Raw genomic sequence first — 134,626 nt, forward strand, 5'->3', positions numbered from 1 at the left:
TTATTTGTTAGTTGGGGAAAATCTAAAATTACTTGGCATTATCTAGATACACATACATGTTGTGATGATCAATCAGACCCATGTGAAAATGGATACAGTGGGTTTGAAGTTTCACCCCAGCCAAAATGTCTTTTGATCCAACTTGTTCACCATTGGAAAGATAAAGGAAACCTACACATTTTTTTTGTAACAAAAGGGACCTATACATATATCAGCGAAATTATTAGTCTAAAAGAAAATAGAATTTTAGAATCTGAATCGTTTTCTTATGAAACTAGTCCTGTAAGTAACCAAAATCATGTACATAAGTTTTGATAAATTTGTTTGTGGATAAGTCTTATTCTCTCTTGAATGAAATTACAATTGATACTTTCCAAAAACTATTCTCCTGCATTCAGCTTAAACATGTGGTGTCTAAGCTTTTAATATTCACTAAATCTCTAAAATATGTGGGACTACTAGATAATACATTTGCCCATGTCTTGGCAATTTCGAATACAACAAATGAGTCAAACATAAAATCCAAAGAAATTTTCTGGGTCTTATTGGTAACGGTGTGGGTCCCTTTAGGACCAAATTGATTGCCAGTTAATTTGTAAAATAAATTTGTTACACAACAAAACACATCTCTCATGAAGCCAACAGTACTTATAGCCACCCTTCACTCTTCCAAAACGCTCCTTCACTTCTATCATCACTTTCCTCCTTTACATTCCCCACAAACACTTTGATAGACTCACCTGAACCCCAGTATTCTAATGGCACGACCACAACAACGGTTCCGAGGCGTGAGACAGAGACATTGGGGCTCTTGGGTCTCTGAAATTCGCCACCCTCTCTTGTAAGTCTTTTACCATAATACCCGTGTTTTCATTTTTTTAATATCAAGAAGTTATGCTGATTCTTGTTTTTTTTATTTTGTTTCAGGAAAACAAGAATCTGGCTCGGGACTTTTGAGACTGCGGAGGATGCGGCAAGAGCCTACGACGAGGCAGCTAGGCTAATGTGTGGCAATAGAGCTCGTACCAACTTCCCTTACAACCCAAACGCCATTCCTTCTTCCTCTTCTAAGCTACTCTCCGCCACTCTCACCGCTAAACTCCACAAATGCTACATGGCTTCTCTTCAGCTGACCAAACGGACGCAAACGCAGACGCAAACACAAATGCAGAACGCTAGATATGACGGCGTCATGAATGTGACGTCTGACGGTAATCAGTACAACAGAGGAGGAGTAACGGAGATCAAGTGGGAAGACGGAGACGTGGATATGCAACATAATCTCAGGCCACTGGAGGAAGATGATATCGAGCAAATGATCGAGGAGCTGCTTCACTACGGTTCCATTGAGCTCCGCTCTGTTTTACCTACTCAGTCGCTGTGATAAACGGCTTTATTAGGGTCATTCTATTAATTTTTATTTTATTACATTTTCCTTCAACGGCGTCGTTATGAGAGTAGCAGTGACAGTTCAAGACATTTTGATCTGAATTGGCCTCTTTTGAAACGCTCATTCTTGTTTCTACAAGAGCAATCGATCATATGCTATGTAATGTATAGTATTTTTATGATATGAAAACGTTATCAATTTTTTTGCATCAGATTCTCCATGTAAACCAATTGAGAAAAAAAAAACAGAAATCATGAGAATTATGTTTTGAGTTCGTGTGTGAATAAGTGGGGATTTTATGTAGTGAAAAAGATGCAACATTTGGATGAAATATATCATAAGAAGAGAGTTTGGAAGGGTTTGATTCTTTTTTTAGTTTGCTGTTTTTCATGCATGTTTTCATTTTTCAACGGTGGGACTTATTTTTCTTTCCTTTAAAAATTCTATTTCTCACTCTTTTGATTTTTTTTTCTTTTAAATTTGGGATTGCTGCCAAGTAGAAAAGAGTGTCCCTAACACCACCATCAAAAATCTAACTTTTAAATTAGAGAGATTTGTATGTTTCTAGCACTTACGTTGGTCAGCCATACGACTAATCAAAAGCAATAGAAACCTGACCTAAAAGAACATATTCGACTCAAAACCAAAATTAAAACCAGACCTTTGGACTGACACAAAGAGTCGGCTCCAGGGATTTTGGGAGTATGTGACTGTTTCTATGTAATTTTTTTTTTTTGCAAATTTGAAAATCTAAAATTTTTTGTAAAGCTTATTTATATGTAATTTTTTTCAAAAAATTTAGGGATTTATTGCAAATGTTTTATCTAACATGGCCTAGAACCGGCCCTGTCGACACATCTTAAATTAAACTATGTTCTTTGATTTGTGACATAAGGGTTTTGTTGTTTAATCAACGTTTTGAAATATTTTGTTTGGTTTAACACAAATAAAGTTATTTTCTTCTTGCTGATTTTTAAAATGTGCAACCGCAATCACTCTCTATACATAACGTTTGACGGATACGGTGAAACAATTATAACCACACTACTACACCATATCTTCTAAACAATTTAATACTGCAAGTCTGCATCACAGTAAAAGATTAATTACAACGCAGTTACTATAATTCGGTAGCATCTCCACTCCGATCGATCGTTTCTTCTTGCAAGCATGTACACGTTTTTATCAGTTGTTAGGAACATATATAATTGAATTTAAGTGAATGATAATTCAGTATGGTTAGTTGGCCCGTTACGACATAATTATAAACCAGTAAACATGCAATGCATCTAAATTGCAGCACATAAATGATTTGACGTTCGGAATTATATGGATGCAAAAAGATTTCTTGTCCCCTTTATTTGCATGCTGTAGATATTAAACTATAAATCTATATCATTCTGAAAATAGATAGAAGTAAATTACGCAAGCTATGCATATACAATATCGTATAACTTATGATGATGATGATATAAATAATCAGGGTAAACTATGATTTGAACAGCTTTTGGCTTTGATTTGATGAGACTTTCTTATCATCTTTGGTATGCTGCTGATCATTTTTACAATAAATAACACTCCTTTGATTTGTAACTAAATTTACCATTATACCACATAATTGTATGTTTATCTAACTAAGAAAACTGATGGAAGATTTTTAAAAAGTCTTCGAAGATGTGACAAAAGCCTATAGTTTATAAGGTTGACAAAAGGGACATAAACGCTATAATAACTCAATTTTAACTTATAAGCTCATATAAATTCTACAATGGTTTGTCAAAAGCAATTATAAGACTTCTTTAAAATCTAATGAGATGTTCCAAATTATTTTGCTCGGAGTTCTGTACAGTAGGCTAGCAACCGATTTCAATTGATTTGGTAACAACTAAAATACTGCCTACGTGACAATTATTTAGCCACTATATATACTCTCATAGATCCACTAACAAAGATAAAAAGAAGAAAATAACCATGTTATATGTGACAAAATTTGTCAAACAATAGTACTGAGATAGATTAGTTTCTCAACGTGATGCTATTGTTTTTTGGATCGAGGTCTTTATCGAATGGAACTTATAATGATTATAACACCTGTTTGGAAATTGATTTTGTTTCCCCCACAACCTTTTGAGAAAGGTAAATTAATTAATAAATAAATAATGAAAAAAATAGGAGGGAATTACAAAAGTGTAGTTTATTCCAATTATTATGTTTTGTTAAAGCATTTTATAGCAGTAAAGGTGAGATTTAAAATAATGGGCATGCTTGTGAGTTGATCATCATTACTTCTTTGAACTTCTGTGACCCTTTTTCCTTTGAGGAATGTCCTTTTCTATTGTCCCAATAAAAATTTCACTGCACTCACCAAATAAAGAATGAATAGGTATTCATATTCATATGAAAATGTGTTTTTTTCCATTCTTGTTATATGATACTAGTTATATGTCGTCTCGTACTAGTGCATGGAAATGTATTTCGTTCACCCAAATTTAAACAGAAGTATTGCATACAAGACCGATCCTGGCCATAACAATTCAAAACATTCGTTTCAGCCCCTAAAATGCAAACTAACATGTATCACTTGACCCTCCAAATTAGTTAAGAAAACTATAAACATAGATTATTTAAGGGGTATTTCAAGTCCTATAAATCTAAGGCCGGTTCTGTAATATACTAATATGTATGGATTCTAGTATCGTCCTTATTACTAAAACATTGTTATTATTAGAACAAACCCGGTTGGACATGAAGATATTATCAAGTTGATTATCTACCTAATATTGTAAAATCTTCACAAAACCATTTTGTATCCTTTCATAGACCACATGGCAATCATTCTCAGTGAGTGTTTCAGTGGAGGTGAAACATTATGTAAGGCTGATTGGTTATCACAGAGAAGAGTGGATGCAGTTGATGGAGGACGATGAAGATCATGAAGTACAAAGATGTCAGCCAAACTAACTCACATGTAGTATCAGCCATAGTGCGATATTCTACTTCTGAACTGCTACGACATTATTAGTTGTTTCCTGAAAAATCAAGAGATGAGTGAATCACCAAGAAACACACAATATCCGTACCAAATTTTAGCAAAAAAAAACACACAATATCCGGTAGTAGAAAAACGAGAATCCGGATAAGCAACCCAGTTTAGATCAGAGAAAGCAGTAAGATGGAGATAAGGTGAAGTAGAGTAAAATAAACCTTCGCATGGATCATTCTTCAGATATAATCTTATTAGCTGAACAGTGTGTGGAGCAAACATGTATTGACGCAAACTATGCACATCATAATTAAGTGATATCAAGTTGGGTATGCGTCAAATACAAAAGTCTGCGATACCCGTGAACACCGAAGAATCCTCAAGTGGAACACAATCATCAGAAGATATCTTGAGATTAAGTTCCATAGGTACTAAAAGAGGCTTGCAGCCTAGTAAACCATCATCCAAGAAGTTCTAAAGTATATTTCCCAATACCAATGTTGTTGCGTGTATTCTCAAACCCAAAAAAAAAAAGTAATTTGCTGGACCAATGTCTCAAAGTTTAAATGCAGATTTGAGATTGGACTTGAACTCGTTAATAGCAGAATTGTCATTTCCTACTAGCAATATTACTTGAGATATTTGATAGAAACAAGAGAGATTATTAAGTTTAGACATGTTTAGTTGATTATATGATCTTTGTAAACATTGAAAACAAGTCTCTGGGCCTTGGGGCCCAACTCAAAGAGGCTACTTTCTCCCACATTCCCGGCCCACTTCCCTTGCCGTTTAGTTTTTTTTTTTCCGCTGGTGGGCGTCTTATTTAAGTAGCCAAATGATTTGATCAGTGAAACTGATTCTACTTATTTTGGTTATGTGTAGGGCAAGTGTGAGTGAGATTGCATCAAAGAAAGATTTGGGGCCAAAACGATAACAAACAAGAAGATGATTTTCGAATGGCTTGTCAGGTTTTGTTACATTACATGTTTTGGATGTGCGATCGTCCACTTGTGCTCTTCTTGGATTTATCCATGGAACTGTATGAGTTTGGTTCGTTCTGACTATATATATTTGTTTCTTTATCTCTGTGAATACAAACAAGCATATCTTCTTCCTGCCACTAAATTGTTTACTAGTGGTGGAAAAAGACATGATAGAGACTTACTTGATTCAATTATCTTCGACCAATTTTAGAAAAAACACGTGAAGTCGTTGGTGATGAAAGCAATATGTGTCGTTTTTTTTTGGTAATGCTTTCTGAACATATGAAATATGAGATGGCCTTTTATTAAGTTATCCATGCTTAAGAAAACCCACGAAGATAATCCAATCTATTGGTGCCGTTCTTTATATTACATGCAATTTCAGGAAAATACACAATGTTGGAGTCAGTACTTAAGCATTACATTTGCCTCTTTTAAAATGTATAGTTCTTTCACCCCTTTAGATAGTCGCTTGCTTTTGCTAATGTGTCACCTTTTATGCAAAATTAATTTGCTTGTGTGTCTGTGTGTGTGTGGCGTGCACGGACTCGTTTAGTAATTATCCTCGAGGGCCAAAAAAAGAAAGGTCATTCGTTGTCATAGTTTACACCACTTTGGGGTCTAACAAAGAGAAGCATTGGATGCTTTAGTGATAATATGTTTCAGTTCATTCAAAAAAAAAGTTTCAGTTTTCTTCTATAGTACTCTTTGCTTTTAGTGTCACAATCATCCTACGCAGCAACTATCTTCTTTTTATTACATATGTTTGGTTCTGTTCGAGTGTCTTCGTAGCAACTTTTAAGTAAATAGAATGATTGTTCTAACTTTTAGGTAAACCAACTTTGACATTATAATATTATTTCCTTTTTCTTGTCAAATAGAACCAAATCTTCCCTCAGATCTCAATGTCTTCTATTTTCCTTTACTCTATACACATTTCTTTTCCAATTCTAGGAATTAGATTAAATATGCAGCATATGCTTTACACTGTTGCTGTGTGTCTACATGAAATCCACTATGTATGTATAGTCGAAAAATCCAAGACTAAGTAGATACGTGAAAAGATGTACATTAGATATTTTTATTAGACAGGAACATATACACATAAGAGTGTTAATTGATAACAATCAATGAAAACACAGTAAAAGATACTACTAAATGCAAGAATCAAGAAAAAGACATTTAAAGCTTGAGGGATAAGTCAAGATTCTGTTTCTCTTCCTGAATTGTGCTAAACAATCCTTCGTCTCCTTGCCATTGTTCAAGAGTCAGTGACCCTACTAGATTCCTTCCTATGTTGCTCGATGATCTAGCCATGTTATTGGACCGTGTAGTTACTGAAGGATCCATCATCATCATCATCTGATGATGATGCTGATGATGATTATGAAAATGATCCACTGAAGAAAGTTTACCTATTGCTGGTTGTTGATCAAGTGGTAGTCTTGACCAGTTGATATGACCATAATGATCACCAAACCCGTTATATGAACTTATATTGTGGCTCATCGAGTGCGCTTGAATTTCCAAAGACCTGTTATTGTATTGTCCATGGAAAGAAACTGGAGAGAAACCGTAAGGATGTCCAAAAGCCGAAGCTGAGGCTCCCATTCGTTGCGCTCTCTTTGCCAACGTCCTCTCTCTCTTGTGTGCGTTTTGGTGACCACCAAGTGCTTGTGAGCTATAGAAAGATCTTTGACAGTAGTTGCATGAGAATAGTTTGTGTTCCGTGGGTGTAATCGACCCGTTATAACTCTGGTTAACATCGATACTCGTGTCTATGCAGTCGAGGAGATTGAGTTCTTGAGTAGAATCGTTAACGTCTGCTTCTTCATCCTTAAAACTCTGTTCTTGCCTCTGGTTTAGAGAATCTTGACATGGAAAAGCTGTGGAGGAAGCCATGCAAGAGGGATCTGAAGGCAGTTGCTTCTCCCTAGAAATGTTCATGAGGGCTAAAAAGAGAACATATTATTTTTTCTTTTCCAAGTGATGATTTCTTCCCTCTCTCTCTTTCTATTATTAATAGCTATGAAAGAAGCTTTTATCTGTAAACAGAAGCAGAAGTAGATGGTATTAGAAAGGAATAGACAAAGAAAATAATGCCCTAATAGTAAAACATTTTCTTAGATATTTTTGTAATAACAAGTATTGGACCAAAGTACTATGGAGATGAGAGCGATAGGTCGGTTTGGTTTGCTATCACACACTTTTCACAAAACACTTAAAAGCTAAGCTTATTGGAACTCCACCATCTACATTTATACCTTATATATATACGTTAATAACCCAATCAGGTCATCAGGTTAGGGCAACCCCTTTAGTCCTTGGCCATGATCAATAAGTTGAAACTGGTAAGTTGGTGTATGTGCAGTATTTTCTTTAAGTGGATTACAAACGACAACTGAAAAAATGAAGCAGTACTGAAAACAGTTATGAAGCTAGTACATCTGATGAAATGACAGGAGAGGAAAATGACAATAAATTTTAAAGGATTGATGTCCAAAAGAAAATATATATGTACTGGAAATGGACCATCTAAATTATTTTCAGGTCAGTTTATGAATACTTTATGTAACTCCACGTGGTAAGTGGCCACTTCTGTCCCCTCTAGCTTCTCTTGTTGGTCTTTCCTTCAATCGTTTTTTCTTCTGTTCTTTTATACTCTCTATTAAGAGGCCAGACCGTAGATCAAACTGGATATAGCGTTATTCGGATTTAGTTAAGCAAGTGTATGCCCCTCACCCTGGATATAGCGTTATTCGGATTACAGAGTATATAGCGTTATTCGGATTTAGTTAAGCAAGTGTATGCCCCTCACCCTGGATATTTTGCTATCATTACTTTTTGACATTTTATAATTAGTTGTGTTTAGTAAAAAATCATCCAGGGAGATCTACACCAATATACTATATATTATCTTGTAAACCACTCACAAATAACATGGGTGATAATCGGTTTGAAAATCTCTTTATTTGATTAATGATAATCTTGGGCAGATCTGTTTCAATATTATGTATCTTAGTGAGATACTTTAACTAGAACTATATGACTTATAAAGAATAACTTATCTTTTGTCCAAAAAAGAAAAAGAATTAACTTATCTTTATGAGAGAGATCAACCTTTTGTTTGTGTGAGACGTTAAAGGAAAAAAAAATATTTATGAAACTTCCACGCTCTTCTTTCTTTATCGTCTAAAGAGTGTAGATCATTCGTCAATACAAAGTTTGGTTTCCCACTTATTTCATCATGAAATACAACTAGGTTGCATGGAGAAAGTCGCTTTATTCCACCAATCAGAACTTCTCTTTTGGACACCACGTCAGCAATATAAAACCCACTTGGGCACTGAGCAAAGGTTTTTTTATTATTATTTCAGCATCTTCGACTGGGGGTTTATGTTATAGCACACCACTTAACATATCCAAATCTTTAGCTTAAACTTATTTACCAAAGGATGTACTTTAGCTTGCAAATTGTAATGAATATGGAAATATCTAATGGTTAGATTGTGTAATTGTCGTTTGCCATCTGCGACCATACTTGGTGGGTCCAACGTTACTAATGAGTAATGGCCGACACAGAAATGGTAAAAGCTGATTCAGAGTTTTCAATTGCAAATTCTTTTCAAATTCACTAGTTTTGCTTATACTTATAATGCATACATGGTGGGGACGTTATATTCTAAGTTACTAATATATCTCTAACTCTCCGTTAAAGGAGTCCCTAGTTTGCTTGTCACAGCAATATAATGATCTGATTTTTGGAGTGGCAAGTAATGTGAGTTAGAGAAAGCTTATTATAGTTGCCCAGTGACTAGACTTTATGCAGACTGTGACAGACTAGATATGCATCATGTATGTTTCTGAAAGAAAATAAAAAGGTTAATGAGAAATCGGAGTGGGGAAGATGATGTTAAGATATGTAGAAACACATCCCCAACATGCAATTATACAAAGAATACAAATGTCTAATCATTTTTTTTACACATGTCTAATCATATATTAACCAGATCTACTGTTGGTGTCTTCATCCAAAACTTGAGTTAATGTCTTTCAAAAGGTTTTTTTTTTTTTTTTTGGAAAATCCTACAAACCAAACATGCTCCAAGTGATTTCCGGATTGGTTACATAGTAGTTTACTAAGAGAATCTCAACATCTTTGGAATTTAGAAATGACAAGCCAAGGCCATAAACAAGTAAACCTTTTGGAGATAATGATAAGAGTATCAAGAGAACTGACTATTCTACACTTGATTTCTTCTGATCTACAACAGCTTGCAAGAATGTAAAAAGGAGCAAATCTCAGATACCATTTGGTTTTATATCAGCTTGCGGGTTTTGAGAGCGCTCCTGCAGCAAACAGCAGATTTCTCCGAGAAAACTGTACCAATGTAAACACACACACACAAAAAAAGAGTTTTAGCATATGCTTGATCAGAGAACTTTGTAATGCTATTAAGGAAAGGTCCTATATGACGAATCAAATTATTTAGCACACGCCCTCAAACTTTGGTTCTAATCAAGTTAATGGTTTGATTTATTTACAAGAACAAGATGATACACTTCGCAGAGAATCCAGAGTTAAAACTAATTCTTGTAAAGAGAGTATAACTTACTCTGAGAGCGTGAACTGGTGTGGACTTCGTGGGGAAAGTCCTGAGTGAGCGCAGTCTGTTTGTGTTTCCATTTCTGATCAACAACATGATAAAATCATTATAATAAAACAAACTACGATTCAAAGAGAACAATGTTATACACCTTTAGAACGGAGTAAACTCACTTTTCCTCGGCCTTGGTCAATTTGGTGCTTGAAGTGACGTCCCACAGTTTCACTGTGCAGTCCGCAGATCCAGAAGCCAGAAGAGACCCCTCGCCGCTGTAACAGAAAAAAAAACAGGTTCTTGGATCATTGGAAGTGCAGTTTGCGGGTTCACTATGCCAACCAAGCCCAGCGACCCTATATCATCACTCTCCACAACCTATAACGAGAATCCTCCCTAACTGAGTGATAAAAGAAAATAATTTCCTGCTTATCTCGCTGTCTCACCTGTAAGAGAGACTCCATACACATGAATTATGGCCCATGAGAGGTGTGATGCAGCGAGCTGTTGAGAGGTCCCACATCATTATGGTTCCATCTTCATCACCAGAGGCCATATATCTCCCATCTGGTGACATCGCCAATGATAAAACCATACTCCTGTGCCCAATGAATATCCTGACACATTCCCCAGTTTGCACATCCCAGAGTCTCACCGTCTTATCACTAGAACCGGTCGCAATGTAGTTACAATTGGGATGCCACTGTACACACTGAAACAAGGATTTTGACAAGTACATGAAAGGCACATCAATAGTTATCCAAATGGAAACTGAGATCGCTTATTTGTATTACTGTCAATCCAAATAGTTAAGTAATCCAACGTAACCTTATGACTTCAACGAGCTTAGATGACAATCTCTAAATCAACTATAAACTGGTAGTTTTCTCCAAAAAAAACTATAAACTGGTCGATTCATAACTTATGATTGCCAGGGCCAAATTAAAAATACGAAAAGCTACTAATCTAAGTCAATAAACAATGCAAAGTGTTAGGCAACCATTTAAACTGTGACACGGTAGACTAATGCCGTGCATGAATTAATAACTCAAACGGTCCCTTTTATTTAAACTCTGTAAATTAAAACCCTAACGATCGTGAGGGAGACGCTTACATCAACATCAGATAGATGCCCTGCCATTATCCGCAGAGGTTGTACTCGGTCCATCGACCAAATCCGTGCAGTGCGATCATGAGAACAGCTTGCAAAGTAATGCCCGAAAGGGCTAAACTGCACCATGAAACGAGTATATATACATGACCGTTCTTCATAAATTCCAGTTTATATAAGACAAATGTGTGAAAATTGAACAGTTATACCTGGACATCCCATACAGGGTAATTGTGACCTTTGTAGCACACAAGATTGGCATTTAGTTGTGTGCTCCACAGCCGTACTGCACTTGTGAATACATGGTTGGTAACTAAGAAAACTCCAAACTAATGACGGAGTATAGGGATATGTAGAGGGAAAGACATATACATACTCGTTGTATCTGCTGAAGAAGATAATACAAAATCTCCAGGTGGACTGAAAGTGGCCGAGTAAACTGGCCCTGAGTGACCCAGTAATAATGTATAATTTCTTCTGCCATTTGGTCCAACGTTTTGATCATTTGTATCACTTTCACCTTGCAAAGCACCTGAACCAGACAGCATTAGTGTCTATAATTTCTCATGGAAACACAAACAAGAATCATGAAAAAAAAACGAACAAGGGAAATGTATGAAGAATGTATCCTTTTTAATTGCGGACGTCAAAATAATTGTTATCACAATGAATGTCATTAAAAACATACCACTACCAGCTTGTCCTATCTTCGCCATGTTCCAGACCTGAACACCATAATCATCAATTAGATATCATTTCGGAGAGTAAGAAAACAAAAGGAGGAAAAAATATACAACCATTCAAGAATAAGATACCTTTATTGATGAATCTGAGAAGCCACCAGCAACCAGAGAACCATCATGAGATATAGATGCACAGTTTAAGCTGGGGGGCGATAAATGAGTGAGCAACAAGTTGCAAATAAGCAGCAAAACATTAGGAGGAGATGAGGACATTACCCGTTATGAGTATTAACAAATGTATAAAAGCTGACAGATGGCATTGCAACACTACTCAACTGCACACGGTTTCTCAGGTCTTCAAGGATGGATTCTTCTACATCCGTTGACCTGACATAAAGAAAATTAAGATGGAAAAAAATCTAAGTTACAGTAGATTAAGTTTTTCACACCTACTATATTTATTTTCTCCTTTAATCAGTCATGCATCGTCCATATATATTGTCTGTTCATTACTCTTTCATAAAATCCTAACACAAAAATGAGTTTAAGGGATTCAAAATTACATGACTGGCAAGGCAAGTTCCGGTTTCACACGTGGTGCCGGCGATACTATGCTGGTCTCCTGACGTGCAACCTTTGCTGTTGCATTTCCTGCTTTGTCCTTCTTTAACTTTTTTAAGGAAGAGCCTTGCTTTCCAATTTCGTTGGATCTTTTCTGAACACGGTATCAACTGACGAGTGAATATGGAACTTTTCGTCCAGAAAATTATTGATCTAAGTTGAAGCTTCTTATCACCTTACTATCGTCCACGTCCCCGTCTTTACTTTCTCCTTGTCCCTTCTCAGAATCAGACAGTAGACTTCCCGTCTTCTCGAGGCGATCTTCGAGCGAGTCTTCAAGCAACTATGAAAGAAAAACGCACATGTAGTTAGCGACTTCGCAAGTATAATATCTTTGCTCGGATGAGGTATCAACAGGCATCCATCCAGAAAAAAAAAAGAGAGAGAGTAAAAGAAGCCTTAAGAAAATACATACTCCCCACTGTATTTCTTTTTGATTAATGTGATCAGCTGTCTCCTGAAAACTCCCAACAATGGTGACAGCGTCTATGTCATCAGATGAGGAATTTGGTTGTCCCGAGTAGACTGCAACAAATGACCCACGAAAAAACAGTGGACTCAGTCTGCTACTCAGATATATGCTACAGGCTTAGGCATATATACGAGAAAGTAACACAATTACCTTGGAAATTGATGTGCTCGTTAATAATACCAAGCATTAAAGTAGATTCCGTCCTATGTAGATACTGAAGCAACAGATCATATGAATACTGCAACATTAAGCAAACATATTAGAAGTCTGCAGCCATGGAATCCAATTAATCAGACCAGAAACCTCGAAGCATTTGCCAGTAACAACAGCTAGTAATCATTTTCCACTTTAGTTTACCTGACAAATCTTGATGTTGACCTTGCTTTGTCTAAGAGAACGAGCAAACTCCATCTCCTGATAAGAACCAAGGTCACAAGACAGTTGAAAAAAAAGGAAAAAGATTAAAAAAAAAGAATCCTTTATCAACATTATAAGGTTAGCTTTAAAAACCTCTAGATGAGAAGGAACAAGAACGCCTTCCAGCTTCTGAAGATCCCGTAAATGTATCATTTCATGATCTTTCCGGAAGCTGTTAAAGAAGGCTCTCGCTGGAACACAAGCAAAATAAGCACTGTTTCCAGAAACGAGAATCAAAAAAAAAAGCTCAAAATGTGAAATTGTTGTGACTTTGAGAAGTACCTTCTCGAGTGTGTCCTTTACCAACAAGATCCATGTAACAATGAATAAACACAGGATACATCACTCGGAGCAACTCATGCTACAAATCCAAAAGCAACTCATTAGTTTTCTAAAAGGCTCAAAACAAAACGAGACTAAGAAGGGATATAAAAAAATGCTGACTTTATATAGATCCAACGAGTTATATGCCCATGACCTAAGTTTGCTGTAACCATCACGGTACCGAGTTGGATCATTCTCTGATCTGCAAAAAACAAAATTGCATCAACAAACATCTAATTTATTCCCCAAAAACTACAAATTGATAAGAAAATTTCTCAACATTTAGGGTTTCAAATTTCACACATAACCACACAAAATTCCCCAAAAATTAAATCGAAATTCGAATTGAAACATAAACAATAGAGAAAGAGAGAGAGAGATTACTGGGAGAAGGAGCGGATGAGCTTGGTGAGCTCAGGATCGTTATGGTAATCCGTGGAATTGAAGGTGCCGCCATTGTTGTGGTGAAGAGCTTCTTGAAGCTGTTTAGCTGCGCTGTTGAAGCCTTTCTTCTTCAAGTAGCCCATTACGAACTCGTCCACTTGCTCTGGATCCATTCTTCTTCTCTCTTCCTCTTCTCTCTCTTTCGCTCACTGAGTTGTTCTTCTGTTCTGAATCGGTTGCTTACCCTTCCGTCAAATCTCGGGTCTGGTGAAGCAATTTCGAGTAATCTCAAGGCCTTTTGATTAATGGGCCTGTTCTAACTGGCCCAATAAATTTACTTCCGGTTTAGATATACGGATACCTGATGGTATTAAACTACATAAACATTAATTTAATTATATATTTCGACAGAAATTTTTTATCAGATATAAGTTTTGAATTCTTGGATTTTTTTTTTTACTTTTACCTTTCTTTTTTTTCTTTTTTTCTCATTATTTTCGAATTTTAAGATATGAGAAATTTCCTATGATAGATTTTTTAAAAGTTTTTGTCAGAAAAATAGCATTCAATGAAAAAAATGACCAAAATAAGTTTTATTAAAGGGTAAAAATATATTTTTATTCTAGGATTACCTAATCTAGACTTACGGACTCTAAGTTAGGGTTTAGAGTTAATAGGTAAAATTTTTGGGATATAGTTTCAAATTAAAAAATAAAATTAAAATTTTCAAAATAAAAAGAAGTTATTTTGGTATTTTTAGTACTATTTTTATGATAAAAATTTAAAAATGGTTATTTGACAGAATTGATATTTTAATATTAACATATTCATTTAAAAAACATGGAGAAAATAGACTCAATTATTGAAGTCTTTCACTCTCACCACTGGTATAAGAGGAAGCCTGATTAGAAATTAGGGAGCCAAAACGTTTGTTCTCTAATGGTGAAAAATTTAGATAGGTTACTGAGCGAAAAGTCTAATTGAATTTGGATGAATACAAGTTTTTTTTATATCTATGGCGTTAGTCAGTTAGTCGTCATGTTATACATTATTTGTGCTCATTCTAGCAAAATACTTATAAATATTCATTAATTTGGTAGATAAGTTTGAACCAGAAGTAACGGTCATGAGAAGTTGCGTAGTTATCAAAGACAATGTGCTAAAAGCTATGCGTTTATATATGATAGTTATTAAGGTTGAACTATATGAAAACAAGGTGCTAAACGATGGATTTACAAATGATAGTTATTACGGTTACATACTGCTTCAACTATATAAAACCAAGGATAGCATTAACTCCACTGAGTAAGAACCGGGACAAGTTGAAGTGGAACTTTCTAGGGAGACACAAGCCCATACGATTCTTCAAGATCAACATCTTCTATCTCCATCCCTTCTGGAAGCTTCCAATCAAATCGATAAAGAAGGTTGATAAGAGTCAGGTGTGCCAAAGCCATACCAGGACACATCATACTTCCGCTACCAAACGGCAACAACTCAAAGTTCAAACCCTTGTAGTCAATCTCATTGTGTTAATAATGCGACACATAGAATTAATAACTAAGTTACTTTCAAACGGTATAATCTTTTTTTCGGATGAGCTGGCATAAGTTTTTTTTGTTATAAATACTAGGGCTTTTCCTGGGCTACGCCCGGGTTATTTTATAATTTTTAATTTAATTTATGTTTTTAGTATTTTTATTTGAGTGTATACATATACGATGGTACTGATTATAAAAATAAAAATCCTCAGATAAATATTAAAAATTTAAATTATTTCTGTCAATCAAATTTAAGAGAATTAGAACTCAAAATTTATTATTATTATTATATTTTTGATTGAGGGTCATATGAAAAAAACGGTTAAATTGGCAACTAATTTAAATTTGGAATAATTGAGTTTTTATTTTTCTACTAACAATGAATTTTTACTTACGCTATTGAAAATTAGGTTTTCTTTTGCATTGATCCTTGGATTTTCATTATATAATTAGTATCTATATCGATTTGTTTTTATCTTTCTTTAGAAAGTGGTGGAATTAGAAACAATTGAAATACAATGATTGAAGATACAATGGTCATGAGATGAGTTGTAAGAATCATGTCATTATTTTCTTTGTCATGCGAGAAAGAAATTTAGAACAAAATATCCTTGATAATATTAGTATTTTGCAACATCGATTTCAGTATTTGTTATGTTTCTTCTCCAACATCTAGATGAAATGAAGAGAGTCTTGGGATGATTTACTGAGAAAACCGGTAACCTTTAAATAACACATTTTACCGATTAAATCTCCAAAACATTATTTTAGAAGTGATTTGCTATGTGTCATTACTGTATTGATTTCGGAAAAGAAAATGCTGACATGTTATTTTAACTATGATGACATGCTTTAAATTTAGTTGTGGCATGTATATTTATATTTAATGTTGATTTATATTTTTGGTAAGTTTTTAAAAATATGTTAATAACTCATAAATCATCATTAATATAACAATAAATAATACAATAGTAGGAAAAAAATGCTGTTCAAAAAAAGGAACAAAAATATTATTATAATTTTAATTTTTTAAATATTTTTTATATATCATGTAATTTTTACTACAAATTATTCAAAATTTTATGCCATTTTTTTTTAAATTGTAATTTTATAATCTCAATACCATTAGTTTCTTATTAATATCTACAAATTTTAAAATATTATTTAGTTTTTTATTTGAATAATTATATATCTAACCAAACTTTCTTTTAATTTTATAGAATTTGATTTAATATATTTTAACCAAAAGAAATAAATAAAAACCTTTTCAAGATTATAATTTAAATATATTCATATCTATTATTATTTGAACAAAAACATATGTATTATTACATATAAATTTGAATAAAAAGTATTTATCTTACCTTACATTTTGCATATAGTTAAATTAAGATTTAAAATTAAATCTATATAAGAGTTTGGTTTTATAAAATAGTAATTTACGCAATACTATAAGAGCACTTCCAAAAGTAGTTTTTTTAAAATGGAGTTCTTAAGTTACATATTAATGTATGTATATATAATAATTATTATTTAATTAATTATATACTAAAATTCTTGGAAATCCAATCAATAATATGTTAAATAAGATATTATTGGTTTTTTTTCCAAGAATTTTAGTATACTTTTATATACATACACCAATATATAACTTAACAACTGCATGGTAAAAACCCACCATCGGAGTTGCTCCAAGGTTCGTCGTAAGCATAATGCTTCTTATAAAATTTAAGATGGGTTCATTGGTATAAGTCTAAGCGTATCTTAAGTTAATTATTATTACATGTTTCAAGAAAAATTTCAGCGTACAATATAAAGTTGAATTAGTATAGAACATATTTGTAACCAAGAAAGCAAAAACAGTAACCATAGCAATGTAAAATACTTTCAGAAGTTGGCACTTAATAAATGACACTCAAATTCTTGACAACATTATAAATGACCCGTAGTTAGATGTATAATACTCAGAGAATTTAACAAAAATTATTCACAAATAAGCTGAATTGTTTTGAACTCCGACTGTCGCCAAAAAAAAAAAGTATTGAACTCCGACTCGCAAGTTCTTGCGACGGTACATCAAGAGACACAGAGATGACTACTCATATGCATATCGTAAATATGAATTGAGAATACTCCGCTTTTGTAATTAGAAATCAGGTCATTCTACAAAATACGTATCTCTTAATCAAGTGATGAATATATAAGGGCTTGGCTCACAATACTGACTTGTAAGTACAAAGCAAACATCATTTCATGTTCATTGCCTCTCAAGTCTCTCACATGGAACGTTCTCTAAAGAAAGAACAAAGAGAGCTAGTTATGCCTGTGTGATGGAGAAGTTGACTGAAGAAAAAGAAAGAGAAAGATTGTGTATATTTTAGATACCGGGAAGAAGTTGGTTCTGTAAGCAGCACAAAAGAAAAAGATGGCCACTAAAGCCAATAGCCTCCAAAGACAATGCCAGTTGCAAAGATTTATTTGATTTTCCAGCTATCTGGTGTAGGAGAAAGCATGACTTTTTCCTTTGAGATAGTCATGATTGTACATGTGGAGCAGTTAACATTTAAAGCACTTGGAGGAAGTTTTAAAAGAGAGATACTCACTGTCCATATTAAAGCAATGAGCGTGAACCCAAACCATAAAAGAGGTACAAAGAGAACGTAAACAGGAAGAGTTGAAGATGTTTAAAAATACATGCAAGGTTGTTTACTTTCCACTGTACGAATGGTGATTGAGACTGCATAAATCTGTTATAAAACAACATGGGAAAACAAAGTGAGATTGGAGAAGAGATACAGTGGAAAACTATAGCTTAAAAGAGAGCACTGACTGTATAGCTCATTATTCTTTGGAAAATAGCTTGAGTGGTTACAATGCGCTGATGATAACACTGAGTCAAGGCTTCGTGAGAACAATATCAGAAGCGCCTCGTGCAGCATCTGTAGCAGCAGCAACATCGATACCACTATTGGCTCTCTTCAAAGCAGGAGAGCATCCATCACCAGTCATCCTAAATATATGCTTCAATTCTTGCAACTTCTTCACAATCTCGTACTTTTTCTCTGGCTGAAACATAAACAATAACATCGCTGTAGAGAGAGAGAGAGATCATGTTCATGAACAAAAAAAAACTCTTCTTAACCAACCTGGGAAGACAGCAGCAAAGGCATCAACATTCTCAATCAACTGTTCAACGGGAACATCAGCTAGGCTTTCGTCTTTGTGATTACTAAGTAGAGAAGCTGATGCTGATGGATACATGTTTGATCCCATACCAAGCCTATGTCGAGTCTATTTGGCAATAGCAAGTTGATCCCCTATAAGAAAACCAATACTACATAAGATTAAAGCCAAAAATAGAAGTAAATAGACAGATATTAACCAGTCATCTTTATGTTTATATTGTATTACAGTATCATGTCTTGGAGGACATATGTTTCAATTAAGGCATGCCTGTCCAGAAGAAGTTCTTCTTGGTGTGAATGGTCAGTGAAAGATATGTCAAACTCAAACCAAACCATTGTGAGTCAGTAGATTTTATGAAAGCAGACAAAGTGAATCTCTCTGATACCAACCCTTATCTCTTTGTGAGCAAGTATTCTAAATTTCCAACCATAACAGCATCGATAGCATCTTGTTTTCACAATGCTTTTGAGACTACATAAAATTACAATATGAAACAGAGCTTATAACCAATTATACAACACCAATATATCCTTGAAAATTAACTGAATATAAAATACATCAATTTTTTTGAAGAACAAAAAAAAAAATTGAGACTTCAGATAAGATCAGTCTCACACGATCAATCTGCTGTGTTGTCAATGTGGTCTTTCCTTTTCGGCCTGCTCAAATCACTGTAATAATTCTCTAGGGCGGTGGACTTTTCTTGGCAGCATCAGAAATAAAAGGCAAACTTTTTACCTTAATACCGGCGGGATCCCTTTCCTAATCAACCTATTTAACGTGGTCGGAGAAATTAGAGAGCAGGAGATACGCTTCAGAAGCTATACACCGATACGACTCTAGATTAGCTTTATTGTATCTTCTTGTGTAACAAACTAATCCAACACTGATACGACTGGATCAAACCTTAAACCCATGGATTAACATTTCGACCAACTGCAAGTAATAGTCAAACAGTACATATGAGTGACATGAGTTAGTATAGTTTATCGTTATTGGTTCTGGTGTTTCAAAAAAAAAAATTGTTCCTAAAGAAAAAAAGATTGTTATTGGTTCTTACCTTTGTCCCTATTTGAGATAGTTTCCTTTAATTTCCTTTCCTGAAGCTTTGGTATTGACGATTGTGTTGAATCTGCAAAAAAAAAAAAACTAACTCTTGAGTGGCGTTAGTGATTAAATGTGGATCCGTCGTATTCATAATCTGACCGGAGAATGCAAAGCGGCGTCGTAGGAGGAGACTGCAGACTCGAGGAAGAAAGAAAAACTCATGGTTTATGAGACCATGATAAGCTGATTTAAAGCTTCAGATCGGCAGACGTTTTGGAAAGATCGACAGATGAAAAAAAGCCCAAACCTAAACCAAACAAAACCCACACACCTAAGTCCATTCTAAACAAATTTTAAGCCCATATCCAAAAATGAAATGTTTTGATTGGTTGAATATTTTTGATGACGTGGACAGCTTAGAATTTGAGGGTATTCCCCTTTTAGTATTGTATTGATATGCTAAAGCCGGATATAACTTATAGTGCGACACATAAGATTAGTGACTAGGCTATTTTGACGATTTTTCCATTAAAATAGAGTTAATATCGTATGATATGCTAAACCACATATCATATATTTCATCTTTACTTTAATTAATTCCAAAACTGAGATATGTTTTAGTTTACATAAAGATTAGTTCATCAAAGTAATTTTGTATTTAGAGTTAGGTTATCAAATTAGTGAGCAAAATATGAAGAAAATCAAGAATATGACTACCCTCTTATCCAATTGTTTGATTTACATATTCATGGTAGTGTAACTAAAACCAACAGAATTATTAACAAAACATTTAATTTACTCTCCTTTACTATAGAATTTAATTTCTTCCGGTCCCAATAGAGAGACCATATTAAATAACCGTTAGGAACATCAGCAAACACCATTAACTTCTAAGACTAACGGTTAGTTTCTTCTTCTATATATATATATAGACTCAATCCTTTATTTACAACATAGTTCAAATAAAACCACATCAGTCTCATACACAACATCAGTCTCATATACAAGCCTTTTCTAGGCATGTTTTAAATGGCCCATTTGTGGCCCAGTCAAATTTACTTCCAGTATAGATTTCTCTTTGGCTATTAAACTATAAAAACATTCATTGAATTATATAATTAAAATTTAAATGTGAAAAATAAATTATCAGATATAACATATTCATAAAAAAAAAACTATGGACAAAATACACTCAGCTATTAAAGGTCTCAAGTCTTTCACTCTCACCAGTGGTCTAGGAAGAACCTAATTAGAAATTAGGGAGCAGTTTGACCCCAAAAAAAAAAGAAATTAAGGAGCCAAAACATTTCTTCTCTAATGGTGAAGAATCTAGAGAGGCTTCTTAGCTAAAAATCTAATTGAATTTAGATGAATATAAGTTTTTATATAACTATATAGTGTTAGTCAATTAGTAATCTTATACATTATTTGTGATCATCCAGCAAAATACTTGTCTGTCATTAATTTGATAGACTAGTTTGAACCATAAGTAACGGTCAGGGAAAGTTGCGTAGTTATCAAAGACAATGTGCTAAACGATGCATTTATTACATATAATAGTTATATAGGTTACATCTTGAACTAGTATATAAAAACAAGTGCTAAACGATGGATTTTACAAATGATATATAGTTTTATTAAGGTTACATATCTTGAGCTATATAAAACCAAGGATAACATTAACTCCACTGAGTAAGGACCGGGACAAGCTGAAGTGGAACTTTCTTAGGAGACACAAGCCCATACGATTCTTCAAGATCAACATCTTCTATCTCCATCCCTTCTGGAAGCTTCCAATCAAATCGATAAAGAAGGTTGATAAGAGTCAAGTGTGCCAAAGCCATACCCATCCCCATACCAGGACACATCCTCCTCCCGCTACCAAACGGCAACAACTCAAAGTTCAAGCCCTTATAGTCAATCTCATTGTCCATGAACCTCTCGGGTATGAATGCTTCTGGCTCATTCCAAACGTTTGGATTCCTGTGAACACCCCAAATGTTGACATGGATCCATGTTTTCTTAGGAACGTCGTAACCCGCGATCTTTATATCCTTTGAAGCCTCTCTTGGGATTAGAAGTGGGACAAGTGGGTTGATCCTTACCGTCTCTTTCATCACCATTTTGAGATACTCGAGTTGTTCTATATCTTCTTCTGTGATGGTGTCTTTGTTTTTGATCACTTCTCTTACCTCGGCTTGTGCTTTCTTTAAAATTCTTGGGTTTTTGATCATGTGTGTCATCGCCCATGTTATTGTGTGGCCAGAAGTGTCTATTCCAGCGATAAGAACATTCTGAAATTAAAAAATAAAATAAGACAAGATTAATAAATCACGTTGTACAACATGTGAAGAATGAAGTTACATTACTTACTAGAAGAATCCCTTTGGTGTGGTTTCTAGTAAGTTGATACTCTCCAAGTCCAGCCTCTCCCCTTTCCATTTTGAGAAGCAAGGCAATGATATCATCTTTAAGACTCTCATCTTCCATATGTTGCTTTATAGAATGTTCGAAAAATGCATCCATTGCCTTGTAAACCTTCTCACATTTGCTATGTAACCCCGTGACCCTATCGATGATTCGACCAATGATAGGAAGGTAATCAGCTGCTGCGAAGCTCCCCAACACCTCCATGGTTTCTCGAATGACTTCCTCATACGTATCCTCGAGTTTGCTCCCTTTGAGATTTATCCCAAACCCTACTCTGCATATCACACTTCCAGACAGTTTCATTAACGTGTTGCTCAAGTTAACCGCGTTCCCCAATGAAGCAGACTCCTTTACGAACTCGACCAAGGAAGCAACTTCTTCTTCTCTTACATGTCGAAACGATTGCACCCTTTTCGCCGTGTAGAGCTCAAGAACCGTCATCTTTCGTACTTCCCTCCAGTACTTGCTATAAGGAGAGAAGGCTAGGTCGTTCAAGTTGTACGAGATTCTTGCAGCATACGTCAAGTACGGTCGCGAACAACAATCTGCGTCGAACGTTTTTAAGACATCCTTCACTGTCTCTGGAGATGACGCCACAACGGTAGGCACGTTTCCGAACTTGAGAGACATGAGAGGTCCATACTTTTCAGATAGTTCGAGCATGGAACGTTGGGGTTTGGATCCTAGTTGATGCAAGTTTCCAATTATGGGAAGTCTTGGTGGTCCAGGAGGTAGATTCTTCTTTGTCTTTCTCATGTTCCTTGCAACGAGTAACGATGCTAAGATGACGACAGCAACAATGATATACCACATAATCATCTTGCTTCCTACACAGAAAGGGACAGTTTATACAAAGTCAGTTGATCTTCATAAAAATATAACAAAAGGTTAGTGATAGATACCCAAAATAAATATGTTATTAAGTGAATTAGATTAACCAACTAAAAAAGGCATGTTACGTGAATTAAAAGTACAGAACTAGAAAAAAAAAAGTACAGAACTAGAACCACCAAGCATCACTCTAGCCGTACGTCAACATCAGATCGATGATTCTGAATTTTATTATAACACTCGGACAGGGGAAGGACACACACATACATACTCGAGAAACTAAGCGTTTCTTCTACAGTATTGAGACATAATATAGATAGAGAGAGACTGAGTTCGGTAAGATTACCTTAGAGTCTTATACTTTATGCTGAAGATTTTAGAGAAGAGCGAGATAGAGAGTATTTATTTTACTTTGTTGTGGGATGATTGTGTTACATGAATCAGGTGGTGGCAACATATTTATGTACGGGGGTTGTGTACTTGTGTTACACGCGGCAGGAGGTTCTTGATACACGTAGAGAGCTGTTCGTCACCACTATTATCTATTTGAGATTGGCATCAAAGATTTAGTGATCCACTTGTTATTGTATAACATTTTCAAATAGTATAGTTTTCTGCTTTGTCTGATGATGAATTGACATAGTTTTTTTTGGTTATATATATAAGCTAAGTAATGGTGCGACAAGTACGATTAGTGACTAAGCTTTTTTTAAATAGTATAGTTTTTTTTCCGATGAGCTGACATATGTTTTTTGGTTATATATATATAGGCTAAAGCCGGATATCACTTATAGTACGACACATATGATTATTGACTAGGCTATTTTGACAATTTTTTTCTTTAAAAAATAGAGTTATCGTGTGATTTTCTAGACCACATATCATATATTCCTTCTTTACTTTAATTAATTTCAAAACTAAAATATTTTTTAGTTGGCTAATGTCTCACATAAAGATTAGTTCATCAAAATAATTTTGTATTTAGAGTTAAGTAGTCAAACTAGTGAGCAAAATAGGAGAAAAATCAAGAACATGAATACCTTCCTGATGACAGAAATCTCCAGAGGATCTTTTACTCAAACTGGTGTATCGTCTCCTCTGATGGCAGAGGCTTTGGCGATTAGAGAAGCTCTCTTGCATGCTTCCACGCTCCATTACAAACGTATCTGGCTCCGTTCAGATTCTGAAGGGCTAATCACAGCCATCAACTCGAATCTCCGATCGATAGAGCTATACGGTTTTTTGTCGGATGTCGATTTGATTATCTCTTCTGCTTTCCTTTTTGTTTCATTCTCCTTTGTTTCATGTAATCTTAATGGACCGGCGGACTTTCTGGCTAAAACCAGCCTTTGTATGAACCTTTTTGAATTGGGCCCTTAAAAGCCTTTTCCTAATTAGTGAATCTTTTCAAAAAAAGGAATACCCTCTTATCCAATTGCTTGATTAAATGATTCTCAGATACTTTATAATTGAATACATTTAATTTATACTCTCTTTTGCTATAGACTTTTATTTTTTCTGATTCCAATAGAAAGATCATTTTTAAATAACTGTTGGGGTAACAGCAACCACCATTTACTTCTAAAGGCTAGTTTCTTCTTCTATGTATACATACCCAATCATTTATTCACAGCAGAGTCCAAATAAAACCACACCAGTCTCATCTTTTTTCTGTTTGTCTCATACACAACTGAACTTATAATGGCTCAGAGAACTCTAACTTGTTGTCTATTATCCTTCATTTTGTTGTTGTTGGCTCATCTTGCCTGTTGCAAAGAGATTCTGCTCAGAGGCAAACACACTGCTTGGAAAATCCCTTCTTCACCCTCTGATTCACTCAGCACGTGGAGAGCTGTTCGTCACCACTATTATCTAATTTAGATTGGCATCAAAGATTTAGTGATCCACTTGTTATTGTATAACATTTTCAAATAGTATAGTTTTTCTCTTTGTCTGATGATGAATTGACAGATATAAGTAATTATGCGACACATAGGATTAGTGACTTTTAAATAGTATAATTTTTTTTCGATGAGCTGGCATAGGTTTTTCATTATATATGTATATGCTAAAACCGGATATAACTTATAGTGCGACACATAGGCTTAGTGACTCAGCTATTTTGACGATTTTTTAAAAAAAAGAATAGAGTTAATCTCGTATAATCTGCTAGACCACATATTATATATTCTTTTTTTACTTTAATTAATTCCAAAACTGAGATATGTTTTAGTTTGTTAACGTCTCACATAAAGATTAGTTCATCAAAATAATTTTGTATTTAGAGTTAAGTAGTTAAATTAGTGAGCAAAATAGGAGGAAAATCAAGAATATGAATACCTTCTTAACCAATTGTCTGATTCACAGATTCATGGTAGTGTAACTAAAACCATCAGAATCATGAACAAAACATTTAATTTATGCTCTCTTTTGCTATAGAATTTAATTTCTTCTGGTCCCAATAGAGAGACCATTTTAAATAACCGTTGGGAGCAGCAGCAAACAACATTTACTTCTAACGGTTAGTTTCTTCTTCTATATATGCAAACCCAATCATTCATTCACAACAGAGTCCAAATAAAACAAAACCAGTCTCATACACAACTTAACTATAATGGCTAAGATAACTCTCGTTAATACTTCCTGTCTGTTATCCTTCTTCTTGTTATTGTTGGCTGATCTCTACTGTTGCAAAGAGATTCTGGTCGGAGGCAAACACACTGCTTGGAAAATCCCTTCTTCACCCTCTGACTCGCTCAACAAATGGGCTGAGAGTTTGCGGTTTCATGTTGGAGACTCTCTCGGTGAGTTTTTGCAAAATCTTGGTTTTGTAACTTTTGAAACTCTTTGTGATTGTGTGTTTATGCAATTTGTGGACAGTTTGGAAGTACGATGGGGAAAAGGATTCGGTTCTGCAAGTGACAAAAGATGCATACATTAACTGCAACACCACAAACCCAGCAGCTAGCTACAGCAACGGAGACACTAAGGTGAAGCTAGAGAGATCTGGACCTTTCTTCTTCATCAGCGGCTCTAAGAGCAACTGTGTCCAAGGCGAGAAGCTTCACATTGTTGTCATGTCTTCTCGTGGTGGTTTCTTCACTGGGGGCTCTGCTCCTTCTCCTGCACCTTCTCCTGCTCTTTTGGAAGCTCAAGCTGTTCCTCCTGCAACTGGTTCTGCTTCTTCTTTGACTAGTAGAGTTGGGGTTTTGGGATTTGTTTAATTAGCAATCGTTTGTCTGAGTTTACCTATATAGACTTTTGTTTAGATTCCATCTCTGCTAAAAGATTCTTTCATCTATGAGATTGTTTTAAAATTCGTTTGGCTCTTCTGAATATATACTAGACGAAAAGCTTCTTGATAACCATAATGGCAATGTACAACATACATCATCCCTAACTAATAGATCCCCCAAAAGAAAACACACCATCAAAGATGAGTTGAGAGAATAAGAAGAGGTTTATTACTTGGCCAAGAGGTTTATTTCAGCATCATCTGAACCATCAGCTGCTGCCATTAGAGGGTTCAGCATCATCTGAACCATCAGCTGCTGCCATTAGAGGGCCCTTCAAACCATCTTCATTGTCACCATTATTAAGCTCACGAGCTGCCTTTTCAAGAAACTCTTTTGCAGTTGACTGAACAGACTGTCTCTCATCTGATTGACATTTCCTCTTTTTAGCAGCTGTTTCTGAATAGGTCATACTTGATTTCTCTCCTATACTCAGGTCTCTGATGTTTTGCTTTTGAGCTGCATTCATTTACCAACGATTATTAGAGAAACATGGATATATAAATGAAAAGGGACAGGTAGGAGCAGAAACTGTATATAAAAAAGCTTACTAGATGTATGATCAGGCAGAGAGTGTTCGATGAAACGGGTTGCTGCCTGACGGTTTAAGACCGTAGTGGGACGCAACGGCTCTAAGATACAAACAGAGAAACGTATAAGAGATCACCTGGTGGATAAGACATTGAAAGGTAGCAATCTAGTCTCTAGCAAACCAAGATAACAAACCAGTCCACTCCCCCCAACTTCAGATCGTAGACAAGAACAAATAGATTCAAATCAAGAAAGGAAGTGGTTCTTGTCGTAAACAAAGTTGAAATATCAATCCATTTGAGGATACAAATTACACAAAGGAAAAAGCAAAAAGCGACAAACAGAGAATAGCAAACCAAGCAGTTTTTCTATACTAAAAAAAAAACTCAATACACTAAGGGTGTCCCAAAAGGAATGTAAAACTTTTTGATAGAAGCAATTGGAAGTTTAAGAAGATAGGTAGATAAAATAGTCAAGTGACGACGAGCTAATCCCAGGACAATGCATTAGGCGCGAGAGAAAGTATGATAAGCCTTCCAATGGAAACACCACTTGTATGATACATAATCTCAACAGTTAAAGGTCAGAGATGAAAGTCCAGAGGATTGCGTTTACCGAATGAGAAATTTGCTACACGAATGAAGCAGTTCTCCAAATAAAAGAGAAAGTTAGACAAGTTGTGTTGTCCACAAGACAAATAGACAAGACAATCACCAATTCAAATTGAAACAAATGGTTATCTAACAAAGAGAAACAAAAGTGTTGCAAACCCCAGATACTCAAAGCCCTCACTCAGTTCAACAATCTCACAAGTAACAATTTTTGGCATCTCAAACACTGAAATCAATCTTTACCTTTACTTCGATCCATACACAGATGAAGCTTCTCTCTGTACACGTTTAGCCTCTCCTGAAGAACAAAAAAAAAACAATACTACCATCAACAAAACAGCCAAAAAGATACCTTTTTTTAATTTGCATTTGTAAAGAGTCCACAAACACCAGTTAACTAAACCTAACAAGATCATATCCAAAGACACAAACTTTACACGTACAATTTCAGATTTCACACGATGATCATCGGGGTTCACACCAGTACACCTCAGCCTCACTGGAAACACAAACCCACTAAAAAAATCATCTCAAAATGAACAAACTTTACGGATTAACAAGAAAGAAGAAGGAAGGAAGAGGGTTACGACTTACGAGTGAAGATCGTCGTGGCGGCTTCGGCGAGCAAGTACATAGTCTTAGCCCTCTGCAATGGCTGCATTTGGGCAAGAACCTCTGGCTTAGCTAAAGACGTCATCATCTTCTCCAGCTGCGGTTTCAGTTTCTCTAGGTGCGATAGTGTTTGTTTCACAGCCTCCGTAGCTGACTCCGGGACAACTCCTGCGGCGGCGCTTCTACTTCCTCCTCCACCTCCTTCCATCTTGTTCTTGATCGACCGAGAATTGGAATGGAATTACAAAGATGGTGTCAAACTCAGTCAAACGTGGGCCGTTGAAGGGCCGAATCACTTTTTTAAGGCCGTTGCGTTTTTTTTTGCTGTTCTTGGGCCTTGAGGATGAAAATGCTTTTAAAATAATTTTCGTTGAATTATTTCTATTAAATGTGTAAAAACTGGATTTAAGTTAATATATTTCTTGTAACAGCATATTTTTAGTTATTATATAGTTTTTTTCAAGTATCCATTTTATTCAATCAGATTTTTATTGATAAGAATATCTTATATTATCATATTTAACTTATATAGAAATTAATACATCTCATCTTCTTTTTTAACTAAAGAATCAATAGAAATTATGAAATCTAGATATTTTGTAATTTTGATGAGTAGATAATTTTTAATGATGATTTGTGACTTGTTTGAAAGGATAATTACTTGTTGTAACATTCACTAAATAAAAAATAAAAAATTCGAAATTATTTAAAGGGCAATTGTCAATAATAGCACCTTTTGAAGTTTATGTCTCAAAAATAGCACTAGAAGGAGAAAGTCACAAAAATGACATTCATTAAAGGATAAAATATCCATAATACCCTTGGTTTAAAATTAAATAAGCAAACAAAAATAAATAAAATAAAAATAAAAAAATGAAAAAAAGAAATTTTTTTTTATAGTTTCTGATTATATGTTTTCAGATTCGAAATTTTTATAATTTTTTTTTCAAATTTTTTTTATTTTTTTTTCAAATTTTCTTTTTATAATTTAAAAATACTTTTTGAAACTGTTTTTAAAATTTTTATTTTTTATTTTAGAATTTATTTTTTATAAAATTTTAAACCCTAATTCCAAAACTCCAGCCCTTAACTCTAAACCCTAAGGTTTGGATTAACTAACCCAAGGGGTATAAGTGTATATTACCTCTTTAATGAAACCTATTTTTATGACTTTTAGCCTTGAGTGCTACTCTGGGAACAAAAACTTGGTTTAGTGATATTTTAGTCTTTTTCTCTTATTTAAATGAAATAAAAGCGATTTATCCTAATTCTTAACCTTGGTATCGCTCGTCCTCCTGAGCTCACGTGCTGTGTTTCTCGTGGAGCCCTAGCTAGGTTCCCTGATCGTTCTCGATTGCCCCCCTCCCCCAAACCCTAGCTCCGATTCAGAATCCCTAATCTGAAAGATGAGCTCCTTCTCAATCACCCGTAAGAAAACGCCCTTCCAGAAACACAAGGAGGAAGAAGAAGCCAGGAAGAAGGTTCGTTAATCTCTCTTTCCGCAAGCAAATTCAGTTTCGATGATTGATTGATTGATTGATTGGTTAATCGATCCAATCTTAAAACGCAGAAAGCTGAGGATGAGACGGCTCGTCTCTATCAGGAGTTCGTGGAGTCGTTTCAAGGGGAGAGTGGGACCAAGACCTTTGTTCGAGGTGGCACTATTAACCCCGGCGACAAGCCTAAAGCTGATTCCGAAGGTAAAAAAAGGCTATTGCTTTAAGTTGTTTGTTACATTGCCTTTTTGTGTGCTTCTTTAGTGGTGTCAAAATGGTAGAACTTTGTTTATATTGAGAACATATTAATAAGAGTATGGACCTTTTTTTTCTATGCGTTCGCGGATGGCAGGTGAAAAGTCCAAAGATGGGGGTTCGGTTTCAAAGAAGGGAAGTAGGTAAAGTGGTTATCTGATTGCTTTTTGATTGATTGAACCAACCTTGCAATGCCATCATATACAGAAAGAGTTTGAACTTTCTGATGAGTAAAAACTTTTGATGTGGTTGTTGCGATGCTTGGGTAGAATACCATCACGTTGTGGATCTTAGGAATACTTTTATTGGGATTGCTTGATAAGAAGTTGAAGTTTTTGTGCGTGTTCTTGTGATATAGTATATTATTATCTTCCACGTAATCTGTGTAGGTATGTGCCCTCTTTTCTTCCTCCACCAATGGCATCTAAGGGTAAAGAAACAGAGAGGAAGGTCAGTAGCAAGACTATTTTCACTGTATTTCTTTTGAATCGGTTTGGTGCTTTGAAGCAGCAATGGGTTAGTTGTAATTTTGTTTTTCTCAACTTTGTAGAGGGAGGAGGAGAGACCTAAGGAGAGAGATAAGGGAAAGACTCGAAACATAGATAATTTCATGGAGGAGCTGAAACGTGAACAAGAAATGAGGGAAAGACGTAACCAGGATCGTGACCGTCAGGGCGATAGCTCGGTTAGTCATCATTGTTTTGTCCTCTTTTCATCTGTTTTCTGCTTTCAGGGTAACCCTGAACTGTTTTTTGGAGAGATATGTTCTGCATTTTGTAATTAAAATTTATTCTATCTTCAGCCTACTAGCCGCTTTGACGAGCTTGATGATTTTGATCCCACTGGAAGGCTAGGATCGTTTGATGATGGTGACCCACAAACTACAAATTTATATGTTGGGAATCTATCCCCAAAGGTATATTTATTCTTAAATGAATTTATGTACTGTATGCTCTCGCCAATATTTTATTGTGTGCGTCCTTGACTTATATTTTGAGATGTGGTCTTTATGCTCAAATAGGTTGATGAGAACTTCCTTTTGCGCACGTTTGGAAGATTTGGGCCCATAGCTAGTGTCAAGATTATGTGGCCAAGAACTGATGAGGAGAAGAGGCGACAAAGAAACTGTGGGTTTGTTTCCTTCATGCATAGAGCTGATGGACAAGCTGCAAAAGATGAAATGCAAGGTTAGCTTGCCTTCTCTCTAGAACTATCTATTGTATCCTGGCCTAGAGATCAATTCCTAGGTAGGGCAACATGTGTAATATATGATAGAAAAGCTTAAAATGGATCATTGTACAAGAAATGTTTCTAGGTTCTATGCTATTTCAATAGCATATTTTGACTACTTTAAGTCAAAAATAATTAGTGATTTCGTAAGTGCAAATTCTACGTTATTGTGTAACAAAAATTCAATACAAGGCCTGCATTGCCATTCAGTTTTAGTCATTATTACTACCTAGCTTTTGTTGCCTTGGCTTTTCTTTCTTCATTGATGTAATTTCTTCCGTTCGTTCTTCAGTATTACTGCTTTGTGTTGTTGTCTTTTCTTTCTTGATCGATACAACTTACCCACTCGTTAGTAAATGCTGGAAAATAATGGTCCTGCTGGCAATTTTACTAGTCTATGGTCGACTGGTTTCGTATTAGCTGAACATCCTAATTGCATGTGACAATTTAAAGAAACTTATGAAGGAGATACTAATTTTACAGGAATCATCGTTTACGATTATGAATTGAAGATTGGTTGGGGTAAAGCGGTTTCTTTACCATCACAAGCATTACCCGCTCCACCACCTGGACATATGGCTATTCGTAGTAAGGAGGTCTGTGATGCATCATGTGCTATTCTTTGAGATACATTTCTTCTTTAATCCTGTATAACCTATGAATGGGTTTGATTTCTGTTTGTTATTCGTATCTTTCCATACTGCCAGTTTTGTATTTATTAATTGTCACTCTAATGTTTCATATACTTTCATTGGCAGGGCTGCAACTTGATTTTTTCTGGTCAATCGGGTCCACCAATAATAACTTCTGTTCCAACTCAAAACTCTGAGCTGGTATGTAAACTTGATTCTACATGGCTTGAATTGGTCCTTTAGAAGTTTTATATGATATTCGAGGAGTGCTTGAATTACTTTTTGTGGTCAAATATAATCTCTGTTTCTTAAAATGACTTAGAACATAGAACGAAAGAACTAGCTAGGGTTGAATTCTGATACATCCTCTACTCTCTCAAATCTCCAAAAGACCCCAAATCAGTCCCCATATACTGGACATTTCTCAGTACTTGATGATTCTCTTAGTTGTAGTCATACTGGTTTGACTAACTTGCTGATATGGCGTCTGTAATTGAAGACATTCTTACCATCTACCCTTTTAATAATCTTATTCCAAATGTACATCTCTTGCATGGAATTCCTTTCACAGGTTCTTACCCCCAATGTTCCGGATATCACTGTTGTTACTCCTGAGAACGAGCACCTCAGACATCTGATTGATACAATGGCTCTCTATGTTCTTGATGGTGAATGTGCGTTTGAACAAGCTATCATGGAGAGGGGCCGAGGGAACCCACTGTTTAGTTTCTTGTTTGAGCTTGGATCGAAAGAGCATACTTACTACGTCTGGAGACTCTATTCCTTTGCTCAGGTACATTTTAAATGCTTTATTAGCTAAGTATATCTTAGATTGTCCTTGAGCCTTACATTGTCATAAGCTGATGGATGTGTTTGCATTGTTTAGGGTGATACACTTCAAAGGTGGAGAACGGAGCCGTATATCATGATAACTGGTAGTGGAAGGTATTGCCAACTGTGAAACTGATTCTGGTGTTTGGTTGAGTGTACCTTTGCACTTATATATTGATTATCCCTGTCTTTTGCTATTATTGCAGATGGATACCACCACCACTGCCTGTAAATAAGAGCCTAGAGCATGACAAAGAGTCAGCAAGCACATATGCAGCGGGAAGAAGCAGGGTAACTGTCTTGCAGTCTCGCTTCTGATTTTTAATGTCATTCTTTGTTCTATAGTATTGCTGGATACCTTACACTGGTAAACTTTGCAGCGTGCGGAAGTTGAGAGGCCTCTGACGGATCCTCAAAGGGATGACTTCGAGGACATGTTGCGTGCTCTAACTCTAGAAAGGAGCCAAATAAAAGAAGCTATGGGCTTCGCTTTAGATAATGCAGATGCAGCTGGAGAGGTAGTATTTGATCTGAATTCTATTGTTATATTTAGATTTACAGACATCATATGCTTCATAGATATCCTTCAGGAACTTCTGATATGTTATAATCTCTTAATTTGCACTATTCATCTAAAAGAGGCATTATACGTTCTTTCTTCGAGACATCTCAAAGATCTCATTGAATCTCTGAGCATAATTATCGTTAGTAAATAGATATTCAGACGTCATTTCCTGTTTATTAATTCCACAGGTTGTTGAAGTTCTGACGGAGTCCCTGACACTAAAAGAGACATCAATTCCAACTAAAGTTGCTAGACTCATGCTTGTGTCTGATATTCTTCATAATAGCAGCGCACCTGTTAAAAATGCATCTGCATACCGAACCAAGTTCGAAGCAACACTTCCCGATATAATGGAAAGCTTCAATGATCTCTATCGGAGCATAACTGGAAGAATTACTGCCGAGGCTCTAAAAGTACTTGTCATAAAAAAAAAATCTTTTATGGTTTTCTTTACCTTATAAATTGTTGTTGTAAACTCATTCGAATCTTTTGCAGGAACGGGTTCTCAAAGTGCTGCAAGTATGGGCGGATTGGTTTCTCTTTTCGGATGCATACATATCTGGACTACGTACAACATTTCTTCGTTCAGGAATCTCTGGTGTTACCTCATTTCATTCTATCTGCGGTGATGCACCAGAGATAGAGAAGAAAGGTTATAACGATATCAGCGATATTGGTTATCCAGACAGTGCACTGGCAATAGGCAAAGAGGGTGCAAGGCAAGAGCTGATGGATTTACCAATTTCTGAACTTGAAAGACGCTGCCGACACAATGGACTGTCTCTTGTAGGGGGTAGAGTAGTGATGGTTGCTCGGCTACTGAGCCTTGAAGACACAGAGAAACAACGTGGATATGAAGTAGTGGATGAAATTTCAAAGTATCCGCAGCAAGACCATTCAACTTGGGAAGAAGTTAGGAATGTGACTGAGGTTGAAATGAAAGAGCCTATGAATCTAGCCACGACAATACCAATCCCTCAGCCTGAGCTGAAAGCCTTTGTGGGAACGGAGAAGAGTGACCTCCTATTGACAGCTTCAAAATGGGCTAAAGAGGATGACGAAGCTGACGACGAACAAAATAAGAGCTATTCTCCGGGAAGCGACAATACTGGTGGGATAACTTTTAAGGCCGATGACGAGGATCTCAAGAGTAATGATCGTGTTCGTGCCCAACCTGACAATGGAATGGACGAGGAACAAAGGTTTTATCGCTTCCATCTACTTGAATTAGGAAACGAAACCAATTTGCATTATTGTATCGAAACTCTATAGGCTGCTCTCTTACTCTGTTTTTTTTTTTTTTTGTAATGCAGACAAAAGCGGAGACGCATAGAGGTTGCTTTGATAGAGTATCGTGAAACTCTGGAGGAACAGGGGATGAAAAACTCCGAGGAGATAGAGAAAAAAGTTGAAATCAAACGAAAGAGGCTTGAAGTTGATTATGGCTTATCAGGATCTAACGAGGGCAGCAAAAATCGTAAGTTATACTTTACACCTGATAGTTACTCTTCCTTTGTTTTGAGAATTTTAATTGTTCAATGTTCTTTTGATGCAACAATGGGGGAAACTTGTGCCCCTTTCTGCAAATTCTTCAGCTCATTTTCGTTCCTCATGCAAATTTCAACACTTTTTAACTGCAGAGAAATCAACTGTAGAGCGGAAGGAGAGGCCTACTGAAGATTCTCGGGAATCGTCTAAAAAGCGACAGCGTGGGGAAAACCAGAGCCAAAGTCCTCCACGGAAATCATCAACAAGGGAGAGAGATCATGACTTGGACCGAGACAGGGACAGGGGGAGACTCAGAGACAGAGATAGGCAACATGATTTGAGCAGGGATCGAGACCGACGTGAAAAGAGTTTAAGCCACGAGCGAGACGATCATGATAAAAGCAGAGAGAGAGACAGGGAGTGGCGCAGACGAGGCACGAGATGATGATTGTTCCTTCAGCCGCATGGTTTGTTCTCTGCATGAAGCACTGTTCCTATGATAAAATTTCGAATTTTCAACCCTTTTGTATTTCTGAACCCAGAAGATATGTAGAACTCATTCTCAGACAGCTTGTAATTGTGTGCTCCATCCCCAGTTTCTAAGATTTTTCACTCATTGTTTCTTCTGCAGATATAAATATTTTGGAAACACATTTATTTTCAACAGGTCAAATTAGTTGCTTCTTCCAAGCATCGCAACCATTTCTGTAACACTACTCCCTCTATTTTTCTTTTCAAATTAGATAATGTTTTAACTTTCAAGTTTCAATGTAAAATTTGTTAAAATTGTATGTAACTATGATTTTTTGCATTATACAGTTTGGTTTATTGTTTGATTAAATTACAATTACATAAATAATAATGAATTTATGTTTAAAAAACTTACCAAAAATGTTTTGCAGTAGTGCGCATCAACACAAAACACGTTAGCTAATAAAAAATGGGAATTTAGTCAAAAAAAACTTCAACTTTACATGAATTGCCAAAAGAAACATAAACTTTTGGACTCATAAAAAAAATACAAAACTTTCATTGATTTTAGAATTAATTAACAATGTTTTTGTTGACTTGCCAATTTAGCACGCCGTCAGAAAATTTAATGTCGTTTAATGTTGGCGTTAAGTGAAACGACGTCGTAGTTTGAAAACAAAAATAACTATATCGCTGGTTTTGAACCCAGGTTGGTTGGATCAAATGACAAGGTGTTTTACCACTAGGCTAGTGACACTTTCAATGGAGTTACTAACACATTTTATTTTATTTGGTACTTATTGAGTATAAAAAAATTCTCTAAAAACTTAAAAGATCTTTAAAATTTCAAAAAATTAAAAAAATATAAAAATTTTTTATAAAATTAATTTCGAAACTAAAATTAAAAATACAATTTTACTTTTTCTTTAAAAAAATCAAAAATCTTCCAAAATTTTTATTTTTTTAAAACAATTGCTAAAAGAAATTAATTATACACACATAAAAAGATACTCACATATTATAATTAAATTATGAGTGCAATTTTAATTTTTAGCTGATAATTGTAACTTTAATTTTTTGCATTTTCTTTGAATTTTTAAATTTTTGGAATTTTATTTTTAAAATTATTTTGGAATTTTTTTCATTTTTAACAAAAAAAAAATTATTTATAATTTAATTTTAATATTACTTTTTCTTGAACTTTTTTATATTTTTTGGAATTTTAAAGATCTTTTTAAGTTTGTAGAAAATTTTTTTATATTCAATCAGTACTAAATAAAATTAAATGTGTTTGTAACCTCATTGAAAGTGTTAGTAGCTTAGTGGTAAAATTCCTTGTTAATTGTCCCAACCAACCTGTGATCTACTTCTTTTTTTTTAAATCATGTAGAACGACGTCTTTTCACTTAACGCCAACATTTAACGTCTAGTTAACGTTGTCTTAATTGTGAATTGAAAGTGCGTTAATATGACCAGTCAATCCTAAGTTGCTTAATAAACTAAAAAAATCAACAAAAATAAAATATTTTTTTGGCCAAGCTCGAGTACAGATTTTTTTTTAGCAAGGGGCCGAATTCTCAATAAAAAATGGAGAAAGTAGTAATAAATTTCAAGTAACATGTAATATCGAGAGACCATTGGCCCATTTGAGCAGCCAACCAAGAGAAAAGTAAACCGAGAGAGAAGAGCGACTGACACACACATCATGAACCAAACCGAAAGCTCTGCCAACGATAATAATCCCAAACCGTCCATAACCGGAGAAAAATCCGCCGTACCGGAATGGATAACCGAGACTATCAAAGGTGGATCGCTCCGCCACGTCGATCTCCATACAGGAATCAACGGCTGGGCTTCACCTCCAGGCGACGTCTTCTCTCTCCGCTCCGCCAACTACTTCACCAACAAAAAGAAATCTCCCGGCGGAGACTACCTCCTCTCTCCCGCCGGCGTTGACTGGCTCAAATCCCCCACGAAACTCGACAACCTCCTCGCTCGTCCCGACAACCGCGTAGCTCACTCCCTCAGACAAGCCCAAGCTCGCGGCGAATCCCGAAACAGCTTCATCTTCGCCGTGAACTTCCAAGTTTCAGGCAAAGAACACTACAACTTGGTGTTCTACTTCGCAACAGAAGAACCAATCCCCTCAGACTCCGTCCTGAAACGGTTCATCGACGGAGACGAATCGTACCGTAACCAGAGACTCAAGCTAGTGAGCCAAATCGTGAAAGGGCCATGGATAGTTAAAGCGGCGGCAGGGCAGTTCGGGGCGTTCCTTGTCGGAAAGACAGTTTCGTGTACTTACCATAGAGGACCAAACTACTTCGAGATCGATGTCGATACAGGTAGCTGGGCGATCTTGTCGGCGTTTGTCCGGCTGCTTTTGGGGTACGCCAGGAGCTTTACGGTCGACGTTGGCTTGGTTATCGAGGCGCAAACGGAGGATGAGCTGCCGGAGAGACTGATCGGAGCTGTTAGAATGTGTCATGTGGAGCTGGCGTCGGCATTTGTGGTCCAGCCGCTGGCATCGGAGCCGTGCTTAATGATGGGTTCGGCGGAGTAGGTACCAGATCCGATCGGGACAAAGCTGAAAAATATTTCATCAGTCTCGAGATTGTTTAATGGCTTCATCTCCTCTGTTTCTCAAAAATAATTTTTAATTTTTTTCACATATATCAAAGTAATAATTAATGTTCAACTATAGATGCATAAATATTTAAGTCTCAACAATTTTTTATAACTTTCAAACAATAACAAGTTAGAAACTGTTATTACTGTCACATATATTTATTTTTTGTTATTTAAAGTTTGTTATTATTCAGTAATAAAATGTACATAGAAAACTTTCAAAAACTTGTTTTTTAGGAAACAAAAAAAAAATTATCTACAAAAAACGGAGGAAGTTTTTTGTAAATTCGTAAGATGCATGTTTATTATGGGTTTTCAACTTAAAATCAATTGACAGTAAATAGATTGATTCTAATCATTTATATACTCTCTCTGTTTCAAAATACATAAAGTTTTAGGATTGTGCACAATTATTAAGAAACTTGTTTTTTATCTTAAAAATATTATTAAAATATAAATTAAAAGTTATTCAACCAATCACTAAACATACTATAAAATATCATTGGTTACACAATTTTTGATAAAGCTAAAAGTGCATTGATATATGAAAACATCATCTATTTTGAAACATCAAAAACTCCATAAAACATCATCTATTTTGAAACGGATGGAGTATTATTTAATTTTTTTTTGAATTTTTAATGTGGATAATAGATCCCTAATACCCTTTTTGAGATGATGACTTCTATCGACCAGAAATTTCGGAACTTTATGACATTAATATTCGGTCAAGCAAGTTTATGGTAGTAAGTAGATTGGTCCTAATCGTTTATATATTGCTCAAAGTAACTTTGAATTTAAGATGTGGGAGGTATGAGTACATCCCCTAATAAAGTTTATACAAGCGGAATAAACTCATGTGCTCATTTTTATTTTATTATTGGTTTTAGAATATACTCTCCTGTTTCATTGGAAGAAGAAAGTGTAGGACTAGACTTTAGTATTGGTGAAGATATTGAGCGTTATTAAGGTATACAATGATCTTCAATTCTTCATCATTGTGGTTCTTAGCCTTTTCTGGTGACAAAAATTTTCATACATTTTTATCCAGTGAGCTCTCCTAGATATGAACTGACCAGCCACAATGTTCATATTATATAACTGCAGCCAGGATGGAAAGTTTAGCTAGGATCATATAGGGAAGACCGTTTTGAGACTAGGATCGACGGTATCGTAGGAGAAATCGTTGGTCTATTTGGAGTCTTTGATGGTGATATATGGTGTTTTATACATCTTGTATATATGCTTTTAAATTGGTTTTCAAGTCTTTATCGAGTCTTCCTAGTCCTTTTGGAGTCATTACAGGTCTGGAGTTGCATTGGATGGAAGATGGATCAGCTGAAACAAAAGAGGCAGAAAACAATGCAATTTGGTGGTTTTCACGCAGAACAGTCTTGATGACTGTTCCGGATAGCGGAGCAACCCAAGTGACTGTTCCGAGTGAGTGTTCCAGCGGCAGAGATTTTTTTAGGAAACTACAATCATTACGGGATTTGCCCTAATTATCCATATTTTCTCTCTCAGCCGCCTGTGGCTTTGATATATCATATTTTCTGTTTCTCTTTATCATACTACGCTAGTTTACAGAGAGGAACCAGACCCAAAAACTCCATTGTTGGATTTGCTTATTGTAAAGGGAGAAGGATCTCTACACTCTTGAGAAGAATCCTGAACCCTATCTCTTTTATTTTATTGATTCAGCATGTTTTCTTCATCTGTTATCTCTGTGTTTTCTTGCTCCATGGCTGAGTAGTCAGCTTGCTTAGTCTAGGGTGTTAGGGTGTTAGATCTGTGAGCTTGACATAAATAAGTTATAAATCGATTGTCTTCATTCACTGTTGTTCTTAAGGCTTGCATCAAGTTAACCACTTAGTGCCTGATTCTAGGTTTAATCTATTCATCAAAAGTGTTATAGGTTGCTAGACATAACTTGAATGAGCATTGCATCCCTAATCAGCGAAAGTAGATATTAGGGTGTTTTGTGAACATATCGGACTTGATCTCTATTGCTTGCTGTCGCATCTTGATCCAAACGAGAGTTTAGGTATCAAGATCGATCAGCATAGGGGGCAGTTCCACGACAGTGGGCTGTTCTACTTGAGTGATCCGAGTTCTAGACTGGTCTTTAATCGAACTTGAATAATTGTTTGGCTCACACTTGTTTAACACCCGATCAAACCACCCTAGGCTAGCATTTTAGTTATCTGAATACTTTAATTAATCTTGTTACTTGCTTGTTACGAAACCTTAATCTTAAAACCCCCATATTGTTTTAGCTAAGTATTGATCCCATAAAGATAAAGTGTAACCGTTGGTCTCTGTGGATTCGATCCTAAAGTGCTACATCGACATACCATTCGATTGTGGTAGTGTGCACATTAGGTTATTTGGTGTGCGTATACACGTAATATCAAATTGGCGCCGTTGCCGGGGACCATCTTTTTACCTTTATTTTTCGGTTATTTATTTAGTCTAAGACCTCTAACTTGCCTTATCCTTTTTGTTGCAGCTAATCTTCCAGGTGCATGACCAGTAGACATACTCGGAGAAACGCACAAGGAGAGTTAGTTACATTTACCAACCAGGAGCTAGCAAGGTTAGAAAGAACAAATCGTCAACAGCCAAGGCAAACTGACACCACTATGGGTGATCACGCCAATCAGGATGATCTCGCTGCGGCTATGGCACTCATGCAGCAGCAGATGCTACAAATGCAGCAGACCATCCAAGCTCAGCAGGATGCTGCTGAACAGGCTGCTCTCGCGCAGCAAGAACAACAGGCGCAGACTGTTCCAATCGGGCAGAGAAACCTTCCGCGTAACATCCCTACTACGCGCTCTGCCATTGTTCCTCCACTCTGCACCAGGCAGGACTTCGAGATCAAGCCTGCTTTGATTGGTCTAGTACAGAGAAAGGTGTTCTCTGGTCTCTCTACAGAAATTCCAATGGAGCATATTGAGAGTTTCGAAAAAGTCAGCAGTTTCACTCGCGCGAATGGTGTTCCACCAGATTACATCAGGTGCATGCTATTCCCATTCTCTCTTGATGGAAAAGCTGCACGGTGGTTGAACTCTCTCCCTACCGGCTCTCTCACTTCATGGGAACAGGTCCGATCAGCGTTCCTCAGCCATTTCTACTCTAAGGCGAGAACAGCTGCATTGAGGAACAAGATCACCTCCTTCAGACAGCTCACTGATGAGCTTTTCTGCGACGCATGGGAGCGCTTCAATGACTATCGCAGAGAATGTCCTCACCATGGATTTGATGATGATTATATCCTGGACATTTTCTATGATGGAGTGGACTGGAAATACCAAGGTGCTCTAAACTCTGCGAGCAATGGAGACTTCATGACTCAAACCACAGCTGGAGCGTTTAAGCTGATTGAGAACATGGCTGCTAGCTCAGCTAATAAGAAAGAGGAGAGTGATTGCTCCAAGAAAGGAAACAGTTCTGACGCCCAGAAAATAGATGAGCTGACTGCCAAGGTTGATCAGCTACTGAAAAACAACCAAGGGCACGTTTTCAGCATGGAACAACCTACGGCCGGGCATATTCAGAACCAGAACCAGCGACAACCGCAGAGCAATCCACATGCTGTTCCAGCTACCGGGAACAGTCAACCAGATGAGCTGAAGGGTCTGGGTATGATGATGCAACAGCTGTTGCAGGGTCAGCAGGTTCAGGCCAAGGCGTTGAATCAGGTAACCACGGAAATAGACACCAGGATGGGCAACATGTTCACTGAGCTGAATAACAAGTATGACAATCTTGCGATCCATATAAGAAAGATCGATGTTCAGCTTGCTCAAACAGCTGAGAGTGTCAAGAGGCAACAAGAGACGCTCCCTGGAAGAACTGATAAAAATCCAAGGACTGAGCACTGTAATGCAGTAGAGCAGTCGTTTGCTGAGACTATTCTAGTCGCAGAAGAGAACACAGAGCAGTCTGCTAGCTCTGAAGTGATTGCTCCTAGCGAACCTGCTGAAACTCCACCAGTCCGAGTCTATGTTCCTAAGGTTCCCTATCCAATTCCACCTAGACATCTGATGGATCCCATTAGTGAAGAGCAGCTGATAGGTTTTAACAAGATGGTGAGAAGGCTTCCTAAAGAACTTGCATTCGAAGATGCTCTGCAGATTCGTCCATTGCTCCAGTTCTTTAAACACTGTAGAGAGACTCAAGAGGAGATCAAGGTCCTCTATATCAAAGCACTGTCTACACCAGCATTGAAGGTATTGCCTAAGGTTGATGATCCTGGAAAGTTTGTTTTCCCATGCTCCATCGCAGGAACAACCTTCAAGGATGCTCTTTGTGACTCTGGTTCTTGTGTGAATCTCGTCTCAAAGGCTATTGTAGACGATTTGGTTATTGCTGATGTTGAGCGTTCTCAGCTGACCCTGACCTTTGCAAACTCTTCCAGAGCAGTCCCATATGGAACCATCCGCAGCCTTCATGTTCAAGTAGGGGAATGCATTGTTCCTGCTGAGTTTCAAGTTGTTGAGATGAACAAGGATCATGAGATGCCTTTGATATTTGGAAGGACATTCATGGCTACTGTTGGAGCAACCATCGATATGCCCAACAAGAGAGTCTGCTTCTCCAACATCAACAAGAAAGTTTTCTACAAGGCTGTACCCACCAGATCTTCCTCATCACACGCCTCTCGCATCTCAGTGTTTGATGTAGAAAAGCTGAAGGTTGTTCCAGAGAAGGAGCATGGTGATAAGGGTGAGAGCAGGCTGTTATCTGATGAAGATCCTGCACTGATCCTACTAAAATCAGAGGGAATTCAAGGGTGAAACAGAAAGTCCAGAAGAAAAGGGTCAAGGGAGATCCTACAATGACTTTGATACCTCTCAAGTGTGATGAGAACTCCATTGAGTATGAGGTAAAGTGCAAGGGTACCTCTAAACCTTTCTCTAAAGTCAGAGCTATTCTCACACATGAGCTGAAGGAGAAAGGGGAAGCTGCTGTGAAAGGGTTGCTGAGCAGAGTTCTGAAGCTGAACATGTCTGATTGTGGAGCTTGTTTTGGAACAGGCCCTCCTGCTCAATCCGACTGATCCCAGTCACCAAGTCAAGCTAGAGACTTAAACCAAGCGCTTGGTGGGAGGCAACCCACTGGTGAGTGTCATTAACATTAGGATTTTCTTTTCACTTATTTTTGTTTTTAGTTTGTTGAGTCTCAGGTCATAAATCAGAAAATCCGAGACCCTTGACTGGAGCAAGCAGCTGGCTGCTCTCATTCCAGAGCATCCTTTGCTGGAGCAACCGCGTCTTGCTCTGTCAGGCTGCTCCGCGCCAGGTAAGTATCTCGAACAAAAAAAAAATGTTTATTCTTGATTTCACCTTCTCTCTGATTTATTTTCACACCAGGGACGTTGTGAAGTAAGTCTGGGGGAGGGTTTTCGTCGTTTACTAACTCGTTTCTTTCTTTTGTTTTTCTTTTGGGTCAATTTGAGTCCGTTTTTTATTGAGTCAGTCAAAACTTTGTGGGAATTAGGACCTTATTCTGTGTTGATCACTGACCACCTCGTGCTTTAGTTATCTTATTCAGTGACCTTAGCAGTGGCGAAAGACACACATGTGGACCTGGAACACCCTGACATATCTCACTTGATTCTCCAGAAGTTCTCAGCCGATCAGGTTACACTGGGTAGACATAACTCCACCTTACTTGAACCTAATCTTGACTGAAGTTCTTCTTGTTATGGGCATTAGATCAGGGAAACGAGAACACACTCAGGACTTCTTATCCTTTTTATCCATCTTGCTGATCCTGAGTGGCTAGCTCATCTTTAGCTAGTTCCCACCCTGCACCTTAGCCTTTATTCCACCTTCATGCATTTGTTTTTCAGTGTCATATGTGCAGATATGTGCAAAAAGGTCGGAGAGGAAAGGATCAACGCAGCCTGCTACTCGTTACTGCTGCTACAGAAATTCAGTAAGAAAGGAGAACAAGCAGATTAAGGGAGCAACCGCTCCATAACCAATGAACTGCGCAAGAGCAGGGGTGGAGAACCAGAATGGTCGCGAAATCAGAACCACCAGTGGCACTCAGAACGATCATGTATTACCTCCTTCTTCGTCACATCACCATATCAGTCTTCAAAAAAAAAAAAAAAAACGAGATTAATGTGATGGAGAAGGGGAAGAAAGAAAAGAAACATGGAGCCACTGGAAAGGTCGAGCAAGAAGTTGGTACCAAGTATTGAATAGTGTGTAGAGGAAAGTAGAAAGCAGACCAATCAGTTGCCTGTTCCGTCATCAGAACAGTCGCACCAGATAGAGCAAAAACGAGTAGAGGCTGTGGACATCAATGGATCTATCCTCTCTTGCTATTTTGTGTGATATCCTGCATCCTCTTCAATGAAATGGTAGCCCCTAAACACTTTTAACTCCACCATTAAATAGCCTGTTCCACATTTAGACCGTCTACCCTGAATGATGCCTGTGATGAGAAGCTCACGCTACTCTTAAATGAATGTAGGGAGTTCTGTCTCGATAGTGTTGCTTTTTCAGGTTTGAGATGAAGAGTATGGAGCCGATTTTTGAACAGCAGTCAGTGGGGTTCCGGTAAGGGTGTGTTGTCCTAGTTTTACTGCTTGTATGGTTCAGAGATTCGTGGTTAAAGTATGGTTGCTGAGAATAGGAGAGTTCTCACACTTTCAAACCTTTCTCCCTGTTCTTGATACTTGACATTGTTTGAGGACAAACAAGGATCTAAGTCTGGGGGAATTGATATATGGTGTTTTATACATCTTGTATATATGCTTTTAAATTGGTTTTCAAGTCTTTATCGAGTCTTCCTAGTCCTTTTGGAGTCATTACAGGTCTGGAGTTGCATTGGATGGAAGATGGATCAGCTGAAACAAAAGAGGCAGAAAACAATGCAATTTGGTGGTTTTCACGCAGAACAGTCTTGATGACTGTTCCGGATAGCGGAGCAACCCAAGTGACTGTTCCGAGTGAGTGTTCCAGCGGCAGAGATTTTTTAGGAAACTACAATCATTACGGGATTTGCCCTAATTATCCATATTTTTCTCTCAGCCGCCTGTGGCTTTGATATATCATATTTTCTGTTTCTCTTTATCATACTACGCTAGTTTACAGAGAGGAACCAGACCCAAAAACTCCATTGTTGGATTTGCTTATTGTAAAGGGAGAAGGATCTCTACACTCTTGAGAAGAATCCTGAACCCTATCTCTTTTATTTTATTGATTCAGCATGTTTTCTTCATCTGTTATCTCTGTGTTTTCTTGCTCCATGGCTGAGTAGTCAGCTTGCTTAGTCTAGGGTGTTAGGGTGTTAGATCTGTGAGCTTGACATAAATAAGTTATAAATCGATTGTCTTCATTCACTGTTGTTCTTAAGGCTTGCATCAAGTTAACCACTTAGTGCCTGATTCTAGGTTTAATCTATTCATCAAAAGTGTTATAGGTTGCTAGACATAACTTGAATGAGCATTGCATCCCTAATCAGCGAAAGTAGATATTAGGGTGTTTTGTGAACATATCGGACTTGATCTCTATTGCTTGCTGTCGCATCTTGATCCAAACGAGAGTTTAGGTATCAAGATCGATCAGCATAGGGGGCAGTTCCACGACAGTGGGCTGTTCTACTTGAGTGATCCGAGTTCTAGACTGGTCTTTAATCGAACTTGAATAATTGTTTGGCTCACACTTGTTTAACACCCGATCAAACCACCCTAGGCTAGCATTTTAGTTATCTGAATACTTTAATTAATCTTGTTACTTGCTTGTTACGAAACCTTAATCTTAAAACCCCCATATTGTTTTAGCTAAGTATTGATCCCATAAAGATAAAGTGTAACCGTTGGTCTCTGTGGATTCGATCCTAAAGTGCTACATCGACATACCATTTGATTGTGGTAGTGTGCACATTAGGTTATTTGGTGTGCGTATACACGTAATATCAGATGGTAATATAAACAACTTATACGTTAGGCTTGCCCTTAAGAAAGACCAAATCTGAATCATCTTTCTTATTGTGTTGCTGCGGGGCCATAGTGGAGCTAGAGCAGCTGAGTATGTGAAGCGTCATCTTTTCAGCAATCTTTTGATGCATCCTAAGTTCATATCTGACACCAATTTGCTATAGGTTTACTTCCCTGTCAAGGTTCTTTTGGCTTCAAACATATCATTGTTGATTTAAGAATGTGCATTATATTGGCTTTGTTTTCTTTTTCCAGCTGATGCATAATACAGACTGTGAACTTCTCAAGTCAGAAAATAGTCACACTAGAGACCCTGATTCAACGGCGTCTACAGCTATTCTTGTTGGAGATTCCAGAGCTGTTATATATAGAAGTGGAAATGGCAATGTTATTGAGGATTTATGATATCTCATGAAGCTATTCACTTTTTCTCGCGAATATTCTCTCGGTTTCAAATAATATGTTGTTTAAAAGAAAATATACGCAGATTAAAAAAATAGTTAATGTTCGGTTTTACCTTTATTTAACTAATGAAACTTCATGTAATTTTTTTAAGTTTAATTACGAACAGTACAAATAGTCTGTTGCAGTGGTGAAAAAAGAGGTTGAATAAAGAGAGGAAGTGCAGACAATATTACATGTGTAGTTGTTTGTTTTCTGGAGATCAAGACTGCTAACATCAAAGCTTCTACAATGTACTAAAGTTACATGTTGCATTTGGTGTTTATCTCTACATACATGTAAGATTTGCAATTCTACAATGCTCAAAATACAAAACAATACATAAGCAAAAACTTGTTCAAAATCACATGATATATACAATACAAGTTACATATAAACACATCCACTCTCTTCTCCTCCTCTCTCCCTCCCATAACAAGTACTAAGAACTCAACAACAAAAACAAACAACTCTTAAGAAAAAAAAGTTTGTTAAAACCTTCTTACTAAAACAACACCAAACACCATTTTAGATTCTCTCTCTCGCAATCTCTAAAATGTAGGTACAAGTCCAAACCCGCTAAACATACCGCCATGACCAACAACGTCATTGCTCTCATTCGTATCCGTCCTCTTAGCAAACCGTCCCTTGATCCTTGGCCTCATCTCCGCATATGCTTTCCTCGAAGCATACCTTATTGTCTTCTCAAACTTCCTGTTCTTCCTCTTCTCTCTGTACCTCATCACTCTCGCCTCTCTCTCCGCTGACGTTAGTGGAACAGCTCGCTGAGTTACAGGATCGGTTCCACTGGTTGCAGGACCACCGAAAGGGTACGAAACGTCGGCCACAGAGCCGCCATCTGGCACCACTCCCACTTCCAACGACGATGATGATACCTGTAGTAACAAAGGGTTTATTTAGATATTTTATTGGTTTACTTAAATTAGGTTTACACATGTTGCTTGCCTACAACGCTAAATATGATCACCTAATCATTAGTAGTAATTAAAATAATAATTAACATGAAAGATCTAAACATTATGTATGTTTTAAAATTTTCAGTCATATTAATATTAAGAAAATATTAATTTTTGATTATCTATATATTGTTTTTTGTAATTAATTATTCTCAAAAAAATTTAACCAATAGAGTTTTAATAAACACGATTATATTTTTTTTAATTTACAATTTATCATCAATTGATACATTGAAAATGTAAAAGATTGAAACAAACGTAGACTTTTTCATGGTGGAAAGGAGTATTTGATTAAATAATAGTATGATCTAAGATTGGATAAACAATTGGTTCTTTTTGAGTTCGTAGAGTTGCTTTTCCGACATAATCAGTTAAACTAATCAGTACTGACAAGAGAACATGTAAGAAGTTCGGACAAAAGGTAGCTTACGCTGTGGCTGATGCAGTTGTGTCCGTACGTAATAACGCCTTTGGATCCTCCGGTGAAATCTAGCTCGTAGCAGTTCTCGTTCACCGTCGGGACTCCAACCCTCCGAGTCTCCACCGGAACCACACCGTCGGTGCCGGAGCTGTTCGGCTCCTGAGACTCCAGCTTCGGATCAACAGTCCCGTAATCCAGATCCAGATCCGGGAACATGAACCCTTGACCCGTGTTCATCTCCGGGCTATCTCCCGGTACCGCCGGCGCCGTCGTCTTCGGATTCGGAAGCAGCCACGACGCCGCCTCCTCCTCCTCCTCCTCACGGCTTAGATTTCCGTCTAGATCGGTGAAGTAACAGTCGTTGAGGAAGTTGACGGCTGTGTGCTTGCCGGAGCCGTCGGTGCCGGAGACGGAATCGTAGAAAGGTGTGACGGGGACGCGCTCGTGACGGCGAGCCAAAGGGTTAGCGGAGTGGATGTCTCGGTCGCACGTGACGCAGAGAGCAGCCGCGTCTGCCTTGCACGTGACGTGAGCTGGCGCTTGCTCGCACACTTCGCACATCCACACGCGGGCGTGTCTCGACGCAAGCTTGTTCGCCGCGTGGACCTTCGAGTCGCAGCTGAGACACAGAAACGCCGCGTCTGGACGGCAGTACAACGCCGCCGTCGCCGATTTGCACGAGTCGCAGAGCTTTGACGCCATCTCTCTCTATTATCTCTCTACTTCTCTCTCTGTATAATAAGCCGCTCTCTCTTTGTGGTTGGTGTTGCTATGTCTTCACATGAGCTTGTCCATGAGTCTATCCATGTGGGCTCCATGAGTATCTATTAAGACCAAATGAGAACTGAACACGTGGCCAGATCTTAGCCAAACAACATAATAATACATAGAAAGGATTTGTTCAAAAAAAAAACATAGAAAGGAAAAAAATACTTGGCAAGGAAGTTCTGACAATGCGCAAAATGAGGTATTTGTAATCATGCGTTATCGTTTATCTACTTGTAATCATAGTTCGGCACTGTCGACATTTGGCAACAGTTGTATTTTATTGCATATATTGCGTGGCAAATTTGTCAAAGAGTTGTGAACTTTCATACAAAATGGTCATTTTGCTACTAAAATAAAATGAAAAAGAGTTTTGTTGAATAATTGTGAATAAAGCATGGGTTGATGCTTTCCACTTCGAGTCTTAGGACCACCACGAGAAGCAGCCATAAATGGAGACGATACCGTGACCAAAGGGTAGATAAAGTAATATTGGCCGGTGGGTAGGTCGATCGGTCGCTAATGGGCTTACTTTGGTGGGTCTATAAATGGGCCAAATAAATTTAGTTATAGAATCGCTTATTACCCCGTTATGGCCCAATAAATAAATCTTTAGCACAAAAAAGAAGTCACAAAACCATCAATAAACTCAACGCTTTCATAGAATCATCATATTTATGTTCCCTCAGCAAATAAAACCAACGCACCTTGGTCTAATGCAGTTGATACTGGATGGGGGCTATGCGTAGCTGCGATGGAAACTTGTGGGGCAAGTCACTCTACAAATGCTTTTCTGGTGGATAATTGCAAGAGCATCTATTTTGCCGGCCATGAGTCCACCGCAGTATGTGTCTTGGTGCCTTATGCTCCTCGCTCTCTATCCTACTTGGCAGATTCGATTGCAATTATATATAGATTGGACAGCTTTAATCTCAAAAGAGAGCATAAATATATAAGCTTTCACATCGAAAATTTTGATGGAACAACCATAATATATAAGTGACATAGACTAAATCATTAAATGTCAATTGGTTTTGAGTTCAAAGTTCACGAATCTTGATCAAATTCGGGATGAGAAATTGAGTTCTTCTTGCAAGAGTGGCATTGCCGACCCATAATCAATTTCCAACCTCTCGACGGTAAACTTTTTATATTTTTTTTTTACAAAAATGTATATATCATTCCACTTGTTTCTATTTAACTTTGAGATTAAGAACCCCCTTAAACGTGATATTTCATTTTCTGAATCTGTTAACGGAATGTTTTACATAGAGAAGAACAGGTTGGGACATAGAATAGAGTACAAGAAAATACTTAATCATAGATATATAAGAAGTTAGTGTTGAAAACACGTAGGGGTACACTGCCTTTACTAGTTACCATTAGCACTTCCTCTTCTTACTCTCAATCTCACCGACCTTGATTCTAGTTTATATAACTTTCTTGAATTTGTAAACTAATAGATGTACGGATCAAATGATCTCACCTTTTATAAACGTACAACATAATCAAACTGCTACAAGTGACAAGGCCACCACTATAGGAGAACTCATTGGAACCTCCTCATCATATGGCTTGAAACACAAAGGCCACTATTCCTTTTCCCTAATTTATAGTATTTCTTCTAACTTCTTGTATTGGTGTAAATATTATTTGGTTTAATGGGTTTGAGAAATATAGTTTGCTTGATAACAAATGATAGAAAATATAACCACAGTATGCTAAAAATGAAAAGACAATGTTGTTTTAGTTTTGATCTATAATTTCATCTGGGATCATTACATAGGTTTGAATTCTCAATCAAACTGAGTTGCAAATCTTCAAATACTTCATAAAAAAAAGAAGTTGTTTCATATAATTAATGGATTAAAAGTTAGTATATAGGTGTGTGTGTGTGTGGGAAAATGCCAAGAAACTTGTGTCTGAATGATTGGAATTGTTTAAAACATGAGATTGTGGGTGGAAGCATGATAATTAACCTTTCTATAAAGTTTAGCCAACCAAACAATACATCTTCTCTTTTTCTAGTTAATAATAAACAAGAAAAAAAAATTGATTCCCCGAATTAAAATTTTAAGAAAATACAAAGAAATGATAATGAGAAAAGGATAGAGGTGGACATCTCGAGCCTCAGGGTGATTCTCGGCCACCGAGAAGAGCAATATTTTTTTTTTGCTTAAAGAGAAGAGCAAAGTTAAGAGTAAGAAATAATAAGATAAGATTAGATGCTATTTTCTAGACCTCAGCCTTATTCATTGGTCCCTATGCTTTGACCTTTACTTATGACTTTTAATATAAACCACGTTTTTTCTTCTAAATAACATTTTAATTTATTTGTATTTGTTAAGCACCCTTACTGCTAAGTGCTAATCTACCTACTTGCATGTAGGTGTAAATTAAACCCAATACTATTTTCAAATATCCTTTTCGTTTAATTCTTCCATCAAAATTTTGTTCAAAACGCTTTTTTTAGTTTTCTATATTTATTTGAATTCGGAGTTAAGAAATTAATGTGTCATTGTCAAAGATAAAAATATTCATTGCCGTAAAGAAAACTGTAATGTATAAATTCCACAAGAATATATAAAACATATCACTACCATTTATCCCCTGTTCAGTTTGACATCTAACTGTATTTCTTTGTTATGTATCTCCATTGTGTATTATTTTTGGTACTACTTTATAAAACTAACATAATTTTATTGCAAGTTTGACAGAGCACACTAATACAATCCATTGAACTATGGATATTGATCAATTTGACGATTATTTAATCATCTGTCTATTGAAGTTTTACAAAATGAACTATCTTTTGTTTTATATTTAAAAAAATAGAGGATAAAGTTATGATTATTCAAGGATGGCAAAGAATTGGTGATGGCTCATATTGCCATGATTACCATAAATAGACCTAAAACTTGTGTAGGGTCAGCACTTAAGTATATATCTTAGACATTAATAAAAGATTCTACATATTTTGATGTAAAGGAGAACATTTTATTTGAACTAAGAAAATTGCATCTTTGGCAGAGCTTTGTGGAGTCTACTATGGTCTCGTGATCGTTTGGGAGAAAGGCATAAGTAGACTGGAATTAGATATGGATTCTAAAATGGTGGTGGAGTTTCTCACGATAGGGATTGGAGAGGCTCATCCGCTATCTTTCCTGGTACGCTTGTGCCATGACTTCTTGACAAGGGACTGGTTGGTCCGGATCATTCATGTGTACAGGGAGGCAAACCGCGTGGCTGATGGTTTGGCTAACTTGGCACTCTCTCTTCCTTTTGGTTTTCATAACTTTGACATTGCTCCTTTGGAGGTTAGTAGTTTATTGCAAGAAGATATTGATGGTTCACTAAAACCACGGCAGACTCGTGTTGTAGTTTGAAGTTTGTTTCTTTCTTAATAAACATTGGGAGAATCCTCCCAATTTCATACCAAAAAAAAAAACTAAGAAAATTGCAAAGTAAGATTCATAAATGTCGATATATAAAATAGAAATTGCAACAAAAAAAAATTCATTTTAACCCAAAAACGTTACAGTTACAAAACTATACTTTATATTTTGCATGATGATCACCCATTGGTTTTGATATGGTTATGTAAGTATGCAACACAGTTTCAAATATTGTAAAGGAATATTGCTTCCCTTTATCTTAGCCGAGTTGTGAACAACTCAGAACATTATAAATTTTCCAATTAATTTATATTTTGAATAAACTTTTAAATGTTTCAAAATACTAAAAATACAGAGAGATCAGAACCAAGGACTGTAAAACAACATTAGTTTAAAGTTGTTTGTGTCCGAAATCACGCATACGCATATTTCGAGTTACCATCCTTATCGTCTTCCATTAATTATTTTTTTTAGCTAAAATAAAAACCTTATCCCTTCTCTCTCTCTCTCTCTCTCTCTCTGCCATTGCTATTCCTACGATTCTCTGAGTCTGTGATTTGAGGATCCGACCAAAAAGTCGATGAGACAGAAACAAAACCAAGAAGCAAAAGCAACGTGATTTTCCGACCAAACCGGTAAGAAAATTTCTTGATTTTTTTTTGTGATCTGGAGAGATACGGCGATGGAGGTGATGGCGGGAGGACCAACGTTCTCAATCGAAGACTCGGAATACGGAAGCGATCTGACGGCAACGATGAGAGACAAAGCTTCCTCCTCCTCTTCCTCTTTTGATACGGTGAACGACGACGGAGGCGGTTTGAGTCGTGTCGGAAGCGGAATCTGGTCGGGACAGACGGCGGATTACTCGTCGGAAAGTTCATCGATCGGAACTCCGGGAGACAGCGAGGAAGAGGAAGAAGAAAGCGAAGACGACGATGATTCATCTAAAGAAATAGGGCTTCGAGGATTGGCTTCAATGAGGTCTCTCGAAGATTCCCTCCCCAACAAGTAAAGTTTCTAATTTTTTTGTAACTTGCGTAACAAGATTGGAAATGATTAATTAATTAGGGTTGTTGATTTTTGTTTAGAAGAGGGTTATCGAATCACTACAAAGGGAAATCAAAATCGTTTGGGAATTTAGGAGAGATCGGGAGTGTGAAAGAAGTACCAAAGCAAGAGAATCCGTTGAACAAAAGAAGAAGGTTACAGATCTGCAACAAGTTGGCAAGAAGATCGTTCTACTCATGGCAAAACCCTAAATCTATGCCTCTTTTGCCTGTAAACGAAGATGATGATGATGATGATGATGAAGAGGAAGGAGACGATGAAGAGCGAGGAGGAGCAAGAGGAGGAGTTATTGCAAGGAACTCATCGTTCAAGAACAGAGCATTCAAGTCTAGGAGTTGTTTTGCTCTATCAGATCTGCAGGAAGAAGAAGATGAGTGATTTAATCAATAATTGCAAATCATGATTTTTCTTTGTTCATAGTTTTTTTTTTCCTTTATCGAAAATATAATTTTAATTTCATCGAATTAATGTTTTTTTTTTCAAAAAAAATTCGGAGAATTAATTATTATATTATGTCGATGGGAGAAAAGTATAATCAACTACGTTAGTGTTTTGCTCCTTTCTTTCTGCTTATCTGTCTATTGTCCTTTTTCCATCACCACATTATCTTGATTCTTTATTTATTTTTATTTTGTTTTAAAAAATACAAGTCAATACTATGTGGATATTTTTCTAGAAAAGTGAGCATACATGTGGAGGGTGTGATATCCCAAGTCTATAAATGTTGTACATGTAAATTAATTGATTTTGTTTGTTGAAATGGAGTCCTATGTTATTAATAAATTCCAAAAACTGAGATAACTCTTTCAAACAGACAAAGAAATAAATACCACTCAAATTATTTTAGGAAAATACTTATTTTATATTATATATTATATGCAAATTCTGAAGGTAAAAAAATTGCGTAAAAATTGTTTGGGTTATAATTCTTTTAAGAAAAAGTTTGGTTCTCTTTGTTTTCAGATTTTGTGGAGCTTTAAAAAAATATGTAGAAACGCATATTTTGATTACGGCATATGCAAGTTTGATCTAAATGTAGTACATATAATTTTGACATAGAACTAAGAGTCTAAGACGTCTCTATAGAATGTAGATCCGTCAAAAAACATCTATATACAATATTACAATGTAATTGCTAAGCGCTTCGAAAAAAAAAAATTTGTTGGGGAAACAAGACGTGCCACCTCGTCTTGTTGTTCTTCCTTTTGTTTTGTGTTTGATCTCCTCTCGTCCGGACAACTGGCTGGACAACTGTCCCTCAATTTCACTAAATTTGTGTCCTGCCATCTATGTTTGTTTTGTATAACAAAATGTCAAAGTTGATAGGAACATTCATGTGGGTGGGGCAAAACTTGAATAGTCACTAACATATATCCTTTAAGTCATAAATTGATTTGGGTAAAATTTAATAGAACAAAGTTGAATTATTGTATATTTGTATCTATTACTATATGGTTATTCACTTATTTAATCTTACCAAAATACTCTATATTTAGCACTTTATTTATAGGTTTCACTTTCAATGTCACTTTGAAGTTGTAAACAAATTTTGGAGTTTAATAACACTTATTTCCCCCACGACATGTATCACATCATTTGTGTTAGTATGTTGATGTATTATTTACCAAATTCAGTTCTTTTACCAAAAGCATGAATGGACTTTTTCACCAACTGTTGATACGTATATATGGACTAACATTCTATAAACGAAATTGTACAAACTAAAACAATCGGGCCAAAATTACATAAACAAATTTAGAAAGGTTATACGTATAAAATAGCACTGACTCAGACGAGCTGAGCTGAGACACTACTGACGGGACCCTTCCACTATATGAGCCCACACTTGTCACTTGCCTACTTGCAGATTTGCAGTGTTACACTGCCACTATGTATATGATGATCCTTCTTCCACGAAGGATTTTTCTGAACCACAACAAGATATAAACTATCAAATACCAATTATTCTTCTGTAACCATTACTTATCCTTCTTTATAGTTCTTACCGTTAAACATTAGGTTTTGCTTCATACTGATCTTAACAAGATACTTGCATATATACACCAATCACCAATGAATCCAATCCATTCAAACATATGATTAGGTGCGTGTATAGTTGTTCACTCCAAAAGCATACCATTCACGAGACAGAAATTAAGATAACAAGACAGAAAGAATAATTAACATGGAACTGAAAGCTAAAGATGACATTGATAAGTTTATTGTTGTTTTTGTTTTTGTGTTTACATGTGACATATCTCACTTAGATGCTGCTGTTTCATAGTCAATAACGGTTTGAAAAGCTCCAGCAAGAGCCAAAACTTTGTTCTTCCTTGGGTTTTGTAACTTCTGTTGCATCTTACTAGCTATTACATCGTTATACGCTGATGGAGATTCCTTCTTACCTTTCACTACTTCCCTCTTCTTTCCATCGCCTGATTTTTCTTCTTCTTTAACCTTCTCCTTTTCCTCATCTTTAACATTTACATTCTCCTCTTTGTTCACTTCTTCTTTTGCTTCGGTTGCTTCTTCAACACTTTCAACTTCTTTCGAATTCATGTCAATATCAACTTTCTCTGACGTCTCATCTTCATCAACTTCATTTTAACCTCTTCATTGAGTTCACCATTGTTCTCTTTTTCTTTATTTTCCCCTATTTTCTTAGAGTTATCTTCATTAACTGATCAATCTTTCTTCCTCTTCTTGTTCCTTTTTTTTTTTTTTCATTTTCTTTGGCGACAACAATTCCTTCCCCAACATCAGAACCAACCAATGCTGGTTCACCACTCACATTCCCTTCACGGCCTCACCTGATTCATCTCCATGCAAAGCCTCTACATGCACCTCTTTATTTTCCTTAACTCTGGATTCCTCTATACCATCAACAAGTACTTGTACACCACTCTCAACCTTGAGAATCTCCTCTTCATCTACCTGAGCAGACGACAAAGAAGCAGTATCCAAGGCAATCTCTTTCTCAGGTGCTTACTTTGCTGTAACGTTTTCAGTGGCTTCCTTCTTGTCATTCAAAGAAGTTCTACTACTGCTCAACCCGCTTTTCTTTGGAGCACCTGAGTCGATTTCCACATTAGTACCACATCTGCTTCCATGGAAAGACAAAGAGCATAGAGCTGTGGCAGGCTTCTTTCTAGTTGTCTTCAATACTAGTGTTGTTCTTTTTCAAGAACTTGACTAGGTCATGTCTTGAACTGATTGTTGGTTTCAGATAGTTTGGTAAAGGCTTCTCCGGTTTCTGACTAGACCCATCTTCTGATGACACCGAGAGATCTTGTTCTGGTTATGTTTTGGTTGTCCGGCTTTAATGTCATAACCTCAAGTAATATGGATCAAAGGAAAAGAAGATCAAAATATTACCTTTTAAGGAAAAGAAAGGTAACGTGTATGTGAAGGAAACGAATCTCCTTAGAAAGATACTAGGGTTTCTATAAAAATGAGATTCGATTACTTGTGTGTTTGTTAAACAGAGATAAAATCTTGGCAATTCTTGGGTGGTAATGGTGGTGGAGGCGATCAATCTCCTAACAAATCTAAATCAATTTTTGTTTATGTATTTTGTTTCTTTTGTCTCTCTTTTTGGGCCTTGGACCGTTTCATTGTCAGTAAAATGACACACGTCATAAAAGATGATTAAGCTAATAACATCAAATGATTATGACTTAATTATGAGTTAACTGCGATCGACTTCCGTGGTCCGTGGAGCACATCGTTGAACTCCTCCAGCATCAATCTACATGTTATGCACTAACATGTCCAATCGTCTTTTTGATCTTTATAAGGTTGGGGCTTTAAATGACTTACATCTCCATATGAAAAAATTCAAACCATGTTAACTTGTCTAGGATCATCTCTAATGTAAAACTCTAATTTTTCCTTTAAAATAAAGTAAAATAGAATATGGAATAAAAATGTTTCAATCATATTTCATTTTCTATTCCGTAATAGAGTAATGAATAAACAAAAAATAAATTATTTCATATGGAGCGAAAAATGGAATATGGCTGAAGCATTTTTTATTCTATACTCTATTTTACTATATTTTGTAGTGAAAAAATGGATTGAGGTTGAAGATGCATTTAAGAGAATGGTACACTTTTGATTGCAAGGCAAAGCCTAAACTAGTTTTTCGAAGTGGCCTAAATTCTAGCTTAGCTATTTCTTATAGACTAATGCATGTCTTGTATACAATACATCAGAAGCTTCCACAAATCCATGTCCCTCACCAATCAATGCTTCTGAAATTTTTCCCTTTTACAGTGTAGGAATACTTGTCATACACATGCACTCCTTTATCGATGATATTAAAGCTCAGGTCAGGTGAGCAGTGCTCCTCGAGACTGGGAAGTGTTTCTTAAAGCAATGTCCCCTTTAGACACGTTTCGGATTCCCGTAAGTTCGTGGAGAAGCTGACATTGCTTTGTTCACGTGAACCACTGTGGTCTACTGCTTACGTTTGTGTGAGATGTTTTTGACTCAGTGATGTGATCGAAAATCATATAATTGGTTAAACCAATAGGGTATCATCATTACATGCATCCCCATGGATTGATTGGGGTATAAAGTCATTGTTTCATGATTGTAGGGACAGAAAGCAGCAGGACTTACTATTGATATTTCTTTGTCCATGGCATATATATTTACAATAGTGAATTTCTTTACGAATGATATATCATCATTTTTCCACTTATTCGAATGATGTATCATCATTTTCACTTATTATGCTACAATTTCTTCGTATAATATGTAGCTGCTCGTTAGTGTTCACTGAAAGACTGACACAACCAATTGCCTGCAAAAGCTTTTTACGCAATGTCTTTTCGACGCTCTGGCACGAAAGGCAAATAGATTAAAATATATAAATGATAATAATGTAGCACTATGTGAATCAAACAAGATTGAGAGAAGATGAAAACATATCTTGTATCTTATTTTCCTTTAGGACCTTATACATTGGCATGATTATATACAAGAGACATCCTTGACCTAATGCTCACGTTAGCATACGCTAGCATCTAGACAACTAAAGCTGTTAAAGGTAAAGGTGGATTGTGCTGGCGTGTAGTGAGCTGTCCTTGCCGTACATTGCTCACGGCATGACTGTGTGTTGTTCCTCTGACTGAAGTTACCGTTGGTAACGTTAACGGTAAGTGCGCTCTTCTCTGTGGGCTTGATGAGCTTTACACTGTGACTTGCGTTCTTCAAAGGTGGCCCATGTATACTTGGAGAACCCTCTGGCATACTTAGAGTCTTTGACTCGTTTGGTCTGATACACCCCCTCAAACTTGGAGTGGGAGGAAAGGAAACTCCAAGTTTGCTCCTGAGCTTGAAGAACGGTTCCTGACTGAGTGACTTTGTGAAGACATCTGCGAGTTGAAGTGAAGCAGGGATGTGTTTGACTTCCAATGCCTTGAGCGCCACTCTCTCCCGCACATAATGATAATCGATATCAAAGTGTTTGGTTCGCTTATGAAACATAGGATTTGCTGAGAGGCATACCGCAGAAAGGTTGTCACACAGAAGCAGAGGTGTTCGTTGCTGTTGAAGACCCATGACACGAAGCAAGTTCTGCAGCCACACTATCTCAGATGCTGCAACCGACATTGTTCGATACTCAGCTTCAGTGGAGGATTTGGAAACTGTCTCATGACGCTGCGCAGACCAGGAAATGACATTTGAGCCAAGCAAAGTACAGAACCCACCAGTGGATCTTCTGGTTTCTCTGCATCCTGCCCAATCACTGTCACTGTAACATGTGAGAGTAGAATCAGAGGAGGACTTGATGCTGATTCCCATCGCAAGAGTGCCTTTAATGTAGCGTAGGATGCGCTTCAAGAGGAGGTAATCAGACTGACTAGGTGAGTGCATTCGCTGGCAGATATAGTTGACTGAGAACTGTATATCAGGCCGTGTCAGAGTGAGGTATTGAAGCTTCCCAGCGAGACTTCGGAAGTGGCCTGGATCAGAAAACAATATGTCTTGACCGGAGACTTTGTCAAGTTTCAGAGGAAGCGGTGTTGGCATAGGAGCACAATCCTTCATGCCTGCAATGACTAGAAGATCTGTGGCATACTTTTCTTGATTTAGGAACAGACCATCACCACATTGATGAACCTGGATTCCAAGAAAATAATGAAGCACTCCCATGTCCTTCATCCGAAACTGCTTGTTGAGCTGAATGAGAAGCTGTTCCAACAGACCTTCATTGTTTCCCGTGATAATCATATCATCGACATAGAGTAATAGGTAAATGATGTCTGAACCTCGGTGATAGATGAACAGAGAGGGGTCCGGGAAACTGCAGTGAAAACCAAACTCCAACAAAAAAGAACTAAACTTGTCGAACCAAGCGCGTGGAGCTTGCCGCAAGCCATAGATAGCTTTCTTCAACCTCCACACATAATCAGGTTTCTCTGTATCAATGAAGCCAGGCGGTTGCTTCATGTACACGACTTCTTTGAGATCCCCATGGAGAAAGGCATTTTGTACATCTAGCTGCTTCAACGTCCACTTCTTAGTAACAGCGACATGGAGAATTGTTCTAATTGTAGCCGTTCGAACCACGGGACTGAAAGTCTCAATATAATCGATCCCTTCTTCTTGCTCATTCCCGCGTGCAACCAACCGAGCTCGAAGTACTCGAACGGAGCCATCTGCGTTATATTTGGTCTTGTATACCCAACCACAGCTTAATGGATTCTGATCATCAGCGGGGGGAACTAGTTCAAATGTTCCTGTTTCAACCATATGATCTACCTCTGTGCCCATAGCCTTTGTCCAACCGGGATGCCTAAGCGCAATCTTAACAGTCTTGGGCTCTACATTCTCATCTTTGATAGTAAAGAGCGCATACTTAGGATTTGGCTTAAGGATGCCTGCTCTGGCTCTTGTCACCATCTGATGCACAGGTTGTGAAACAGCTTGCGAAGCATCAGTAGCAGGCTCTTGATCAGACTGTTGAGACGAAGTTGGTGATGGTGGAGGATCTGGTTGAACAGCTTGTGGAACAGGAGCTGAAGAAGACACATAAGGACTTTGACGACTAGGAAGGTCTTCCACTGGAGAGGGTGATGTAGGAACCTCACTGGCTGGCGTGACGTAAGCATTGTGCCAAGCATTGAGCAATGCAGACGAACTCTCTCTGTGATAACTGCTAAACACATCACTGAAAGGGAATGATGTTTCATCAAACAGAACATGTCTGCTAATGAAGACCTTGCCAGTAGGTGGATAATAACACCGATAACCCTTGTATTTTTCATTGTATCCTAAGAACACACAAGCCAAAGTCTTAGGATCCATTTTGTTTTGCATATATGGGCGCAACGAGGGGAAGCACTTGCAGCCAAACACGCGTAGAGCAGTATACAGAGGAGGCCGGCTGTGAAGCATTTCGTATGGACTCTTACTGTCAGGAAGAACTGAGGAAGGCAGTAAATTGATCAGAAAAGCCGAGCTGAAGAAGGCTTCTACCCAAAGATGTTGAGGAACCTTTGCATGGAACATCATAGTCAAGCCTAACTCAGTAATGTGTCTGTGCTTCCTCTCCGACAGTCCATTTTGCTGCGGTGTATGGGGACAAGAGATCAGCTGCTTGATGCCACACTGAGCTAAGTGTGTGAGGAAGCTAGTGTTAATAAATTCCCCACCACCATCGCACTGAAACTGTCTTATTTTGGTCTGAAACTGTGTCTCCACTAGTTGTTGAAAACGCATAAAAACTGGAGTAAACTCAGACTTTAGCCTCAAGGGATAGAACCATGTGAACCTGGTATGATTATCTATGAAAATAACATAATACTTGAATCCTTGAGTAGAAACAACTGGACTTGGTCCCCACAAATCACAATGTACTCTCTCTAAGGGACTTGAAGACACAAAATCTGAAGATAGAAATGGGAGTTTACAACTTTTCCCAAACTGACAAGAGTCACAGACCGGAGAGGTACTGGACTTATTGATAACTAAGGCTTTATTTCTTGAGAGCTGATGAAGGATGTCCATGTGAGGATGACCTAGCCTCTGGTGCCAAATCCTCGCACTTGCTGCTTGCTGTCTACTGGAGTAGTAAGCTTGAAACTGAGCATCCTTCAACACATAGAGGTTCTTATGTCTGTGACCTTGTGTTAGGACCTGCTTTGTCACCTTGTCCTTAACCAGCACAGATTCATTGTCAAAGGTAAATTCACAGGGATAATCTGATGTAAGTTTGGACACAGAGAGTAAAGATTTTGTAATTTCTGGGCAAACTAGAACATCCTCAAGAGGAAGAGTACCTGTGGGTGTCTGGAGAGCTATTGAGCCGATGTGTGTGATAGGAAGATAGTCACCATTGCCAACAATAACCTGATCATTACCAAGATACGGTTCAGATGATTGAAGCTGAGACCCATCGTTGGTGATGTGAGCCGACGCACCAGAGTCAGGATACCATTCTTGGCCATTGAGCGACGGCTGTTGATCTGAGAGCTTCATCGAGGCAAGAGCGTTGTGCAGAGTGTTAGGAGACTGAAAGTTCTGATCAAAGCGATTGTAGCAGCGAGCTGCAGTGTGACCAAAACGTCCACATATCTGACAAGTAGGCTTAGAGTTTGTGTTTCCTCCTGAGAACTGTTGATGAAAACCTCTCCCTCGAGTAGAGTATGAGCTAGACCCAGTGTTGTTTGAGGTGCCTCTCCCACGGTTTCCACGGTTGCCGTAATACCCACGTCCTCTGTTTGAGTATCCACGGCCTGTGTTGAACGCGAGATGAGGCGTAACCTCTGGTGCCTGATCGTAGACCTTGAGCTTGTCATCAAAGTTGACAAGTTTAAAAACTGCATCTTCATAACTCATCTCTGGGACTGAATCCATGGAGTGTTCAATGACAGTACAGATGGACTCATACTCTTTCCCTAGACCGCTCAGCGCACCATAAATCATTTCTTGGTCAGACACTGGACATCCTATTGAAGCTAACTGATCACAGACACCTTTAACTTCACCAAGATACTCAGACATAGTTTTCTGATTCTTCTTCATACCTTGGAGTTTACGCTGTAGATCGAGCTTGCGTGTAGCGGAGACTCTGTTGTATTTCTTCCCGAGACTAAGCCAAACCTCCTGAGCGGACTGAAGTCCATACACAGACCTCATCGCTTCTTCTGTCATCGAACCGAACAGCCATGCCATGACTAGCTGGTCCTTGCTGATCCATCTGATGAACTCTGGGTTTGCTTCCTCTGTTACAACTTCACCATTCCTAACTGACACTGTAGGTAGTGGTCGAGGAGAAGACCCATTGATGAAACCAAGCAAGGACTGACTAGAAAGAAAGGATTCAAACTGGATTTTCCACAAGAGATAGTTTGAAGAAGAGAGCTTTAGGGTAACGCATTGTGAAATGCTAAGAGTTGAAAGAGAAGCATGTGATTCTGCCATGGATCTACTAACTGTGCTCTGATACCATGTGAATCAAACAAGATTGAGAGAAGATGAAAACATATCTTGTATCTTATTTTCCTTTAGGACCTTATACATTGGCATGATTATATACAAGAGACATCCTTGACCTAATGCTCACGTTAGCATACGCTAGCATCTAGACAACTAAAGCTGTTAAAGGTAAAGGTGGATTGTGCTGGCGTGTAGTGAGCTGTCCTTGCCGTACATTGCTCACGGCATGACTGTGTGTTGTTCCTCTGACTGAAGTTACCGTTGGTAACGTTAACGGTAAGTGCGCTCTTCTCTGTGGGCTTGATGAGCTTTACACTGTGACTTGCGTTCTTCAAAGGTGGCCCATGTATACTTGGAGAACCCTCTGGCATACTTAGAGTATTTGACTCGTTTGGTCTGATACACTATACATATGTTTACAACTTATACTTGAACTTATTTTGTTAATTTTGAAATGGGAACCATATATCTGGAGACCAATTAAGAGACTCGATATTACTTTCGACCAACACAAAATTGAAGAGAAGGAGCAACTCATATTTATTTGCTAAGAATTAAGGAATCAAATTACATTAATGAAAACAAGTTCATCATGCCTCATGGCCTGGGTCCCCAAATATTCCATCATATGTATATATAGATATATGATATATACATGATACAGCCGATATGTTATGGAGTATATATATGTGATGGTAATTTCCAGTATGACAGCGGATATGTTATGGTACTCACATAATGGTAATTTCCAGTATGGTACTCAAATCATATGATAATAGTATCTATCTTTTTATGTTAGATTTTTCCGTGGATGTTTACTATGTTTTTGAGATATATTGGCAACCCTAACTATAAGTCTATCCAAAAATGTCATCGATTAGTCAATAAAACTAGAATAGAAAAGAGAAAAAAGTTCATCACGAGATTTGAGTTTTGGATTAAAATAGAAAAGCATTTGATATGATGAGATCAACAAATCCAAATAACATATCTTTCAGTAACAATGGTGTACACCGATACAACAGATCATCGTGGAACCGAATTATGCAAGGATGAAAACATTAAAATGAAACTTAACCATGTTATGATTAAGTTCTCCCTAAATCGACTCTTCTCTTCTTAATCTCAACTTTCATAATACCACAATCACATACAGTTACACCACAACTCTCAACATCGACAACGGAAAAGAAAACATGCACATGCAACTAAAGAAAAAATCCAACAAATACTAAATTGTAAAAAACACACAAACAAACAAACACACAACAGAAAGAACAGAAGATTTAATGGGAGTCTCGGACGTGGAAGTAATTAGGGTTCTTGACGACGATATCGTACATGTAAACGGAGTTGAATTTGGTGAAATCTCTAGGGAGAGAGATGAGATCAATGGATGAGGGTTTGTGGAACTGGAGGAGTTCTGTGTCGCCAAAGTACCTCTCCCACCCAAGACTCTGGAGGATCTGCTCGAGCATCGAATAAGATGAAACCACTTCTCCTGTCGGTAAATAGACCATGACCTTCCTTCGGCTGTATGTGTCGGCTCCTGACTGGTTAGGGTTCTCCACAAGCCTTATCACTCCGTTCTTGAACACCCACACGCCTGACATGATCTTCTTGATTGAGAAAGAGAAGAGAGAGGGAGAGAGCATGCAATAGTTTAGTTTTTTTTTAGAGAAGAGAGTTGTGTGTGGAACTGTTTTTATAGAGTCGTAAAAGGCTCTATCACATAAGACAAGAGTATTATTTTGAACGTGACAAATAAAACTTTGAGCTAAAGAGATTTAATAACTATTTCTTTTAAAAAAAATTTATCTTAGTTGCTGCTATTTTTATATATGCTTATGTTTTCTGAATTTTCTCATTTTTATTACAATATTTAAGTTGTAGTGATATAATGTGATTTTTAAAAGATAAATCTAATAACTTAAGTTGGGAATTTTTTGTGAGTTACAAAACTTTATTCTTCAAAATTTTCTTTTAAATTTGATTTCGATGTAAGTTTAGCGCTAAGAGTACTTAGTAATTCTGTATGAAACTTCCGTATGATTATAACTAGCAAATTGGCAATGATTTTTATGGTGATCAAAGAAATGCTTGAAGGTCGATGAAATAAATTTGTTCCTTAATAATTTTAAATAATCAACTTCAAATAACCTTTTTAATTTATGGGCGACGCCAGAGTTTATTCTTACACTCCTCTATAACTCTTTCGTTTTCCATCCAAAATTTTAATATATCAACAAAAACTTGAATCCAATCTTTTGTTGCTCGACCACATATCTAAATATCACAATAGACAAATGAACAATTCGTTGTTTAAATGACTATTGTTCCATACTTCCATAATATCATGTCACTATACATTCAATTGTTTCTATCTTAAATCCGACGGTTAAGGTTACTTAAATTAGCATCCTTTCTGATTCTACCAATTATAAGCACACTTTTTGTGATTAAACTTTGTCACTCACCCCCCTTTTAAGCGACAAATTAGTAATAAAATAAACCTTGGACAATAGCCCTGATGGTGGAGCCACATAGTGACGAATCTATTAAGAGAATCACGCATACAATAGTGGTTGGCGAATCTCTCTAAAAAATGATCTCTTAAGTTTATACTTCAAAATATTATTCGACATTGGGAAAACATAGCAACATTCACTTCCCTAACACATAAAAATAATTTTATCGAGCCAATCGATGATTGCATTAGTGCACATACACACACAAACCTTATGCGTCATTAGTCGAATGCATTTTTAACTTATACTCAGCTAATCTTCTTCGATGCGTTGAGTTTTAGTAACATTTTGTAAAAACTTTATAATATTTCTAAATTAAAAGTCTAAATCATAAGATATAATGGAACTAAAAACTACTTGAAAATGTAGACATGCGCGCGGGAACATATAAAGGAGCACATCTATATGTAATATATATTCCATGCATGTAAATTGTAAGCTTACTATATGTTGGAAAGGAGTAAAGGCATACAGCTAATAAATTAACAAGTATAAAATTGTCGTTTCATGACTCCTTTGGACACTAATCTAGCAAACATCCATATATAATTAGGCCATGCAGTTATCTATATAAAAAAACTTAGGCCATGCATAAATTTAGGCATGTCATCCTAAAGATTCTAGTGGGAGAATATTATTATACTATTTCTTATTTGTGCTAAATTTTGTTTTCATTATTCTTATTATTTTAAAAATAGATCAATGAATATATATATATATATATATATATATATGATAGTCGTTTTTCAAAATAAAATGCATAAACGCTTTAATTTGAATATTTGTCATAAAGTACTGTACCTTTCACAAAAAGGATTTTCCAAAAAATTACTGTGATTTTGAAACTAAAAAACTATAATTTTTAATTCCAAATATAATAATAATGTTAATAAATAAATAATTGTATAGCAAAAATTAGTGGATGTTTAGATCCAAATAAATAATACCTAAGTATAGCGAAAATAACTAAAAGAGATATTGTAAAATTATTAAAGCAATATATTAATTTTAAATATTATAAAGGTCCATATAAAAAAATTCAAATGGATTTTCAAAAACACTTTAGACCATATTTATTACATATATTTAAAAGATTTTTAATTTTTCAAATTATTTTTTAATATTTTAAATTATTTTACTGGAAATTTGATTTGATATAATCTCGGATATTTGGGCTGACTTTTCATCGTATTTATTTTCTCCCATAGGCCTAAAACAACGAAACCCATCATCATCCATCAATTCTCTGCTTTACAAAACGACACAACTCCACCAGATTCAGACAAAAGGCCAAACATCCGCCACGTCACACTTCACAAAATCAACACCACGTGTCACTTCCACAACTCGTCGAGGAAAAAAAAAAAGAAAGTAGATGACGTTACAGTTAACAAACCAACCCGCGAATGTCGGCTTCGTCGTTCTCCTCTCCTCTCACACACCCACTTCGCAGATTCAACCATCACCATCTCTCAAACAAACCCGTTTCCTCTCTGTTCTTCTGCTCCGCCGCGAAAATGAACGGAAATATACACTGTGTACCAGGTCTCGGCGAAGAAGAGATGGACACGGTTGTTGGAAAAACGTTTGAGAGATACGCATTGCCTTCTTCTTCTTCTTCTTCATCAAAGAGAACCGGCAAAGGAACCACGATCTTATGGTTTAGAAACGATCTTAGAGTTCTTGACAACGACGCATTGTACAAAGCTTGGTGTTCCTCCGACACCGTTTTGCCTGTTTACTGTCTTGATCCTCGTCTCTTTCACACTACTCACTTCTTCTCCTTCCCTAAAACAGGAGGTAATAATATTCGTTTGATCTGACCTTTTTTTCTTAATACATGGTGCTTTGGGCCGAGGCCCAAAATCCCCAAAGCCCAAAACCAATAATATTAGTTTCCTCCTAGCGGTCAGTTTTTGCATTTACATTGTGTTGTAACGTTTTAGCTTTGAGAGGTGCGTTTCTTATGGAATGTTTGGCTGATTTGAGAAAGAACCTGATGAGAAGAGGATTGAATCTTCTTATCCGGAATGGTAAACCAGAAGACATTCTTCCTTCTCTTGCCAAAGACTTTGGAGCTCATACAGTTAAGTCTTTTTTGTGTGCTTGTGCTGAAACTTTCAGAAGTTTCTTGAAAATGTTAAACTTTTGTATCCTATGTTTTTTCAGGTGTTTGCTCATAAAGAAACGTGCAGCGAGGAGCTACATGTTGAGAGGCTTGTGGATAAGGCTTTGAAAGGGGTTGGGAATGGGACTAAGCTTGAGCTTATCTGGGGAAGCACAATGTACCACAAAGATGATCTTCCTTTTGATGTTCTTGATTTGCCTGATATCTACACTCAGTTTCGTAAGGTGTGATTCTGCTTTTGTTAATGTCTTTCTTGATCTTCAAGGACGCATATAGGATTATAACACATAGATGTTTGTGTCTGGTTGAAAATTTTGCTTGCAGTCGGTGGAAGCGAACTGTAGAATCAGAAGCTCCACTCGTATTCCACTATCTTTAGGGCCAACACCTTGTGTTGATAAATGGGGAGATGTTCCAACTCTTTCTCAACTTGGACTTGAGCCACAAGAGGTGAGTTTCTATGAGAAGCTCTTTAGTTGAGACAAGTGAGAAGAGAAAGTAAAACAACATTCTTTATATGTATGTTGATACAGGTGACCAGAGGGATGAGATTTGTTGGTGGTGAAAGTGCAGGAGTAGGCAGAGTTTTTGAGTACTTTTGGAAGAAGGCAAAGATCAAAACCCTATGACTCTATTTGTGTGTGTACATAATGATGTATGTCTATTTTTACCATGCAGGATCTTTTGAAAGTATACAAAGAGACGAGGAATGGAATGTTGGGACCTGATTACTCAACTAAATTCTCACCATGGCTTGCCTTTGGATGTATCTCTCCTCGGTTTATCTATGAAGAGGTCAGATCATGCAAACCTTTATCCAGGGCCGGATATGAGATTTAGGGGGTCAAAAACATTTTATGTTAATCTTGATAAAAAGATCGATAATTTGAGAACATGCGATCTATGTATAATAGCGAATGTTTCACCCGGATGTGCCAGTGTTTCAAGACTTATGTGGTAGTTGAAAATATTTTCAGGTTCAAAGATATGAAAGAGAAAGAATAGCAAACAACTCAACATACTGGTAATGTCTTTATTAGTTGAGTTTCAAATCTTCTGTTACAATAACTTCACTTAACAGATGATTTGTTACATGTGTTTCCAGGGTGTTGTTTGAGTTACTATGGAGAGATTACTTCAGGTTTCTTTCAATCAAGTGTGGCAACTCTTTATTCCATCTAGGTAACCTGCTTAGCACGCAAACTGGTCTGGATTGAAGGTTAGCTCTAACGTGGGCCATTTTTTTGGTAGGTGGTCCAAGAAATGTGCAAGGGGAATGGAGTCAAGATAAGAGGCTGTTTGAGTCTTGGAGAGATGGCAAGACAGGGTGAGTATTCTGGTATTATGATTTGATATAATGCTTTTAGGCTCTAAAAGTATTAAACTTTAGTGAATGCTCATGAATGGGTTTAGGTATCCTCTTATAGATGCAAACATGAAGGAGTTATCCACTACAGGTTTCATGTCAAACCGAGGCAGACAGGTATATGATTAGTTTCCTTTTGTTCAACTTAGCTTTGTTTCTTTTCATGGATTAATTGATTGTTCATTTTATTAGATTGTTTGTTCGTTTCTTGTGAGGGACATGGGCTTGGACTGGCGCATGGGTGCTGAATGGTTTGAGACATGTCTATTGGACTATGATCCTTGTTCTAATTATGGAAACTGGACCTATGGAGCAGGTACTAACTACTCATGCTATTTGAGGACACAGTTTGTTTTATAAAAGTTCACATTTAGATGATGTAAGATTTGGTTTTGCCCAATGAAGGAGTTGGTAATGATCCAAGAGAAGACCGGTACTTCAGCATCCCCAAGCAAGTAAGTAACTACTAACATCCAGATAATAATAATCTTGTCCTAGCAAACAGGACCAGTCCCAAGATTTTGGAATTTATAAATAGTGGTTTTATAAAAAAATTTTACAAATTTAAAAGTGTCTATGTAAATAATTTCAATTTTTTTAAAAAAAACTGGGGGCTATTTGCCAATGTTTCACTTGGTTATGTTCAAGACCGCCCATGCCATGCCAACAAGTGATGTGAAGAAGAGACTGAAACTGTGTGTTTGGTTCAGGCACAGAACTATGATCCAGAAGGAGAATACGTAGCGTTTTGGGTGCAGCAGCTGCGTCGGCTTCCAAAAGAGAAGAGGCATTGCCCAGGGAGATTGATGTATATGGACACAGTTGTGCCATTGAAGCATGGTCATGGTGGTGGTAATGCTCAAACGTCTCGAGGGTCAAAGTCTCGTGGTGGTTTCAGAGATAATCACAGTGGGAGACGTTGAAGACACCAAAAGGTCCTTAGAGAAACTATACTTCACAAGAATTTGTATTATCATTATTATTATTATATATAAACTATGCAGTATTCATATTGCACGTTTGATTAAAACTACATAGCAATCATATATATTACACGATTTATGATACAAACAATGTTAGTGTGAGACCGATCGAGACTTGTATTGCGCGCGAGAACCAAATCGAAATACCGACCGGAACAAAGAACGGTCTTGTCTCTGAGATCGTAATGGGCCTTAAGCCCATTAATAATAAGTTATAGACTTCGGCCCATTTTAAAACATAAGAACCCTTGTTAGTAACTTTCAGCAAATCAACAGGCCTTCCTCGGAAGAATTCTACAGAGCAAGAGCTCATACAAGAGATGTTTTTTTTCTTTTTCCCGATCCGCATTTCAAGGAGAAGAATCACAGGAGGAGAGTGATTAGTACTGATTTGCTTGATGAGTATGCTTACGTTCTTGGAGTTGGTGGGGTTGTTTACACGATCACTGATGTTGAGGAGCTTGGTGAGTGGTTGAAGTCTTGCTTAGAGAGGCATCCGATGTTTGAGGCTTTGACGCAAGAGGAGCTTGATTCGGATCCTGTGGTCGAGCTTCTGTGTAATGCTACTGAGGAAGGGCAGAAAGTTGCTAGGAATGGTGGACAGACTTTCAGAGCAGTTTTTAGACGCATTGCTTGTGTTTCTTGAGTGCAACCTTTTGTTTTTTTGTAGTGAACGTCTTCTTGTTGTAACACATGCTTCTTTCTTAAATTCAAATTCTTTGGTTATTAATTCACAGAAAATTTGAAATTATTCGTTTGTTCTTTCAAAACACAAGAGGGCGCCTTATATTAGAATCTTGTTGTCACATCCCCTATATATTATTTGAGAAGCATTGCAACATTTTTTTGTAGCCATGTGTCATCACTAGAATGATTCTTAGAATCCTTAGAGAAATAGGTTGGTCCATCTAAATATATAATAAACTTTTTATTAAACCATAATAAATACATTATTAATGTGCTTCATTATTTCCTTAAATAAGATTACGGAATTGCCTAATATGGCTAAAATATATATGACAATTAATGATTTTGAATAATAAAGATTTGATAAAAATAAGTGTGTATTATAATTATATTTGTTTAATTTTAAACTATTAAAATAAATTAAACAATCATAGTAACCATATAAAAATTAAAAAAAATTATATATATATATATTATATTTTTAATTTTTAAAAACGAGTATAAATTACTAAAACTGTTAAAAGTTTCACATTCAAATATTGTGATCTATGATTTAAAACTTTTGTTATGACATGATACAAATAATTAAAAAATAATATAAGTTGAAAGTCTCATTTAATAAGTATCAAAAAATAGATATATAAATATATGTATCATTTTAAATTAAACTATATGCCATATAAAAATACATAAATATCTTAATTTTGAAATTTACTTTGAACATTTTTTGATAAAAATTTTGAAAAAATATTGATAACTTAATTTTTTAAAATATTATAAATTACTTAAACCATTAATCCCATAATGAAAATTTTGTTATCATTAATTTAGACTTTTTACTATAACATATACAAATGACAAAAAAAAGAGCAAAAAACATCATCTAATAAATATTAATATTAAAATATATCATATATATGTTACTATCATTTAAATTTAATTATATATCTTATTAAATAGAAAAAATATTTTTTCGATTTATAAAATTTATTTATATGTTCGCATCAATTTAATTATATAAGTAGTAGATAATGACTTTTTTAATTATTCAATATATATTTATTATTTTATAATATGTTATAAACATATAATATATAAAATAATTTATATATATAATGTTCATTCCGCGCAAGGCGCGGATCTTAACCTAGTAAGGAAGTTATAAATGAAGAGTCTTCGGCTTAAACGGTCGTACCTGCCGAACCAAACTAAATTTCGGTTAGTTCGGGTAGGAGTTCTGTTCGATTAGGTAGGTTTAAAATGAAATTCGATTTTCGGTTCGACTTGATTAAAAAATGATTTAAGATTCGATGTTTTCAACTTGCAAAGATTAATGTCAACAGAAAAAAGAAAGAACAAATCTAAGTTTTAATATATTCTCACAAGAGAAAATCAAATAGAAAGCATTAACTATCTATGGCTAGAAACACATATTTTTACATTTTTCTAACCCTCAAAAGAGAAAATCAAATAAAAAGCATCAACTATCTATGGTTAAACACACATAATTTTACACTTTTCTTTTGGCTACCCGTTAATTTACTGTTGTATAATATTGCTGTTTTTCATATGAGTGCGTGATCAAGTGGCCAACTTGTAAAACAAAGGTTACGCAAGGGGAGTGGGGAATCAATCAATCGCAGCTTTTCCTGTATTTAATTAATGTTATCTTACATATTCGATATATATTTCTATTTTAGGCTTGAATCTTGTTATGGTCTTATCCATTCTGGGTAAGACCTCCATCGTCTTGTTCTCACATCCTTCATCAATAACGTATGAATTTTATATTGACCACTTTTTCATGAATATTAGTATGTTTATTTCTATTAATTTTTTGTGTGCAAGTTGCTTCTCCTCGGACAGGCCTGGGCTCGATCAACTTGAATCGCAAGTGATATCTGTCCCTATTATAAAAAAAAAGAATCATACGTAAATGCACATCGGTCGACGCGTAAAGTCACAACTCACGTATAATGTTAATTAAAACTTCTTTTTTTTTGCTAAATTGTAAATATCATTAATGAATGAAAGTTTGGTTACAACAAAGTTGAACCATATTTTGCTCGAAAGCTGATTTGTTCTTAGAAACCGCAAAAAATTAAAAAACTCCTAAGAAACATGAAGAATTAAACCAAGATAGACCACATACGCCAATCTTAGTGTTAATTAAATTCAGAACAAAAGACAACACAACACCCTAATCACAGCGCTTCTTGCACAACAGGATAAACCGAAATGAGCAAGAGTGATAGTTGTAAGGCAAGCTGAACGAACACTCACCAGCAGGTGGCTCCTAACGGTTTCGACGGAGGCGGCAGCTACGGCTCCGGAACACCAAAGGAGGAGGACGTCGAGCAACAGAGCCAAAAACTAACTCGGCTTGAATACCAAAATGTAAACTCGATGTGTCGTCGCTGACGGTGAAGAGCAAATCTTGTCAAGCGCAGGCGGTATAATCAGCCTCATCCGGCCACGCGACAGTAAACTTGCGACGGAGACATCAAGTCCAAAACAATGGCAACGCCGGAGCTATGAAGAAGCGGGTTGAAGTACAGGAGGAGAGATGATCCCCTCAAAGCATGTGCCCCAACAGAGAAGCGAGAGCTCCGACGTCTAGCAATAGACACCATCACGGCGGGTCGTCCTCAAAACCCTAGGAGATGACATCACAACGCGAGAAGCGAAGCCTCGGAAACAGAACCATTGAGAAGAACCATGGATGTTGTCGATTGAACTACAATGGAGGTCCTCGATGGTGAGCCTCGTCACCACTTTTCTCTCAGATCTGAGAGGAGAAGCTCAACACTGACCTTGAATCGAATCGAGGAGGAACTGACTGGACGAGACGAAGATGACGGGACAGAGACGGCGACGCGTCGAACGTTCCGGCGGATCTCGGTCTCAGATCTGACCCAGATCTGAGCTCAAATCGGTTCTCACAAGACAGATCCAGGACGCCTAAGAGAATCCAACCCTTGTCGAACCTCGCCGAAGCTCCGGGGAAACCACATACGACCATGGTTTCCGGTAGATCCTCAGGGAAATCCAAAGACGTCGCGCAAAGAGGTGAGAACAAGAGAGGATCAACAGAGGAAAGAGGCGGAGCTTGGATATGGCGGGGTCGGCAATGGCCCTCTCGCAGCGTCAAGAGACACCGGAGAGGCAAGCGGAGGAGCACGGGAAGATGAGCCTCGAGAAGTTGGGGATTGGGAGAGATTTTTTTGGGCGCGTGGGGTAACGCGCTACGTGTTTATGTTTTTTAATTATTATTAAAACTTCTTTGCGTAGGGAAACTCAATTCACACTCAAGTTCAAAAACTCATTTCTCTTGTGTTCTGGAAATTTGAATTGGTTTTTGTTCATATATCATTTAGAAGTTACAAAGTAAGCAGATAATCAGAGCTTCCATACAATTGCTTCCATGTGGAGTTAAAGAAAAGGAGTAATTAAAGTGATTATTATAATACATATGCATATGCGTACAAAATAAAATTAGTAGTCTGGATGATTGAGTGTTTGTCCTAGTCCTAGTAAAAGGGGGCGTTTTTGTTCTTGTCCTATCCGGTAAGTAAGCAACAAAAAGAAAAGAGGATTACGATATAGGAACATGATTGATAATGCACGTAACCAAAAAGCTGGTAGGTTTTAAAGAGGAAAGTGATGATGACTTGATGAGTGTCTCTTCTTATATTGCGTTCAAGGATTTGGTTTATGATTGTCTGACCAAAATCTTTATTACATGACTACTTTTGTCGGCCCATAGTACTTTATATTCCGAAAAACGACAACGCACATTTCATAATATTCCACAAATTTCGGCTTCTTTTCTCCTTTTTTAAATCGCTTTTATATAATTCTCTTGACTGTTATGTAATATTACGTCCAACAAAATAATCTGCGAATTATAATTGATTTTTTTCTTTTTCTTTTAGGTCAAGAAATGATAATTGACAGCATATAATATAATTCCAGATAAATTACACTGTACGCATTGGAGTGGACAGATGCCAACAACAACAATGCATTTTTGCACTATGTTTAGGGTATGATCTGAATGTTGTGACATTCTAAACAAACTTATGTATAGACTATAGATTAGGACGGCCAATGCAGGCAATCTCATTCCCTTAATAGTTGGGATTAGCCTATTTGTAAGTCAAAACATTCAAGACAATCCTATATTTTTTTCTACTGTGACTATTTTAATATGTATATTAAACTTTTAAATATGATGGGGAAAAACAGACAAGAACAGCCAAACTTTTTTATCCATGAATCTTAACTCCACAAACCAGTTGCATCTGTAATAAAATATGAAGCTCAAACCATTTGGTGGACTGAATTCATTATAGTTTAGTGCTCAAACCAAGTGCTTATAAATGTCTTAACTAAAGATTTTGCATAAACTATATCCTCTTTTAAGTGCCTCTCCAAGAAGCCGTTTGTAATAAGAAACAAAGAAAATCTCCCTTTAATATTGAAAGACACAAGAAGAAAAGTAATCATTAATAAAAGAGAAATATGTATAAATATATACTATCATACCGATGCTGGACTTCTGATCAATACCAAGGGTCTTGTTAGCACGGTTCACATAGTCGATTTGAAAGAATGAAAATGTAGAGTATTCCATGGAGAGTTTACATGAGTAGAAGAGAGCAAAATGTAGCCGAAGGGCAACTTGCCAGAATTATGTTCATCACCAATATTATTATGCATGATGAACGACCCTCCGGCAAGTCATCCTTGGCTGCATTATACTCTACTCCACTTCATGCAATTCTACTCCGTTGGGCATGCATGTCCTGATGTCCATCAAACTTCAAAGAGTGTTTGTGATGGGTATATGAAGTGTAATGAGAGGAAGTATTTATAATAGAGAGACATGTAACTGCACAACGTATCCGGTCCAATATAATATGCATTTAAATATATGGTGATATAAATATTCGACAACCAGCTAAAGATTCGGAAAGCAAGTTGGCTCTAGTGCTCAACATAAAGCCAATAAAATGTTATAATGTCAAAGGACTCGGCCTTTCCACCATCCACTCGCAAAATCTTGTACACTTCTTAAAATTGGTATATCAATCGATTCTCTCAACCTAACTTATTAGATGTTTATTCATCTTTAACTCTTTAAGCCTTAACTAATTCTGAGGATTTTTCCAAAAAAAAAAAAACTAATTCGGAGCAGTCAACTTACACATGCTGCATCACACAAGAAAACACATTTGTCAGAACATTTTCATGATCTTTGTCCCAAAAAGATATGACAAAAATTATTAAATCCAATGTATAATCTTAAGAACCCATTTTTCAGGATCAAATTGACAGGTAGATATTAAGATTTTAAAACTTGATCAACCACTGAACCAATATGGATGCTCTAAAGATGGTGTGGTGTTTATCTTCAAAAAAAAAAGATGGTGTGGTGTCTACATTGGTCCCACTTCTTTGAACCAAATAAATATTTTACTTTTTGCAGAAATATCGAAAGTCAAAGAATTATTTGCATTAGTGGTGATTGGCCTCCATGCTAATTAAAAAAAGCAAGAAAAGTGATCAGGGGAATATAAAAAGAAAAACATGATAGATATGGATTAGATATTGAGAGCTGTACTTCATTTTTACAAACAGTGGTTTTTTTGTCAACAATAGTAAAATATTTATTTTATATACCCATGTCTCTAACTGCTTACAGATATATAATGTGCATATCAGCATATATAAGTTGTATGGTCATTATTCATTCATGTTTTGATCTTATACAGTTATACATAACCATAAACTTCTGATGAGTTCTTAACTTACATTCCTCACATTGTTGAAACACAAACACACACACAAAATTGAAACGATGGTTTTGTTTCTTTTGGTAAAAAATTATAGAATTGTTATAAGTAGAACTTTACCGAATAGTTCTTAGAAGGAGAGGACTTGAATTCCAAGACTGGATTATGATTGGTCTAGTGATCTCCCCTATTGCTCGAAGAATATTATCATAAATTAACTGGTTCTGGTATTGGTGGATTCGATTGGTCTGTGTTGTATAATTATCATCAATACAAAAATAATTTTACTTCCACTTTCGACATACAGTATATATGTTAACACATGTTCAGTTAACATAAAGCAAGATTGTTAGGGTCTTCTTAGTTATAAGACTTGAATTCAGATATCATTAGATCATCTTCAACTCATTTCTATGTTTTTTAAAATTAAAATTTGTAAAAATTTATATTGTAATCTTTGTAATAGAATTATTATATTGAAAAATATACAAAGTTTGATATGCTTATCAGTTAAATTCACCATATACATTAATAATAGTTTACCAAAAAATATAAATTATAGTAAAAACAGAATTTTTTTTGGTATTCATAATATTTCATCAACATATACATAAAAAAATAAAATACGAAAAAAGAAAAGAATTATAGTTAAAATCATAAATAATTGTTTTATATTTTCTAAAGATGATGAAAAATAGATAAATAAATCATGGGCTAAAACTTTAGTGGGCCTTAACAGACTGGGCCTCTCAGTTCGAAGACACTACCGGAGTTTTGTTCAGTGGTTGGTGGATCCTATTGATTCGGATCTGAATTTTGAATGTGTAGCTCAACTTTCCTGTTGAGGGATTCTCGTCACTCAGTTTTTTTTTGAGTTTGTTTCGTTGATCAAAATGCTGCGCGCGAGAGCGTTTCGGCAGACCAACAATAAGATTGTGAAGATACAGGTGCATCCCACGCATCCATGGCTCGTTACGGCCGATGATACGGATCACGTCTCCGTCTGGAACTGGGAGCACCGTCAGGTTTCTAGTTTTTAATCGAGATTCTGATTTCGCTTCTGATCCGATCTTCAACGTGATTAGTCATTTTCTTATAATAGGTGATTTATGAATTGAAAGCCGGTGGAGTCGACGAGCGCCGTTTAGTTGGTGCCAAGTTAGAGAAGCTCGCCGAGGGAGACTCCGGTGAGCCATGATCAACTTGTTCCATGTCGATTTCATTAGAGCATCTCTAATATATATTACTTGCTCCGTTTCGATTTAATTTTAGCAGCAGCGAAAAATTTTCGTTTTAAAATAAGCCTTATTTTAGAGTTTTAATGCAAAATTTATTAAGTAGATTCTTCACTTTATTTTTATATTGGTTGAAAAATGGTTAGTTGTACACTTAGTTGTGTTTTTGTTTTGGAAATATACAAAATCATATGTTTTCTTAATCCGTATGCATAGTATGCATAAACCTAGAAGGACAATTAAAATGAAATTAGGGAATATACTATTTTTTTCTTCAAAATAGAGGAAAATGGTTCTTTAGAGTTTTATGAAAAATTGGAGTAATGATTAATAAAAATAAATTCATTCAGTTTATGGAGTAATCCCACTTTTAAATCCATTGTGAAATAGAAATAGAGTATTATGGCTAGAGAAGATTTTATTCTAAATTCCGGTAGTAGCAAATATAATGGGGTTGGAGATGCTCTTATCGGCTGAAGTTTTGTTCTTCAGTTCTACATTCTATTATGGTATAATGAGTATTCGCTTCATGACTTACATTCAATGTTTTACTCAGACTATAAAGGCAAGCCTACTGAAGCTATTCGAGGAGGAAGGTAAATAAATCGTCCACCGTTGCTATTCTTTCGCCACTTTCAATATGAGGAAAAAAAAATTGAATAATCTGCGCATATTCTTTTCCACTTACAAGTGTCAAGCAGGTGAAGTTTTATGACGACGATGTGCGTTACTGGCAACTGTGGCGAAACCGCTCTGCAGCTGCTGAATCTCCGTCAGCTGTCGATCATCTCACGTCCGGGTTCACTTCTCCTGCTCCATCGACTAAAGGCCGGCATTTTCTGGTCATCTGTTGTGAGAACAAAGCCATTTTCTTGGACTTGGTGACAATGCGTGGCCGAGATGTGCCTAAGTCAGAGCTTGACAACAGGTCTCTTGTCTGGTGAGTTCATTGCCTTTTTATCTAGTTCTAGAGCATGTGTTTGCTTAAAACCTTAGACCCCAGGAAAGATTTGGATTACGAATAGCAAGTTAATATGTGTGCTTTAAATGTAGTGTGCTTCTAATTTTTTCAAATTCTTCTGCTCCATAAAGTTGTTAGACTTTCTCCTTTCATTGCAGCATGGAGTTTCTTACCAGATCATCGGCTGGTGATGGCCCTTTAGTTGCATTTGGTTCAACTGATGGTGTCATTAGAGTTTTATCAATGATAACGTGGAAGGTTCGTTTATTTTTTTTGTTTATTTTCTGCTGGGTTTAGGTTGAGAGCTATTGATACTGGCCTGTGTTAATTTCCCTGAATTTTCACTTCCTTGCAGCTTGCACGTAGGTATACAGCTGGCCATAAAGGATCAATTTATTGCTTGATGAATTTCATGGCATCATCTGGCGAAGTAACTACACATTCTCTCTTTTAGAAATTGGTAGCTTAGCGCTCCACAGTCATTTTATATCATTATAAGGTTATGTTATTAGTTCTACTAACAACTGCCTTCTTTTCCTTTTATTATAATTTAAAGATTTTTAATGAATGCTTATCAAACATTTTCTCTCTGTTATTTATCTGCAGTATATGATACCAGCCATTCTCTATCTACTTGCAATTGCAGGCACTCCTTGTTTCAGGTGGTAGTGATGGTTTACTTATACTGTGGAATGCCGATCATGGCACTGATTCAAGAGACCTTGTACCCAAGCTTAGCTTAAAGGTATTCATTTCAATCCTAACCTTTCATGCAAAGATTCGCCAGATTTGGTTACAGCTCAGGACATGTTCACCATTGTTCTTAGTTTCACTGAACCTTCTGATTTGATATGTGTTTCCGATTCTGAGTGTTGGATCCTTTCACCCCTTTGTGATTAATAGGCTGAGTAATGATTAGCGGAGTATGACATGCTACTGTTTGTTTGATCGAGTCTATAAATTCCACTTTTCTGTTATACCTGATTTGTCCTTCTAGATATGGTTTGGTAAAAGCTTTTGCTCACTCTGATGTTTATGTTCTGACTGTATCAGGCACATGATGGCGGGGTGGTGGCTGTTGAGCTGTCACGGGTAAGTGGCAGTGCTCCACAGCTGATTACAATTGGTGCTGACAAGACATTGGCCATATGGGACACAATGACATTTAAGGTAATGTTGCATCTCATATATGGGCTTTGCATATTTTATGGATCTCTTTTTTCGACACACATGCCTACTCTTTCTCTACAGGAGCTGCGGAGAATTAAACCTGTCCCGAAGCTAGCTTGCCACAGTGTTGCATCTTGGTGCCATCCTCGAGCACCAAACCTTGATATTTTGACTTGCGTTAAAGATTCACACATATGGTATCCTTTTTATGGTGAACATCTTTATGTATATTAGAGGAATGTCTAATTGCTTAATTTTTTTCACAGGTCTATTGAGCATCCAACTTATTCGGCCCTGACAAGGCCGTTATGTGAACTTTCCTCCTTGGTTCCGCCTCAAGTACTTGCAACCCACAAAAAACTTAGGGTAACTAGCTCTTGACCACTTGCTTATTTTGAGTCTGACGAAGCAAACACAGCACTATTGCCTTATTATATATAATAGCGTCGCTTCTATATACATTGGTAGTACCCCACATTAGTTACTAATTAATATCCTTTTTTCAGGTCTTTTGTATGGTTGCACATCCTCTACAGCCACATCTCGTCGCAACTGGTACCAATGTTGGTATCATAGTTAGTGAATTTGATCCTCGTGCCATCCCGTCTGCAGCATTTCTACCAGCACTGTCTGGAAGTCGGGATAATTCAGCTGTATATATCCTTGGAAGAGAATTAAAGCTCTTAAACTTTCAAATATCCAACACAGCCAACCCATCCCTTGGAAATAATGCCTTGTCCGAGTCAGGAATGTCTAAGCTAGATGCAGGTGAACAGCTGACTGTAAAGCAGACCAAAAAGAAGGGTGTGGCAACTGTTCCACATGATTCATACTCAGTTCTTTCTGTAAGCAGTTCAGGAAAGTAAGTTTCCGGTTCCTTTTTTCAGTCTTCAAGTTCTATATTGATAATATAACAACAGTTGCTAGGCATGAACATCTAGAACAGTAACTAACTTTATTATCTGGTTGTAGGTATGTGGCAGTTGTATGGCCTGATATCTTGTACTTCTCTATCTACAAAGTTAGTGACTGGTCCATTGTTGATTCTGGAAGTGCAAGAATTTTGGCTTGGGATACGTGTCGAGACAGATTTGCAATACTAGAATCTGTATTACCTCAAAGAATGCCTATGATCCCAAAGGGTGGTTCATCAAGAAAGGCGAAAGAAGCGGCTGCAGCCGCAGCGCAAGCCGCTGCTGCTGCTGCTAATGCAGCTTCATCAGCTAGTGTCCAAGTTCGTATTCTCTTAGATGATGGAACCTCAAACATCCTCATGAGATCTGTTGGAGGTCGCTCTGAACCGGTATGTGTCTTTTACTGGAGTTATTGCATTCTGTAAATGTGTTCTAGTCTCAGCTGGGGATTAATTTCCTAAAATAGCCATCTTTCATATTCAATTCGTTGTTTTTTTCACTTGGCTCAGATCATGTTAATGTATTCTCGAGCAGATCTTTTGAAGTGGTTCCACTGAATAATTAATCTAATCTGCTCCTAAAAATTTGTGTGAAGTTTGCATTGAAAATATGCAAAAAATACTACAGAAGAAAAATTTATAGTCTTATGCTTCCAATTTTTTCCTTGCAGGTCATTGGTCTGCATGGCGGTGCTCTACTTGGAATAGGCTATCGCACATCCCGAAGGATTAGTCCTGTTTCTGCAACTGCTATTTCAACCATTCAGTCGATGCCACTCTCAGGATTTGGAAACAGTAATGTTTCTTCGTTTTCTAGCTATGATGATGGTTCTTCACAGAGATCTACTGAGTCCGCACCGCTAAACTACCAGCTCTACAGGTGATTAGTGGCTCCATTTTGGTTACCTTTACGTTAATTCTGTGGCATTAATGTTAAGATTATCTCAGTTCCATATAGAATCCTTATGTAAGTTTCAATGTGTAGTTGGGAAAATTTTGAGCCAGTAGGTGGGATGCTACCTCAGCCAGAGTGGACGGCATGGGACAAAACAGTTGAGTATTGTGCTTTTGCTTATCAACAATACATGGTCATATCGTCCTTGCGCCCTCAGTATAGATATCTTGGTAATGTTGCCATCTCACATGCTACTGGAGCTGTTTGGCACCGCAGGCAGCTGTTTGTGGCTACACAAACCACGATTGAGTAAGATTAGGCGTTCTACATATGATCCAAGGACTTCTTTCTGTTTTGAATCAGTTACTCTGAGGCTTGAATGCTAATACTTTCTTCCATGCCTGGATTTCCAGATGTGTTTTTGTGGACGCGGGAGTTACTGAAATTGATATAGAGACTAGGAAGATGAAGGAAGAAATGAAACTTAAGGAGGCACAGGCTAGAGCAGTTGCGGAGCATGGAGAATTAGCCTTAATCACAGTAGAAGGTGCCCAGAGTTCCAAGCAAGAAAAGATATCTTTGAGGGCCCCCTTGCTGCAGGTGGACATTTCTTGCTATTTTATGAGATAAATATAATTGATTTTTGAAGCTCAATTTTTCAGGTCTAAGCTTGTGTCTTTTGCACTCATGCGTATCCTTTTTTTATTGTAGGTGGTGCGTCTAGCTTCTTTCCAAAATGCTCCATCTGTTCCACCATTTTTATCACTGCCGAGACAATCCAGAGGTGATGGCGATGACATGGACGAAAGAAGGGCCAGTGAGGTAGCTGTAGGTGGTGGGGGAGTCTCAGTTGCTGTTACTCGTTTCCCAGTGGAGCAAAAACGACCAGTAGGGCCTCTTGTTGTTGCTGGCGTACGGGATGGTGTTCTTTGGCTCATTGACAGGTATCAAGTCTATGTTCTTACCTTAAAGCAATACTGACTCTTTACAACAAATACATTTAGTCACAGAGTTACAATATCTTGCCATGATAGTCATCTCAGTCACTTGAATGATCATATAAAGATTGAACTACTGAGACAACTTCCACTTTTTTGGTAGGTACATGTGTGCACATGCCATATCACTGAACCATCCTGGTATCCGCTGTCGATGTCTTGCTGCGTATGGGGATGCTATTAGTGCTGTTAAATGGTATTGATACATTTCTCAGTAAACCCGTTTACGCAAATCTAGCTGGAACCTACCTCAACTTTTTTTTGTTTGTTGCGCAGGGCAAGTAGGCTTGGGAGAGAACATCATGACGATCTGGCACAGTTCATGCTAGGAATGGGATATGCTACAGAAGCTCTTCATTTGCCTGGAATATCAAAGAGGTAAAAAAACCATATTATGTTTGGTGCAGCAAGTTCCTTCAAGCTGTTCCTACTATTCTCAGTCTTTTATGTGTTCTCAGGCTGGAGTTTGATCTAGCGATGCAGAGCAATGATCTGAAGAGGGCTCTTCATTGTCTCCTCACAATGAGCAATAGCAGGGACATTGGACAGGACGGTCTAGGCCTTGATTTGAGTGACATTCTCTCTTTGACAGCTGAGAAGAAAGAAGACGTTGTTGAAGCGGTGGAGGGAATAGTGAAATTTGCAAAGGAGTTTCTTGACCTTATAGATGCTGCAGATGCCACTGGGAACGCCGACGTTGCTCGTGAAGCTCTCAAAAGACTGGCTACTGCAGGTTCGGTTAAAGGCGCTTTGCAGGGTCATGAGTTGCGAGGCCTTTCGTTACGCCTAGCTAACCATGGAGAATTGACACGCTTAAGTGTATGTACCCTACAGAAATCTAACGCCCTGTTGTGTTGTTCAGGTTTCTAATTGAAAGGCTAATTTAACTTTGTTGCAGGGTCTGATAAACAATCTGATCTCGATAGGCCTCGGGAGAGAATCAGCATTTTCTGCTGCAGTTCTGGGAGACAATGCGCTTATGGAGAAGGCGTGGCAAGACACAGGGATGCTCGCAGAAGCTGTACTTCATGCTCATGTAAGATTACAGTTTCACCAATCTTAGAGTTTACTTTTTTGAACCTTTTATTGTTTCTGACTATCTATCACACAGGCACATGGTCGTCCTAGTCTAAAGAACTTGGTCCAGGCTTGGAATAAAACGCTGCAGAAGGAAGTTGAGCAAGTTTCATCTACTAAAACCGATGCTGCAAGTGCGTTTTTGGCTTCTCTTGAGGATCCAAAGCTCACTAGTCTGTCTGATGCATCTAAAAAGCCTCCGATTGAGATTCTACCTCCCGGAATGTCTTCGATCTTTGCTTCCATTTCTGCGCCCAAGAAACCTCTCCCCACAATGAAGACTCCACAGCCAGAGCCAACTATGGCTATTGAAGAACCAGCTAAGCCATTGGCTATTGAAGCTCCTCCTCCATCTTCTGAAGAGACACCACAGACCGAGTCAGCTCCTGAAACTGCAACTGATCCTGAGTCAGCTGCCCCGGAAACTGCAGATGATTCTGAGTCAGCTGCCCCGGAAACTGCAGCTGATTCTGAGCCAGCAGCACACGAAACTGCAGCAGCTGCTGAGTCAGCTGCTCCAGAAACTGCGTCTGCTGCTGAGTCAGCTGCTCCAGAAACTGCAGCTGTTACGGAGCCAGCCGCACCAGAAACTGCCGCTGTTGCAGAGTCAGCAGCAGCACATATAGAGGGACCAGTGACAGAGACAGTGTCTGAGCCTTCTGCGCCAGAGAAGGAGGAAACTTCTTCGGAAGACAAAAGCGATCCGTCTTCAGCTCCGAAAACAGAAACAGCTGTAGCCACAGAGGATAATAGCCAAACAGTGCCGCCACCACCGCCACCTGAAACTACTACTACAACAACAACAGTGAAGCCAACAGAGAATGCAGCAACGGAGAGGCCACAAGTAACCTATCCTCCAATAAGAAGCCAACCAATTGACTTCGATTTCTTGAATGACTAAGCCAAATTTGCACAGAATAATCCAGAAAATAAAACACAACGAGACTGTATATCTTTTAGATATATTATTCATTGATCAAGCTTTGTGGTCACATTGACCAGAGGAAGAAGACGATGCTTTTTAGTTCCATTTTTTTTATTTTTTTTTTGGCATCAGTTCCATTTTCTATTGTGTCCTTTTTTGTTTTCTGATTTGTTTTCTGATTTGTTTTCATTACATTAATGGTTTGTTTTCATTGCATTACATAACATTAAATTAGGGGTGGACACTTACCCGATATCTGAAGCCGCATCTGAATCCGATCCAAAAAGTCCGAACCGAAATCTGAACTGAAGTAGCAAAATATTCGAATGGGTATTGGATTAGGAGATATTGGATATCTGAATCCGAACGGATAATATCCGAATCCGAATAGATATCTGAAGATAACCGAACATATGTATAATTAACCATATATTTTTAGTTTACATCTTGCATTTTATATAAAATATTTATATTGATACTATATATACTTTAAGTTCATATGATATACATAAAATTACAGAAAAATGATTTGATACTTACTTAAAATGCATGTCGAACTTTTTATTTCAAAAATTAACAAAAAATTACATCCAAAATTTAAAAACAATAACCAAATTAATGTATTTTTTAGTTTCAAAATGTTATGTCCAAATCTATTAACCATTCAATCTATTAAAAATAAAAAATTAGTTAAGTGAAAGTTATATTTTAAATACAAAAACTTGAGAAATGAAAAATTTAATTTTTTTTTCAAAATCTAAATACCCGAACCCGATCCGAAATAACCGAATCCGAACTAAAAAATACCAGAATCCGACCCGAAGTACAGAAATACCCATACGGATTCTATACATTTATACCGAAATACCTGAAAATTCGAAATACTCGATCCAAACGGGTACCCGGACGCCCACCCCTACATTAAATGGTTAGTTTCATTTTTTGTAATGTGTCATTTTTTGTATTGCATTACTAAATGGGGTTAGTTTTATTTTTGTAGTGTGTCATTTTATGTTTTCTGATTTGTTTTCACTTCATTAATTGTTTTTATTATTATGTTTTTATATTAAAAAATCTCTCGAGTAACCCAATAACCAAACCATGAAAGTTCGAATCGGAAATCAAAATACTTTTTGCAGCCCATATTTGGCCCATTACGATAAAACTGAACCCTCCCAATCGTCCAGAAGTATAGATTAAGTTGAATTGTCTTGTAGTTGTCCGATTGGCGATAAGTCTCTCTTCCCCCATTCTTCTCAACCTCCTCCTCTTTCTCTCTCTCAGCCGTAAGAGAGAAGAAAAGGCTCAGGGGGGAGGGAGCCATGTCGCACATGGTGTTTCAGAACGTCGCCGCTCCAAAACCCTGTTTACCAATCCCTCGCTCAACCGCGACTCTTCCTTGTAACCTCCGCCGCGTCAGCTTCGTCAGAGCTTCATCCTCTTCTCTCATCGATTCCGTGGGAGATTCAGTCTCACGTCTCGAACGCTGCTTCCAGCTTCCATTTAGCGGTGACTCATCCACATCGTCTTACTCTATCTCTTCTTCTCCAAGTGCTCAGATGTGTCCAGTGATGAAAGGTGGCAAGTTCGGTTCCGTAGGAGCTGTTACGTTAGAAAAGGGGAAGCTTGATATGACCCAGAAGAAAGTCGAGTCAAGCCCTGAGGTCTCTCTCACTCTCTAAAGGTTTCGTCTTTTATCTATTGTCTCTCTCTCTGTTCTCATTGGTTCATCAATTTGCAGATTGCGACGGGAGGAGGAGGTGGAGACATTGGGAAGAAAATCAATTTCGGTGGTGGAGATGGAGGGGATGATGATGGTGACGATGATGATTACTTTGACGAGTTTGATGATGATGATGATGGAGATGAAGGTGGACTTTTTAGACGGAGGATGTTCCTCGCTGAGGTAAAGACATCTCTAAGCTTGTGTTTTGTTTTTATTGTCATTGTGTCATACGTTAACTACATTTTTTATGTCCTTTTTCAGATATTTGATAGGAAGTTTGTTGATGCTGTGTTGAACGAGTGGCAAAAGACAATGTTGGATTTGCCAGCTGGCCTCCGTCAAGCATATGAAATGGTTAGTTATCCTCTGAAAGCTTTTCGTGTAATTGGTTTTTGGGGAGGATGCTGACATCACTTGTATGCAGGGTTTGGTGAGCTCAGCACAAATGGTTAAGTTCCTTGCCATTAATGCTCGTCCTACAACAACTAGATTGATCTCACGTGCTCTTCCTCAGGGATTGTCTAGGGCCTTCGTTGGCAGGTAACTTTGTGTGAGTCTTTGAACATCTTCACTGTCTCTAGAATTATAGGTTTTATGTTGTTAGCGTCACCTTTGGAAATATGCATGACTTTTCTTCAATGTTCTAATAGTCATCTAGGCATCCGCTTATACAACAAATTGGTTATAGCTGAAACAATTTTCTTAAAATCCGATTTAAATGGTTCAAATTGGTTTAAGTTGTTCTAAATCGCGATTTGAGTTGGTCTAATTCGATACAAATTGGTGTAAATTAAGTAATAATGCTAATATAACTCCACAAGTTTGTCTGGTTTCATTTTTTATATCTGATTTTTATAGTTCATCAAAATAATTTTATAATTGAACCTAAAATTAAAACATCTTTATAAAATATAATATATAATAAAAAAACAAATAATTTGTTGACACTAATGATTTCTTGAACATTGGGTTTCTTTGTTGGGAGACTAATGCAATCTTGACTATGTGACTGTGTTGTGTAGGATGTTAGCGGATCCTTCATTTCTATATAGACTTCTTTTGGAGCAAGCTGCCACGGTTGGATGCTCAGTTTGGTGGGAGGTGAAGACTCGTAAGAATAGGTATCCTTCCTTTCCATGAGTCTAAACTGTCTCCACATTTGTAGCTTATGATTCACTCTCCTAAAGTAGTTTTCTCTATAATTTTGCAGATTAAAAGAGGAGTGGGATCTTGCACTTATAAACGTTCTTACCGTATCAGCATGCAACGCAGCTGCCGTTTGGTTGTTAGCTCCAAGCCGTTCCTATGGAAACACATTCCGGTTTGATCTCCAAAACACATTGCAAAAGCTACCGAACAACATATTTGAAACGAGCTATCCCCTTAGAGAGTTCGACTTGCAAAAGAGGATCCACTCTCTTTTCTACAAAGCTGCAGAGTTGTCTATCCTTGGAGTTGCAACAGGTGCCTTCCAGGGTTCTTTGTCTAACTTTCTAGCCGGAAAGAAGAAGAATAGGTTTATCATCACTACTTATTTCACTTAGGCATCATCTCTTCTTTTTTGTTGGTGTATAATTTTTGTTATTCTTAGAGTATCTGTGACAGTTCCATCAGTCACTACAAACGCTCTTGGTTACGGCGCGTTTCTTGGGTTATACGCTAACTTGCGGTACCAGCTGTTGTGTGGGTTTGAGAGAACGATGAGCAGCCACTTTGATGTCATAGGTGTAGCACTCTTCTTTGGTACTGCAGTGAGGTATTACGCTCTCCTCTCTCATCTTAAAGACTTATGAAGCCTTTTGTATAATGAATATGGATGGATGTGGCGCAGGATTATGAATGTTCAGCTAGGGGAAAGATCAAGACAAATATGGCTAGGCGTGGAGGCCGACCCGCTGGCTCAATCAGATGGTCTACTGGCAAAAGCATATAACCGACCCTCAGAGGAAGGTGTAGCAAAGCAAGATTCAAGATGGTTCATCTCAAAGAATGCAATCGTCTCACGGCTACTTGGTATGAAGCAACATGACTCAGCTTCAGATTCTCCTCAACCTCCAAAGGCTAGGCGAAAGAGAATTGTAAGGAAGAAGGTTGCGGCCTCTTGAAATAACCAACGGAACCTTTATTAATGTCACTATTTTTGGAGCCTGTGGAAAGAGCAACAGTGAAGTTTGTGTTGTTCATTTTTGAGGCACACTTTTGAAAATAATATTACAGCTTTTTTTTTTCTTTGACTAGTCTTTGAAATGCATTTAGGAAAATTGATACAGATGTATCAAAGATTCTTCCAAAGACAAGACAGAGGCTCTCAAGTCTCAACCATGACTTCCCCGTTTATCCTTGAGCTCAGTCAGGGCCTTGTAAATCTATTTACAAGATTGGAAATATATTCATTTTAATCAACTACATATTTGAAACTAAAACTATTAAAAACCCGATTAATATTTGAAACTAAAACTATTTTGGTAAGCACATGTAACTCAAACTGAATATAATTATTAAACATGAACCGAATCCGATCCAAACTTTTAAAATATTTAAATGGGCTGAATGTTTTTTTGCAAACTGATTTCATTCGTAACTTAAATTTGGTTCAGGGCCCATAAAACCTGTTTGGCAACAGAGTCAGCTCTAACATTAAATATTTTTGGAATAAAATTAAACTTGATTGTCTTAAATGAAAGGGAGAGAAGATAGATATCACGAAGCAAGCTATAGATCTCCAACTTGATCGTGTTGATAAGAACTTGAGAGTCAGAGAAGAGTGAGATGGATTCGATTCCATGATCCCGAGCAAAGGTCATGGCTGTGAGCATCGCCATAGTTTCTGCCCTGGGCGACGAGACAAAGGTCGCGGTCACTGCATGTTGTGAGATTGAATTCCGAGCATCAATGATCCAACCAAAGCCTTCACAGCCTGTTGATGAGTTCTAAGCTGCGTCAGCGAATATCGAGCAAAGTCCCATTCGATTAGGGTCTGGTTCGCATCTGATCAAAGGTTTCGGCGAGAGAGCAATCGAGGGAGTTTGAGCCATCATCCATTTTTTAGCATCTAAGATCGCTTTCAGAATGATCTCTTCTGGTGTAAACTTTCGTTTTTTGAAGATGAGCTGGTTCCTTGAGCTCCATAGAGACCACACAATCCAAGCTGCGAGGGTTCCTGGTCCTAGACCGGTTGGAGGAAGGGATGGGATTTTCCTGACCCAAAATTTGAATAAATCCGAACCGAAACCCAATCGCCCATTGTCGATTTGTTAAAAGTCTCTAATTGGGCTTTCTGTTCAAGTCTAATTGGGCCTTTTCTAAAAGTCTTTGCCTTAGCAACCAAAACCGGAAGAAGCGGTTTGTAGCCAAATCTTCCCGCGTCTTTAACTCTCTCCACTCTCGCCGGCGGCGGAAAAAGCTTCTGCTTCGTTCCTGGATCTCGTCTCCCGAATTTCAACGTCCGTTGATTCGCCCGCTAATCGCTCAATTTCTTCTTCTTCTTCTTATTCAGGTGAGCTTCGATTTCATCGAATCCATGGGTTTTTTTAAAGTCTCTGAACTGATTCTGTTTCAATTGAGTAGCTTCGATTGTTGATCTTAAGCGCTGAAGAAGTGAAATATGAGCAGCTCCAGAGAGGGATCTCCCGATTGGCTCCGATCTTTCCAGGTTTCCTTTTTTTTTTTGGATTCAATCTGATTTTCTATATCCTTTTGAATGAACAAACAATTGAAATGTGGAAGTTTTGTTGTGTGTGTGTGTGTGTGTAGCCATCAATTACCACTTCATTGTTATCACTATCTTCGTCGTCTGAATCTGCTCCAGAGGATAGTCCTTTCAGGGAATCTGAAACCATTTCGTCTCTTCCTTTGCCTGATGACACTGAAGCCACCACGATTCTGGACTCGTTGGTGACAAAGCAACTGTTTTCTAGAAAGAATGCTACTCTCAACCTTGAGGGTATTGTAGATTTGTTTCAAATGATGCACCAATACTGTGTTTTTTTACTGGGGAACAATTTGCAGAGAATCAGAAGGTAAACAAAGCAGACGGTGAAGAAAACTCTACCAAGCATAAGAACGATCAAGTAAGAAACGTTTGGTTGAACTCGTTTGTGCTTTTGTTGGGTGAGTCTACTTGCCTTAGTTAGGTAGTTAGTGTGATTCGTGTTTGCGTGCATCTGTTTGATTGTATGTAAATTGTAGTATTAACATAATTAATGATGTATTAGTGAGTTATAAACCCTTCTTTAGAGAAGCTTCCCAGCTGCATGAGTATGTTATTTTGTGGAACTATATGGAATGTAAGTTACAAAAATTGCTAATTCTTAAATTGGTATGGAGTTGACAGGTTACTGTTTTGTTTTTTTGTGCTTTATCAGGGAGGAGATGATTCTGTATGGCTTGTCTCATCTGATTCTGAACCACCCTCCACTGATCCGATAAAGCAGCAAGTAATTATCTCAACTGAAGAGGATGAGGATCTTGTTATTCTAGATAAAGAGGTAGAACCTGCGGTTAAGAAGGCTCCAAAGAAAAAATCTCCGAAGAAAAAGGCAAGTAGTAGCCGCCAGATACCCAAGGAAGAAAACAGTGCACAAGAAATGAATGAAGGTATGAATCGTACCATAGTTTTGTGAATTTTAATATTCTTCCGAAGTAATGTAACGGTTCCTCTGCTATGTAAATAAATATACAGATTCCATAGTGGCCGAGGAAGTGACAACGGATAAGAACACCAAGCCTTCTTCTGTAAGTACCTTCTGGTAGTAGGATCAGTATTGTTGTTTCTTCTCTGGTTTTTTCCTTATGACCAGATTTACAAATTTTCAGGGCTCAAGTTCAAAGTTGCCTTTGGTACTTTCTGAGAAGGTGAATCGTTCAAAGGTAATGCCATTTAACTGTAAATGATATTCATCTATTTTAGAGTTTTCTTGTAGAGAAAGCACAGTTGTTAACAAAAGCAGTGAACTATATCACAGGTACTCGTTGAATGTGAAGGGGACTCAATAGATCTGAGTGGAGACATGGGGGCTGTTGGACGCGTGGTTGTCTCAGACACAACCGAGGACGTGTTCTTGGACTTGAAAGGCATGTCCCCCATCCCCTTAATATCGCTAGCTTCACTCTTTATGCTTCTGTTAGCTATGCCTGTTGAGCCTGACAGAACTGATTATGTAACATGTATACAAAATCAGTTCATGACTGGAGTCTCTTTACTAACACTTATCATTTCACAGGAACCATATATAAATCTACAATTGTACCATCCAGAACATTTTGCGTAGTACGTTTTTTCAAAATCCTTGTACCTATTCCAACTTCTAAGGGAAGTTGTATTATACAAGTACTCACACTAGAGATCTTGCAATTTCAGGTTAATGTAAGTCAGTCGGAGGCAAAGGTTAGTAATCTCGCTTCCTGCTCATAAATCTTGACTTCAAACTTCGAAGAAACTAAAACATAGATTGGCGTAGCAGTCTGATTTGTTGAATTATATGTTTTCTTGTCAGATTGAAGCTATTATGAATGACTTCATACAGCTAACACCAGTATCTAACGTCTACGAAGCAGAAACGATGGTGGAAGGTCAGCTCGTTTTCTTTACTTTTTTTAGAGTGAAATTGATATCTTTGTCTGCTTGTAGCAGTACTGTGTGTTTGGTAAACTGATTTTACTACTTCTCCGGCTATCCATATAGGGACTCTGGAGGGGTTTTCGTTCGAATCTGATGATGAAGGTAACAAGAACGCTAAGACTGCTTCAAAGCCTCCAGATGATCAAAGTGGAGACACAACAGAGATAACCACCAAAGGAAGTGGCAAAGCTAAAGCAAAAGGCGAGAATGTACGTTTGGCAAAACTCAGAAATCCTCCTAATGATATCTGTTAGTAGTAAATGATGATTTGTTTGGAATACATTGCAGGTTGTAGGGAAAAAGAGAGGAAGACCAAGTAAAGAGAAGCAGCAGCAGCAACCAGCAGCAAAGAAAGCTAGAAGTTCTTCTGCTCCTAAGAAAACAAAACCCAAGAAATGAGTTATGATTTCGATTTGTGAAACAGAGTAGTTGTACATATACGAGTTGTGAATCTTAGTTCAGACAATTCGAAGTAAAGTAATGTAAGGCTTTTGATGAAATAGGGGGAAGACAACTAGAAAGGAAGAATAATGATTGATTCATGTTGTGCATGATTTGCCTTAAAGCAATTAAGCTGAGGCCAAGAAGCACGAGAAGAAGTAGGAGCACTCTGTTTCACGTAAATGCGGAAAGCAGTAAAATGATAGCCCCCCGTTTACATAACTTTACTAAAGTATCCCCCGTTACCCCGGGAAACTCAATTATTTACATATCTGCTCCAGGGGCAAAACCGTCAATTTGATAAATTTCTCTTTACGCGTAAGGAAAGTGGTGCTCTTTGATTTATAAAGCGAGCTGTCACCTCTTCTTCTTCTTCTTCTTCTTCTTCTTCACTTTACCAAATCGCATCGATTCTTAGGGCTTCTCAAAATTCTCGAATCTGTCTTTGAATCGTATCTCCGATCCTGATTTTGGATACTACTACTAACGAGCTCGAATATGGAAGTCTTATCGCTGGACGCACTACCGGTGGGATTCAGATTCAGTCCCACGGACGAGGAGCTAGTCCGTTACTATCTCCGTCAAAAGATCAACGGCCGTGACGACGACGTCAGAGTCATCCGTGCTGTCGATATCTGCAAGTATGAGCCCTGGGATCTACCTGGTAATATCCACTTCCTCAGATCGATTTTTAATTACTTTTAGCTCTCTGATTCACATCTATCAGCTTAGTATGTATACTCAAAGCTGATTTGGAACTTTATCAATCGTTCAGTTTGAGTATGTATTGGATGATGATGATGATGTGTTGATGATGATCTATGTTGGTAGTCTGTTTTAAGCAATTGGATAATCGAATGAAGAGTTATGTTGTTGATGATGGTGATAATGATGATTATGATGAATATTAGGCCTGGGCGTTCGGTTTTGGTTCGGTTATAGGGATATAGGAAGGTTATAGGGATATAGGAACCGTTCGGTTATCTATGAAATTCGGTTCGGGTCCGGTTCTTTTTGGTTTTGGCGGTTCCGATAACAATTATAAGAACCGACTAATATCCAATAAATTTGTGGTTCCAATTCAGTTACGGTTCCGGTTTTTCCGGTTAATTTTGGATAATTCGAGGTAAAAAACAATTTATTGGAGATTTTCGGATAGATAAATTTAAATATTTTGGATAAAAACTATTCGGGTAATTCGTTCTTTAGGATAATTTGGATAATTTAAAATACTCTATAAAAAAAATATTCGAGTATTTCGATTTTTTTGGATAGTTCGGTATATAAGTAGCAAGTTTTGAATATGATGATGATGTGGTTGCAGATCTTTCTGTGGTGAGGACAACGGACTCGGAGTGGCTCTTCTTCTGTCCGTTGGATAGGAAGTATCCGAGTGGGAGTAGGATGAATCGAGCCACCGTTGCTGGATACTGGAAAGCCACTGGGAAAGACCGGAAGGTTAAGTCAGGGAGCACTAAGATCATAGGTGTTAAGAGGACTCTCGTCTTCTACACTGGTCGTGCTCCTAAGGGGACACGAACCTGTTGGATTATGCATGAGTATCGCGCCACCGAGAAGGATCTTGATGGAACCAAGCCTGGCCAGGTTATAACAAGAATGTCTTTACTTGTGTGTTTTGAGTTTCTGATTGTTGTGTGGTTATTGGATTGCAGAACCCGTTTGTCATATGCAAGTTGTTTAAGAAGCAAGATGTTGTGAGTGAAGCATCACCAGAATGTGGAGTTGAACCAGCTGCCTCGTCTCCAACTGTTGTGGACGAGATGAGGTCTGAGGTTGAACTGTCTGAAGTGTCTTTGGCTTTCCCTACAAAAGAAGAACCAAAGCATTCTACGGATGTCTCCGGCGAGTGTCAGAGTGATATCTCTGCCCCTGAGGTTACAACCAACGAGGTAAGGATGAACAAAATTAAAGTCTTTGGATTACATTCTTTGTGAAGTTACTAACTTTGTTTCTGATCAGCAGCTTGACCATATCGATTGGAGCTCATATTTGGAGTTCGAGTCCTTAGATCACACTATGTTCTCTCCCTTGCACTCTCAGGTGCAATCTGAGCTCGGTTCCGCTTTCAATGGTTTTCAGTATGGGTCAACCGAACCGTTCAGGAACCAGAATGATCCCCACATTCAGACGCAATACGGTTCGAACGACCCCGACCAATATATGTTCGACCTCTTGGATTCGACTTTCCAGATTCCTTATGAGTTGCCGGAGATGAAACATCTAGCGCAACCGGTGCCAGAACAGATTCTGTATGAACCGCAGAGTCTTGTCAACACGAGCAACAAGATCAATAACGATGTATCTGAAACAGGAATCAAGATTAGGACACGAAGGGCACAGGCCCAGGGTTGTGCTGAACAGTTTGTAATGCAGGGCAATGCCTCAAGAAGGTTGCGTCTTCAGGTTAACCATAACAGTCCCAAGCCAGACACTGACAGTATCAAGAAAGAGGTGAGAAGAGGTTTAAATGAGAACCTTTCATATGCCTTTACTATTTTCTAACCTTGATAAAATGCGTACAGGTCAAGGAGACAACGAAGGGATGTGGAAGTTTCATGAGATCAAAGAGCAGTAGTGAGTTCATACTCAAGAAGGTTGCAGCTATGGGATGTTCATACAGAGGGATTCTCAAAGCTGGCGTTGTAGCGGTTGTGTTTGCCATGTCGGTTTGCAGTCTAACCGGTCAATTCCGTTGAGAGCTTATACTTGTTGGTCAATAACAATCAAAGAAGGAAGGGGTTGACAGCGCTTGTTTGTGTGTGAGGATTGGCCCTGGTTTACACATAATCATGGCCGGTTTAGTAGGGTAGTAGTTAACTTGTACTGCTTATAGTTCTGTTTGTATGTTTTAGATGTAAGAGAGAATCTTAAAGCTGGTAGAGTTTTTATGCCCCTGACCATATACGTCGCGAGATGTCTCCATCAATACCAAATAGTCATGTTGTAAGAATTTGTAGTTTGTGATCTCTAAACGCATGTTGAATCCTTTTTAACATAAAGAGACGCATGTTGAATCCTATTTTTAACATTTTATAGTGCATGTTGAATCATATATATATCTGATCGATATGGTATAAGTAGTGTACATGATCACTTTGTTTATGGATTTTGCTCACGTCCCTATTGCATCACTATCTTTTCATAATGACGTTATATATTCATTTCTCCACTTTTACTCTAAAGCATGCAACGTAGTTCATAACCAAACCCAGATTCCTCCCGCAACAGTCTTCAGAGACATCAATCGACAAGTAATTAACACCATTCATGCTCGGAAGAATCGCAAACGTTTTAGAGAAATGTTGAGTCTTTGGATCCGATATTACTCCTAGAGTCCTAGTCGAGGCTTACTGTAATCTTCTGTCATTTCCACTAGTGACATGTATTTTACCTCTTGTTTTTTTGCTAAGGAGCTTTAATTTATAGGTAGCTTTTGTAAACCTTTCTTCATTTTAATGAAAAATTAATATGTTTAGCAAAAAAAGAAGCATGCAACGTGGTTTCCCACTCTAATAATACTTTCCAACCATGCCAAAAGTTCTTACAAATTTTTCAATCCACAAATATTATTTTAGCATTTCTTTTTCAAAATTTGTTGTGCACCCATCTGCTATCCATCCACAAAATTTGTTTGCTATTTATTGTAAAATATGGAGCACATTGTTTAGTAATGACTTTACTACTGATTCGATTGTAATAGTATTGAGAATACAATTGACCTAACTTGTGGGTAAAGGATTTTGATGCTTCTTCTAAATGGAAATAAATCAAATAAACAAATCCGATTTAAAAACGAATAAAATTAAAGATGTATGTTAGTTATTTCAAAAACCTAACTAAAAACTGATTTTAACAAACAATATCAAGATGCTGAATTTTTAATGTCACTATTCGTCCATACGTAGATCAAGATCACCCACATTCTATGTCTATAAAACTACCAACCTCGGACCATCTTGCTAGTATCTAAACAACACGATTGTGTAAGTGTTACAGGTTCGAACTTCGGACACCTGCTTTTATATGTTTTTTTTTCTTTTCTTTTTGCACATTAACCAAATCATTCTCAGCAAAACACACTTACTAACACACGTTTAAATGGAAAATAGCCACTTTTGTGAATGTCAACAGGAAAATATTCTAAATTTGTTTTGAGAATTTATTTTGAAAAAAAAAAATACTGATAAGATTTCCATTTAATAAACCGAGTAAAAATAGAAATTTGGCTAATGGAAAAAAGGAAATTAACAAATCTATACTATTAAAGCAGGATCATATTGTCATAATTACCTTAGGGGCATGTTTCCTTCACTAACATTGCATGTTTCATTAAGGGCAATTAAGTAATATTAATAACAAATCTATATTGGGTCATTATTTTTGGATCCAGCCCAAATCAAATCTCTTTTGGGCCATTTGGACCTATTAAAAAATCAGATTCAATTCTCACTTTTTTTTTTCCTTTGGGCCATTGAGTCCAAGTTCAAATAATTTTTTTTCAACTATTCTTAATTATTATTTTTTTCTTTTCTTAATATAATTTAAGCATTCATAAAAATAATTGAATTTTTTTACTGAAAAGTATAAATATTTATTAAAAGTATTTAATTTTTTAATTAAAATATTAACCCCATAATAAAATTAATTTATCAGAGTTATACCAACTTAATTCATTAAAAAAATAAACTTTAATTTTTTTTAACATAAATAGTCATTTAAAATGAAATACGATAAATAAAGATAAAAATTTTAAGTCTTTTATAAAATAAAACACAAATATATGAAAATGTGATATTTACTAAATATTTGTCAATTGAAAAAAAAAACAAAAATAAACCCGCGCTTTGAAAGCGCGGGTCAAAATCTAGTTAACTTATTATAACTCATGAAAAATAAGTTACAATATGCATTAGTTTTATATACTGAATGATCTAACCTAATTTCCTAAGCTAATATAAAATAATATATAGATAAATGTAAACTTTATATTTTTCTTGGTCTCCAGATTTTTCTAGATTCGTTTCGATCTTCTATATCTTTATTTATATTTGGATTTTCCATAATCTTGATATGGTCGACCTCATCGATTTCCCAACAGAAATATGAATTTAAATGTAAATACTTACTTGTCTTTCTTGTCTCACTGCTTTTACGTTAGCTCCCCGCTGGTCGCGGAAGGATTGGCATTGCGCGAAGCCTTAATCTGCTGCATCACCAAGGGAATCCGGGCTGTGCGCTGCAGTTCTGACTCGCTTCAACTCGTACGGGCCCTAAATGAGGATTCTCCCATCGCTGAGATTTACGGCATCACCTCCGACATTCGAAATCTAATTTTAGCTTTTGATTTTGTGTCTTTTGTTTGGATTCAACGCTCTGAAAACAAGGCTGCTGATGCTCTTGCAAAGCAGGCCTTGGTAGATGCAACCTTTGTAGCATCTCCTCTGAACCTTGTCGTCTAAGTCTTCTAATTAAAAGTAGTGTTCCAAAAAAAAAATGTAAATACTTACTAAAAAAGGAAAAAAGTACTCTTAGGTGTCAGATTTTTTTTGTTTCACAAAAGCCTAAACTCCTACGTATAAATAGGGACGTCCTTGAAACTTAAAAAGACCACCAATAATTAGAACAATACAGAGCAAAAACAACAAGTGTTTAAAGGTAAGTGAGAATGTCCAACACCAGTGAGCTCGCCTGCACTTACGCCGCTCTAATCCTCCACGACGATGGAATTGAAATCACCGTTAGTTTTCTTCTCTCTTTCTCAACATGTTTTAGCTTATAGCCTCTACGATCTTCTCTCTTACATATATACTAATACTATAATATGTGAATGTTTATTCAGGCTGAGAAGATAGCAAAACTAGTGAAAGCAGCCAACGTGAACGTTGAATCATACTGGCCTAGCCTCTTTGCTAAGCTGTGTCAGAAGAAGAACATTGATGATCTCATCATGAATGTTGGAGCTAGTGGTGATGCAGCTGCTCCGGTTGCTACCAACGTTCCTGCTGCTGCACAAGCTGTCCCAGCAGCTGAGGAGACAAAGAAGAAGAAGGTATATATATTTATTGTCTGTCTCAGGACACAGTTACAATTATTGAATACAAACCTAACTATATAATATGCTTATAATGAAAACTAATCGAATGTAATTGTTTTGTGATTTTAGGAGGAGGTGAAGGAAGAAAGTGAAGATGACATGGTCTTCGGATTGTTTGACTAGAAGCCCTTCTTCTTTTTGTTGAAATATCTTTTTTTTTCTTTTCGGTGTAAGATAAATCTTTGTCTTGTTGCTTTTTTTTGGAACAACTTTGTCTTGTTGCTTTGAGAAGCTTTTTTTTTTTGTTGTTAAATCCTCAAACTTTATATTCAACATAATACATTATTAATACTTTTTGCTAATCAGTTTTAGTTAGAGAATTAAAACCTATATCTTATCTATAAGAAATAAATTAAAATTTTGGTCAATTAATTTGTTTTTCTGAACACATGATAAATCATCTAACATCATCTCCAAACTGCATCTATTTTTCTTTAATAATTAAAAAAACTCTAAAATAGATATAATTTCTCTTAAATATGATTTTTTAAATAGATGAATGCAATATTTTTATTTACAGATAAATGGTAATAAAATTATGTAACATTCTTGGCTTATGAAAATGTATTTTGCTTTTTTAACATTCTTGTGCATTCATTTTTTATAATAGATGAATGCAAAATGTATTTTGCTATCATCTGATCTATAGAGAGAATCAAGATAGTAACTTCTTTTTCAGTTTCTTTTACCTCAAAAACAGAGTAAAACAGAACCATTTAAAAAAGAGTTGTTTAGCCTTTTATTAATATGTACATTGTTTCCTGAACCATAACAGATTCAATTCCTTTCACTGTTTTTTTCTTCTCAAAGAACCCTTACCTCCTATACAGACAACAAACTGCAAGGAGAGAAGTAAGATCAGTTTTGGTTTTGAAACAAACACACAAGTCTACTCAGCAAAGGAGTGTTCATTCAATTGCTCGGTTGAAAGCGGCTCAACTTTCTCAGCCTTGCCATCTTTCTTAGGGATTATCAGACCGTACCCTCCTTCTCTTCTCTTGTACACTATGTTTATCTCACCTACCAAACCAAAAACCATAACCAAAATTGTAAGTCTTCCTTGCATTCCACGCAACCAATCATATAAATGCATACCGGTTTCTTCATTCTGGAAGCCGTAGAAATCGTGAGCTACTAACTCCAGCTGCTCCACTGCCTCGGAGACAGTCAATGGTGGCATCTCAAAGTACTTGGTACGCACAATCTGTTGAACAAACATGAGTAAAACATTATCAAAGAATCAGTTATTGAACATCAGTATGGGACCAACCTCTTTGATCAAATCATCCTCTTCTCCTCTTGGTGTAGACTCAGCAACGTCCTCAACATCCTCCACAACGGGCTCAATCACTGGATCTCTCACCTGCGATCTGTTAAAGCCTTTCATGTGTCTTCCATGGTCAGAGTCCTTCTCCTTGATCTTCCTCAGCTTCCTCTGAATTATCGTTGATACCAAGTCGATACAAGCGTATACAGTCTCAGCATCTTCCTCACCGCGCACAACACCATGCTTCTTTGTAAACAATGTTACCTATAGAGTACCAATAACAATTAATTTACAAAAAAAAACATAAAAACACAGGTGCTTCGTTATTATCAAAAACATTACCTCGCATCTACGGATCTTAGGTCCTTTACCAAACTCTCCACCTCGGACAGAGAGTCTCACATCAACTTCTCTGACGAGATGACTGTGTTTCTGAACAGCTTTCCCTACTTTATCCTCAACGTGCTGCTTGATTGCCTCTGATAACTATCACCCCAATGTCATAATTAATCAAATGACTGAAGACAACCCTCTAGTAATCGAAAGTTCAAAACTTTTCTAGTAAATAAATCGAAAGTTCCAAACTTTTTCTAGTAACCAATGCTCAAATAATCAAAAGTTCCAAACATTTTCTAGTAATCAAATTCTCAATTATCCAAATTTCCATAGTTTTTCTAGTAACTAATACTCAAATCATCGAAAGTTCCAAACTTTTCTAGTAACCCATTCTCAAATAATCAAAAGTTCCAAACTTTAGTAACCAATTCTCAAATAATCGAAAGTTCAAAACTTTTCTACTACTAACCAATGCTCAAATAATCAAAAAGTTCCAAACTTTTCTAGTAACCAATCCTCAAATAATCAAAAGTTCCAAACTTTTTCTAGTAACCAATTTTCAAATAATCAAAAGTTTCAAACTTTTTCTAGTAACCAATCCTCAAATAATCGAAAGTTCCAACCTTTTCTAGTAACCAAGTCTCAGTAATCCAAACCCACAACAAAATTTACATTTTTTTCGTTCAAACCTCGAGGTTTTTGCCTTGGATGATCAGCTTGACGGAAGCGAGAGGACCGTCCCACGACATTTTCGCTGTTAACGAGCTTCTCCGACCAGTTGAGGGTAGGCGAACATGGTAAGTGATACGGCCGAGGAAGCCTGACCGGAGAGTCTTGGAATCAGAGCGTCTCCCCGCCATTGAGACCACCGTGGAAGAAGATGAGCATGGTGGAGAAGAGATTGAGACGTTGCAGTGGTGAAACTTGGTCTGAGAGAACCCTAAGAGTGTCGTCATTTGATTTTGAGAGAGAGAGATTCTTTGTGAAGTGAAGTGAGAGTGAAGACTTTGAAGTGGGAAGATTGGTCTTAAGGATATGTTTTTTTGGATAAGGTGAAAAAATGGATAAGGACGCTGACGTATGCAAACGAGAATGTTATATTTATCAAGTGAACGCTTCTTCTTTCTATTTATCTACATTGATTCCTCCTATATTCAGATGTGTAATCGCAATCCACTTCTTTTGGTGTTTAGTGTCATTATGATTTTAATTGGCATTTTTTGTTCCATTTGATAATTATACGAATTAAAAAATGTTTTTGAAAAAAGAAGAAGTTATAGTGTAAAATAAATACTAGCACCCGCAATGGGAATCCTTAAGGGGGAGTTCTTAGGGAAAAAAATAATTAAATAATCGATAGACCCCACCAAAAGCTAAGGATTCAATCCTTAAAATTCCTAAATAAGGATTCTTTCTTAGTGAATCCTTGCACTATTTGCGGGTCCCGACGATATGTGGCGATCCGCGATTGGTTGATATTTAGTTTTTTTATCTAAAAAGAAAAAATAAATAATAATACTTAAAAAATCAAAATACAACTCCCTTTAGAGTAACACCATTGCGGGTGCTCTAAAAGGAGAGTATTAGACCGGAGATTTTAGAGAGTTTTGGATTGTTTTTAATTTTGATGGGATTTAGATGAATTTTAAAATTTGATTGATTTTAGTTAAAACTTAAAAATTAAAATAAAATCTTTAGATGATTTGGTAAAAAAAATTTTAAAAAAATTTAAAGTTATTTAGGTGATTTGTTATGAGTCTTTATATCAATTTATTATTTTTTGCTACACACATATCTTAATAATCAAACTTATGACGTATCACATGACTTTATATTGCAAGATTTTAGTTACCTGTAAAAATTTAATCTTAAACAGCTAACTTGAGTGCATATTTATTAGCTTTTTCGTGTTGTGCCTGCAAAGGGAAACAATGGAGAATCAAAACTACAAACACATTGTGGAAGCGAGGTAGTCAAAAGAATTTTCTTTTGTGTTCTTGGGTTCTGAAACCAAAACTGATCCGTCTTAGAGCTAAACTCGATTTTCTATTAAGTTGCATCCTCTGTTTTTTATCTGGATGTTGACATCCATCGAAAGCTCTACAAACAAAAACAATACCATAAGAGAATATGTTAGATATAGATTCAGCTGTTGTAAAAGCTTAAACATGTTATAGAAGCTGGATAATTCTTTTATTTTTGTGTAAATACAAAAGAAAACAGTAGCACTTGATGTAAAAAAGGCTTTTGCTTGAATAAATTTTTACATTTATTAAAAAAAAAAAGCTTAAACATGTTATCGAATTATTTGACGGATTTTTTTTATTTCTTGAACCGTGACGTGACGATGATGACGTCATCCTTTAAAAAAAATTGTAAAACAAATCCTTTCAATTTTAATAAAATCAACAATCATGAGTTAATTTGATTACATAATAAAATTCTCCTTGTCAGTTTAGGCAAAAGGCTTCAAGACTCAGTTTAAGTTGTATCGGCTCCAACTACTTAAGTGATCAATCATATTGAGAGATTTGATTGATTTATGGTTCAGTATATGTTCCCTTTATTTTGTAAAAGCTTTTAAAAATACTGTATGACGTTTGTCACAGCTTGTAATGTTTCGTATAATAAAAAAAAAAAAAATTCTCCATGGGCTAAGTAGAGTCTACTACATAATAAAATCATTCGAATTTAAATACAACTACACAAGGTTGCATGAATTCGAAGCCGTGACCACACACTCCAATTTGCTGAGCATCTTACGTCTCCCTTTCAACTTGTTGAGCTCCTTTGGTTGAATGGGATCTGTAAAGATGAGTGGACAACTGTTATGTTTTGTCCGAAGTAAGTTCGGAATCCAGTGAATCCACTAGAGAAAAGGAGTACAAACGATGAAAATGTTGAAAGTCCGAAGAGAAGTTGCTTAAGAAGCCTTTTAATAAAACGCAATAGTCATCACATAATCTATTACTCAAGGAGTCTCAAACACTTGGATGCTTGTTAATATAGCTCAAACATAATGGAGTTACAAATATAATATCCATAACTGCAAACGATAACTCACCAACTTAACAGTAGACGGATATGCAACAACTTCTGGCAACTACCTTAAATCTGAGCTCAGACGAGCTTAAAAGAAGATGCCACATGATATTGCTCAATTGTCACTTTTAATGATATTTCAGTGAAATATAATCTCATCCACATATCTAGACATCTTCGGTTTTCAATCACCGCACATCACTAGTTCTCAAATGTTACATTGTTATACTACTCTCTCATATGGGACATCGAAACTTTGGGCATATCTCTTTAACTCTCTTTTTTTTTTGCTATAAGATTTCTTTAACTCTTTCTAATTCTATAATTTTATAACTACACTTCTACGCCTTTCAAAACTATTCTTCTATTGCAAATGAATATTATCACACTAATAACAGAAACCAGGTGATGTTGGCCCTAAAATGGAAAACCCTAAAAACATCGGTCTAACATTGTTCTTACATAGGTTAGCTAATTGGTTTGCAGATCTTTTATCAACCGTAATATCGCTATCCCCCATCTACTTAAAATCATTGGTCACACTTTTTTATCGCTTGGTCTAGATTGTCACAAGTGGATGTTTGAACAACATTAATATCTTATTAGTTTATAAATGACCAGCCAATAACCATATGATACGACTTAGAAATATCTAAACCAGCCTAAAAGAAAAGGAGAAACTTATCTTATAGGCTTTAAAGAAACGAAAAAGATATATCAAAGTTTTGTTTACACACAAAAAAAAAAGAGAACGATGAAAAATATCACAGACAAAAAGAAAAGTATCTGTTTGAAAAAGGATGGAGCGTGTTCGTGTAAGTTTTTTTTTTTTGGTGTAAATGTTAAATTTTATACCAATTTTTAACTTTTTGACAGAAGTTACAAAAAAACTAGTAGCAGAAACATTTAAAAACTAAACAGCAGTGAAAAAACTAAAAATGTAAAACGAAACAGTTGATGAGGAAACCATAGAAAGAAGCAAAACGAGATTGCCATCACCTCGCCCTTTGTCTTGAAAAGCTATGAACCAAAGAGTTGGAATCGCATTGGTGGGCTTCTAAGTCGCCGCGAGCTACAGAGATGGTCAGTCCTCAAAACCACTCCGCTCCTACAGCTTCATCGAGAGCACACCTCAACTATCCTGCAAAATCAGTGCACACAACATCGACCCTTTATGAAGACTCAAACGGATGCATTCGGAGAAGACGACCCATCCCAATCGAAACTGGAGGCTGAGGATAAAGGAGCAGCGGAATGCCTCAGCTGATCGGATCTAGCCTAAGCCTGTGCCGCACGGATAGCGACTCCGCACAGCCAGACGAGAAGACAACTCATCCATCGAGACCCTCCACTTGAGAAAGAATTGCTGCTCCCCAAGACGCCAGTTGAAAAAAAATGTCGTTCTACGTCAAGAACTCCTGGAAGTTTACACAACACCAGCTGTTGCTCTTATTCGGAAAGGACAGGAGAGGTTCAGAGCGCCACACTGTCGAGCATGCGAAGAAGTCAGAGCATCCTCCAGTCTACGAGATACCACAAAGGAGACAGGTGACATCCACAAACAAGAAGATTATAACGCGCCGCCACAAGCTCTCCTAGTGCACCGAGAGAGAGCTTCACGCGCCTCCACCACCAGATAGAGAACTCCAACCCCGCAGCCATCAGGCGAAATAGAAAGACACCAGCACACCACTGCCAGCTTTCTCCACCACACTGAACCAGAGGCCCAGATCTGAATCGGAATCTACAGCAGAAACTAGCCACTTTCCCTGAAACTCCGACCCTGAACTGAAACCATCGACAGACCCATTCCCACCCCATCCGAGATCTACTCTATCGCTCGCAAAACTGTCCAAAAGGAACCGATTTCGTCTGAAAGCCACCAGAGAACAGAGAACAGAGACGCAGTCCCCAAACGATTTCGTCTGTTCGTGTAAGTTAGGTCCAAATATCGTTAGATTTTTATTCCTTAACCAAAAGTCATTACTCACTCCATCCACCACACTTCACTCGCTGCGTTATCGTCCAACCAAAGGCATAGCACTTTATTATGTGATAATTTTGTTACAAAAAAAAATCAAAACTAAACTGGTGGTTTAAGGAATGTCAGTGGAGATAGAGCAAGTATTGTTTTATCAACCAGACGCACGGCGAGTAAAGAGATGGAAACAATCAGATATTTTGGCTCTGATAGCAACCATCAATGGTGAAAGGTTGTGTCAGATTACCACCATACACGTGTCTTATTCTTATCCACCAAGACCACTAGGTCTAAACAAGTGTTCGTTGCCTTTATTCCTCCTAAAATATCTAGCCGCGGAAATAACTTTAGAACTCCTCACGTGGTCCCTACATTTACATGCGTTTTTTTTTAAACAATCAGAGACCACAGCAACCGGAAAAAAACAAAATGCTGATAAATTTAGTTTTTTTTTTCACTAATATAATTTGTTTTTGTCACATGATGATTAGTATCTTTCTATTTTAAATGATGTTTTGATTCAAACACAAAAATTAATACATACATTTTTATCTAAAATATCATTAGAAATATAATCTAAATTAAACTAATTCGACTAATATTAAAAGAATTATAAAATATTATTGGTCACACAATTTTTAATAAAATTAAAATTAATATATAATATTAAAATATCATATATTTTGAAACATCAAAATTCTTCGAACATCATGTATTTTAGAATGGATGAAATATTTTATTAATAATTCTGTATAATTTGTTCACATGCCCATTAAAAGTATCATTTCTGAAATATTAGAAATAAATCAACTCATATCCAATACAAATAAAAAAATATTTTAGAAAAGTAAATGCATAAGATATTTGTTTGCCACTTGCATTAGATATTTTCTTAACATGATTTTATCCTAAAAGTCACAAGTGGGGGTTTTTTATGAGCCTATTTGATCACCAAAACATGTGATTACTGATTTACTGCATAAGAATACCAGTAGTTGTTTGGCAATAATAAGCATTTTGTCAAGTTAATCATAAGCATAAGTGAAATCTTCAATGCTCAACGATCTATTAATTAAGCTAATAAAATAAGCTTAATTCAGTAACATTTCAACATAAATGAATACAGACGAATCAATATATTGCAATAAATATTTTGGATTATGCATAAATCAAAATCCAACTTTAAACATGAACCACGGAGTAATCAACGCCCTAGCCACCACACCTATTAAAAATGTTATTCGGTGTATTAGATCTCTTTGTCTCGTACAGTATTTGCTGATGTGGCATACGTAGTCCACGTCAGCTAACTCTACTAGATATTTTTCGTATCCTTTTACTAGCTTCGTAACCGTTGGATCACGATCGGTTGTCCGCGCTACTCTAATCTCAGCCGTTGAAACATTCAACAGAGCATAAATTTGTTTCCCTCTTTTTATCTTTCCCCCTTCCAACTATCTCTTTCTTATTCTTTCTGGAACTTCAATCTGATTTGGTTTGACTGTGAGATGCGAGAAATGAGCGACGAAGTTGTTGAGGTGACGGTGGTGGAGAAAGCAGCTGAGGCTGCCGGAGGGAAGTCAGCTCGGCGGAGAGTGCGGAGGAAAGACGCCGCAGAGGGCAGCGATGGTTTGGTGAAGTGGGAGAGGTTTCTCCCGAAAATGGCGCTAAGGGTTTTGCTCGTAGAAGCAGACGATTCCACCAGACAGATTATTTCTGGTCTCCTCAGGAAATGCAGTTACAGAGGTCAGTTGGCTTCTGTCTGAACCTTGACTGTTTTGTCGGAATCTATGTTGTCTGAAAATTTGTAACTGTAAAACTGATTAGAATGTGAAAGTCTTTTCCTTTTAATCGCAGATTAGTTTAGTTTTTTTTTTCTCCAATAAGAATGTTTCCTTTTAGTCTCAGCTTAATGTATTAATGTGGTTGGTTTTGTGTACTATCTTGTGTCTTCACAGTTGCTGCTGTACCTGATGGCTTGAAAGCTTGGGAGGTGCTAAAAGGAAACCCCGAGAGCGTCGATCTGATACTCACAGAGGTTGATCTTCCTTCAATATCTGGATACGCTCTTCTTACACTTATCATGGAGCATGACATCTGCAAGAACATCCCTATCATAAGTATGTGTACATTTATATAGCTCCTGCTTCCGTTTTCCATCATTTTGAAATGATTTAATTTTTACATATATTACATAAGTTATTTTATATTTTGACTTTTAATTATAAAATTAATAAAAGAAATTAAACAGATTTGTGGATTTTTATTAATTTTATTGCTTAATTTAACAGAACTAAACTTATTTAAATCAATTTCAACTGATTTTAACCAATTTTATAACGATTTAAACCGATTGAAGACTTCTTCTTCAATTTAAGAGTTTAAATCGATTTCAACCGATTTATAACGGTTTGAACCAATTGAAGATATATGAATCGGATTTTAAGAAAATTGATTACCGCCTAGTGCCTAGACCGGTTTTTAGAACCATGATTTCAGCTCATTATATTGTTCTTGTATTGTTTGTTTCAGTGATGTCGACACATGACTCAGTGAATACTGTGTACAAGTGCATGTTGAAAGGTGCTGCTGACTATCTTGTTAAGCCGTTGAGGAGGAATGAGCTGAGAAACCTCTGGCAACATGTTTGGAGAAGACGACAAAGTGTATGTTCCATTCAAATATCTTTAACCTTTTTTGTGTCTCCCTGTGCAATCTATAATTGAGTTCTTGAATCTTCTTGGCAGACACTTGCTCCTGGTAGCTTTCAACTTGATGAGAATCTCGGCCACCAAAAGCCTGAGGGTGCTCAGGTTAGATTCTCTTCACAAGTGTAGTTTGATTCTGTTCCTTGGTGTTTGTTTCTAAAACTTTTGTTGTTGTAGAGCTCATTTACAAGACCAGAGATGGAAGGAGAGAACGCAGACGTGGAGAAAGACTCATCTAAAGAAGCCATTGACTTCATTGGAGCTTCGTTTACAAGAAACGGACAACGCAACAGAGAAGAAAGTGTTTCCAAATACGAATCTCGGATAGGGCTTGATCTCTCCCTGAGAAGACCCTCTCTTCATCCTTCTAGTGGCTCTGCCTTCACAAGGTACGTTCACAAGCCGCTGCAGACACAGTGCTCCGTCTCTCCCTTGGTTTCCGACGAGAGAAAGAATGTTGCGGCAAGTGAAGATGATAACATTGTGGTAACCAATCAATACAAATCATCTGAACCGCCTCCAAGTGCTCCGAGAAGAAACGAGGCCAGCTTTTACTATAGTGCTGACTCACCTGGTCCACCTTCTTGGCCAGGACAAGGTTCTTACCCAACCACAGTTCCCATCAAGAGTATACAGTTCGCAGGTCCTAACACAGCTCCTGCTTCAAGCCCTAGTTCAGTTACCCCGCATGAGTACAGTTCCATGTTTCACCCATTCAACGGTAATAAACCCGAGGGTTTGCAAGAGCAGGATGTAGAGGAGAGAAGACACGTCTCTTCTGCAACCGAACATAGCACAATAGGGAACCACTGCACTACCAGCTACATTGATTATCATCATCAGGATCAGCAGCTTGTGGAGAAGAAGAATGAAGAAGGGTACTCGTCCTCTGTAGGGAAGACTCAGCAATCTCTTAGGGAAGCTGCTTTAAACAAGTTTCGGATGAAGCGCAAGGACAGGTGTTTTGATAAAAAGGTGATGTTTCAAACTCATGACCCCACACACACATAAGGGCTTTGTTAAGAGGGATGGTTCTAACGGTTTTTAAAACCTTTTGTAATGACTTCTGCATAGGTTCGTTATGAGAGCAGGAAGAAACTGGCAGAGCAACGGCCGAGAATTAAAGGGCAGTTCGTTCGTCAAGTCCAGTCCACTGAGACATCAACACAAGCAGCTCCACAATGATCCAGCAACTTGATAGATATTTATTAGTATATATCAACATAACAAGTTCAATTTTGTACCAACTAGGGGACTTTTATTTTCTCCCATTCAGGAGCTGCTCTTGTGCTAACTCTCCACCAACGTAGTTGGTGAGACTTTTGTGTATACATTGTGGCATTCAGCTTTGGAGCTTAGTTGTGGAGTTTAGTTAGTAATCTACTTTAGATATGTAATAACATATGGTGGTGACAGTGTGTATACAGCTATGTTGTTGAGTTTAGTTAGTAGTCTACTTTACATATGGTGGTAGTGACACTATTTGTGTGTACATTAGCGTGTTAGAGGTTTGTTGATGAGTTTAGTTAGTAATCTACTTTAGACATATGGTGGATGTATAACACACAAAAGAGTATTTGGAGACACTAAATCATACACACTGATTATACAAAATGACAACCCTACCCTTAAACTGGGCTTCTAGTTCTAGTGGTAAAGGGCTTACAGCTGTGAGTACCGCCACCTGGGTTCGAATCCCGGCCACTGGGAAATTAACATTTCAGCATCGCCAGGGACAAAAGACTGACACGTGCCAACACGTGACTAATCTGGATTACTTCTGTGGGGCCAGAATATCTATGTATAATTCAAAAAAAAAAAAAAAATGAATATTTCGAGGCATTGTTCTATACTTTCCAGACTTCCAGAGTTCTAAAAATTGGTTTAGACGCCTACTGCAAATCGAACTCAAACGAAATGATTTTTAAAACAATTTTTAAAAGGATTTCACATTAAAAAAATCGATCTAAACGTCCATATAATCAATAATCCTCAATAAAAAAAACATAAACATAATTACTGTCTACTGATTTTCTCTATCATTGATACTTTCTATGTATTTCTGCAACAAGAGTTTATAAAGATTGACTAAACACTAATAAAGAAGTCTAGAGCACAACACAATGAACGAAGCCAAGCTAAGAAGCAGTAATCAAGTTACACTATACAACAAACGAAACCAAGCTAAGAAGAAGATCAAGCTGAGACTAAATATGCCATATGAATATTATTATAAATGTGTTGTAAGTAATGTAACTCTCTACATGGCTCTTGATTATTCATCTGACTGACGAATCGCTGTAATAAAGACAACGAAAGCTGTTTAGAGTTTTAGGACCGAACCAAACTGGGACTAACCCACTTCCAGTAATGCCGCTTCACCGTCACAGCTTTTCCGACAGCTCGTGTTTCCTCCGAGTCTTCCTTTGACTCACCGCCATACTCTTTCTCCTCCGTGCAGAAATCTTCCTCCGGAAGTCCCCGCACCGTCGCATCCACCGAGTGAAGCGCGTAACGCGCGGGCAATCCCGGATACGAAAGAGAGTTCCTTTCCTCCACTCTTCTACTATAAGTCCCGGGAAGAATCTTGATCCTCTCTCCGACGTCGTTTTCGCCGTTAAAGATAGACCCGAGCTCTTCTTTAATAGCTCGAAAGACAGCTTCGTCGGGAGTCTCCTCGGGCTTCATCTTCTCCGACAAAGGACGAAACCTCTCGCGCACGCTCCCGTCGGACAACTCCTGGTGAGACTCCACGAGGACTTTCCCGTCTTCTCCGATCACACGGACCGTGACGACGTTGACGGTGCGGACCGGAGGGGTGGAGTCCGCGAGAGAAGTCTCGCCGTCGGAGAGCTCAAGCCAGAGGTTGTGCACGTTCTTGGTCCCCGGTTTGACTCCCCATGCGGCGAACGAGTCGGACGGCAGTCTCGACTCGAGCCAATCGGAGAGAGACTGAGCGTTGGCGAAGCGCTGCGGCGGAGGAGGAGGATGAGGAGGAGATAGACGGGACATGGAGGCGGTGGATCGGCGGCGAGGAGTTAGAGGGAAGGAGAGTCTGTTGGGAGGGAGGGAGACGAGAGGTTTGGGGGAAGACCAGAGGAAGAGGAGAGAGAACGCTGCGAGGAAGAGGTCAGGAAGGGCGGAGGAGACGGTTGCGTGAGGAGGTTTGTGGTTGTTACGGCGGTTTAGGAGAGGCGTGTGCGGTGGAGATGGGCCGAGGAACATGTCAAATGACTAAAAGGCCCACCGAGTTAATAATCGTGGCTCATTCTCTAACCGCAGAGAGGGCATATCACCCAATCTTCTATTGAATTTATTTTAGATTTTCTACGACCAGATAAATATATATGAGGGGGAGATTGTAATAATGGTCAAAAAGACATTCGCATTTATTTAATTTTTTGAAAAATATTTTAAACATTAATTTATTATATTATTATATATTATGAAACTTACTATTATATAAATAGTTTTTATAATTTATAACTATATCTCTGTTTTACAAATCTTCGTGTTTATGCCAATTTTAAATCATTTGTACTATTTTTTAAGAAATTGTAAATTTTATTTCTATAAATTTACATAATTATTAGTAAATCACATTTTGAGATTCAAATCCAGGCTTTTTAGTATAAAATCATTGATCCCCAAAATTTTTAATCAAATCGGTGATGAAACTTTTTAAACAATTTATTTTTATCTGTTTAATACCTGAAAATAAATAAATAAAATATTTTAATTTTCTGCAATATAAAACTTTGTAAATTAAGTGTTTTGGCTAAAAGAAACTATAATATTAAATTACAAAATAATTTCTTTTAAATCAATATGAAATAAAATGTTAAAATTCATTGAAAAGGAAAAAAAAAGTAAAATATGTTGCAAGAAAAAGAAGGGTAATTTCTCAGAATCTTTCTAAACAAATGACATTAAACTCATTAGTAAAAAAAATTGATATAGATAAATATAACAATAACGATGAAGAAATGGTGTTGATAAATTACCAAAATTATTAATAATGAAGAAATGGTATTGACAAATGATCAAACTAACTAATAATAATAATTTATTGTACATGAAAATTAATTGTCTATTTACGTTGTACATACAATTAATTATTTATTAGTGTAAAGCTATTTATTAAAGCAAGGAAATAATATTAATTCATTCTATATAAAATAAAACATTTTAATGTTAATTAAATAGAATATGTAAAATATCTTAAATGAAATTGTGAACATATGAACAAATCATTTTTTGTTTAATTTAGAAATGATTTGTCAATTTTCCACCAATTAATTTTTATGTAACTACAAAATAAAATATATATGAGAGCATATCTTATATATTGTAAATATTAATTAAAAATAAGCAAAAAAACCTAACATTCTATGTATTAATTTTTTTAGATAATATTAGATATATTAAGCTGAATAATAAAATATCTGTAATCGTCATGTTTTTTGTCTAAATGTTCAGCGACAACACAAAAATCTTCAATCTTAACCCAAGTTCATTCAGTTAGAAGAGGCATGTAATGATAAATAAATTTGTTTTTTTACTATTGCTTGTATTTTATCACTTTTATAAAAAAATCATATCATTTCTATTTGGTTTAGAAAAATAAAATAATGGCATAAACATATATATTTTTGTCGGTCAACACCATATTAAGTGTTAAAACTTTGTCAATGATATGCTTTTTATAAATTTTATTTTTCACATGGTCGATCCAATTAGTTTTTCTAGAAATTAAATCAGTTATGTTATCTTATAGACATTTCACTAAAATTTATAATATGTAATTTATGAGAAAAATATTGTGTTTATATAAATTTTTGAGGGATGTAAATTACAAATTAGGTTAAATGAATAAGAATATTTATTTTACCAATAAAAATATTCTTTTGTTACGGTAGTATCCTTTATGTAAAGTTTCTTTTAATAATAGATCAACAAAATGTTTGTTTAAATATATCTTGTGATCCATATTGTTGGGAAACAAAATATAATAGTATCTATTTAAATTTTAACCAATTTCCTTTTATCCCCATATATCTACAATGTGAAAAATTAGCAATCTAGTAATAAATTAAATATATATATTAATAGTCTTTATAGGGTTTAAAGTGGACCATCATTTTCACTAAAATAAGTCTGAACATTGATACAAACATGATAATACAACACTATTCAATCCATGTTTGATCGAAGATGAATTTGGCACATAGTCCTTCATTTGTAATCTTGAGTTTTACTAAACAGTTGCCAACAATGCAAATTGGTTAATGTATAACCAGAAATGAAGTCATTAATATTAAAAAAATTAAAATTAACCTTGTTTCATGTAATTGACTCGCCAAAAATACAAAGATAGAAATGTTTAGTGAACTTAGACAGTCTCTAACTTTTCATATCCAAATCTCGGGTAATCTCTCATGAAGCTTCACATTCCAACTCACATCCACAAAATAGTAATAATGGTGACATATATAGAATATTATTTAATTTTTTAAATTTAAATTTAATATTTGAGTATCTTATTAAGTAAATGAAATTAACTTTCATCCATCAACTTAAAATTAATTTTAGACACATGTTCTCCAAAATCTCATCATATAGATCATTCCAAATATCCAAACGTAGTAACCCATCCAACAAAGTCTAAAAGTTTAAAACAATAGTAAGATATTAAATTTGGTAACGAATGCATAACATATTCATTCTTAATAAACTAAATGATAATACATACCAATTAAATAAATGTTGTCAACAGTTTTTTGGAGAACTCGTTTGAATGGAATCTGATCAAAAATTGAGTTTTCACTAAGTATAAAACCACAAAACACCTGACTGCGTTCGACTAAATTGATGTGGAATTGGTGGGGAGTATTCCTTCTCGATCCATCACAAGGTTTAACTTCAAATCGCCAGAATATTTTCCATCCATCTTCATCAAAAAGCTGAAGTAGTGTGTATCCAGTAATTGATGAGGAAGTGTTACTTCAATTTTACAACCCTAATTTTAAAGGGAAAATAAACAAAATTTATTATACAATAAACCAAAAATGAAAAATAAATATTACATAGAACTTACATTTGGATCAGCAATAATAAGATGCTTCTCTTTCAGATTTAGCGGACTTGTTGTTTGTTATACTGTTAATTCCTTTGCCCAAACTTTGACATTAGTTGATTCTTTAGTAAGGTTGGAAATTAGGGTGTTATTGTTTGCCATGAAGTTAAGTTTGACTTTCGGTTTTCTCTGATTTTTCTTGAATGAGTGAAAATGTCTTAGAGAATTTAAGATTTGATAGATATGTTTAGATTGTTCTTTTGAAAAGTTTTAACTTTTCATCAAATATTAAAGAAACATCAAAAGGATTATAAGCGAGTAATAATATTCAGAACATAAGGATAACATACTTAAATGGTGATAAACAATAAATTCGATATAACTTGATAATTTGTCAGTGTGTTGTCGTTCAATAAAAATAAATTTATTTATTAAATATTGTTTTAAATATAAAAAATAAATGCATAATATATGTACTATTAAAATGATGATTTTTACATATAATGAAAATCAAATCTTACTTAACAATATCAGATTTGTTTTAAAGAATTAATTTACCTAGTATATATTCAGTTTTTACTATATTCTAAACAACAATATATGTTTTTGTTTAATGGTTCAACACAAAGATATTTTCATATTTGTCTAAACATTTTGTAAATCTTCTAATATATATGAAAATACATTAATTCATCTACCATCACTCTATAAATGATATTATACTTTTACAATATTCAATATCAAAATATTTGCACTACCTAATAATTATTTACATAATCAAATATATATCAAAATACTTTATTAACCTATCAATGTAATGTAAATGACTAATTTTCATATGAATATGATGTTCTTAATCAATATAGTAATTGTGATCTATTGTATATTTTATATAGTAACAAATATATGATTTATGAATATCAAAGCTTTATAATTTTATGGAACTATGTTAAAATATTTTGTAAATTTTATCTATAGTTATTAGTAAATTTATACTTGAGACTCAAATCCATTTTCTTGGTATAAGATCATTAATAAATTTTTAGTCAAACTGATGGTAAAAGTTTTTACAATTTCTTCCTAACTACTTAATACCTGAAAATAAAATAATAACAATAATAAAATAGCTTGATTTTCTTCTACAATTTGTTTTTTTTTTAAATTAAGTATCTTAGCTAAAATAAACTAAAAATCTAAAATATTAAGTTATATAATAACTTATTCTAAACCAATATGAAAGAAAAGGTTAAAATTCATTGCCAAACAAAAATAAAATAGTGAAATATGTTGGTAGAAAAAGATGGGTAATTTTTTGTTAAAGAAATAACATTAAATTTCATCAGTCAGAAAATTTGATATAAATTAATATAACAAGAACAATGAAGAAATGGTGTTGACTAGTGACCAAAATAATTAATAACGAAGAAATGGTATTGACAAATGACCAAACCAATTAATAATCATTTGTTGGATCTGTATATTTTTTTGACTGAAATTTGTTGTAATTTTTTGATAATCAATTTATTGTTTTCATTTAACCAAAAAGAGCTTCATATTCCTCTATTCTATTTCAAACTTTTCTTCGGTCAGATTTGTTGCGATACAGATAATTCATCATTTGGTGTGAATGATCATGGCTGTCCCGGAAAATGATGATGTGAAAGTGGACTCTTCTGATCAAAATCTAGACAACACTGCTTCATTAGCAGCTACGATGAGGCCGCCATCTTCTGATGATCAGAACCCTGAATCCAACTCTTCTGTTGAGACACCAAACTCAACAAAGGGCAGTGAAGGGGCTCTCAAGAGTGAGATAAGTCATATGGATGTTAAGTTTTCTAAACTAAATCCGATGGCTAAGGAGTATGTTCCACAGCCACTTGCTCCAACCCTCCCTGTGTTTGTGGAGAATAGCTTATGGTTTACCAACAGTTTCGCAATGCAAGCTTTCTCTGCTGAGGACAATGACCTTTTCGATACAAGGGTATGTATTATGTATATCATTTTTTACATTATTCTCTGAGTTATGGTCTATATGTGCTGGATTTATTATGTTTCATGAAAATGTCTTGTCAATGTTTACATCTTGTGAATTATATAACATTTTTTTGTTTATCATTTCTTAGATTGATGAGAAATGTAATATGAAAATCATGATCTGTGTTTGCAATGCGGGATCTAGAATTAATTTAGAGGACCATAAATATTTAATTCAATCTTAATAAAAAAAATCTGATAATTTGGAGAACATGTGACCTATATATAATAGTTTATAGAAAATAGGGGTCAAAGCGAATGTTTTATCCAGCTATACCTATAACCAACATGTGACGTATATATAATAGTTTTGTCCTTTTAATGCAGAGAATGAACTTTGGCCAATGGAAGCGAAGGATGAGCAAGAAAACAAGCCTGGCTCAGAAGGAAGCTGTAATCAGGAGAACTGTCCATGTCTTAGACATTGATCAACAGGTCTAAAAAGAGAATTGCTATCTTCAAGAACGCACTTTCTGAGAAGGAAGTGTAATAAAACTAACCAAAGCCCTCTTTTGTCTTTTTGTAGGTTAGTGAGGAGCAACTTGCTGGTCTCTTTCAATCATGTGGGCAGGTACTTGAGTAATGCGTCTTTTAGCCACTTTTTTTTTTATATCATCTTCAAACTCAAGTCTCATACAGTTTCTTGTTCATTTTTTGGGTCTAAAGATTGTTGATTGTCGTATATGCGGTGACAATAAATCTAGTCTCCGTCTTGCCTTCATTGAGTTCGCTGATGAAGGTACTTCTACTCTTAACTGTTTTATCACTTTAAAATGTTCTTCTTTTGTTTACTAATCAGTGAAGTAATGTCTCAGAGGGAGCTAGGTCTGCTGTAAGCCTATCAGGAACTCTGTTTGGTTCTTATCCTATAAAGGTTCGTCTTTCAAAAACAGCTATTGCACCTGTGAACCCGAGTCTCCTTCCAAAGGTTAGTTAATTTATATAATTATATCTAAACCAGTCTTTAGGTTTGACTCTGAGATTGCGTAATGTTGCTTTCAGTCTGAGGATGAGCGTGAGAAATGTGCAAAGACTGTTTACTGTACTAATATCGACAAGAAGGTAATCTTGATTTTCATTTTTCTAATTATTTTTTATCTGTTTGCATCATGACTAATTTAGTCAAACAATGTCATGGAGAAATTGAACCTTTTCTATTCATCTTAATTAGTTCGTTTTTATATTACATGCAGGTCACTCAGATGGAACTGGAAGATTTCTTTAAAGCAGCATGTGGGGAGGTACATATTTGGTTATGGCTACGCAGATTGTTTATACTTTATACTATGTTGTGTTTTTCGATTTTAACTCATATTTATTCTCTTGTAGATTCAACATGTGAGGCTTATTGGAGACTGTCATCACCAAACCTGCATTGCTTTTGTTGAATTTAAGCTGGTGATTTTCTCTTGCCTGTTTTTTCCTTACATCAAATTTCATTATCACGTTGGTAACTGCATGAACTTGATTCTAAAGTTAAATCATATTATACTATACTTATAAAAGTTTCAAGTTGAGCTTAATTAATTTTACATACGTGATAGTCTTTAAGTTGTACTTATAATCCTCGGACTAGATATATATTACGTCATAAATGTGATATACACACTGCAATAACGTGCATGGTCCACTATATATATTAATTTTTGTTTGGCCTGATGAGGCAATGTTTAACCCTAATCACCTTTATGTAAACATAACAAAGTGGTAAATGATTAATTTTGAATGTTTCAGGTGGAAAGTGCAGTTTCTGCTCTTAATTGCAGCGGTATTGTCTTGGGCGGTCTCCCTTTAAGGTAGGGTTACAACAGTTTCACTATTCTTTTTTTTTTATACTGTGGCCTCTTGATTCTTCTCGTGTTTAGTTTTTCATCAATCTATTATAACCATTTGCGAATAGCTCGTTTAGTTTTGGATGCAGAATGTTGCATGCTAGTTGTAGATATAAATAGTTTGGTGGATTTTCTAACATTTTCTCTTGTTAAGACGCCTCAGGTCTTTAGTTATTTTCTTTTGATTCAAGTGTAAGAATGTTGGTGTTCTTTAAGGTTAGCAAGACATAATAAAATCATCACTGTGCCTGTGAGATTAATATTTTGCTTTTCTTCTATATGTGTGAAGGGTGAGCCAGTCAAAGACACCAGTGAGGCTAGACCAACCTGATTTAAACTAATGGTAACTTCATCGATTCAAGGAGAGAAAGAGCGATCAAATGTTATTTTAAAGATACTCAGAAGCGTTTTATGTTCGTATAATTAACAATCCTTTTTGTTACTTAACCTCTCAGACTTTCTCCTTCTTCTATTTGCGTTATGGACCAAATTGTTCGGTTTATTTTCTTTTATATTCATGGATCATCTTAAGACTCTTTTTTTGGGGAAATCTTTGACTTTGCTCTATCTTTTGTCTGAATCTCCATGCATAGACATCTGGTAAGATTACTCAGTGTGTTTATTTGTTTTAAATTCTTGTCAAATTCTTTCATTAATCTTTCTTCTTGTTTCTGTTAGATTTTAGGAGAGTCTTTGCTTTGTGAAAGAATATTTATTTTCTATGTTATTTAGGTTTGATCTGCTTTTTTTAGTTTATAATCATATTATTGTCTGAAAGTTAGCTTGCCAAGATATAGGCGACCATTATGGTCAAACAAAACCATCTACTAAAAAGGCCATATATCTTGATATACTATATTCACTAAACTACAGTTTTTTTTTATAAATTAGGAAATCCTAAATACTTTATTCAATAGTTTTAAAATCTAAAGTGTTTGTTGGTGTTGTGATCATTTCAGACTAGATCTTTTCCACAATTATTTTGAACTTTACTTGTTAGGTTCTTTTGATGTGGTAATTAACAGATTCTATTCTTTTCCATCACAGTAATATTGTAATTTAAATGCTATCTTTTTGTGTAGGTAGCTTTCTGTATTGACCACAACTAAAAGTAGACTCAAGACACTCAATACATATGGAAGATTTTCTAGTTGATATTTTTAGCATGTGTTTGTAACTAAAAGTATATATTATTCATTGGGACCTTATTAGTTATCCAATAATAAAAATAGATATGTATTAATAAAGCATTTATAGGGTTTAAAGTGGACCATCATTTCCACTAAGATAAGCCTAAGCATTAATACAAACATGATAATACAAAATTATTAAACGCATGTTGGATAGAAAATGAATTTGGCACATTCTTTGTAATCTTGACTTTTTCTAAATTGTTTGTCAACAATGCAAATCGATTATTGCATAGCAAAAATAAAGTCATTAATATAAAATACTTAAAATTACCTAGTTCCATGTAATTAACTTGCCATAAACGCAAAGATGGAAATGTTTTAATGAATTTAGAGTCTCCTACTCTTCATATCCAAATCTCGGGCTATCTTTTTAGAAGCTTCACATTCCAACTCATATCTACTAAATAGTAATGTTGGTGACATACATAGAAGATTATTTTAAATTTTAAATTTAATATTTGAGTATCTTATTAAGTAAATGAAATTACCTTTCGTCCATCAACTTAAAATTGATTTTACACACATGTTCTCCTAATATCTCATCATAAGAATCATTCACAGAATGTCTTAAATATCTAAAGGAAGTAACCCATCCAACCAATTCTACAAAACTCGAGCAATAGTAAGATATTAAATTTGGTAACGAATGCATTACATATTTATTCTTTATAAACTAAATGATTATACATACTGATTTGATAAGTGTTGTCAACATTTTTTTGGAGAACTCGTTTGAACTGAATCCAATCAAAAATTGGATCTTCAGTAAGTGTAAAAACATAAAATACTTGACTGCGTTTGACTAAATTGATGTGGAATTGGTGGGGGTTATTTATTCTCCATGCTTCGCAAGGTTTAAATTCAATCGTTGGATATTTTCTATTCATCTTCATAAAAAAGTTGAAGTAGTGCTTGTCCAGTAAATGACGAGGAAGTATTATTTCAATTCTACAACCCTAGTTTTAAAGGGAAAGTAAAAAAAAAATCGTATCCAATAAACCAAAGATAAAAAATTGAATAAATATTACATAGAACTTACATTTGGGTCTGCAATAATAAGATGCTTTTCTTTCAGATTTAGCGGACTTGTTTGCCATACTCTTAATATTTTTTCTCAAACTTTGACATTAGTTGATTCTTCAGTAAGTTCAGAAATTAGGGTGTCAATGTTTGCCATGAATTTAGGTTAGAGTTTCGGTTTTCCTCTGACTTTTCTTGGATGAGTGCGAAAGTATTGGAAAATTATAAGATTGTTCTTTTGAAATGTTTTAATTTTTCATCGATATAAAGAGACATCAAAGGATATTACAAGTGAGTGTCAATCTTCAGATCATTAGGTTAACATACTTAAATGGTGATAAACAAGAAATTTGATATAATTTGATAATTTGTTAGTGTGTTGTCGTTCAATAAAAATATATTTAATAATTATAGTGTTTAATATTTAAAATAATTACATAATATATGCAATATTAAAAATATGATTTTTACATATAATGAAAACCAAATCTTACTTAACATATCAGATTTTGTAAAAGAATTAATTTGCCTAGAATATATTCAGTTTTTGTTGTATTCTAAACGATAATATATGATGTTTGGTTCAAACAAAGTATATCTTTTATATTAGTCTAAAATTTTATTAAATCTTCTAATATATATGAAAATACATTAATTCATCTACCATCACTATAGAAATAATATTATATTTTTACAATATACAGTATCCAAAGATTTGCACTACTTGATAATATATTATTTACATAATCAAATATAGGTCAAATTACTTTGTTAACCTATTAATGCAATGTACATGACCTAATGCTCGTATGAAAATGACGCTCCTAGTCAAATATAGTATTATTATATAGTAACAAATATTGTTTTATGAATATCCAAGCTTTATAATTTTTTTGAACTATGTTAAAATATTTTTAAAATTTTATCTTTATAAATTTACACAGTTATCAGTAAATCATATTTGAGACTCAAATCCAATTTTATGGTATAATATTATTAATAATTTTTTAGTCAAATTGATGGTAAACGTTTTTACAATTTCTTCCTAACTGCTTAATACCTGAATATAAAATATAAAATATAAAATATAAAATAATAAAACAGCTTAATTTTCTTCTAAAAAAAACACTTATATTTTAGATAAAAGAAACTAAAAATATTAAATATTAAATTATGTAATAATTTCTTCTAAACCAATATGAAAGAAACGGTTAAAATTAATTCATCGCCGAAAAAAATAGTGAAATATGTTGACAGAAAAAGAGTAATTTTTTTTTCAGAATCTTGTTTAGGAAATAAAATTATATTTCATTAGTAAGAAAATTTGATATAAACAATATAACAAGACCAATGAAGAAATGGTGTTGACTATGACCAACATAATTAATAATGAAGAAATGATATTGACAAATGCCAAACTAATTAAGAATAATTTATTGCATCTGTATATTTTCTTGACTGGAATTTCTTGTTTATTTTTTTTGGTAATCAATTTATTGTTTTCATTTAACCAAAAAGAGCTTCATATTCCTCTATTCTACTTCAAACTTTTCTTCGGTCAGATTTGTTGCGATACAGATAATTCATCCTTTGGTGTGAATGACCATGGCTGTCCCGGAAAATGCTGATGTGAAAGTGGACTCTTCTGAACAAAATCTAGACAACAACACTGCTTCATTAGCAACTACGATGATGCCGCCATCTACTGATGATCAGAACCCTGAATCCAACTCTTCTGTTGAGATACCAAACTCAACAAAAGGCAGTGAAGGAGATCTCAAGAGAGAGATAACTCAGATGGATGTTAAGTTTTCTAAACTAAATCCGATGGCTAGGGAGTATGTTCCACAGCCACTTGCTCCAACCCTCCCTGTGTTTGTGGAGAATAGCTTATGGTTTACCAACAGTTTCGCAATGCAACCTGTGTTTGTGGAGAATAGCTTATGGTTTACCAACAGTTTCGCAATGCAAGCTGTTTCTGCTGAGGACAATGACCTTTTCGATACAAGGGTATGTATTATGTATATCATTTTTTACATTATTCTCTGAGTTATGGTCTATATGTGCTGGATTTATTATGTTTCATGAAAATATCTTGTCAATGTTTACATCTTGTGAATTATATAACATTTTTTTTGTTTATCATTTCTTAGATTGATGAGAAATGTAATATGAAAATCATGATCTGTGTTTGCAATGCGGGATCTAGAATTAATTTAGAGGACCATAAATATTTAATTCAATCTTAATAAAAAAAAATCTGATAATTTGAAGAACATGTGACCTATATATAATAGTTTTTAGAAAATAGGGGTATCCAGCTATACTTATAACCAACATGTGTGACCTATACTAAAAAAAAATATATATATAATAGTTTTGTCCTTTTAATGCAGAGAATGAACTTTGGCCAATGGAAGCAAAGGATGAGCAAGAAAACAAGCCTGGCTCAGAAGGAAGAAGTAATCAGGAGAACTGTCCATGTCTTAGACATTGATCAGCAGGTCTAAAAAAAGAATTGCTATCTTCAAGAACTCACTTTCTCAGAAGGAAGTGTAATACAACTAACCAAAGCCCTCTTTTGTCTTTTTGTAGGTTACTGAGGAGCAACTTGCTGGTCTCTTTCAATCATGTGGGCAGGTACTTGAGTAATGCGTCTTTTAGCCACTTTTTTTTTTATATCATCTTCAAACTCAAGTCTCATACAGTTTCTTGTTCATTTTTTGGGTCTAAAGATTGTTGATTGTCGTATATGCGGTGACAATAGATCAAGTCGCCGTCTTGCCTTCATTGAGTTCACTGATGAAGGTACTTCTACTCTTAACTGTTTTATCACTTTAAAATGTTCTTCTTTTGTTTACTAATCAGTGAAGTAATGTCTCAGAGGGAGCTAGGTCTGCTGTAAGCCTATCAGGAACTCTGTTTGGTTCTTATCCTATAAAGGTTCGTCTTTCAAAAACAGCTATTGCACCTGTGGACCCGAGTCTTCTTCCAATGGTAAGTTGAGTTATATAATCATATCTAAACCAGTCTTGGGTTTGACTCTTCCTCTTATCTATTCCTGAGAATGCATAATGTTGCTTTCAGTCTCAGGATGAGCGTGAGAAATGTGCAAAGACTGTTTACTGTACTAATATCGACAAGAAGGTAATCTTGATTTTCATTTTCCTAATCACTTTTTCCTCAGATGGAACTGGAAATTGAACCTTTTCTATTCATCTTAATTAGATTTCGTTTTTGTATTACATGCAGGTCACTCAGATGGAACTGGAAGATTTCTTTAAAACAGCATGTGGGGAGGTACATATTTGGTTATGGCTAGGCAGATTAGATTGTTTATACTTCGTACTATGTTGTGTTTTTAGATTTTACGTCATATTTATTTTCTTGTAGATTCAGCATGTGAGGCTTATTGGATACTGTCATCACCAAACCTGCATTGCTTTTGTTGAATTTAAGCGGGTGATTTTCTTTTGCCTGCTTTCTCCGTACATTAATTTTCATTATCACGTTAGTAACTGCATGAACTTGATTCAAAAGTTAAATCATTTTATGATAATAAAATTTTCGAGTTGAACTTAATTAATTTTACAGACGTGTTAGTCTTTTGAATGCTGTACGGACTAGATATATATTACGTAATAAATGTGATATACACACTGCAATAATGTGCATGGTCCACTATATATGTTGAATTTTTGTTTGGCCTGATGAGGCAATTTTTAACCCTAATCCCCTTTATGTAAAAATAATAAAGTGGTAAATGATTAATTTTGAATGTTTCAGGTGGAAAGTGCAGTTTCTGCTCTTAATTGCAGCGGTATTGTCTTGGGCGGTCTCCCTTTATGGTACGTGTTACAACAGTTTCACTATTCTTTTCTTTTATACTGTGGCCTCTTTTGATTCTTCTCGTGTTTTTCATCAATCTATTATAACCATTTGCGATTAGCTCGTTTAGTTTTGGATGCAGAATGTTTCATGCTAGTTGTAGATATAAATAGTTTGATGGATTTTGTAACACTTTCTCTTGTTAAGACGCCTCAGGTCTTAAGTTATTTTCTTTTGATTCAAGTGTAAGAATGTTGGTGTTCTTTAAGGTTAGCAAGACATAATAAACTCATCACTGTGAGATTAATATTTTGCTTTTCTTCTATATGTGTGAAGGGTAAGCCAGTCAAAGACACCAGTGAGGCTAGACCAACCTAATTTAAACCAATGTTAACTGCAAACCGATTCAAAGAGCTCATCAATTCAAAGGAGAGAAAGAGCTATCAAATGTCATTTTAAAGATACTCAGAAGCGTTTTATGTTCTTATAATTAACGATCCTTTTGTGACTTAACCTCTCAGACTTTCTCCTTCTTCTATTTGCGTTATGGACCAAATTGTTCGGGTTTTTTTTTATATATTCATGGATCATTTTAAGACTCTTTTGAGGGAAATCTTTTATTTTGCTCTATCTTTTGTCTGAATCTCCATGCATAGTCATCTGGTAAGCTTAGTCAGTGTTTTATTTGTTTTAAAATCTTGTCAAATTGTTTCATTAATCTTTCTTGTTGTTTCTGTTAGATTTTAGGAGAGTCTTTGCTTTGTAAAAGAATATTTATTTTCTATGTCATTTAGGTTTGATCTGTTTTTTTTTTAGTTTATAATCATATCATTGTCTGAAAGAATCTAGTTAGCTTGCCAAGATATAGGCGACCGTCATGGTCAAACAAAACCATCTACTAAAAAGGCCCTATATCTTGATATACTATATTCACTAAACCTACAATTTGCTTTATAAATTAGGAAATCCTAAATACTTAATTTATTCAATAGTTTAAGAATCTAAAGTGTTGGTTGGTGTTGTGATCATTTCAGACACTCTTTTCCACAATTATCTTGAACTTTACTTGTTAGGTTCTTTTGATGTGGTAATTTACAGATTGTATTCTTTTTCATCACAATAATATTTAAATTTAAATGCTATATTTTGTGTAGGTAGCTTTCTGTATAGACCACAACCTTAATTAGACTCAGTACATATGGAAATTTCTCTAGTTGATATTTTTAGCATGTGTTTGTAACTAAAAGTATATATTATATCCATATATATGACCAAAGTTCTGTGACTTGTTTGTTTCTGATTGGGACGTTATTAGTTATCCAATAATAAAAAATAAATATGTATTAATAAAGCATTTATAGTGTTTAAAGTGGACGATCATTTCCACTAAGATAAGTCTGAACATTGATGCAAATATGATAATATAACACTATTAAATCCATGTTGAATCGAAAATGAATTTGACACATTGTTCTTCGTTTGTTATTTTTAATTTTCCTAAATAGTTGTAAACAATGCAAATCGGTTATTTCATATCCAAAAATAAATTCATTAATATTAAAATATTTAAATTACCTAATTCCATGTTATTGACTCGCTAGAAAAGCTAAGTTAGAAATATTTTAATGAATTTAGACAGTTTCCAATTCCTCATATCCAAATCTCGGAAAATCTCTCCAGAAGTTTTACATTCCAATTTACATCCACTAAACAGTAATATTGGTGACATACATAGAAGACTATTTATAATTTAAAATTTAATATTTCAGTGTCCTATTAAGTAAATGAAATAACCTTTCGTCCATCAACTTTAAATTAATTTCACACATATTTTCCAAATATCTCATCATAAGGATAATTCACAAAATGTCTTAAATATCCAAAGATAGTAACTCATCCAACCAAATCTACAAAATTCGAGCAATAGTAGGATATTAAATTTGGTAAGAATTCATTACATATTTATTCTTTATAAACTAAGTGATAATACATACCGATTGGATAAGTGTTGATGTGAAATTGGTGGGGAGTATTCTTTCTCGATCCATCGCAAGGTTTAGCTTCAAATCGTCGGAATATTTTCCATTTATCTTCATCAAAAAGCTGAAATAGTGCTTGTCCAGTTAATTATGAGGAAGTTTTAATTCAATTCTACAACCTTAATTTAAAGGGAAAGTAATTAAAATTTCTTGTACAATAAACCAAAGAAAAAAATTAAATAAATATTACGTAGAACTTACATTTGGGTCAGCAAAAATAAGGTGCTTCTCTTTTAGATTTAGCGGGCTTGTTGTTTGCCACACTCTTAATACCTTTTCTCAAACTTCGACATTAGTTGATTTTTCAGTAAGTTCAGAAATTAGGGTGTTAATGTTTGTCATGAAGTTAGACTTTCGATTTTCCTCTGACTTTTCTTAAACGAGTGAGAATTTTTTGGAGAATTATAAGATTTGAATTTTAAATTATTCTTTTGAAATGTTTTAACTTTTCATCGGATATTAAAGAGACATCAAAGGATATATAAGTGAGTGTCAATATTCAGATCATTAGGCTAACATACTTAAATGGTGATAATCAATCAATTTAATAATTTGTTAGGGTTGTCTTTCAATAAAATATATTTATTTATTAATTAAAGTGTTGAATAAAAAAATGCATAATATATGTAATGTTACAAAGATGATTTTTACATATAAAGAAAACCAAATCTTACTTAACTATATCTGATTTCTTTTAAAAAAATAATTTGCCTATAATATATTCAGTTTTTTTAATATTCTAAACGATAATATATATGACGTTTGGTTCAAAAAGATATATTTTATATTAGCCTAAAAATATTAAATTTTCTAATATTTATATATGAAAATATATTAATTCATCTACTATCACTATAAAAATAATTTTATATATTTACAATATTCAGTATCCAAAGTTTTCCATTACTTAATAATTATATTATTTACATAATAAAATATATGTCAAATTACTTTATTAACCTATTAATGTAATGTTCATGACTAATTCTCGTATGAATATGATGCTCTTAGTCAAATATAGTAATTGTGATCTATTATATATTATTATATAGTAAAAAAATATTTGATTTATGAATATCCAAGATTTATAATTTTATTTGAACTATCTTAAAATATTTTATAGATTTATCTCTATAAATTTACATAGTTATTAGTAAATAATATTTGAGACTCAAGTTCGGTTTTTTGGTATAATATTATTAATAATTTTTTAGTAAAATCGATGGTAAATTTTTTTATAAGTTCTTCATAACCACTTAATACCTTAAAATAAAATAAAAAGTAATAAAAAGGGTTGATTTTATTCTACAATATAACACTCAAATTTTAGCTAAACGAAACTAAAAATATTAAATATTAAGTTATGTAATAATTTCTTCTAAACCAATATGCAAGAAATTAAAGGTTAAAATTAATTCATTGCCAAAGTAAAAGAAAATAGTGAAATATGTTGGCAGAAAAAGGGTAATTTTTTTTTCAGAATTTTGTTTAGGAAATTAAATTAAATTTCATTAGTAATAAAATTTGATATAGACTAATATAACAAGAACAATGAAGAAATGGTGTTGACTAATGACCAACATCATTAATAATTAAGAAATGGTATTGACAAATGACCAAATTAATTAATAATAATTTATTGCATCTGTATATTTTCTTGACTGGAATTTATTGTTTTTTTTTTGGTAATCAATTTTTTTTTTCATTTAAGAAAAAGAGCTTCATATTCCCTTTATTCTACTTCGAACTTTTTTTCAGTCAGATTTTTTGCGATACAGATTCATCCTTTGGTGTGATTGATCATGGCTGTCCCAGAAAATGCTGATGTGAAAGTGGACTCTTGTGATCAAAATCTAGACAACAACACTGCTTCATTAGCAGCTACGATGATGCCGCCATCTCCTGGTGATCAGAACCCTGAATCCAACTCTTCTGTTGAGACACCAAACTCAACAAAGGAAAATGAAGGGGCTCTCAAGAGTGAGATAAGTCATATGGGTGTTAAGTTTTCTAAACTTAATCCGATGGCTAAGGAGTATGTTCCACAGCCCCTTGCTCCAACCCTCCCCGTGTTTGTGGAGAATAGCTTATGGTTTACCAACAGTTTCGCAATGCAAGCTTTCTCTGCTGAGGACAATGACCTTTTCGATACAAGGGTATGTATTATGTATATCATTTTTTACATTATTCTCTGAGTTATGGCCTATATTTGCTGGATTTATTATGTTTCATGAAAATGTCTTGTCAATGTTTGCATCTTGTGAGTTATATAACATGTTTTTGTTTATCATTCTTAGATTGATGAGAAATGTAATATGAAAATCATGATCTGTGTTTGCAATGCTGGATCTAGAATTAATTTAGAGGACCATAAATATTTAATTCAATCTTAATAAAAAAAAATCTGATAATTTGAAGAACATGTGACCTATATATAATAGTTTTTAGAAAATAGGGGTATCCAGCTATACTTATGACCAACATGTGACCTATATATAATAGTTTTGTCCTTTTAATGCAGAGAATGAATTTTGGCCAATGGAAGCCAAGGATGAGCAACAAAACAAGCCTGGCTCAGAAGGAAGAAGTAATCAGGAGAACTGTCCATGTCTTAGACATTGATCAACAGGTCTAAGAAAAGAATTGCTATCTTCAAGAACTCACTTTCTCAGAAGGAAGTGTAATACAACTAACCAAAGCCCTCTTTTGTCTTTTTGTAGGTTACTGAGGAGCAACTTGCTGGTCTCTTTCAATCATGTGGGCAGGTACTTGAGTAATGCGTCTTTTAGCCACTTTTTTTTTTATATCATCTTCAAACTCAAGTCTCATACAGTTTCTTGTTCATTTTTTGGGTCTAAAGATTGTTGATTGTCGTATATGCGGTGACAATAAATCTAGTCTCCGTCTTGCCTTCATTGAGTTCGCTGATGAAGGTACTTCTACTCTTAACTGTTTTATCACTTTAAAATGTTCTTCTTTTGTTTACTAATCAGTGAAGTAATGTCTCAGAGGGAGCTAGGTCTGCTGTAAGCCTATCAGGAACTCTGTTTGGTTCTTATCCTATAAAGGTTCGTCTTTCAAAAACAGCTATTGCACCTGTGGACCCGAGTCTTCTTCCAAAGGTTAGTTAAGTTATCTAAACCAGTCTTAGGTTTGACTCTTCCTCTTATTATTATTCCTGAGATTGCATAATCTTGCTTTCAGTCTCAGGATGAGCGTGAGAAATGTGCAAAGACTGTTTACTGTACTAATATCGACAAGAAGGTAATCTTGATTTTCATTTTCCTAATCACTTATTTTTTTTTTTTGAAAAAAGGGCTAAAATATTGTTGCTTTTTTTTTTTAAAAAAAAAAAAAAAAAAAAAAAAGAAAAACCTAATCACTTATTCCTCAGATGGAACTGGAAATTGAACCTTTTCTATTCATCTTAATTAGTTTTCGTTTTTGTATTACATACAGGTCACTCAGATGGAACTGGAAGATTTTTTTAAAACAGCATGTGGGGAGGTACATATTTGGTTATGGCTAGGCAGATTAGATTGTTTATACTTCGTACTATGTTGTGTTTTTAGATTTTACGTCATATTTATTTTCTTGTAGATTCAGCATGTGAGGCTTATTGGATACTGTCATCACCAAACCTGCATTGCTTTTGTTGAATTTAAGCGGGTGATTTTCTCTTGCCTGCTTTCTCCGTACATTAATTTTCATTATCACGTTAGTAACTGCATGAACTTGATTCAAAAGTTAAATCATTTTATGATAATAAAATTTTCGAGTTGAACTTAATTAATTTTACAGACGTGTTAGTCTTTTGAATGCTGTACGGACTAGATATATATTACGTAATAAATGTGATATACACACTGCAATAATGTGCATGGTCCACTATATATGTTGAATTTTTGTTTGGCCTGATGAGGCAATTTTTAACCCTAATCCCCTTTATGTAAAAATAATAAAGTGGTAAATGATTAATTTTGAATGTTTCAGGTGGAAAGTGCAGTTTCTGCTCTTAATTGCAGCGGTATTGTCTTGGGCGGTCTCCCTTTATGGTACGTGTTAGAACAGTTTCACTATTCTTTTTTTTTTATACTGTGGCCTCTTAATTTTTTTCGCGTTTAGTTTTTCATCAATCTATTATAACCATATGCGGTTAGCTCGTTTAGTTTTGGATGCAGAATGTTGCATGCTAGTTGTAGATATAAATAGTTTGGTGGATTTTGTAACATTTTCTCTTGTTAAAACGCCTCAGGTCTTAAGTTATTTTCTTTTGATTCAAGTGTAAGAATGTTGGTGTTCTTTAAGGTTAGAAAGACATAATAAACTCATCACTGTGAGATTAATATTGTGCTTTTCTTCTATATGTGTGAAGGGTTAGCCAGTCAAAGACACCAGTGAGGCTAGACCAACCTGATTTAAACTAATGTTAACTGCAACCCGATTCAAAGAGCTCATCAATTCAAAGGAGAGAAAGAGCTACAAATGTCATTTTAAAGATACTCAGAAGCGTTTTATGTTCGTATAATTAACGATCCTTTTGCGACTTAACCTCTCAGACTTTCTCCTTCTTCTATTTGCGTTATGAAAAAACAAATTGTTCGTTTTTTATATTCATGGATCATTTTAAGACTCTTTTTGGGGAATCTTTTATTTTGCTCTGTTTTATGTCTGAATCTCCATGCATAGACATCTGGTAAGAGTACTCAGTGTGTTTAATTAAAATCTTGTCAAATTGTTTCATTGATCTTTCTTTTTGTTTTTGTTAGATTTTTGGAGAGTCTTTGCTTTGTGAAAGAATATTTACTTTCTATGTTATTTAGGTTTGATCTGCTTTTTCTTTTAGTTTATTATCATATCGTAGTCTGAACGAATCTAGTTAGCCTATCAAGATATAGACGACCATTCCCTTCTGGTCAAACAAAATCATCTACTAAAAAGGCACAATATCTTGATACTATATGTTCTTTAAACCTCCAATTTGTTTGATAGATTAAAAAATAGTACTAAATACCTTGAAATTGTTTAAAATTTGGTTGGTGTTGTGATCACTTCAGACACTCTTTTCCATAATAGTTTGAACTTTACCTGTTAGGTTATTTTGATGTGGCAATTTACAGATTATACTCTTTTCCATTAAAGTTAATGCTATCTTTTTGTGTAGGTAGCTTTCTGATAAAATTGATTAAACTTTGAATTATAGATCAAACTTTTCAATTCAATTGTCTGAGTTGGTTTGATTTCTTTGAATTATAAATCCTTGGCAAAAACTACACGACCAAGTGTGAAACCACAACTAAAAGTAGACACAATACATATGGAAGTTTCTTTAGTTGATATTTTTAGCATGTGTTTGTAACTAAAAGTATAAATTATTCATCTATATGACCAAGTCCTGTGACTTGTTTGTTTCAGATTGGGACGTTATTAATCTAATAAGAAATAACATATTCAAACGTTGAAGAGTTTAGCGGAAAGATAAACGTCAACTTATCAGACCATTGTCAGCTTGCCGGTCAAGATAGTGGAGAATACGTATACGTCAACATAGTGGTATATTTCTTGCGGCGTAAGACAAGCTCCCTTCACAACCGGATCACTGCATCGACCATAGTCAAAAATCAAACCGGACCGTACGTCTAGTAGACGATTCATGAAGGCAACGAATTTAAATTTTTCTGGTTAGTTATGATTTGAGTTAGCCACTTGAGCTCAACCAATTAAACCAACAGCCACAAACGTCGTCAGAACTTTTTTAAGTTAACCGGCAACCATTTGCTACCAATATACAGTAGCAGGTCGGTTAGGTGTTGAAATCTTACCAACTTGTATCAAGACGGTTTGAACCGGTTTATAATAAAGATGAAAAGTGTCTTTTTGTTGTCTTTTTCACTAGGCTGTGTAAAGAATAGTCAAGTTGGTAACCGTATTAACTCGTTTTCGCGTTACCTGACAAATGGCTGAGACTTTTTTTTCTGTTTAATATGTTCGGTGACTGGCTGTGACAGATCAGAACCACCGTCTTCGTCTTTTCAATTTTTATTTATTGTTAAACTAATTGGAAAACTCGGTAGTCCAAAAGTCTCTTAAGCTATGTTTAGGTAGAAGCGTTATGTAAGAAAATTAGTCAATCTAGTGTCCAAAAGCTAGTTTATTCACCAAGTTCGGTTTGCTAATAAGTTTTAAGGGATAGTGACCATTTGATTTAAATTTAGGGTGGTGGATTGGTAGCGATGGACTGACACATGCCCATTTCAAATTATTGATAAGCATTGTTCAAATGCTTTTATTAAATGTATATCTAACATGCTAAGAGTTTTAAAAAACTATAGTTAATCTGTAGTAAAAGGTTTACTAGTATTTAAGTTGAGTTATTATTGGATTTCTTCATTTACACATGTTAAGAAACCGATATGAATGAACAATTATGATTAAAAATAATTTCTACTTTGAGACTGAAAACATGATCTGGAAATAGGCTATCAATCCCATACATAACATATAGTTTTGTTGATTATTTAATAATCGAACAACTTCTCTTTAATCATTGGGAATCAATAAAGAGAATTTGTATTCCCTACACTCAACATTGACTATTATCATTAGATAATCATTTTCTAAAAAGTATTTTTTGGAATCAAATTTACAAATTAAGATGGGCTGGATACACATCTTAAACTATTAAATAAAGTCTGGTCTTATATTTAATCACCCAAAACATAGATAATTAAAAAAAAGTCCTTAAACAAAAAAAATATTTGTAATGTTTTAATTATCAAAAAATAAAAATTTATCATTATAAAGCTGGTGTTTTGTGACCATTATCCCAGTAGCCATTAGACGACACACTAATAAATGAAATTAACAGAGAAGTAAAAGTGATTTAATGACAAAACGCGTTCTTGGTTGTTGTAGTAGTAATAAAGTGGTCATGTGTTTACCTTCTTCGCCTTCTCCCTTTATATAATTCAAAAACATTTTGTTTTCTTTTCTTTGATTTAAAAAAAAAAACTTTTTTTTTTGATATCGACCTTACTATTCAACATCGGCTCCTCACCGTCCGATTCTTTGACTCTGACCAATCAGTCAATCCGACGGCCATGGGTCTCTGCTACAGCCGGAACACCTCCTCCGTCAAAGACGACGAGATCCCCGTCGAGCAGCCGTCGCAAACCCCCCGGCTTGCTTCGATCCCTCAGTCTCCCGTCCCCTCCGAAGTCAACTCCTACGCCAGCAGCCCGTTCCAGAGCCCCTTACCGGCGGGAGTAGCTCCGTCGCCGGCGAGAACTCCGGGACGGAAGTTCAAATGGCCGTTTCCGCCGCCGTCCCCCGCGAAGCCGATCATGGCGGCTCTGAGGCGGAGAAGAGGCGCGCCGCCGCGGCCGAGAGACGAGCCGATCCCGGAGGACAGCGAGGACGTTGACGGCGTCGGAGGGGAGAGGCTGGACAAGAACTTCGGGTTCGGGAAGAACATGGAAGGGAAGTACGAGTTGGGGAAGGAGGTGGGGCGAGGGCATTTTGGTCATACTTGCTGGGCTAAGGCCAAGAAAGGGAAGATGAAGGGGCAGACGGTGGCTGTCAAGATCATCTCCAAAGCTAAGGTCTTTACTCTCTTTACTCTCTCTCTCTCTTGGTAGGTTTCAAACTGTAATGATGTGGTACCGACCAATGTAGGGACTCTTGTTGTTACTGTTCTTCATTATGTCGGAATCTTGAAAGATCTGGTTTTTTTTTAGTACCAAGATTGTTCCTTTAGATAATATAAAGATAGATGATGACTGTTTTTCAGATGACATCGGCTTTGTCTATTGAAGATGTTCGTAGAGAAGTGAAGTTGCTGAAAGCTTTATCTGGGCATAAGCATATGGTTAAGTTCTATGATGTGTATGAGGACAATGATAACGTCTATGTAGTTATGGAGTAAGTGCTTCTTCATTCATAATCTTATTGAGTATGGATTTGGAAGTTTCATTCTTTTTTGAGTGGTAACTAAGCTGTAGTTTTCATTCAATGTTCTTAAAAGGATTAAACATTTTCTATAAGGCGGCGCCTAAGCCTAATCCTCTAATCCTCTATATAAAGTGTCTGATTACCGTCTAGCGATTTTTTGAACATTGAGTTTATTAAATGAGTCGACTCCAGATATTCAATCTTTCCTTCTAATTTGCTTTCAGGTTGTGTGAAGGAGGAGAGTTATTGGACAGGATCTTGGCGAGGTAGTTCCCTTAGTACACCTCTAGTGTTGTTTTTTGTGTTCTTCCTTTTGGTTATGAGATCAAATATTGTGTTATTTCTTTACTGCAGAGGTGGTAAATACCCTGAAGTAGACGCCAAACGTATTCTTGTACAGATTCTATCTGCAACAGCATTTTTTCATCTCCAAGGTGTAGTGCACCGTGACCTGAAGCCAGAGGTACACAGTCTACACTATATAAGTTGCTTACATTTCAATCAACTGTAGTAAACAAATGTTGCTTTTGTGTGTCCAGAACTTTCTCTTCACCAGCAGAAACGAGGATGCAGTACTCAAGGTCATAGACTTTGGCTTGTCTGATTTCATTAGATACGGTAATTATTACTCCCTCCGTTCCATATCAAGTATCATTGTAGAGTAAAATTTTAGTAACAATGTATGTCAATGCAATTTATATCATTAATTTATCTCTTTTGCCCTTATATAAATTAAAATATAACTTTTTAGAACATCTAATTTGAAACAGAGGCAGTACATGATTCTGCATATTGTATGTAAGTTTGGCTTTGACATTAAAGTTTTTGTGATGAGTTTGTCTTTTGTATTTGGTAGATCAACGGCTCAATGATGTGGTAGGAAGCGCATACTATGTAGCACCAGAAGTACTCCACAGGTCTTACAGCACTGAAGCAGATATGTGGAGCATCGGTGTCATAAGCTACATACTACTCTGTGGAAGCAGACCTTTCTACGGAAGAACTGAATCTGCAATATTCCGTTGTGTGCTTAGAGCAAACCCTAATTTTGAGGATATGCCTTGGCCTTCAATCTCTCCTACTGGTAAAGACTTTGTGAAAAGGCTTTTGAACAAGGATCATAGGAAACGAATGACAGCTGCTCAAGCTCTAGGTTAGTGTCTTCTTCTTAAAATGGAAACAAGAACATGGTTGTATTAAGTAGGTTTCCTTTGCTTCATTATATGATCTGTGTGTTTGCAGCTCATCCATGGTTACGTGATGAAAACCCTGGTTTGCTTCTTGATTTCTCGGTTTACAAGTTGGTCAGATCCTATATTCGTGCCTCGCCTTTCAGAAGATCAGCACTCAAGGTAGTTTCTTGATACCCTCATATTAGTATCAAGTGCATTCCTCTTTACTCATTTGAAAACATATGTTTCTGATGGCTGTCTGTTTCTTATCTTGATCTTCTTCTTTTTTTTTACTTAGGCTCTCGCCAAAGCTATACCTGATGAGGAGCTTGTGTTCCTTAAGGCACAGTTCATGCTCCTAGACCCTAAAGATGGAGGCTTATCTCTTAACAACTTCACAACGGTCAGTGTGCATTTCTTGATTCAGCTATAGCATATCGATTCAGTCTTTGGTT

The 134,626-nt window shown here is 36.0% G+C and overlaps 25 protein-coding genes, 2 long non-coding RNA genes, 1 other non-coding gene and 1 pseudogene across 37 annotated transcripts in view; 17 read left to right on the forward strand and 12 right to left on the reverse strand.

The window, feature by feature from the left end:
• Positions 1-618: 618 nt before the first annotated feature.
• LOC106365907 (ethylene-responsive transcription factor ERF003) lies at positions 619-1,601 on the forward strand. The gene is made up of 2 exons (XM_013805420.3): positions 619-841; positions 928-1,601. The coding sequence occupies exons 1-2, from the start codon at positions 759-761 to the stop codon at positions 1,382-1,384; spliced, it is 540 nt and encodes a 179-aa protein (XP_013660874.1). The 5' UTR covers positions 619-758; the 3' UTR covers positions 1,385-1,601.
• Positions 1,602-6,448: 4,847 nt separating this feature from the next.
• LOC106365906 (zinc finger protein 3) lies at positions 6,449-8,146 on the reverse strand. Its single transcript, XM_013805419.3, has one exon. It carries the CDS (start codon positions 7,301-7,303, stop codon positions 6,539-6,541), a length of 765 nt encoding a protein of 254 aa, XP_013660873.1. The 5' UTR covers positions 7,304-8,146; the 3' UTR covers positions 6,449-6,538.
• Positions 8,147-9,403: 1,257 nt separating this feature from the next.
• LOC106365904 (transcription initiation factor TFIID subunit 5) lies at positions 9,404-14,230 on the reverse strand. The gene is made up of 19 exons (XM_013805418.3): positions 13,970-14,230; positions 13,706-13,787; positions 13,544-13,622; positions 13,355-13,452; positions 13,202-13,258; positions 12,995-13,082; positions 12,788-12,897; positions 12,548-12,655; positions 12,315-12,466; positions 12,028-12,138; positions 11,884-11,953; positions 11,757-11,793; positions 11,445-11,600; positions 11,278-11,354; positions 11,072-11,188; positions 10,404-10,669; positions 10,137-10,232; positions 9,973-10,045; positions 9,404-9,737 (listed from the first exon to the last, which is right to left on the reverse strand). Exons 1-19 carry the CDS (start codon positions 14,140-14,142, stop codon positions 9,681-9,683), a joined length of 2,007 nt encoding a protein of 668 aa, XP_013660872.2. The 5' UTR covers positions 14,143-14,230; the 3' UTR covers positions 9,404-9,680.
• Positions 14,231-19,137: 4,907 nt separating this feature from the next.
• On the reverse strand, positions 19,138-20,917 carry LOC125577719. The gene is made up of 2 exons (XR_007316117.1): positions 19,757-20,917; positions 19,138-19,632 (listed from the first exon to the last, which is right to left on the reverse strand). It is a non-coding gene; the product is annotated as an uncharacterized LOC125577719 (long non-coding RNA).
• A 415-nt stretch (positions 20,918-21,332) lies between these two features.
• LOC106364035 (cytochrome P450 71B13-like) lies at positions 21,333-25,038 on the reverse strand. Of its 2 annotated transcripts, XM_022691658.2 has the most exons (4): positions 24,045-24,149; positions 23,351-23,546; positions 22,117-23,000; positions 21,333-22,037 (listed from the first exon to the last, which is right to left on the reverse strand). In XM_022691658.2, exons 3-4 carry the CDS (start codon positions 22,990-22,992, stop codon positions 21,423-21,425), a joined length of 1,491 nt encoding a protein of 496 aa, XP_022547379.2. In that variant the 5' UTR covers positions 22,993-23,000; positions 23,351-23,546; positions 24,045-24,149; the 3' UTR covers positions 21,333-21,422. The 2 variants fall into 2 exon arrangements, with proteins under 2 accessions (XP_022547379.2, XP_013659136.2); XM_013803682.3 differs by lacking the exon at positions 23,351-23,546 and having other exon boundaries at positions 24,045-25,038.
• Positions 25,039-25,389: 351 nt separating this feature from the next.
• LOC106365910 (early nodulin-like protein 3) lies at positions 25,390-26,323 on the forward strand. The gene is made up of 2 exons (XM_013805425.3): positions 25,390-25,808; positions 25,885-26,323. The coding sequence occupies exons 1-2, from the start codon at positions 25,619-25,621 to the stop codon at positions 26,226-26,228; spliced, it is 534 nt and encodes a 177-aa protein (XP_013660879.1). The 5' UTR covers positions 25,390-25,618; the 3' UTR covers positions 26,229-26,323.
• Positions 26,324-26,342: 19 nt separating this feature from the next.
• On the reverse strand, positions 26,343-28,319 carry LOC106365909 (nuclear nucleic acid-binding protein C1D). 2 transcript variants are annotated; one of them, XM_048739408.1, is made up of 6 exons: positions 28,034-28,319; positions 27,883-27,938; positions 27,683-27,737; positions 26,849-26,929; positions 26,547-26,756; positions 26,343-26,506 (listed from the first exon to the last, which is right to left on the reverse strand). In XM_048739408.1, the coding sequence occupies exons 1-6, from the start codon at positions 28,257-28,259 to the stop codon at positions 26,469-26,471; spliced, it is 666 nt and encodes a 221-aa protein (XP_048595365.1). In that variant the 5' UTR covers positions 28,260-28,319; the 3' UTR covers positions 26,343-26,468. The 2 variants fall into 2 exon arrangements, with proteins under 2 accessions (XP_048595365.1, XP_013660877.2); XM_013805423.3 differs by having other exon boundaries at positions 26,343-26,756.
• Positions 28,320-29,313: 994 nt separating this feature from the next.
• On the forward strand, positions 29,314-35,250 carry LOC106365911 (protein RRC1). Its single transcript, XM_013805426.3, has 17 exons — positions 29,314-29,532; positions 29,622-29,751; positions 29,900-29,945; positions 30,192-30,252; positions 30,353-30,487; positions 30,605-30,718; positions 30,824-30,989; positions 31,516-31,628; positions 31,791-31,865; positions 32,236-32,457; positions 32,551-32,609; positions 32,702-32,786; positions 32,876-33,013; positions 33,249-33,473; positions 33,556-34,262; positions 34,374-34,537; positions 34,701-35,250. The coding sequence occupies exons 1-17, from the start codon at positions 29,458-29,460 to the stop codon at positions 34,991-34,993; spliced, it is 2,808 nt and encodes a 935-aa protein (XP_013660880.2). The 5' UTR covers positions 29,314-29,457; the 3' UTR covers positions 34,994-35,250.
• Positions 35,251-36,590: 1,340 nt separating this feature from the next.
• Positions 36,591-37,766, forward strand: LOC106364037 (protein ENHANCED DISEASE RESISTANCE 2-like). The gene has a single exon (XM_013803683.3). It carries the CDS (start codon positions 36,725-36,727, stop codon positions 37,580-37,582), a length of 858 nt encoding a protein of 285 aa, XP_013659137.2. The 5' UTR covers positions 36,591-36,724; the 3' UTR covers positions 37,583-37,766.
• A 3,036-nt stretch (positions 37,767-40,802) lies between these two features.
• Positions 40,803-40,909, reverse strand: LOC125578727. The gene has a single exon (XR_007316810.1). It is a non-coding gene; the product is annotated as a small nucleolar RNA R71 (small nucleolar RNA).
• A 5,493-nt stretch (positions 40,910-46,402) lies between these two features.
• Positions 46,403-48,379, reverse strand: LOC125575402 (zinc finger protein CONSTANS-LIKE 4-like). The gene is made up of 2 exons (XM_048739409.1): positions 47,456-48,379; positions 46,403-46,944 (listed from the first exon to the last, which is right to left on the reverse strand). Exons 1-2 carry the CDS (start codon positions 48,146-48,148, stop codon positions 46,600-46,602), a joined length of 1,038 nt encoding a protein of 345 aa, XP_048595366.1. The 5' UTR covers positions 48,149-48,379; the 3' UTR covers positions 46,403-46,599.
• A 3,611-nt stretch (positions 48,380-51,990) lies between these two features.
• Positions 51,991-53,138, forward strand: LOC106365998 (protein OXIDATIVE STRESS 3 LIKE 2-like). Of its 2 annotated transcripts, none has more exons than XM_013805530.3 (2): positions 51,991-52,614; positions 52,698-53,138. In XM_013805530.3, exons 1-2 carry the CDS (start codon positions 52,289-52,291, stop codon positions 53,050-53,052), a joined length of 681 nt encoding a protein of 226 aa, XP_013660984.2. In that variant the 5' UTR covers positions 51,991-52,288; the 3' UTR covers positions 53,053-53,138. The 2 variants fall into 2 exon arrangements, with proteins under 2 accessions (XP_013660984.2, XP_013660983.2); XM_013805529.3 differs by having other exon boundaries at positions 52,024-52,614; positions 52,695-53,138.
• Positions 53,139-53,756: 618 nt separating this feature from the next.
• LOC106362670 lies at positions 53,757-55,941 on the reverse strand (annotated as a pseudogene).
• Positions 55,942-63,101: 7,160 nt separating this feature from the next.
• LOC106364064 (flowering-promoting factor 1) lies at positions 63,102-64,326 on the reverse strand. The gene has a single exon (XM_013803708.3). The coding sequence runs from the start codon at positions 63,777-63,779 to the stop codon at positions 63,411-63,413; it is 369 nt and encodes a 122-aa protein (XP_013659162.1). The 5' UTR covers positions 63,780-64,326; the 3' UTR covers positions 63,102-63,410.
• A 1,352-nt stretch (positions 64,327-65,678) lies between these two features.
• Positions 65,679-69,204, forward strand: LOC125577721 (cryptochrome DASH, chloroplastic/mitochondrial-like). The gene is made up of 13 exons (XM_048739410.1): positions 65,679-66,452; positions 66,599-66,738; positions 66,822-67,004; positions 67,105-67,230; positions 67,314-67,388; positions 67,459-67,575; positions 67,758-67,804; positions 67,886-67,962; positions 68,032-68,107; positions 68,194-68,263; positions 68,339-68,462; positions 68,552-68,601; positions 68,857-69,204. Exons 1-13 carry the CDS (start codon positions 66,059-66,061, stop codon positions 69,067-69,069), a joined length of 1,692 nt encoding a protein of 563 aa, XP_048595367.1. The 5' UTR covers positions 65,679-66,058; the 3' UTR covers positions 69,070-69,204.
• On the forward strand, positions 69,145-69,775 carry LOC125577982 (tRNA (guanine-N(7)-)-methyltransferase-like). The gene is made up of 3 exons (XM_048740206.1): positions 69,145-69,149; positions 69,227-69,311; positions 69,395-69,775. Exons 1-3 carry the CDS (start codon positions 69,145-69,147, stop codon positions 69,773-69,775), a joined length of 471 nt encoding a protein of 156 aa, XP_048596163.1.
• A 6,660-nt stretch (positions 69,776-76,435) lies between these two features.
• Positions 76,436-83,906, forward strand: LOC106366001. The gene is made up of 21 exons (XM_048739411.1): positions 76,436-76,639; positions 76,717-76,801; positions 77,406-77,445; positions 77,541-77,789; positions 77,969-78,068; positions 78,166-78,240; positions 78,457-78,555; positions 78,864-78,980; positions 79,062-79,177; positions 79,247-79,346; positions 79,487-79,842; positions 79,953-80,283; positions 80,565-80,773; positions 80,879-81,097; positions 81,202-81,388; positions 81,500-81,732; positions 81,890-81,982; positions 82,063-82,164; positions 82,245-82,605; positions 82,685-82,822; positions 82,898-83,906. The coding sequence occupies exons 1-21, from the start codon at positions 76,508-76,510 to the stop codon at positions 83,762-83,764; spliced, it is 4,209 nt and encodes a 1,402-aa protein (XP_048595368.1). The 5' UTR covers positions 76,436-76,507; the 3' UTR covers positions 83,765-83,906.
• Positions 83,907-85,012: 1,106 nt separating this feature from the next.
• On the forward strand, positions 85,013-87,741 carry LOC106366002 (protein RETICULATA-RELATED 1, chloroplastic-like). Its single transcript, XM_013805534.3, has 8 exons — positions 85,013-85,452; positions 85,530-85,694; positions 85,776-85,868; positions 85,939-86,054; positions 86,537-86,635; positions 86,725-87,030; positions 87,106-87,270; positions 87,346-87,741. The coding sequence occupies exons 1-8, from the start codon at positions 85,111-85,113 to the stop codon at positions 87,617-87,619; spliced, it is 1,560 nt and encodes a 519-aa protein (XP_013660988.2). The 5' UTR covers positions 85,013-85,110; the 3' UTR covers positions 87,620-87,741.
• Positions 87,742-88,000: 259 nt separating this feature from the next.
• LOC106366003 (DNA-binding protein BIN4-like) lies at positions 88,001-91,634 on the forward strand. Of its 2 annotated transcripts, XM_048739413.1 has the most exons (13): positions 88,019-89,010; positions 89,082-89,166; positions 89,268-89,457; positions 89,523-89,584; positions 89,879-90,110; positions 90,196-90,248; positions 90,330-90,383; positions 90,479-90,587; positions 90,737-90,783; positions 90,874-90,900; positions 91,010-91,085; positions 91,198-91,343; positions 91,423-91,634. In XM_048739413.1, the coding sequence occupies exons 2-13, from the start codon at positions 89,119-89,121 to the stop codon at positions 91,531-91,533; spliced, it is 1,155 nt and encodes a 384-aa protein (XP_048595370.1). In that variant the 5' UTR covers positions 88,019-89,010; positions 89,082-89,118; the 3' UTR covers positions 91,534-91,634. The 2 variants fall into 2 exon arrangements, with proteins under 2 accessions (XP_048595369.1, XP_048595370.1); XM_048739412.1 differs by having other exon boundaries at positions 88,001-89,010; positions 90,737-90,900.
• Positions 91,635-91,928: 294 nt separating this feature from the next.
• Positions 91,929-94,615, forward strand: LOC106366005 (NAC domain-containing protein 62-like). 2 transcript variants are annotated; one of them, XM_048739414.1, is made up of 5 exons: positions 91,929-92,239; positions 92,900-93,180; positions 93,249-93,485; positions 93,559-94,047; positions 94,119-94,615. In XM_048739414.1, exons 1-5 carry the CDS (start codon positions 92,074-92,076, stop codon positions 94,290-94,292), a joined length of 1,347 nt encoding a protein of 448 aa, XP_048595371.1. In that variant the 5' UTR covers positions 91,929-92,073; the 3' UTR covers positions 94,293-94,615. The 2 variants fall into 2 exon arrangements, with proteins under 2 accessions (XP_048595371.1, XP_013660991.2); XM_013805537.3 differs by having other exon boundaries at positions 91,937-92,239; positions 93,556-94,047.
• A 2,540-nt stretch (positions 94,616-97,155) lies between these two features.
• On the forward strand, positions 97,156-98,565 carry LOC106364065 (60S acidic ribosomal protein P1). 2 transcript variants are annotated; one of them, XM_013803709.3, is made up of 3 exons: positions 97,162-97,333; positions 97,436-97,645; positions 97,760-98,565. In XM_013803709.3, exons 1-3 carry the CDS (start codon positions 97,262-97,264, stop codon positions 97,811-97,813), a joined length of 336 nt encoding a protein of 111 aa, XP_013659163.2. In that variant the 5' UTR covers positions 97,162-97,261; the 3' UTR covers positions 97,814-98,565. The 2 variants fall into 2 exon arrangements, with proteins under 2 accessions (XP_022546811.2, XP_013659163.2); XM_022691090.2 differs by having other exon boundaries at positions 97,156-97,333; positions 97,436-98,565.
• LOC106366006 (ribosome-binding factor PSRP1, chloroplastic) lies at positions 98,406-100,360 on the reverse strand. The gene is made up of 5 exons (XM_013805540.3): positions 99,983-100,360; positions 99,300-99,443; positions 98,961-99,221; positions 98,786-98,894; positions 98,406-98,710 (listed from the first exon to the last, which is right to left on the reverse strand). Exons 1-5 carry the CDS (start codon positions 100,247-100,249, stop codon positions 98,580-98,582), a joined length of 912 nt encoding a protein of 303 aa, XP_013660994.3. The 5' UTR covers positions 100,250-100,360; the 3' UTR covers positions 98,406-98,579.
• A 1,527-nt stretch (positions 100,361-101,887) lies between these two features.
• On the reverse strand, positions 101,888-104,966 carry LOC125577723. The gene is made up of 2 exons (XR_007316118.1): positions 103,335-104,966; positions 101,888-102,098 (listed from the first exon to the last, which is right to left on the reverse strand). It is a non-coding gene; the product is annotated as an uncharacterized LOC125577723 (long non-coding RNA).
• A 551-nt stretch (positions 104,967-105,517) lies between these two features.
• Positions 105,518-108,407, forward strand: LOC106366007 (two-component response regulator-like APRR5). Its single transcript, XM_013805541.3, has 6 exons — positions 105,518-106,062; positions 106,275-106,436; positions 106,849-106,982; positions 107,064-107,129; positions 107,202-107,999; positions 108,099-108,407. The coding sequence occupies exons 1-6, from the start codon at positions 105,825-105,827 to the stop codon at positions 108,207-108,209; spliced, it is 1,509 nt and encodes a 502-aa protein (XP_013660995.2). The 5' UTR covers positions 105,518-105,824; the 3' UTR covers positions 108,210-108,407.
• Positions 108,408-108,559: 152 nt separating this feature from the next.
• Positions 108,560-110,428, reverse strand: LOC106366008. 3 transcript variants are annotated; one of them, XM_048739417.1, is made up of 2 exons: positions 109,383-110,428; positions 108,560-108,821 (listed from the first exon to the last, which is right to left on the reverse strand). In XM_048739417.1, the coding sequence occupies exons 1-2, from the start codon at positions 110,247-110,249 to the stop codon at positions 108,789-108,791; spliced, it is 900 nt and encodes a 299-aa protein (XP_048595374.1). In that variant the 5' UTR covers positions 110,250-110,428; the 3' UTR covers positions 108,560-108,788. The 3 variants fall into 3 exon arrangements, with proteins under 3 accessions (XP_048595374.1, XP_048595373.1, XP_013660996.2); XM_048739416.1 differs by having other exon boundaries at positions 109,368-110,428; XM_013805542.3 differs by lacking the exon at positions 108,560-108,821 and having other exon boundaries at positions 109,227-110,428.
• Positions 110,429-112,131: 1,703 nt separating this feature from the next.
• LOC106364066 (polyadenylate-binding protein-interacting protein 13-like) lies at positions 112,132-117,984 on the forward strand. The gene is made up of 10 exons (XM_048739421.1): positions 112,132-115,084; positions 115,465-115,572; positions 115,664-115,708; positions 115,804-115,876; positions 115,953-116,065; positions 116,140-116,199; positions 116,331-116,378; positions 116,467-116,535; positions 116,872-116,933; positions 117,259-117,984. Exons 1-10 carry the CDS (start codon positions 114,728-114,730, stop codon positions 117,308-117,310), a joined length of 987 nt encoding a protein of 328 aa, XP_048595378.1. The 5' UTR covers positions 112,132-114,727; the 3' UTR covers positions 117,311-117,984.
• An 80-nt stretch (positions 117,985-118,064) lies between these two features.
• Positions 118,065-126,302, forward strand: LOC106362674 (polyadenylate-binding protein-interacting protein 13-like). The gene is made up of 10 exons (XM_048739420.1): positions 118,065-121,192; positions 121,579-121,686; positions 121,778-121,822; positions 121,918-121,990; positions 122,067-122,179; positions 122,270-122,329; positions 122,435-122,482; positions 122,576-122,644; positions 122,969-123,030; positions 123,347-126,302. Exons 1-10 carry the CDS (start codon positions 120,782-120,784, stop codon positions 123,402-123,404), a joined length of 1,047 nt encoding a protein of 348 aa, XP_048595377.1. The 5' UTR covers positions 118,065-120,781; the 3' UTR covers positions 123,405-126,302.
• Positions 126,303-126,385: 83 nt separating this feature from the next.
• On the forward strand, positions 126,386-129,476 carry LOC106362675 (polyadenylate-binding protein-interacting protein 13-like). Its single transcript, XM_013802539.3, has 10 exons — positions 126,386-127,205; positions 127,571-127,678; positions 127,770-127,814; positions 127,910-127,982; positions 128,059-128,171; positions 128,254-128,313; positions 128,509-128,556; positions 128,650-128,718; positions 129,043-129,104; positions 129,425-129,476. The coding sequence occupies exons 1-10, from the start codon at positions 126,852-126,854 to the stop codon at positions 129,474-129,476; spliced, it is 984 nt and encodes a 327-aa protein (XP_013657993.2). The 5' UTR covers positions 126,386-126,851.
• A 2,560-nt stretch (positions 129,477-132,036) lies between these two features.
• Positions 132,037-134,626, forward strand: part of LOC106366009 (CDPK-related kinase 4) — a 3,834-nt gene continuing 1,244 nt past the window's right edge. The window contains exons 1-8 of one of the 2 annotated variants that reach the window (XR_007316119.1): positions 132,037-132,650; positions 132,839-132,969; positions 133,224-133,265; positions 133,354-133,462; positions 133,539-133,617; positions 133,856-134,152; positions 134,242-134,351; positions 134,470-134,574. Coding sequence is in view for 1 of the 2 variants with exons in the window: in XM_048739418.1 (XP_048595375.1) it covers positions 132,150-132,650; positions 132,839-132,969; positions 133,224-133,265; positions 133,354-133,462; positions 133,539-133,617; positions 133,856-134,152; positions 134,242-134,351; positions 134,470-134,574 (1,374 nt within the window). In the remaining variant the exon portion in view is untranslated. The remainder of the gene's footprint in view (positions 132,651-132,838; positions 132,970-133,223; positions 133,266-133,353; positions 133,463-133,538; positions 133,618-133,855; positions 134,153-134,241; positions 134,352-134,469; positions 134,575-134,626) is intronic. The other variant, XM_048739418.1, reaches the window with a different exon arrangement.

The sequence above is a fragment of the Brassica napus genome, chromosome A9, assembly GCF_020379485.1.
Source record: "Brassica napus cultivar Da-Ae chromosome A9, Da-Ae, whole genome shotgun sequence".
NCBI lineage: Eukaryota > Viridiplantae > Streptophyta > Magnoliopsida > Brassicales > Brassicaceae > Brassica > Brassica napus.

Coding starts and splice junctions, on each gene's coding strand:
- LOC106366007 (XM_013805541.3), top strand. CDS start 105,825: ATGCGAGAAATGAGCGACGAAGTTGTTGAGGTGACGGTGGTGGAGAAA. Junction 106,437..106,848: donor CAAGAACATCCCTATCATAA/GTATGTGTACAT, acceptor TGTTTGTTTCAG/TGATGTCGACACATGACTCA. Junction 108,000..108,098: donor ACAGGTGTTTTGATAAAAAG/GTGATGTTTCAA, acceptor ACTTCTGCATAG/GTTCGTTATGAGAGCAGGAA.
- LOC106364064 (XM_013803708.3), bottom strand. CDS start 63,779: ATGCTCTCTCCCTCTCTCTTCTCTTTCTCAATCAAGAAGATCATGTCA.
- LOC106365911 (XM_013805426.3), top strand. CDS start 29,458: ATGAGCTCCTTCTCAATCACCCGTAAGAAAACGCCCTTCCAGAAACAC. Junction 30,488..30,604: donor ACCGTCAGGGCGATAGCTCG/GTTAGTCATCAT, acceptor TTCTATCTTCAG/CCTACTAGCCGCTTTGACGA. Junction 34,263..34,373: donor GGAATGGACGAGGAACAAAG/GTTTTATCGCTT, acceptor TTTGTAATGCAG/ACAAAAGCGGAGACGCATAG.
- LOC106362674 (XM_048739420.1), top strand. CDS start 120,782: ATGACCATGGCTGTCCCGGAAAATGCTGATGTGAAAGTGGACTCTTCT. Junction 121,823..121,917: donor TCTTTCAATCATGTGGGCAG/GTACTTGAGTAA, acceptor TTGGGTCTAAAG/ATTGTTGATTGTCGTATATG. Junction 122,645..122,968: donor CTTTTGTTGAATTTAAGCGG/GTGATTTTCTTT, acceptor TGAATGTTTCAG/GTGGAAAGTGCAGTTTCTGC.
- LOC106365907 (XM_013805420.3), top strand. CDS start 759: ATGGCACGACCACAACAACGGTTCCGAGGCGTGAGACAGAGACATTGG. Junction 842..927: donor GAAATTCGCCACCCTCTCTT/GTAAGTCTTTTA, acceptor ATTTTGTTTCAG/GAAAACAAGAATCTGGCTCG.
- LOC106365906 (XM_013805419.3), bottom strand. CDS start 7,303: ATGAACATTTCTAGGGAGAAGCAACTGCCTTCAGATCCCTCTTGCATG.
- LOC106366005 (XM_013805537.3), top strand. CDS start 92,074: ATGGAAGTCTTATCGCTGGACGCACTACCGGTGGGATTCAGATTCAGT. Junction 92,240..92,899: donor TGAGCCCTGGGATCTACCTG/GTAATATCCACT, acceptor ATGTGGTTGCAG/ATCTTTCTGTGGTGAGGACA. Junction 93,486..93,555: donor CTGAGGTTACAACCAACGAG/GTAAGGATGAAC, acceptor GTTTCTGATCAG/CAGCTTGACCATATCGATTG.
- LOC106365909 (XM_048739408.1), bottom strand. CDS start 28,259: ATGGAAGGAGGTGGAGGAGGAAGTAGAAGCGCCGCCGCAGGAGTTGTC. Junction 26,930..27,682: donor GTGTATGGATCGAAGTAAAG/GTAAAGATTGAT, acceptor TTTGTATCTTAG/AGCCGTTGCGTCCCACTACG. Junction 26,507..26,546: donor TCTAATGGCAGCAGCTGATG/GTTCAGATGATG, acceptor CAGCAGCTGATG/GTTCAGATGATGCTGAAATA.
- LOC106364065 (XM_022691090.2), top strand. CDS start 97,262: ATGTCCAACACCAGTGAGCTCGCCTGCACTTACGCCGCTCTAATCCTC. Junction 97,334..97,435: donor ACGATGGAATTGAAATCACC/GTTAGTTTTCTT, acceptor ATGTTTATTCAG/GCTGAGAAGATAGCAAAACT.
- LOC106366001 (XM_048739411.1), top strand. CDS start 76,508: ATGCTGCGCGCGAGAGCGTTTCGGCAGACCAACAATAAGATTGTGAAG. Junction 78,981..79,061: donor GGGACACAATGACATTTAAG/GTAATGTTGCAT, acceptor CTTTCTCTACAG/GAGCTGCGGAGAATTAAACC. Junction 81,983..82,062: donor GCTATTAGTGCTGTTAAATG/GTATTGATACAT, acceptor TTTGTTGCGCAG/GGCAAGTAGGCTTGGGAGAG.
- LOC125577721 (XM_048739410.1), top strand. CDS start 66,059: ATGTCGGCTTCGTCGTTCTCCTCTCCTCTCACACACCCACTTCGCAGA. Junction 66,739..66,821: donor AAGACTTTGGAGCTCATACA/GTTAAGTCTTTT, acceptor ATGTTTTTTCAG/GTGTTTGCTCATAAAGAAAC. Junction 68,108..68,193: donor TGGAGAGATGGCAAGACAGG/GTGAGTATTCTG, acceptor GAATGGGTTTAG/GTATCCTCTTATAGATGCAA.
- LOC106364035 (XM_013803682.3), bottom strand. CDS start 24,159: ATGGAGCGTGGAAGCATGCAAGAGAGCTTCTCTAATCGCCAAAGCCTC. Junction 23,001..24,044: donor AGATTTCTGTCATCAGGAAG/GTATTCATGTTC, acceptor CTTTCTGTGTAG/GAAGCAAGATGATTATGTGG. Junction 22,038..22,116: donor ACACCAAAGGGATTCTTCTA/GTAAGTAATGTA, acceptor TTTTAATTTCAG/AATGTTCTTATCGCTGGAAT.
- LOC106365904 (XM_013805418.3), bottom strand. CDS start 14,142: ATGGATCCAGAGCAAGTGGACGAGTTCGTAATGGGCTACTTGAAGAAG. Junction 11,954..12,027: donor TTTGTTAATACTCATAACGG/GTAATGTCCTCA, acceptor ATCGCCCCCCAG/CTTAAACTGTGCATCTATAT. Junction 10,670..11,071: donor GGCATCTATCTGATGTTGAT/GTAAGCGTCTCC, acceptor TCCTTGTTTCAG/TGTGTACAGTGGCATCCCAA.
- LOC125575402 (XM_048739409.1), bottom strand. CDS start 48,148: ATGGCGTCAAAGCTCTGCGACTCGTGCAAATCGGCGACGGCGGCGTTG. Junction 46,945..47,455: donor ACAACTGCATCAGCCACAGC/GTAAGCTACCTT, acceptor TTGTTACTACAG/GTATCATCATCGTCGTTGGA.
- LOC125577982 (XM_048740206.1), top strand. Junction 69,312..69,394: donor ACGGTCTTGTCTCTGAGATC/GTAATGGGCCTT, acceptor AGTAACTTTCAG/CAAATCAACAGGCCTTCCTC.
- LOC106365998 (XM_013805529.3), top strand. CDS start 52,289: ATGGAGGTGATGGCGGGAGGACCAACGTTCTCAATCGAAGACTCGGAA. Junction 52,615..52,694: donor GAAGATTCCCTCCCCAACAA/GTAAAGTTTCTA, acceptor ATTTTTGTTTAG/AAGAGGGTTATCGAATCACT.
- LOC106366008 (XM_048739416.1), bottom strand. CDS start 110,249: ATGTTCCTCGGCCCATCTCCACCGCACACGCCTCTCCTAAACCGCCGT. Junction 108,822..109,367: donor AGTGGGTTAGTCCCAGTTTG/GTTCGGTCCTAA, acceptor AATTATACATAG/ATATTCTGGCCCCACAGAAG.
- LOC106366003 (XM_048739412.1), top strand. CDS start 89,119: ATGAGCAGCTCCAGAGAGGGATCTCCCGATTGGCTCCGATCTTTCCAG. Junction 89,585..89,878: donor CCAAGCATAAGAACGATCAA/GTAAGAAACGTT, acceptor GTGCTTTATCAG/GGAGGAGATGATTCTGTATG. Junction 91,344..91,422: donor CTAAAGCAAAAGGCGAGAAT/GTACGTTTGGCA, acceptor AATACATTGCAG/GTTGTAGGGAAAAAGAGAGG.
- LOC106366006 (XM_013805540.3), bottom strand. CDS start 100,249: ATGACGACACTCTTAGGGTTCTCTCAGACCAAGTTTCACCACTGCAAC. Junction 99,444..99,982: donor TCCAAGGCAAAAACCTCGAG/GTTTGAACGAAA, acceptor TTGGGGTGATAG/TTATCAGAGGCAATCAAGCA. Junction 98,895..98,960: donor AGGATGATTTGATCAAAGAG/GTTGGTCCCATA, acceptor TTTGTTCAACAG/ATTGTGCGTACCAAGTACTT.
- LOC106365910 (XM_013805425.3), top strand. CDS start 25,619: ATGGCTAAGATAACTCTCGTTAATACTTCCTGTCTGTTATCCTTCTTC. Junction 25,809..25,884: donor TCATGTTGGAGACTCTCTCG/GTGAGTTTTTGC, acceptor ATTTGTGGACAG/TTTGGAAGTACGATGGGGAA.
- LOC106362675 (XM_013802539.3), top strand. CDS start 126,852: ATGGCTGTCCCAGAAAATGCTGATGTGAAAGTGGACTCTTGTGATCAA. Junction 127,815..127,909: donor TCTTTCAATCATGTGGGCAG/GTACTTGAGTAA, acceptor TTGGGTCTAAAG/ATTGTTGATTGTCGTATATG. Junction 128,557..128,649: donor TTAAAACAGCATGTGGGGAG/GTACATATTTGG, acceptor ATTTTCTTGTAG/ATTCAGCATGTGAGGCTTAT.
- LOC106364037 (XM_013803683.3), top strand. CDS start 36,725: ATGAACCAAACCGAAAGCTCTGCCAACGATAATAATCCCAAACCGTCC.
- LOC106366002 (XM_013805534.3), top strand. CDS start 85,111: ATGTCGCACATGGTGTTTCAGAACGTCGCCGCTCCAAAACCCTGTTTA. Junction 85,453..85,529: donor AAGTCGAGTCAAGCCCTGAG/GTCTCTCTCACT, acceptor ATCAATTTGCAG/ATTGCGACGGGAGGAGGAGG. Junction 87,031..87,105: donor GCCGGAAAGAAGAAGAATAG/GTTTATCATCAC, acceptor TGTTATTCTTAG/AGTATCTGTGACAGTTCCAT.
- LOC106364066 (XM_048739421.1), top strand. CDS start 114,728: ATGATCATGGCTGTCCCGGAAAATGATGATGTGAAAGTGGACTCTTCT. Junction 116,379..116,466: donor TTAAAGCAGCATGTGGGGAG/GTACATATTTGG, acceptor ATTCTCTTGTAG/ATTCAACATGTGAGGCTTAT. Junction 116,536..116,871: donor CTTTTGTTGAATTTAAGCTG/GTGATTTTCTCT, acceptor TGAATGTTTCAG/GTGGAAAGTGCAGTTTCTGC.